We start from the raw sequence: 134,487 nt of genomic DNA, 5'->3' as shown, positions 1-134,487 counted from the left end.
ATATAACTCCTGGCCCTGGAGTTTGAACCCTAACTCCCTAGACTGCAAGAGCTTCTCATTTTTCATCCCCACTGAGAACACAGCTACAGCACATTTCCTAATTTCTATCATATGTTCATGCATTTCATAAAAGGCAATCCTCCCTTTTTAAAAAAAAAAAAAATAAAAATAATCAAATAAACTACATTGCAACAAATAGATGTTTTCCACTTTTTTTTACCTTACTTGATTATCTCATTTGAGAAGCTAGTGGTTATTTTCACTTGAGCTAGAATTTGTAAGACTTCAGTCAAAAATGTGACTTTTTTATATCTTATTAAATTTCATGTGGGTTATGCAGAAAATAAATTATGTGCAACTGTACTACATAAGTACCATTGCTAGATTTTTTTTTCACTAAGCAATTTCTAAAAGCAGTATAAATCACAGGCTAAATTCTGCTGCCCTTCCTCCAACCTCTCCGAGCCAAAATCCCATTAAAGTTAACTTTGAGATTTGGCCCCATGACTGGATGAGTATGGAAAAGCCTGTAATTTATAAGGCCATATCCAGTCTATTATACTTCTGGAAAATGTGCAGAAATATATTTTAAGAGACTTTTCTCTCCAAGTTCCTAAAAAAGCCTGAGTAATTTCAGGGAGGCAATCTGATAGACAGATTTGTATGAATATTTATGCAACTAATAACAGAGCCAATCCTTCTAAATATTTTCTAAGAATATTCAGTCAAGTAAAACAGTGAATGCATCTTGGCTGTTTGTCTTCTTTCTATTTACTTTCTTTGGATATTCCTGCAGATGAGCTCACAGGCAGGAGTGTTGAAGAATAATGACACTATTCACAAAGTGAGTTTCAACTTGTAGCTCGGAGCAGTTTCATCAGAAATCTCTCCTAATTTGTGAACAGCAATAATGATACATAGCAAGTCATGCTCAGAAAGATCTCACATTTTTAATTTTGAATAGTGGGCCTTTCCAATGTAAACAGTCTGCAGGTGATCTTCAGAGGACCTACTGAAAGAGTAATTTCCATTAATCCAAGAGAATTATAAAGTATCTTGAGAAAATATGCAAACAGAGAAAGGTTAAAGCTATTAAGTAGGTTATTTACTACAAAATACTCAGGCATGGAAACTAACCCCAAACAGATGTACAGTGCTCTGATGTACGCTTGTGGTCTATTTGAAGATAAATTAAAATGCTTCTCTTAATATCAAATAAATACTCTTCAAAGCATTTCTTCAGATCTTCAGTCATTACCACAAACATATGCAGTACAAAATCAAGCACTGCAAATATATGCAACTTAAAGGTCAGGACCTGAATAGAGATTTCTATATTTCCCCCATAGGAGTTAATAAATTCCCTCATATCCTATATGCCTGAGCTCCAGTTTTTCATTAAATAGCTTGAATTTTGATGACTGGGATGAAAACAGCTCAATACAAAATTGAGAACTGCCCTGGAAGCTATTTTGATTGCTGCCAGGTTCCCTGCTCCAAAGTCCTGCCAGGCTTTTTTCCAGCAGGACATCTTACATCTGGCTGAGTCCCCACTCGTGGGCAGACACAAAGCAGGTGAGGGTCCTCCCTTTACCTTCTCTCTCCTTTTTTAAGTAAATAACAAAAGAAAACCCAGGAAAAAATTGATTAATTGGGTCCATTTTCTGCCCATCAGCAAGAAGGAGGAGACCACAGATTTTCTGCCTGAATGGGCAGTGTGGACACAGCTAGAGGACACTCATCAAAACTGGCATGGGTTGTGAGAGTCTCTTGGACCCATCAACAGTAAAGCACAGAAAAGATTTTAGAAACCTCTTTTAGGCTGCTCCAGCAATGGACATTTACTACAAGGCTGACTTTTCATGGAAATTTTAAATTCTTTTATGTTTAAACTGCTTGCTATGTGTAGGTGTAAACTATGTGCTTGGATACGTGGTCTGCAATTGTTTCTATACCCATAACTTGTCAGAGGTAGCTGGTAATTATGCTTTACAAGCACTAATACCTTTGATTGATGTTAATATGTTCTGATTAAATTTACTGCTGATTAATTGATCATCACTTCGAACAAGAAGAAATTATATTGCACTGTTTTTGCTACACTGATTGGCATCCAGTTTATCAACCATGGCACCCATGGGAATTATCTGTTAATTGATTTCTAATGAGGATATAGCAATTACATAGATGTAAAGAAATTCAACTATTTTAAGTCTTTTTTATTTGAAGACAAGCAAACATGAAACTATGAAGAGGAAACATCCAGAGCCTACAGTAATCCTCAGATTCTACACAAGGGATTTGACCTTATACTTTAGATTGATCTGCCTGTATAATGGCTCTTTAGTTCTGAGGGATTTTCCTCTGATTTTGACTGAAGATTTGAAGAACTCTATCTTTTTTCTTTTAAGTTGAACACACTGCTTTTTTCATCAAAAAATAATTCCTAATGGGAGAAATAATTGTTTTGGTTTTATGTTGTACAACTTCATATCGTCTGGCATAAGAAAAAATTATTTTGAATAACAGCATTATTACTTTTACATACATGAGTAAAAAGGAATCAAGGCCATAAAATATAAAAGTAAACAAAAAAAAAAAAAAAAAAAAGCAATTAAAAACCTCTTCAGAGTCCTTATTTAAAATCTTTCATATCTGCCTTCCCCTGCCTGTGGGTGCCAAGATGAAACGTTCAACTAATTTTGCAGTTTAATACTGGCTTACTGGGGTTTGGTTCCTGAACCTATTATACCCCTACTCTCTGTTCCTCACATCCTGATGGCATCAGTGCCACTGGCCCTAATTCAACAAAGCACTTACATATGTCTGTAAATCCCACTGACATCCACAGGGGGCTGAACTGGGGGCTGCTGTCATCACAAAATTAAACATGGGGAAAAACTTACAGTCAATATTTTCAGATGTAACCTGAAAAGTGACAGTTTGTAGGTGCTTCTGCTTGCATTTGCCATGATACTGTCCCAGCAGCTCTCTGCTGCACACTTAGAGATGCCCTCAAGTGTGGGGATGCAGCATCCTTGCAGCAGTAAACTTTCCCACCTTTGCTTCCCAGGTTCATCCTCCCTCTCTCCCTCTGTTTGTCTGATGGATTTGGTGTTTTCCAAACCACAGCCTCAACCCCACTTTAATGCTCTCTGAAAGCTGTTTGTTGTAGGCTCAGGATCACATCCAACGTGTGCACCAATCTCTCCTTTAATGCTTTTGCTCACTTTTTTTGGCCTGCTAATGAAGGCTGAAGTGTTCCTACTGAATACACTCAGAGGGATCTTTTTGAATGCACTCAAGCTGGGAGATAAGTTGGATAAGTCCTTAGGAGCATGTGCTCCCAGAAGAAAGCACATACACTCCATCTTTAGGGAATTTCTGGCACTTGTAACACCTCTCCAACATGATTCATGCTAAAGCACTTTGGAATATCAGTCTGTCCATGTGTTGTGCACCAACTTCCCCAGGCTGTGCAGGAGCAGCAGGAGTGGCCTAGTGGCATGAATAATTTATGGCTGGGGGTAAAGCATTTTTACATCTTCATATGTTCACCCATTAAGTGCAATTCAAAAGCCACAGGAATGCACAGAATGTGAGGACTTCCAGGCTCTGAGAGCCTTAAAGGAAAAGAAACTTATCTTCATGTGCCAAGAAAAAAATAACTTTGGAAAACTGTTTCTAGTGCAGCCTTTCAGATGGAGGATTTGAAGACACTTAATATTTCTCAATTATTTTAATGTCACAGTGCTGACCATAAGATAGATGCCAAACTGACAACACAGTTATTACCTGAATGCTAAAGTTCAGCTTTACAGATGGATGTGCTTGCAGCATGCACTCATTAAAGCATACATCCAAACATATTTTCTTTCAGATTCTCCTCTTTGTAGTATTACAAGGCTCATTATGAATAAAATTAGTTTATTATCCATCAGTAAGATGCTTATAAAGCACAAGGTAATGTTTATCTTTATGAACCCTTACCTCACCTCATAAAGGTTTGTTTATCTTTGCAGTAAAATAGGAACCTGAGTGTCCTATTTTCAAACCTGTGCAGCTTATTAAAACACTTAATTCCCCTATTTAAATATGCTCCTGTGTTTTAATGGCTGAAATGCAAGGAACAGTATTTAGCTACCAGAAAATGCTATGTAAGTGATGGGGAAAGGCAAAAATACTCTGCCACTCTATTGATGAAGCCTGTGACACATTTCCTGATGGACTGGACTGTGCCGTTCCAGAGACTGGGCAAAGGTAGGTGCTCACATGGATGGCTTGGATATTGTAACCAAACCCCAAACTAACCATAAATTAAAGAAGAAGGTTCACAGTTGACAGTCCTCATCTCACTACAGTTAACAGAGCAACAAGAAAATGGATTAATTTTCATGAGCCTGAATAACAAGGAATTTCATTGACCCCAAACCAACCCCCTTGACCAGATTTCAAATTCTGATACAAGTAGGAGCATGATAGAGACTGTTTTAAAAAGTACTGCTTTAACTCTAGAAAATATAATTTGAGTCTGAAATCTGAGAAAAAGCAGAAATCTTTAACTCTGGAAAAGCTATCTGAAATACTGATTCCCAAGCTCTCCAGAAGAGGCAGTTTCTCCCTAGGGCAGAAACACAACTCAGAAACCATCAGCCCACCTCCTTTATCTTTGGCAAAGTCATAAGATTTCATCATAGGAGTGGCCAAACAAATCACTAAAGGTGATGGAGACAGGCCTGAAGAACTCATGGGTATGAAGCCAAGCACTAAGCTGACAGAAAACTCTGGAATTAATGTTAGACAATGACCTTTTATTTGTCCTACATGGTCTTTGCCCACATGATGTCATCCTTCTCTTCTTCCTTCCTCTTGTCTGACTTCTTTGTCCAGTGCCCAGAATGAGCAGGGCTCAATTAATGAACAAATCTTCTTCTCTCCAATGCAAGAAAGAAATTTTTCTTGTTTCCCCCTCGCCTTGTCCTTTGAAATGATGTACTTGTATTCACTGACATAAAAATGAAGGTTTTAAAACATTCTGTATATCCAGACATCAATGTCAAACTGGTAAGGTAAAGCCATCGCAAAGGCATCGAGAGGCAGGTATTAAATAGGAAAATCTGAGGAACTATAAACAACAATGAAAGGCTTTTAAAAATTATCTAAAAATCAGAAGCCTACTTATTAAGAAGTATACTCTCAGGTTTTGTGGTGGTAAAGAAAGCTTTTCATAATCACATGCAATGTGTTTATATCTCAAAGTAATATTTTGTCAACCCTTCCTGTTTATAAAAAGTGAAAAAGCATTTTTTTCATAAATCAGAGCATGTTGGACAATGTCAGCAATTTTTCAGAAACTATTTTGGTGTTAAATAGAAAGAAAATTGGTTGAGAATTTTACAGCAGCTTCCTGAAACTCGTTACCCTCCATTTCCATTATTAAAGGAACTGTAGAAGAAAATTCCTCTTTTCACAGAGGTATAGATCAGTAGCTAAATCTGGTTCTTTGTGAGGTTAATGACCAGACACAGTATGTCAACAGGATGGATGCTACCACATTACTTTCTGAATTTATTGAAAGAAATACATGTTTGAAGGCAGACAGCTCTTCCTCTGAAAGGGGAATATACATCTTGGAAGAGAAATTTCGCATCAAAACAGCTTTATGAACAAAAGCTGCTTCCCTGCAGAGGTATTTCTGACTCCAGATCTGGGGCTGTGAAGGGCTTTGTTTCTCCATGTGACACTGAAATGGTTAACAGCAAACTTTTGAAATCAGATTTGAAAAGCTTGTTGAAAGAACCTGATGTTTTGCCTGATTTTTCTTCTCTTTTCCTCCGTGGACAAAGGCCTTGAATGCTGAAGGCTGAAAAGCCTATTATCACCAGAAAGAAATGTAAGTAAACAAGGCATTACAATAATGAATTCTACAGTACATGACATGAAGGCATGAACCAGCTCTGTGCAGCAAGCAGTGAAAGATTTGGCTGCATCTTGGCAATTTTTCAAAAATTCTAACAGTAAGAGGTTTTGTCGTTCAGACATGTAAATCAAAAGGATATTTCAGCACTAAAAATGATACTGAGAGCTTCTAACCATTGACCTCAAACCAGCATTCAAAAATAGACATTAAAACTAAGAAGCTATAATCCTACAAGCCATGCACAATCAAACCTAAAGAGCTGAAAAGATTGAATTTTTAAAGTCCATTTGAAATTAGGTTGGCAATAACTATCCTTATCTACAGGAGAAGGATTTCTGATATTCAAAGTTTAGATGTGATAAAAAGGAATAATCCAAAAATTATACCAAGAGTATATTTCAAAAGCAGCATTTGAAATTGTCTGAAATTCCCCAATCTTGTTCCTAAGTAAACAGAAAATACAGAGGCCAGGCACACAGGTAGTCTGGATTATAAGGACACTGAGAATTCTGTTTGTAGGGAGTGAATGCAAATAAAAGGTGAAGATGGTGAAATTTGATATTTAGGCTTTTTATAGTGCATTAATAAACTGTGTAAATATGCCTGAAAGCAAATAAATCCATCAGCTTGGCCAAACTGGTGCAGTAGAGGTTGAACAGAGAAGAGGGGATCTGTTCAAAACCTCATCTACTGATACATGAGGTTGTTCAGCCTGGAGAAGAAAAGGCTCCAAGGAGATCTCAGAGCAGCCTCCCAGTACCTGAAGAGGCTACAGGAAAGCTGGGGAGGGATTTCTTACAAGGGCATGGATGGGACAAGGGGAAATGGCTTTAAACTAAAAGATGGGAGGTTTAGGTTAGACATTAGGAAGAAATCCTTCAGTGGGAGCATGGTGAGACACTGGCAGAGGTTGCCCAGGGAAGCTGTGGCTGCCCCATTCCTGGAAGTGTTCAAGTCCAGGTTGGATGGGGCTTGGAGCAACCTGGGCTGGTGGGAGGTGTCCCTGCCAATGCAGAGGGGTTGGGACAGGATGAGCTTTAAGGTCCTTTCCAATGCAAACAGTTCTATAAATCTGTGATAAAACTGAAAGCCAAAGGTTAAAACTTTCAAAGCAGAAGGAAGTGCAGATGTGTGGGAGCAATACCTTACGGCCTCTAAATGAACACAGAAATGAAGGCAGAGTACAGTAAGCTGTGAGTTGCATGTTTGGCTCTGTCTGCCTCCTCTGTGAGGGAGGACAGGAGCCCTTGCTGTGTCAGTGAGGTGTAGTTTGTAATGGCACAAATAGCAGAGTATTGCTGACTGATCTGGGGCATCCTATGGGAATGAGCAGTGTCACTTCAAGAGACATATCCAAAGAGCAGGCAGGATTGGACTGGGCACTTGTTCCTTTCATTCCCTATGACCTAGCTACAGAGTCACATGGAAAAAAAAAAAAAAAAAGCAAAGGAGCAAAAAAGGTCAAAACATATACTCAGATGAATCAGTGCAATTCCGCTGCAGATAAGGTGCAGGTTAAACTCATGGGTTGTCACCAACCTAACCAAGGTCTATACTATGGCCCCTTTTCTCCTGCATTAAACTGAACAAGTCTGACAGATTCTCAGCCACTGAACAACCTTCCCTTTGGGGACTTGCCCCTTCAGAAGTTTGTCAGAGCAAAACCACCACAAATCTCAGCTCCTGACTTTGCATTCTTCTGCATCAAACTTCCCCGCAAAGACAGGCCCAGAAGACTCTTCTCAACAAGCCTGATGCATGAAAGGGCAGTACAGAAAACATAGAACTGGCTCTGGGGTGTTTTCAGGGTAGAATATAGACTGGGAAGAGTAGCTAGGATGATTTGACTTGGGTGAAAATGACCTTCAGGGTAGAGTGCAACACCCAGTGTCAGGCCAGTAATGATTTTCTGGTGAGGGGGAAGCATAACCACTCCATGAGGAGGCAAGAAAAATATCTTTCTTGTACAGCTCAGCACCAAAAGGTCAGCCCCCATGCTGTGATGTGAAGTGGGCATTGCTGAAGAAATTATCTGGGGCCTGGGAAAAATTTTCCCTCTCACCAGGATCAGCTTGGGCTTTGATCCAGGCTTGGATTGATCCCAGCCTAAACCATTCCTGCACAGCCCAAAGCTGAGTCCAGTGCAAAAAATCCCCAAAGCAATGACAGTCCAAGCTTGCTCCAGCACCAGAAGTGGGGATGGCACATTACAAACACAGTAATAATCCCACCACAAGTTCAGAGGTTTCTGTATGGTGTTTCCTGACATAACATGGAATGTTCTTCTATGGCTCCAGGTAGTTTTGAGTAGAGCAGAACAGTCTGGACATGTTCTGGATTGGTGCTTACTGTTATTCCCTAAAGAGCCAAGACCTCTCAGTAACAGAAACACCTAGAGAGTTAAAAAAAGAAGAAAAGAAAAGCAAACCTCCCTTCACCTCTTCAAGGCTTAGAGTAATCACCTACATTTATAGGAATCAGGATGTTATTAAAATGTGAGACCTTTGTTAAGGCTTCTACAAATAGGCTGGAGTGGAAAGCTGGACTCTCCAGGGAAATCTTCCCTTTCCTGAAGGTCTGTCCTGGCTTCAGTGTGTGGAGCTGAACAACTGAGAAAGCAACTCACACTTTCAGCTAGCACCAAACCAAAAGATTTGGTTCCTCCAGCTCCACTGAAGGAAACAAAAGGTTGTTTCACTTAAAGCTCTGGATCAGTGTCTACCAATGAACTAAATAAAGTGTCAGAAACTCCCTTGTTTTTCAATGATGAACAATCCACTTCTGCTTTTTTTAATGACTCCATTTCATAGCTCATTTTAATTTGCATGTGAGGTAGCAGTTTCATGCCCGTGTGAGTTGCTTGATGCTGACTCTCCTAACCAAGACAGGTACAGAAATGAGGAAGAAATATGAAGTCAAATGGAATGGTATGGATATCTGCAGTGTGAAACAATTACTTATTTGATAAAATATGTTTAGGCATTAGTACTTTGTAACATGTAAACATTTATCTGAAAATCAAATATTATAGCTCACCTATTGTTCTAGAGACCTAATCATATAACAGCCCTTTCACAGGCAAAAATTGCTGCCATGGATGTGAATTCTCATGTTTAAATTATGTGCAGGGGGGGGAAAGTGTAATTTCTAGGTGGACTTGTCTCAGAAGTATTCATTACCCAGTACACTTACTGGAAGCAGTGGGATTACTGGTGATCACTGATTTATGGACTGGTTCCTGAAAAACTGTCTGTGGTTCTCAGCTCAGGTTCGAAAGTCTTCTGTTCCTTCTGGGAGCTTACTTCTAATGTCTTGACTCTTCCAGTTCATAATCCTCTACCTCAGGACTCTGATACAGCAGGGTGATAAGGTGAGGTCCTGAAACCTTCAACGTTGAAGGTCTTGCCATGAAAACCCTGGCTAACAGCATAGGTCCTTGAACAAATCATACAACCCACAAGCTGGGATAACTGAGCTTCACCCTAGAGCCTGGATGCTGCCAGCTTTCTGGATGTGACACAACTCAGGCATCAGGGGTCCTTCAGATCTATAACCCAATATCCAAGCTTTTTTTTCCCCTTCCTATTTCTTAAGCTTACTCAAAAATCCTCTGCAGACATTTTTACTTATATAATCAACTTATAGGTCAAACTCATCAAGGAATAAAGAATAGGTATTCACCATCACAGTAAGTTACATTTGTTAAAATTAGAAACTTGTTGAATAAGGCCTTGATGATAATTGCTAAAGTTGAGTATTTATGGTAAAGTGACACAGACTTAGTCATTAGAAAAGCAAAATTCAGCATTTTCAAAGCACTGGTTTTCACTGACTATTGAAATTCAATATGCTATCACTAGTATTATTTATTGATCTATTTAACAGCTTTACAGACCATTGCCATATACTTGCCAACATTTGAAAAGCAAACCCCAAACCAGCTATCTTTTATGTTCAGTCCATCTTGTACTATGACACATTTCCAGGGTGAACTATGAGCAATAAATTCCATGTTTGCTACGTGTTTTAGCAAACCTATAAAATCTATGGAGGCACCAGAAATAAAATTTAATAACACAGATGATGCTCAGACATCCCTTCCCCATTGAAACTCCTAAGGCCCGACTTGCAGAGGAATCTTGATGTGCATTTCCCACTCATTTCAGTAAAAGCTATGAATAAATCCTCCAAGTCTCTTAGTCACTGAAATACCTTACTCACAGATGATTTCCATCTAATGCCAGCTTCATTCCTGATTTAGGAGCTTGTGGGAGTCGAGTGCACTTCTGCAAGGAGAGAGGGCTGCTTTACCAGATCCAACTGCAGATAGGAAGCAGCTGAGCCACCTGGATTTGGAGACCTAACTCATCAGGTGTGGAACTCCAGCAGAATCCTGAGGAGCAAGACACATCCTCCAACCATGCTCCCATTTGCAGCAAGAACTTTGACCAACATTTTCTATCCCTTTGGTCAGTTTGGGATGAAATTCATCATCTGCCCCACCGATGCTGTTCCACTTCATACAGTAACAAAAAGAGGCAGAACAGAGGATGCTGGTTAATGAAGAGGGACAGAAAGGATTATTTTGTCCCGGCACCAAAGGATATCTTCTATTTATTCAGAATAGAGCGCCTCTAAAGAAAGAGATTTGAAAGGACAGACTAACCAAGTAACTTGGTTTTTAGGGATCTGGTGGATCTGGGTTTGAGCAAATTTCTTGGATCATACAGAAGAAGAAAATCAGTCTTGGTCCTTCCTCTCCCTAACAAATGCTCTAACTACGTAACTCCTCTGGACATATGCACACAGTCTCTCTCCTACTCACTCCCTATTTCTCTGTTTCCCAAAATGTTTCTATTTCATGCTTCGAGCCCACCCACCGGCTGTCCTGTTTCTTTGCACAGATTGAGATGTTGGCTTTGGCTCTGGGCAGCAGTCCTAGCAAACCTTCTGTAAGTTTCTATATGCTGAAGAACGGAAACATTTTATGTTTCATGTGCCTGGTTCATTCTGATTCTGAAATCAGAATGCCCTGAATATAGCTCTGCAATACAATTTGCACCCTAAAAGTGATTATATTTGAGTCCTAAAAACTGTAGAAACTTCATCAAATCTAATTCTGTTATTTCTTAAAGCTTTGGTAGTGTTTCCTCATAATATTTTTGGCAAACCTTAATAAAAACATTAAAAAACCCAACAGGCTGAAAGATGTAGACACCCTTGAAAATGTCTAGAGAAGGGAAATGAAGGTTTACAGCCCAGTACCTAAAATGAGCTGAGGTGTGCTTGGAACAGGCCAATTAAATTGCCACACATCATCTGATTCCATAAAAGTTGTTCTTCAGGAGAAAAGCTAGGATAACTGGAAAAGGAAGGTTTAATGTTTAGAACGGTGTATTTTGGAACAAAAGAGCACAATTACATTTGCTTAGTTTTTCATACTTACAGAACCAAGCATTTTATCAAAGGTGTGTAAAAATAACAGTTCATGTACAATATCTATACTTGCATAGGGAAAAAAAAAAAGAAAAGAGGTTTTTATGTAAAATATGTTCTATTTCTCATGTTAGCTAATGTGGCTAGCACACCAGAACTATTAGACTTGACTGGAATTGAAGAACAAGATCTTCAGACATGTATGAAAGAGACATCAAATGTTTCACCTTTAAATCAGGTACTCAAAATGAAGGAGAAAATCTTGCAGCAGAAAATGAGTGGAATCACTGTTGTTCATGCAGCTGGATTTTTAGCAGCATCTGCTTTTACTCAGTCCTGGTGAGGACCAGATAAGCAAGACCAGCAGCACTTCCATTCTCTCCTGGGGCTGTACATGGGGCTGTGTGGGGCACAACAATCAGCTGGGCTATGGCCAAAGGAGCTTACCCTGAAATCAGAAGCAGGAGCAGGCAGGTAAATGTTGAGCTGTCCTCTAAACCTGAAAACACATAACCATTTGTCACAGCCTCCAGGGAAGTATGGATTTAAGCAGCTATACAATCTTTTACTTGCAACACTGAATAATTTTTGGTAACCTTAAGAGTGTGCAGGCTCCTCACTTTTTTTTCTCAGTATGCCTGGCTACCAACTGACCAGAATTCAGTCCTCAGGATTTTAAGACATTGAAATTAACAGCAAATATTTTCAAATAACAAAAAAACCTCCAACAAAACAAACCAAAAATATTTTCCTCGATTGGTCAATAAACATTTTTGAGCACTGCAAAAGCCAAACAGGAGAGCTCTAAAGGCTTGGGAATACTGAGCCCTGATTGATTAGAGTTAATCATTTATAACGAAGGAAGCAATTGTTTCATTCATGCCTCAGAGCCTTGGAGGATTCTGGGAGGTATTTGAGGGATGCAAGTTTTAAATGAAAATAGGACACTTAAAAATGTGGAATCCAAAGCAGTAGTTGCAGCTAAGAAGTCTGAATTAGGCAAGCAGGCATTCTCACTTTCTGTCATTTTATTTGTACAGCTCTATTCCCTTTGGTGGGTCAGGATTTGTGTTAATGCATTTGAATATTGTGGCACATTACAAATATTGTAAGACTGGGCTTAACTGCTAGAAGGGAAGAGTGTTGATTTTATGCCATGCTTGCAATAGATGAGCCTTTGTGTAAAGCAGTAAAATTGGTAGAGAAGGGATACAAGTAGCAGTAAAAAGAAAAATGTTGAGACTTGTTCTTTTCAGATACATCCTGCAGTTTAGCTATAAAGCTCCTTATTTTTAGAAAACCAGTAGAATTGTTCAGGCTCTGCCCCTGCAGTTTCAATAGCAGTCTAGTGCTTGAAAACCCTGACCTTGAAAAGAAAGCGTTTACATTGTAAATGCACTGGCAGTATGTAGACTATTCTGTGCCTGAGTATCCAACTGAGGCAAAAAGTTCAGAAGCAGGTTTTCTTTATTCCAGTAGGCCTAATCCGTGGGGCTTTTTTAGTGGTAAAAGCACTCGGCACTAATTGTGACTTAGTTCTAGCAGTGAACCTGTATAGTTCTGGAATTCCACACAGCCAATTAATTCCCAGGAACCTCAGGAATCAGGGACTCTGGTAGGTGTTGACATGCAGCATTGTTTGCTGCCCAGATTTTCTACAAACACAGGGGACCTCTCAGAGGTGGTTTGTGTGGCTAAAATGCAGCGTGGTTTCATAGCCTAGGACTGAACATGAGTTTACAAGGACTGGGAGACTTCAAGGATAAACAGAAAAAAAAAAAATCAGTGCAGGTAACACAGGGCTGAAGTTTGACACTAGAGGGATGTGCAGCTGCTCCTACCCTTGGGGGCTGGCTGATGGAGGAAGAATAATGGAGAAGAGGCAAAGCACAGCTGCAGGGACAGCCCACATCAGGTCTGATTCAAAGCAAATCTTTTATCACAAGTCTCACCTTAGATAATCTCTTTTAAAAAAGTCTCACTTCCCACTCCTCCCACAAAGTGATAATGTTCTCCATTCCAGTACAGAGGTCCTAGTCATAACCCTACAGCCTCTGGAGAATTCTCTCTTGCTTTTAATGCAGAGAACCATCATCATCATCATCATCATCATCATTATTATTATTATTATTATTATTTATTTTTATGCATGAGAAATAAGCACACTGTCCCCCCCAAACTCAGAGTGCTCATTCTATAAAAACAGGATGGGCGCTTAGAGCACTAACAAATATATCTGTTAATTTGAACTAAAATTAAACTGGTGTTTTAAAGAAATTTAGCATCTGTTCTTTGTCCAGAATAATCTTAAAACAACAGACTCTCACAATTCTCTATGTAGTTAAAATTAATTGAAATCTTGTAAGCAAGCTGTACTTGACAAAAATAGGTTGTAATTAAGATAAATTACTAATTATTGTTTTATCTAATTGTTGTAATTATCCAGGATCCAAAGAAGGCCCAGTGAATAGTCTGGTTTACTCTGAAGTGGAGCTAAATCAAAGATGTAACCGGTCACCATCCTCCTCCACAACTGGTCTTCACCAGTCAAGTCTGCCAGATGTGACAAGGATTAAGTGCTTAGAGGAAGGCTGGTCACATCAAGAGTTCCTGCTGTGCTTTTTAGTATGTGTATCACTGGCTGAATCTGGCATAAATGACTCAAAAAGTCTCCTCAAGTCATCACTGCTTCAACTCAACCATGCATTGAAAAAGGCCCATGAGGGAAATTGAGACACCAGTAGAAAGAGATCCTTTCAGTCATGGTGGCACTAAGACTGCTAAAGAAGCCTAAGCAAGGCCATGGAGAAACTCTAGAAATGTCACAGGCTGATTATACCCTGCTACATTAAGTAGCTGATGAAAATATTAAGAATTGGAAGCCTCCAACTGGGGGCATGTTCCAGCAATTTCCACTGGAGTTGATACAAATGACCTTTAAGAGCATCCTTGTGACAATTTGAGCTTGGGATCCCCCCAGAAATGTTGCTGAGGCAGCAGTTACTGCTCTGGGGGCTCTCACTTCTTCCAAACATCCCCAGCACTGTGTTTTAGACTTCTTAAGTAAGTCATTGCTGCAGCCTCCACATCACAGCTGGAGAGGTTCCTACAGAGCTGGTGATACTCCAGTGTCTATGGCACCTTGATAGTTATGTCCAGGGGTTCCAGTTGACAAGGAAAATAATCAGGGTACTGCACACTGCTTGTTAAAAATTTGGTTGAATCCTACCTCCAAGAATTCATTAAATGGAGCCAACAAGACAAGGTCTTTCTAGCATTTGGTATCTTGAAGTAAAACGATGCCAGCTCAAAGGTCCTGGTTCTTCTTCAGCATATCCATCAATCAGTGAAGACCTCAAAGAAATGATCATAGAAGGTCACAGCCTTGCCAGATATAACCACCTTGTTAAGAGGGAAAGCACAAAATAGCTATACATTTTTTAGCTATATATTTATAGCTAAACCAGAGTAGTCAGTCTGGGAGTTAATTTTAATTTAAAAGAGTGACTTCAACAAAAGTTCCTTCAATTATCTGATCTTAATAAAATAGGTGACTCTTGAAGGTTTTAAAACTATAGAAGTCTTTCTGTTGTACAGTCTAAGGCAGTGTTGTGGGATTAACAACCATTTCCCCCCCTCCTAAAAAGCTGCAGAAAAAAAAGTCATTGAGAGGTTGGGAAACTTGTCTTTCAAAATGGTTGCTTTCTCCTGAATGGAAGTGAAGCCCCAACCTGATCCTGCATCTCTAAATGGACATATGAGCAGAATACAGCCCAGCCACTCAGCTCTGGTGAGGCCACACCTCGAGTACTGTGTCCAGTTCTGGGCCCCCCAGTTCAGGAAGGATATCAAGGTCCTGGAGCAGGTCCAAAGGAGGGCAACCAGGCTGGTGAAGGGACTCGAGCACAGATCCTGTGAGGAGAGGCTGAGGGAGCTGGGGTTATTCAGCCGAAAGAAGAGGAGGCTCAGGGGAGACCTCATCACTCTCTACAACTCCCTGAAAGGAGGTTGGAGCCAGGGGGGGGGTTGGGCTCTTTTGCCAGACGACTTTCAACAAGACAAGAGGGCAGGGTCTTAAGTTGTGCCAGGGGAAGTTTAGATTAGATATTAGAAAGAATTTCTTTACGGAGAGAGTGATCAGACATTGGAATGGGCTGCCCAGGGAAGTAGTGGATTCTCCGTGTCTGGAGATATTTCAAAAGAGACTGGATGTGGCACTCAGTGCCATGGTCTAGCAACCGCAGCGGTGGTTCAAGGGTTGGACTTGATGATCTCTGAGGTCCCTTCCAACCCAGCCAATTCTATGATTCTATGGTTCTCATATTTATGGAGAGAGAATGATTACAGCTGAGCTCCCAGTGTCCCCAGTATGCAAAACTCAGGCTGCCCACCAGTCACAGCTACCTTTCTATGAGGGTATGAGACATGGGATGAGTGCCCTTCTAGGAAAGATGGCAAGAAATCTGCACTGCACCAGCCTGGCAAAACCCATGCAGAAAGGGCAGCTCAGGCATCCTGCAGCTCAACCTCTGGGCATCAGCAGCACATCCCCAGCCTGCACCAAGGGACGGAGGTATCCAGAAATCCTGTCTGACCCCTCTCTTCCCTGTCTGCTTTGAGGCTTGTGGTGCTGGTGTGAAGAGAGTTTATGATGAAAAAGCAGAGCAGAAGAAGCCTGTATCCACAGGAGCATTTTGAGAAGAACAGCATGGGACCATTGTTCTTCCTGCAGCTGAGATCAGAGGCTTCTCTTAACGAAAGCAGATGCTGGCTCTGGTCTTAATGGGAACACTGTGATGACACTAAAAGGAAAAAAAAAATAAAAATTTCCTTTTTTAGGCAAATATTTGAATATAGAACTAATAACATAAAAATGCTCCTCATTAGAATATTTTTATTTGGTAATGCTGTTATACAGCAGAGATGAGGTTCCTTGGATGCCTTTTCTAAGCATTTCTATCTTCCATTTCTATCTTTCTAAGCATGCTATCTTCTATGGATTTTCTTAAAAGTTCACCTTCCTTTGGTATTTTAGATATTATTTGTGTTTGATTTTGGATAATTACATGATTCCTTCAAATTTCTCAGTTAGCTTCAGATTAAGTTGAACTTTATTTCAATGCAGTTGGTCTTTTCTTTATTTGGCACAGAATATTTTCTGCAGTTAAGCATCCACAGCTAGTCTGACACAAGTCCTAGAAAAGAGAGTTAATAGGTCATCTTGTCCATTCCCCTGCCTCAAGGGACAATCAACTCTACCTATGCCATCCCTGACAGGTATTTATCCAACTTGTTTTAAACAACTCCACTAATCCCATGCCCATACTCTACTTATCTATTCCAGTGCTTAAATGTTTTCTCAAAATTTAAGTCATGATGGAATTATTAAAAGTGAAACATTTTGCAGTGAATTTCTTTAAATGATTGTGAAATGGCATCTTAATTCAAAAATGAACAATTGCACCCAGCAATTTGTGCAGGATCTCCCACAAGAAGAGATAAAGGATCACTAACATTCCATCTCTACAAGCAATTGCAAATCCCTTCTCTTCATTTCAGTTTTCCTAATTGTGGGAGCAGACATTGCATAACTGAACTACCCATGTGTCTTTCCAAGGTCCTTCAGAAGGTCTTTACTGGAAGGTTGTTTATGAGGGAGACAATCTGGTGTTCTGATTATAATTATACACTAAGCACCTGGGTGGTGCATCATGAACAAAGATCTTCCCATTTTATGTACTTTTTGTTTCAACCATGCTGTCTAACCAAGCTAGAATTGAGATTTGAGACTTTGGCAGCAGCTTTTTGTGTTTGGGGTTGTCCTGGTTTGGGCCAGGATAAAGGTGATTTTCTGTCTTGTACTTTTGCTTTTAGCTAAGTCTCTTGTAAGTAGTTGCACTTGCTGAAATGAACAGCAAGTTTCTCAGACAGTGTGTGCTTCTAGGACTGATAACACTTGATGTTTATAGTTACTGCTAGAGACTGGTGTGCAGAGCCAAGGACACTGCTCAGCTCTGAGGAAAACATTTTACTGTCCAGGAGGATAAAGAGGTCCCACCTGAGCCCTCCTTTGGGGAGGAACGGACAAGAGAGATGCCAGAATTGACCAAACAGAGTATTCCATCCCATATACATCATACTCAGGATAAATTTGAGGGATCATGAGGGCCAAGCCAGCTTCCAGCTTCCGGCTTCCTGCCCTTCCTGCTTTTCCTGCTTCCCTTCTTTCACCTGTTCCCTGTTTCCTTCAGCATCCTGGAGGGATTCCATCCATTCCTCTGCCTGTGCTCCTGATCCCTGCCAACCCATATCTGTGTGTTCCTGCCTCCAGTTCCCAACTGCTGCCGACCCCAGGATTCCAGCCTGGACTCTCCCAGGGCTGCCCTGCAGCCTTGGTGGTGATGTGAGAGTTACTGGGGAAAAGGGGGAGGAACGTGGTATCCATTTTCCTGTATATTTGTATATATTTAGTAATTTTTCCTATTTATCATTACTGTTTCATTTAAGTTGTGTAGTTTAGTTTCCAACCCATAAGTCTCTCTCCCTTATTCTCTCTCTTTTCTTTATCAAGGAGGAGAGAGAGATTAATAGAGAGCTTCTGTCACTTAGTTTAATTGCTGGGCCAGTGTTAAACCCTGACAGGGATGCACTCCACTACTACATGGAGAATAACAGCTTATAGGAGAGGAGTAGCTTTACACCAACTGGCTCTGCTTTTGCCATCCTTTTGGCATCCCCCAGTTGCTCCTGCTTCCCTATGGCCATACTCTGGCTGCAACCTCCTAAAGAAATTGTCTCCTCAGCCCACTTTGGAACACCTTGCAGAGTCTTCAGCCTTTCAGAGCCAGTAATGAATTCCAACAAAGCCTATCGAAATTCCAAATGGTGACAGTATATTGACAAAAGCTGTTGCAGTAATCACAGTTCCAAACAGGGGTGGGAATTTCATGTAAACAGGCAATCCCTTGAATTAACCTGATCTTCAGAAAACACACTGTATTTCTTCAGAGATCCAACAACAGTGTTTCCATTTAAGAAATCACATCATATACAGGCTTCTGGGGAAAATTCAATGTAGATGTATCAAAGTTTCACCATTGTTGTTTGGGGTTTTTACACAATAGGGGCAATAGTTGATCCCTTCATTCATCCTCCTGCCAGCTGCTTTATTGGCCATTTTAACTGTTGTGGCACAGGACAAACAAGCCACCAGAGAATGGTTGAAAGGTAGGTTAAGCAGCTGAATGAAAGGAGGATGGAGGAACAGGGGAGCATAAAACAAATACTTAAAAAAAAAAGTTATTAAAAATCCTTCTCAGTTTTTTTTTAAAAGTTAAAAAATATTTTTAAAAAAATATAAATATATATATATCAGAATCCCTGAGGCACTTTTTCTTTTTCTTGAAGTGCAGAACTCTGATTTTCTGAAATTCTGGATCCTGATGAAATCCTCTGCAGTTGTGGCCAGAGCAAAGACTGCCCCTGTCCTGGGATTTTTCTCTATAGGTTCAGATCTTGTAAAGATTTGTTACTATTGTGCAGACATACTGAGAGGAGGAACAAATATGAAAAACCTCTCCCTGCTTCTATTCCAGCTGGCTACTGGGTAGCTTCTCCCATCCTCTGCAACCTAGAGGCAGGTTTGCAGGACTTCCCCAGCTCCAGGAGGTCCTGCCTGGAGCTCTGGGTGGAATTTCCCTCGGGCACCCCTGGAGTTGCTGCCACTCCACACTGCTGAAGGCTTTGGAAGAGCAGACTCAGCTTTCCAAAGGAGAAATCACAGAGCCACCAGAATCATCATGGTTGGAAAAGACCTCAAAGTTCTCAGGGTCCCAGTGCCAAACCAGAAAAAAAATCATCATACCCATAGAGTATGTCCTGAAGCACCACATCTACTAGGTTTTTTTAACACCTCCAGGGATAGTGACTCTACCACTGTAGGGAAACAAGATAAACCAGGTGCCTCGAGTTGCTGAAGAGTGGGTGTGAGTCCACCTGTGCCTGGTTAGGGCAGGCCCCCTATTACCAGGGGGCCAATAAAGGTGGGACACACACCCACAGAGAGAAAGCTCACTCTTGCAAGAGGTAATGGAGAGATCAGTAGCTTGTCGAGCCTCAGGAGCAAGAAAGGCTCTCCCTGCTATATTTGGTGGAGAATGCGGGCAACATACAGTCGTCTAAAGAAGCAGCAGTGTGAGAAGCTGGCAATGGGAACGTTCTCCCTGATTTGAAAAAGTGCCTGGGCTAACACTCTCCCTGAAAGGTATGACCAGCAAGCTCTTTGGATTGGAAACCCTTGAGCAGAGGGAAGCCAAGATAAGGATTCTCTCTTTGGAAACCCCTGAGCAGAGGGAAGCCAAGAGAAGAGCAGATACAGGAGGGAGAAGAACAACTCAAGTCAGAAAGGCAGAGACTTTGTGAAAAGTATATGTTTGTATGTTTGTAAGCTAGGGTTAAATCCTGTAAGCTATAAGTGTATGTTTGTGTCAGTCGAAAAAATGTTTATGTAATGTTCGTAAGCTAGGGTTAAATCCCATAAGCTATAATTGTAAGAAAAAAAAAAGGGGGGTGGGGGTGGAATGTAGAGAAACAAGATAAACCAGGTGCCTTGAGTTGCCAAAGAGTGGGTGTGAGTCCACCTGTGCCTGGTTAGGGCAGGCCCCCTATTACCAGGGGGCCAATAAAGGTGGGACACACACCCACAGAGAGAAGCTCACTCTGGTGCAAGGCAGGGAGAGGCCAGCAGCTCATCGAGCCTCAGGAGCAGAAGAAAGGCTCCTCCTGCAACATACCACCTCCCTGGGCAGTTTGTTGTAGTACCTGGCTACTCCTTCAGTAAAGAAATTCTTCCTGATATCCAGCCTAAACCTCCTCTGGTACAACTTCAAGCCATTTCCTCTTGAGTTTTTACTTAAAAGGCCAACACCCACCTCCCAACAACCTCCTTCTGTGTAGTTGTAAAGAGCAGGGATGTCTCCCCTCAGCCTCCTCTTTTCCAAACTAAACAATCCCATTTTTCTCAGCCTCCCAGGACTTGCTCTCAGGACCCTTCACCAGCTCTGTTGCTCTTCTCTGGACACATCCCAGCAGCACCATGTGCTCCTTGCAGCCAGGGGCCCAGAACTGAACACAGGACTCAAGGTACAAGTCCTGTGAGATGTCTCCTAAATCTGGGAGGCAGATTCTACCCCCTTGCAGCTCTCACACAGCTGAGCACAACTCCAACATATGTTCTTGGCTTTTTTGGCTGAGGTTCCAGTTGTCTTTCCTTTGCTTCTCCTTCTCTCCCCACCCCTCCCTCCCTCTGACTCTCCCAGGAGCAATAAATGCCAGCAGTAAATATTCTCAGCCTTACAAGGATTTCAGTAAATTAAGCTTCACATCCAAGCTTTTGGGCAACTTCCTGGATTCTATGTGGGATCCAAACGAAGGTTGGATTTTCCAAAGTCTATACGGTATAACAATAATAAAAACATATCTAAATCATTAAAATGAGTGACAGCGTTCCCTATAACAGTGCCGGGCTTCATAAATAATGTATAAAACCAATCTGCATTCTATTAGCAAAAGATAAAAATTAGAAAAAGGGTGAGACTGAAAATGTTTCATTTTCTGACAACACAAAGAAAACGCTCACTGCTCCTGAGCTGAGAGCTCCATCGTGTGGGCGATGGGGGATGCGCAGTCGTTTTCTGCTTCTTGCACTATTTTTTTAAATTTTCAATCATTTAAAAAAAAAATAATTTACAAGAATACCAAGTTTTTAATGAAAACTAACAGCAAACTCCAAGGGGTAAAGCAAACCAGCCCCTCCACAGCCCCAGCGCTATCTCACGTTTTCTCCCAAGCTCTCATTAGACATGAGCTGCTAATTTGTTCTCATCACTTCCGATGGTTACAGCCCAAATACCGAATGTGCGCTGGGATCCGCCACCCCCTGCGCATCCCCGCTGCTCAGCCCGGCACCTCCCGGACCCCACTGACACCGCCGGGGGAACAGGAACCGGAGCGCTGGGCTATGGGCCAGAACTTCATGGGGACAGCCGGGCCCAGCCCTCTGCCTCGGCTTACCCTGGGCTTATCCTTTTATTTTTTTTTCTTTTTTTCTTTTCTTTTCTTTTTTCCTTTTTAAAATTTTCTCTTTTTTTCTTTCTTCTTTGCTTTTTTTTTCTTTTTTGCTTTTTCTTTTTTCTCTCTTTTTCCCCTTTCTTCTTTTTTTTTCTTTGCTTCTTTTTTCTTTTGCCTTTTTTCTTTTTTTCCCATTTTTCTTTGGTTTTTTTCCTTTTTCTCTCTTTTCTGTTTTTTCTTTCTCTTTTTTCTCATTTTTTCTTTTTTCTTTTTTTTTCTTTTTGCTGTTTTTCCTTTGTTTCTTTTTTCCTTTTCTTCTTTTTTTTTTTTTTTTTTTTTTGTTTGTTTTCTTTGTTTTGTTTTTTTTTTTTTTTTTTCTTTTTTTTTTTTTTCTCCACTGGGAGGTGGAGTCTTGGGAAAGCTCTTCAGTTCTGCTCACCTTTACAGGGGTCAGGGCTTCCAGCAGGTCCCCTGGCGAGTGACACCCCCCGGGCACACTGTCCCAGTCTGTGCTGGCAAAGGGCCGTGAGCCAGTACTGGTTCTACTGGGACCAGGGTGCATCTCAGCCTCCTCTTCCCGGACCCCTCCCTACCTGAGCAGCACACACCTGGTAGGGGTTAGTAGGAACCCCACCACACCCCAAAACCAGTTTGCAGTCACTGTTGCATCCATGAACATTGGAAACACACTTGGAGGATGAAAGGCTACTTAGTTGCTTAGCATTATTATTGCCTAATTTCATCCTTTTTTATGCTTTCCTGTGCACTCTTTGATGCCAGAAGTTCTTGCAGGGCAGCACTATCTCTTCAAGACACCCTTCAAATATTTCTGAGCACATCCCTCATTCTTTTACCAGGAGGGGTGAGATAAAGCATTACAAATCTTAAGCTTTTCAAGAGTTTGGCTTTATCTATCTTTGTTTTTTTCTTAATGTGCTCTTCAGAATGTGAGATGCCTTGAATTTAACCAGCATTTTGTAGACACCATTAGCCAACAAAAACTCTTTTGTTACTGACAGTGGTGAATAATATGGTTGAGTTTACAAAGCAATATCCTCCTAAACACCATGGAGTGCAGCAGTCCATGGATGGATGTAGCCAAAGTTGGATGTAGTCTTCACTTTTGAAAGCTGCAGACTGGAGCACTGAGAGGGCCTAAGGGACAGGACAGCTCCAGGAACAGGAGGACAAAGTAATTTTATCCAAAATGGAAATTTAATTCCAAAATGGAATGGATCACAGGGCAGACCACAACAGAAAGCTCATGCAGAGTGAGCACATTCAAGAAGGACAGGGGTCTCCTGTCACCATAGCATCCCACTTCCCACCAGGCATGGGGGAGACTGGATCCTCATGGTCTGAGGCTCAAAATGCCTTGTTTGTGTGGGAGAGGGGTAAGCAGGGGGCTCTCTTTGATCACAGAATTGATTGGAAAAGACCTCTAAGATCTCTGAGTACAACAGTCAACTCAAAAACTAATTAAAAAGTAAACAAATAAGTAAATAAATCACCATCCCAACAGAGTATATCCTGAAGTGCTACATCTACAAGGTTTTTTTCCTACCTCCAAGGATAGTGACTCCACCAGCTCCCTGAGCAGCCTCTTCCAGTGCCTGGCTACACTTTCAGTAAAGAAATTCTTCCTAATATGCAGTCTAATTTTCCCCTGGTGGAAATTCAGGCCATTAAGATCCCCAGGTGTTTATAAACAGCACCTGAAGCTGAGCATCCCACCTCTTACTCATCCGCAAAAGAAAAAGGTATAAATGAAATCCCTCTTCTTCTCCTTCCAAAGCAATTTATGTGGTTTGGCCCTACTGGGGACTTAGGCTAAAAAAAAGATCTGCATCAGATCTCAAAACTCCAAATTTCACATGAAATTAATCACCTGCTAAGAAAAGAAGGAAAACAGGCTTGAGGACCATGCCAAATCTTTCTCAGCTGGGACAGGAGCTCACCTTGATAGTTCTGGAAGGCAGCAGTGTCTGATCCTGCCCTTGAGCACAGCAAAGCCCTGGCTTTTAAGCAAGGTGATGGGCTGGGGGTCTGAGCTGCATTTTGTGATGGAGAAGAAAGAGCAAGGCAGGAAAACCAGATCAAAGAGAGGTGAAAATGAAGGAGCTTACAAAATTAACCTTGTGTATATGAGACGGAATATAATGTTGGTGTTGTGTAACATTTATACCCCAAGCAGAAGGAAGTCCAAAACATTTTTTGGTGGATTGCTGCAGTTCAATGGCCATCAGCTGTTCATAAATCAAGTCCAGAGACAGACTGCAAACTGCCTTGCTGCCATGACAAAGACACAGTGATTAATGCTTCCCTTATGGATTAGGGAGGCACTGAGGTAATATTATATATAACTCCAAGATGCTACCTTTTTTTTTCACTTCTCAGCTGAAGGCCAGGCAAAGTTTAGTCAATATTACTCAGAATTAAACTGCTGAGAGAGTGTCATGCATTTTATTTTTATTACACACACACACACACACACACCTGTCCTTGCAACTGGCCTTTTGGATTTTTTTATCATTTCAGTAACTACTATGCAGTAACTTGGTTAGTATTTTCTGATTATTATTTCCCTATTTTGTGCAACATATATTTCTGCACAGGCTGTATTTTAGCACATATGTGAAATTCTCTTTACTGAGACTTTTTTTTTTCAGACTCTGCAGTGTGGCAGCAATCCAATATCTACAACTCCTCTAGTCTCCTCGGCCTGGAGAAGAAAGGAATCACTAGAAATTCCCCAAATTCCTCAAGGACAAGAAGAAAACAAGAGGCTGAAGACTGTCAGCAGGAAAAAATCCCAGTGCCCCAGTCTGTACAGAGCCAAATCCACTGCCAGGAGGATGAGGAGGAGTTTGGGACACGGTGGGTGTTGCTCACACAGTTTTCCTGCACTCTGCATCTCCTCCAAACCATGAGGCTGTCTCCTCTTGTATTGCTCTCACACAGAAGCTCTTGCTAGAAAACTCAAATTAACTCATCTTTGATGATATAGGGAAGATATAGGTGAGATATAGGAAGATATAGGTGTAGCTGGTTTGTTTTTCCACAATAGTTGTGTCCTGGACCAAGGGACTGTGAGGGCTGTGAACACCCCTCCTCTTCCATGTCTTTCTCTGCTCCTCCCTGTTTTCTGTGCCTGAGTGCAAAGACCCAGGGGATTCATTAATGGGATTTCTTAATCTCATTAATTGGCCAAATGTGGGGAAAAAAGAAAAAAAAATAAAATCACTGATAAAGCTAAAAAGTGGCTGTATTCTCACATATGAAATCAGCACTATGGTTTTTATTGAATACAGTTTGCCTGCAGAACTGCTTATTCTGTTGCTCTCCAAAGCATCCAACACCTATGCTTGTGTGAGGCCAGTGTTTTTAGCTGAATTTTAGTTTTCACTGTCTGATGGATGGCAGCCCTCTAACCTAAATTGAAATATATTTGTTGGAATCACTGCTGGGGAAAGAATGAAATTAAAAGATATGCTACTCTTTGATTTCATTTGCCATTTCAAAAAATCAGTGAAATGAAATGAGCCAACATACAGACACATCCCTACATTCACAGAAAAAGGAATTTGCTGCTATTTTAGCAAAATACTCATGAACAAAACTCTTCCAACATATTTCCTCAGTTTCTTGGTATTATAGGGCAATCATTCCACGTTTATCAAAAGACGTAGAGGAAAATAATGTTCTTGTCTGAGCAAAGTATAAAGTTAGGGGATGAAGTGGTCACTCAGTTTTATCTGACCTCACAAAAAAGGCAGCTCTTGTACTCTGATTAATCAAACACAGCCACCATGTTTCCAATAGATTGCTGTCTGCACTTCTTGCTATTTGCCTGCTTAATTCTGTAGATATTTTATGAAGGGTACAGACTGGAGCAAAGGACACATTGCCAAATACTTTGAAATTCATCCCTTTCTTTTCCTCATTATTCATTAAGAATGCAGGGACATTTGTCTTCCAAATATTTTACTTTTAATAGCTCAGGTTTTCTTAAGCACACAAGGTTCCACAAGAAAGGCTTCTCAAAGTCACATATATTCTGTATTTATTTGCATTGATCAGCCATCAATTAGCCTTTTAAATGTACAAAATTCTTCTTGATGTTCCTCTGTTATACATTTCTCCCTTATAAAACTGAATAGTCCTTTTGTTTAACCTTCTAAGGCAAAATCAAGATTGTTCATAATCTTACAGAGATTCATAATCTTACAGGTTCAAAATTTAAAATAACATTAATGATTCTGTTTTTTCCCACTGTAAAATATTAAAAGAGATATTTTATTCCCATTGATCTGCCTTTGCATACATTTTCTGGTTCAGAAGGTTTCAGCTATTTTCCTTTTTGATTCTAAATAAAGCTTTTCAGTACAAATATTTCTTCCAGACTATTCAAATCTTTTAGCATGATAAACAGGCATTGCAATTTGTCTGAATTGCTATATAGGTAAACAGTTCTTTATTCCACAAAAATTACAGAAAGTGTTATGACAAGTAACTCCATTCTCCATATACCATTCCAGCTCTTTCAGATACTCAGAAAAAGTGTTTATATGGAGCACCTTGCAGTTAGGTTATAGCAAAGGCTCTTTACCAGGCATGAATCTCATTTCAGACTGTCTCTCATTTGGGAATAACTCTGTCATCTTACATTAGCTAATCAGAGAGGTCTGATTTCAAGTCACTTCAGAGCCTGAGAAGACAAAAAATTCAGATTTTGCACTGACTGTGGATATGGGAAAATCTGCCCCTGACTTCTCATGACCTGCTCATGGTCTGCAGGGATGCACAGAGATGCTAGATTCAGAAATATGCCTTAAATTCTGCTTTTCTGGGTCTCAGCATTGTGCTTGGGACCCTCAAGGTCCCTTAATGGGACCCTTAATGCCTACCTTAGAAATCCTGGTAACCACTGGTTCCATCCTCTGCAGTGAGCAGCTCTTCCCCACTGGCTCATCACTACAGTGCTGGGAGGTCTGGCTGGATGGCAGGGCTCTAAATAGACACACAGCTTTCCAAGGGCATGGAATTCTCTGCTTACACAGTAACAGCCATTCAATTCATAAGAGCAAGCCTAGAAAACAATAAATTTAAAATAAATGATTTAAAATAAAAATTAAATTTATTTTTTAAAAATTAAATTTATTTATAAATAAATAAATTTAAAATAAATAAATAGGTGTAGGAAGGATGCTGAGTGTGGTTTTGTCCTTCTGTTCACCAAGAAGTTTACCAGTGGTTTATTGCAGAAGAATACAGTGAATACAAGTGGTTCCTTAAAGAGTGATGGATGTGTAGCATTTCTCAGCTGGCTTCTTCCAGTGGAAGGAGTACCAGGGAAAGTCTTTTCTGATCTAAAGACAGTGCTCTGCTGGCTGGGGTTTCGTTTGCCTTTGCCTTTTTAAGTTTTTCTTTGGCCAAGATGTGTCTTCTTTGATTCCATGGACATTAATGTGAGGGCTGTGAGGACTGTGCATCTTTTTCATTCTTCAAGAAGAGGAACTTCTGATGTGGTTTAAAACTGCAAGTGTGAAAATATACTATGTACAAAGTGTTGCTGTCTACAACTACCTGAAAGGAGGTTGTTGGGATATGGGTGCTGGTTTCTTCTCTCAAGGGAGCAAGGGCTGGATTAGAGGAAAATGGTCTGAAGTTGCATCAGGGGAGGTTTAGACAAGATATTAGGAAGAATTTCTTTACTGAGAGAGTGGTCAGGCTGTCCAGGGAGGTGGTGGAGTCACCATCTCTGGAAGTATTTAAAAAATGTGTAGATAAGGCCCTGTGGGACCTGCTCTAGTGGGTTGTACAGATATTGATCCATATATTTTACTTAGGAGGATGTTGACAGCTGGACATGGTGATCTTAGATGTCTTTTCCAACTGTGGCAATTCTGTGATTCTGTGAAATCTGATGAGCAAATTTCAGCAGTTGTACAATTTGATTATTGTGACTCAAAGTCTGATAATATCAAAGCATAAAGACATTTCCAAAGCCCCAGGTCTTTATGGTAATGATCAATGAATGATCAATAAATACAGAAAACACTTTCCCATGATGTAAAACAATTGCCCAGAGGAGACTGGGAGTTTGGTGACATTAAACTGCAGCTTTCCTCATTGGAGCTCTCAGTAAGGTGTGCCCTGTGATTAATGACCGATCATTTATACAGCATTATGAGCAGGGAAATAATTCTAATTACCAATAACATTAAATCATAATCACTATGCAAATAATTTACATAATGTAATGGAATATCTGGCCATTCCAGGGCAAACAATTCACAATGTTAAGCGAGGTTAGTCAGTTATCACAGAGTAAATAACAGAGAAATTAAACAAAGCCAAGCTAATATCAGGTTTTATCCAGTTAATAACCAGTGAGCACATCCTCAGCAAAACACAGCTGACCATGTAAAGGTGTCAAGTACTAGATTTGTTGTCTAATAAAATACAAAATGCATGCAAAATGTCCTATCGAAGCAGGATGTTACTGGCTACCTGGAGGTGTGTGAATAAGCAGAGATCTAGGATGAAGCTGATTTTTATTGCTTCATAGATGCTATTTTCCTGCCTTTGAAGGGTTAAGTGTGCAGACACTGGCCACAGGATCCTGCTTGCAATGAGGAGGATGAAGTGCTGTGGCAGTCAAAACCAGCCCAGATGAGACCAGTCTGTGTTCACATACTTGAAAGATAACTAGAGAAGTAGCATTATACAAAATCTGGCATTAATCTGGATCTATTAAGAAAGTTATTTACAGCCATGGAATCAGATAATGTTCTCATCCAGCACATGGGGCATGCAATGTGCCAGAAACGTGGGGAGAAGGCAGAGAGCATCATACAGAGGAGGCAATAATGTATCTTGGAAAAAACAAAAGGCAGCCCAGTGACTATGAAAATATGGATGCAAGGACTGAGTCATATACTTGACTGAGAAGGTGAAAACATTACATGCTGGAGAGAGGTAAATGGAACAGTTGTGTTTCAGCTTTTCACTTTCCTACTGAGAGGGAAGGATAAGAGCATACAGAGTGGTGAATAATGCCTGAAAGCTAAGAGGTATAGTCATGAGCTTTAATACAGACAAGTTTTTTACTGAAGAGAGATTACATTTTATTTGCTTGTTCTCATTTTCCTTTGTCTTTTGAAATCAGAGCAGAAAAAAGGTGCTTGAGTTACAAAGTGGGACGTTCAGGCACCTTCAGTATTCTTGGGGGCACAAAAGACTTTGACAAGGGATTAGTGTCCTCGTGACGCTGAAGGACATTTGGACATCAGCAGTGAATTCCAGTTGAAATCTCCATCCATGGTAAACAAATCACAGAGAGACTCTATCCTTATTGAGTCTTATTCAGTGACTCATTTTTGTTTTCCCTGTGTCATCATGTTAGACTGCAGACTGATGTCTCCTGGACTCCAAGTGCCTGTTCAACCATTCCACCCCAGCTGTTTGCACAGCCAACAGCTGGAAAATGTCCCCATGGCTCTGCTCCTGGAAGGGATCTTGGGTGGATTTGCTAAATTGCTTGAGGCAAACTTAGCCCTGGCAGGGCAAAGCACTTTCATCAGCTCTTTAAATTAAGCCAATTGTGGTTGTCTGAAGCAGATTAGCAAATGCTGACAAGATTCCTGTAGAGAAACAAGATAAACCAGGTGCCTCGAGTTGCCAAAGAGTGGGTGTGAGTCCACCTGTGCCTGGTTAAGGCAGGCCCCCTATTACTAGGGGGCCAATAAAGGTGGGACACACACCCACAGAGAAAAAGCTCACTCTGGTGTGAGGCATGGAGAGGCCAGCAGCTCATCGAGCCTCAGGAGCAAGAAAGGCTCTTCCTGCTACAGATTCCTCCTGAGGACACTAATCTCTAGGATAAGCAAGGAGCATACAGCTGGGAAAGAGAGAGTATTTCCAATGGGCATAGGTGTGTGGATGTCCATCCCTGATCTTAGGTGGCTGGGATGAACAGTAACCCAATGTACTGAAGGCAGGTCAGTCAAAGGGATGGGAAATGTGGGGTTCAGTCTTGGGTCTTGGGATGTTCAAGTACCTACAAAAAGATCTTAGTTTTCATACCTGCTGCCTGGTGGCTGCTCTTCTGGAAGTTAAGGTTAGTGGCAGATGCTCAGCATCTCTGGGACCACCAATCTTGTCAGGCACCTCAGTCTTTTTATTAAGTGCCAACTTGAATCTTAGCTTTGGAAGTCTTTCTCCTCTACCCAGACCTTCAGAGGTTTTAATAAACTATCTTCAGAGGAATACTAACCTCAATTCCTCTGTTACTGAGAACATTATTTAGAGTATGAAGGAGGCTGAGAGAGAGACTGGCCAGGCCTGAAGCAGGTAACAAAAGTGGGTTTGCTGTAGTTCTTTGGGAAAGCATCCAAATCACTTCATGTGTTGGGACTATCCAGTACAGGGGTATGTTTGCCAGTCAACTGTTTTGCTTGTGTGTGTGCACAATAAGAAATTCTTTAAGTGACACAAGCTGAGGCATTTGTAGATTCAGACATAGTAGGAAAATTGGTATTGAATTAATTATTTTGATACCAAGACTGTAGAACATTACAGTGTGATACAGTCTGAATTTGGAGAAGTAGTCTTAGCCTATTTGAAATGCTAAAGTTAGACACAATAGTATATAATACCAAGGTTTAAAATGTAGTTGTGCAGTGATGAATTCTGCCTGTGCTTAGTATATCGAGAGTTAGTGAAATGTTGGTATCTGAGGGGTGGGTTTTAAGAGTCACCATCAACCCTTCCAGCTTAGAAAGATGAAGAATAGCCTCCTGTCCAGGCAGAGGTATGAGACTGAGGCAAACAAAGCTGTAGTTACCCATCAGCTTGCTCTGTGAATTAGCAAAGCTCTGGATCAGGAGTGTGGCCCATCCTTGGCTTCCAGGAGACTGCAGGTTCCTGCAGGAGGCTGCTTCCTGCTGCAGGTCTGGTGAGTTCAAAGTCCTTACCTTGTGCTTTTTTACTTCTAATGCTTATTCTGCCATTTCCCTAACCACATGGCTCACTCCCTTCTAACTGTGCACCTACAACAGCTGCTACCTCTGCAGCAAGTTTGCTGCAGTAAAACAACTGAGGCAATGGTGTGGTAGTCCTTGATCACCTTCATTCATTAAAACAAACTCATTTCTTCAAGATTAATCAATCTCTGTCATTCAAGGCTCCTGAACTTCTCCAGATACTTTTCCTTGGTAGAGAATTATCATTTCATCACATGATTAAACCTTTAACATCCCCAGCATCACAGCCCCCTTGCACCAGGCCTCCATGCAAGGGCTTCTAATCCTGTGGTCCAGTTTAGCTTGGATTGGGAAGAGCTGTGTGTCCTTGGCTCAGGCTGCTGTGGCAGCAGCTACTGGTGGGAATGAGATGGAAGAAGCCTTTTCTGGGATCTGGGTACCCTCTGGCCATGGTCAAGCATATGTATTTAAACTCCAGGGCAGGGGGACTGTGCCTGTGCTGGTGATGCCCCTACAGTAACCTACTCCATGCTCCAGGACCAGACCAAGCACCTGATACTGGATGTATTTTCAGAACACTTAGGTTATATCTAATTTTATTTGAAAGACTCTCTAACTATTTCACTTGAAAGGGATTTTTAGCCTCACATGCCATTTATGTTCCTTCAGAGAAATAAAATGGGACTTCAGAGATGAAGTCTTTGTGGCTCAGCTAGGTGAGAAAATGAGAGCAAATCCTCCTCCTCTACCTGAGGGGAACAAATGAAACAGGGTTATTCAACTTTCATACTCCAGCTTGGCCACACTGTTATATTAGAATTCATTATTTTGATGACTGTGCATAGCAAAACCCTTCTCTGAGGCCAGATGGTCCTCCTTAATTTGAATTATTAAAAAGCCAGAGGCATGAAAATTCTGGATTTACCTGAATTTACTGGATAGTTTGACAAATACAGTAGCTAACTGTATTTAAACTCAACTTCAGACATTAGTGCTGCCTATATTAGTGACACAGGCAATTCATTCCTCTTTCCAGGATGTAACATGCTGCTGTATGCAAGCATGTGCTTCTTATTTCTCCCATGTTTCAGCATCACCTAAAATGACAAAATAAGTAAGACTCTTGGAGGCTTAGAGAATTTACCAAGTTGTTGACTGGTCCAATACCTTCTTGGTAACTTCCCCTCCTCAGTGGGTATAGTAGGTGCTTTGCTTCAGTGATGAGTTAGCCTCATTGCAGCAAGATACATTTCCCTTTAAATAACTTTAAATAACTTTTTTGTTTGGTTGGTTTGTTGGTTGGTTTTGGTTTTGGTTTTTTTGTCAGGTCTAGAAAACAGTGTCTTGAATGAGAGTGAGTGGTAAGGTGCTGTTATGTTTGTCAAGTGAGAAAGTTCTTTTCCCCACCCATCACCCACCCCTCCAATTAAACCTTTACTTCACTTTAGTTAGGTTTCCTTATAGGTTCCATGCTGGTGACCCACTGGCATTTTCCTTCCTTTCCACTCTTTAATCTTGCAAAGGGAAAAGTCATTTAATAGAGGTCCAAGTGGGTGATCCAAAACTTTGTAAGATGCTTGTCTTTTTTTTTTTTTATGCACATTGCAGGGTAGCTAACATGTCTTGGAAATGATTTCTGGAAATCCTGCTGGATTACCTATGTTGGGTTCAGCCAACATGATCTAAATTGGGGAAAAACATTAATTCTGGGTGGATGAAAAGAGGTTTGTATAGAATTACCATATCAGCATGCTTCCTATGTGAGCATACCTAGTTGGCCATTTTCTTATCAGAGGAAAGTTCTTCGACTTCATCCATATTCATGTACTCTTCTTCCTAACCCTAATGTTGAGGACATTACCTCTTTTGTTTTCATGAAAGTTGTGCAGAAGATGGAAATCTTACAAAAAGTATTTCTTTGGTGACCTCCCTGAATCTGGGCAGAGGAGATAGTGTGTGATGGATTGGATGGACTAAAAAAACCTAAAGTCATTTGACTCTTGCAAACTGATATGGTAAAGAGAACCCAAATGAGCGTAAATGCTGCATTAAGGCAGCAAAGAAAAGAGTGATAACTGACTTTAAAAGATGACTGCAGAGAGGGGAAGAAATCTATAGACTGGCAATACTTATAAAAAGGGGATGAAGGCTCTGAGCTCTGGAGGAGGCAGCTGGCTTAAAAAGTAATAGAAGACTGCAGGCAAATCTCAGTCTATGAAAGTAAGCTTTATGGAAAGGCAAACACAAGCAGAAATGAAAGCCAAGTTTTTTAATTGGCTGATGTATAAGAAGCAGAGAAACCTCCTCTGTTAAGAGAGCAAATGGTCTGTATTGCAAATATTGCAAACTTTCAGAAAACTTGAAAGATAATTTTAATTTTAGATTATCACTACTAAGATAATTTTGCAAAGTCAAGAGAGTAGAAACCAAGAGAAACAAGAGAATTTCTGTCTCTTTTCTTAAGTAGCAACAATAGGATGAGAGGAAATGGCAATAAGTAGTGCCAGGGTAGGTATAGATGGGATATTAGGTAATATTTCTTCACTGAAATGCTTGTCAGACAATGGAACAGATTGCCCAGGGAAGTGGTGGAGTCACCATCCCTGGGGATATTTAAAAAACATGTAGATTTGGGGCACGGGGACATGGCTTAAGGGTAGACTTAGCAATGTCAGGTTAATTGCTGGACTTCATGATCTTAAAGGTCTTTTCCAACATAAATGATTTTATTATTCTTTGAAACAATGGGACTGAAAAGACTTTATGATCCAATTAAATAATTCTGATTGAATTCTTGAATCTTTTACCAAAATATTAACTATCACTAACTAGCTATAAAGCAATATTATCAATATCTGTGGTCTGTAAGCTTAACAGTAGCTTTCAATACATTAAAGAACCCTGGATTTATTTGCAAGCTCATGGTAGACTAAGGGTGTACTACTTTGCCAACAATGCCTGCTTTGCTGACTCTGTTAGTCACAAAATACCTCAAAAATCAGGCCTACAAGGTTTGTAAAGCCAGCAGCTGAAATCAGCAAGTCAAGCACAGGGCAGCTTTCCTACCATGAGTCCAACTCTTACAGAAGCAGCAGAGGTAGAAACTTCCCAGTTCTTCCAGGCTGGAGCCCAAGCAGCAGCACAGCTTTGGTTTGCAAAGCTGCAGGGAACTCCAGGAGCAAATGCAGGGATGTTGGGATTCTCCAGATGGATGCAGCTTGCATGTTGCATCTGTTTTCAGTGCTGCTGAACTCTTTAGGTGTCTGTAAGGAACAGAATGAGGGAGGCATTCAGAGGTCCCTGGGGAATGGTAGAGGTTAAAGTAGAGGTTTTAGGGCCATGAAGGCTTATTAAATGGCACTCAGCACAGTTTTCTTACCACCTGGGTTTGCCTTCTAACCATAAAGTAGGTTTAGAAAAGGGTGTACATGTAGAAGGTGTACAGGCCATGTATCTCACCATTTATCTGGCTGCTGTTCAGAGAAAGCAGGTTATGCTGGCAGCATTTGTCAAAGCAAACCTTGAGAAAGCAGGAGCATCACAGCATATGCAGGCTCAAAAGATTCATTCCCTGTCTCTAACAAGTCTCTTCAATCTCCACCTTGTTTACTGCCTGAGCACCTGTAAATGGCAGTGTGTTTATTTTTACTTTGCTCCATGCAATGGAATATCCAAAAAGACCTGCTAAATGCTACACCTACACTCATCTGATACATTCCTGTGCTCCAGCCTGAAAACTTGAGAGTTTCTGTCTCCTTACGAGTCAATCTCCATTGCAGTCTCCAACCCTGCCACTCACTTCACCACTTGCCACTGCCTTCTTCAAGCTGTCTGAAAACACCTTCCAACATAAAAAGAAATGCCACTCTGCAAATGTACACGATGGGAACAGTACGTGAGCTCTCAGATCCATCATGAAAAATATCATTGCATCCATTGAAATTTAGTAAATGTATGCATCAGGAAAGATGGGTGCTACAGGCACCATCTGTGTGCATAAGTCACACACTTTATTCTCCACGCAGTGTAATGTAACAAAGTCACTGCATGTGCTAAAGAAATAGCTCCACCTAGTTTCTAAATGATGTTATTTCTTAACTCACAGTCATTGTGTAGGGTTTGAACAAAACTGAAGGTGAACAACAAATTAAAATAGAAAATACTGACAGCATTTCAATGACATGGGGTCAGTCTCAAAAGGATTTCTCACCCTTCCCTATGCAACCTTCTAAACTGGAGCTATGGCAAATTCTTTCAATCATCAGTTCCTCCTCTTCAGTACAGGTGTATTTCCCTGGAAAGGAATCTGAATCTGTCAGGCTTTGTGAGTGTGAACGAGAGTGAGATAAATCCAGGCAAACTTAGGTCCAGTGGTCTTTAAATAACCTTTGGATCTGCCCCTTTCCACACAGCATGGGTAAAACTGAAGCATCTGTTTTCTGTTCAAGTCTTCCATTTCTTTTCCATGTCCTTGGCTGACAGGAAGCAGATTCCTCTCTGTGCATGTTGCTTCATATCCTTAAAGGTGTCCCCAACCTGAACTGGAAAAATTCAAGTTACCTCGAAATCTCCAATACTTTCCAATTGGCACTTTCCAATTGCTCATGAGAATGTAAAATCTTAGCTGAGCTTTCAAAATTTGGTGTCTCATTAACAGCAGCAATCTCTGTAATGGATTGCAGGCAATCCCCTGACTTCTGGCCAGCAAGTTTTCAGCAGCTTTAGCAGGAGTCATCCTATTACCAGTCAGGTTGTCTTTGCTCTCCTCAATGGACATTTCAGAACCTCACTACTGGCTAAAACCTTCCCTAAAATCCAGGCTAAGATCATTCTTGGACAATTTATAACCTATAATCTATTGGATGATATTTGCACACTCAATTAATTATCCCACCCTTGGATCTTTTTGAATTATTGTTATTCTTTGCTTTGAAAGTTCATTTCTACAGTCTGGTGCATAGGAAGTGTTAGGTGTAAATGTCTCCTCTACCATTGACCCATTGCTGGGAAGCCACTGTGCCCTCATGTATAAAACTCCATCCTGAGTCACATCACTAAAACCAGAGGCTTTCCAGGCTGCTTTTGCTTTGTGCTAGTGATGCAGATGCACTTAGCCTTTCTTACAGCATGTTTAGCAGCTAGGAGCCACTTTCCCTACAGTCTCTCATTCACACCTCTTCAATAGGCTCCTCAAAGCCAAGCTGTGGGAACAGCAGGATATAATGTTTTATAGTCGACCCTGAATTTCATCCCAGGCTAAATGTCTGTTCTTTTATGTTACAGAGAAGAGGGAGAACTCACAGGCCAGCTGTTACTTCATGTTGATTCCCTGTAGTGATAGAAAAGCTAATGTGGAATATTCTCCAGGAAATTTAGAAGATAGATCTGGTGTAGCCACAGGCAAGAACTGATTAAATGGATGCTTCCAGAAGTCCACTCCTAAGAAGTGTTCATGGACAATGACTTCCCTGTGTAACCATCCTATGCACAATGGCCAAGCTTGGGACTCCTCACAGAGGAAATACTGCCTACTGTTTTCTCTGCTGTTTCCCTGCTATTGGTTCAGTATGCACTGACAATGTAAGAACAGAAAGTATATTTCAATAAAATGTCCTTAGCAAACTTGTGCAGGTCATATTTAAAGGGCTTGGTATTCCAGCTATGAGAGCAAATCTCGTTTAGAGTCACAAGATGGCAGCATAGAATAAAATATCACTGATCCATTGAATTTGTTGCTTATGTGTATTAATTGAATTTCAGTTTGATTCTATACTATAAATTGGGTTTAGAAGTGCCCAAAGCATTTATCTTTGTGCTAAATCAGTGAAGTATTTTCCAGAAGCATAGTTGCCTTTTTATTCCGTATTTTCCAACATAATTCCAGGCCTTCCTTAAAAATCTGTCTACCTTTGGATTTTCTTCTTGGTAAGTCTTTCAAAGGGAAATTGTAATTATAAGGTGAAAAGAGCAAACATCAGAATTATGGCACAGGGTGTGATAATTCAGCTGCTGGCAAGAACTCTTCACTGGCAACTATATAGATCTGATAGAAGCCCCCACTAAAACAAAAAAAATACAGTGAAGGAAAAATGGATTTTTAAATATCAAGGGGTTATTCACAAATACAAGCCTGGATGCAGGCTCTAAATGTCTCAAATACTTTGTCCTCAAATAATAAAATGTTCATTATCCCACTCAGAACTTGAAGGGGCCAAGCCACAGGCAGGATGATAGACAACCCAAAATACCATTTTTTTCCTACTCCAAATACTCACCCATCAACACTTTGACACATTTTGCAGTGACCTCTGCATGTGATGGGCAAACTCAGATGGTTTTGGGAGCCTTTTGGTGTTGCTTTGCAGCTGTTCTTTGCCCCCTAGAAGGGGCAAGTGTCCAGAATACAAAATCTAATGGCTAAACGTTTCCACAGTTAACAATGTTTATATTATTACTAAAGATGTTAATCATTTAACACAGATTGCTGGCTTGTCATTATTATAGGAATGCAGCTTCAATAGGCTCCAGCACTACTGTTTCCAAAATACCCATGCAGAGAATGGGGATACTCAAACTTCATGGAATTTTCTCATCAAAGAGCAGTTTCTGCACTTTTTTCCTCACTTCTGGGAAGTCAGATGCCCTGGTACTGCCTCCAATTTGATCTGGGTTATGACACAGCATGAGGTAGAGACCAGTGTCTGCCAGTGCTAATTTTGCCAAAGCTGCAAAAGGAGCAAAAGCAGAATATAGCTGAGGGCTGAGGTGTGCCAGAGCTCATCCACAGGAGTGCAAATAGGGAAAGGTAGCACACAGCCACTTTTTGTGTTTAAAAGGAGAATTCTGCTGTCCCCTCTGTTACTGACAACTTCTTGAAAGAAACAGCATATTGAGATTCATAAAATCTGTCCATGTTTTGGATAAACTGATAAGCACTGCAAGAGCTGATGAGACCTCTACTTACACTGGGTCAGTATCCTCTCTCCAGCATCCTATCTTCAACTCCAGTTGATTTCTTAGAGGGAAAGTGCAAGAAGTCATGAAGTATACCAGGCTGGAATAAAGTGTTCTTTTAGACAGATTTTTCTGATTCACATCACTTAAAACTTGGCTCATGTCCAAAAGAATAAAGATTAGTCCTTACCATTGAGATGGTAATCTTCAGGTTCTCTTTAAGAGCACAATTGTGACCATTCTATCTTCATTTTCTGTTTGAAGCTGTAGTGTAGCATAGTTATATGTTGTTAAAAGAGCTTTCTTTTACCCTCATAGTGACTGAATTTCAGTTGTGGAGACAGTCCCTACACTTTTCAGCAGATTTTTTATATTTATATAGCTATTTCTGACAGGTATGATTACATAATCTCTAGGGAACAAAGTGAAACTTTACTATGTTATTTCTAGGTGTTTATCCAACACTGATATGAATTATTGTAGACATCACCATTGTCTTTAATTAGAATAAGAATTAATGGTACTTGACAATTTATTGTGGCTATTTATATGATTCTAGGAAAAACACACAAGAGATATTTCCTGTGGGACCTCTATATTTTAAATCAAAGCTTGTGTTGATAAAAAGACTAAAAACTGCTATAATTTTCAAGAACAACTAAAATTCAGTGTCTTTTGGTCAATTTAAATAATTCTGCATTTAGCTGTTACATTGGCAACATTCACTCCCATCTTGCACTGAGATAGAAAAACTTGCTTGTAAGAATTGTCCTTTCCCTTTGTTACTTGGAAAATCTAATAAATTATGTATAGAACAGTAACTGGTTTGTTATCTCTCACAACTGTATTCTTTATTCCTTTGTAGCCCACTCAGTTTTCATTATCACTTGATTTGTTTTTATTATAATCTCTTGTTTAGACAGGAAAATCCTTGGAAGAAAATCTTTGCACTTTATTTGTTGGGGAGATATTATGAATTTCTATCACAGCACATAAACAATTGAAACAATCAAGCAAAGGAAATCCAGATGTAAATCAAAGTTATGGTACTTGCCTTCCTGCTGTATTTCCTGTTTGAGGACTTCAGAGATCAACAGATGTTGCTCGAAAAAGAACCACAGTCCTGTGAAAAGGTGGAGTATGTAATAGTGTCCTCATTTTATGTAAATAGCAAAAATGTGTTATAGAAAGAATTATTCTCCTGGAATAGCAAAAGAAGCATTTAGATTCCCCAAGCTTTAAACTGCTATATTCTCCTCATGTTTAAATGGTCAGTTTTAAATCTTCTACTGCAAAGACATCCCTTAGTTAGTCCCTCTGGCTGAGAGGCAGGCATGCTTTTAATTTCTTCCAAATGGATGAGATGGCTTTTTACTAAAACAGTCTACTTTTTGATCTGTGCATTTTATTCTAGTTGGATTCAAATGTCAACAAATTGATCCTTGGCAAACCAAGCTTTCCACTACGTAATACCATTTCCTCATTGAACTAATTACTTCTCTGTATCACTTGAAATACTGCTTTTAAAGTAATTGGGGACTTACATATCCATATTCTTCATGCAAATTAAAATGAATAGCTATACTTAGGAAATGGGAAAACTGCCTAAGTGTTAGAGCAGCTCTCAAACTGGAAATCCATTTCCCACAAGACAAATCCAGTTGTTAACCCACTCCTGAATTTAAGCTACAATTTTTAAGCATCTGTATCTAAAATGACACCTCTCAGCACAGATTCAAAACCCTAAATACAAGTGGCAAAACTGCTTGTCACCTCCAGCTGCCAACTTCTAACCCCACAGTGCTCTCACCTTCTCATTGCTGAATTATCTGCTCAGCTACTTCCTTGAAAGTCCACAGGAATCAGGAAAGAACTGCCTCTGGATCAGTCTATTCCTTAACTTCCTAAGCCAGGCAGCTTCGAGCATCACAGTGTTTAAGCACTCAGTGCTCTTCTCCCCCAGGACACAGAGTTATTTTCCAGAGTGAAGCACTCAATTCCTGGCTGTGCTTTCAGGACACGAGGATGCTTCCAGTGGGGCTGTCTCAGCCAGGCATTACACCTTCTCACCTAAGCTGGGCTAGAGGTCTGAAAGGCCAACAATAATATTAAGGAAAAGTTTTAAAAATCTGGCTACTGAGGACATGAGCCAAGCACGTTTCAGGAGGTGAGAACATGATCTGCCCTGGGAAACACTGCAGGAAAAGTGGTCCTGGTGCCAATTCACCCTATCCTAAATCACAACTTTGGAAGCCAGGAACATGCTGTGAGTAGGAAAGAGTAAATCAGAGAACACAGTAGTCCTGGGAACATTATTACCTTTTCTCCTGGTAGTTCCCAGGTACTGCTTTATTAGTTTTGCTTGTCACAGGCTCCAATTTAAATGTGTAGTTTTGCTTGTCACAGGCTCCAATTTAAATGTGTGCTTGTGCTTTGCAGACACATCAGGACACATATTGTAACCACCTTACTGGAACTGTGCAATACTTCTATTAAACAAGGTCTGCTTTGTGTATTACCATAAAGGATGCTGCTTGCAGTGAAGATGATGGCTCTGCATTCATCCAAGGGGCAGTGCTGAGACATTCAGCTGCTCTTATTCCAAGTGATAATTCTCCTGATTTCATTTCAAACAACCTCACCTAGGGAAAGGGGAGAATGATTGTTATGGGCTGTGAAACACAGGATTATTGGGAGGGAACTGGAGGTACCAGCTGGGAATATGCAAAGGAGGGAATAAGTCATCTGACTTCCAGTCATTTGGAAAGGGGTTGTCCTGACTGGGCAGGACTGCAATTATTAAAATTCATGTATCAACCATTTATCCCTGGGTTGAATAGGTAAATGATCTGCTAGAAATGCTGTACTAAAGGTTCTGTCAGCAATTACATTATAGGGATTTATAACAGAACTAAAATAGTGCATCCTGGTCATTAAAATAGCTCCAGAGTCAGATTTTGGATCGAGTTATCATAACCCAGCAGCTGAGTAATGCCCACAGAAATACCCATATACTTGGGAGTCATCTTTATGGAAGGGGATTGGGTAATTGCTTGTCTGGGGATCTTTTTTCTTATAATAATTTCCGCAGAATGTATGGGTACTGGGGTTTGTGCAGACACATTTCTGTGTGCAGGGGCTCTAAACAAACGCATGGACATCAATGCAACTTTTTAAAGAAAAAAAATAAAATTCATTAGTTTGTAAAGAAGCATATATTCTTAAGGCCAAGTTGAAAATTAATCTAGTACTCTACAGTAAATCCCAGTAACAGAACTGCTCACAGCACTTTAAATAAGTGCAGGTCCAAGGAAGTGATTCTGCCCCTGAACTCAGCCCTGGTGAGGCCACACCTCGAGTACTGTGTCCAGTTCTGGGCCCCTCAGTTTAGGAAGGATATTGAGGTCCTGGAGCAGGTCCAAAGGAGGGCAACCAGGCTGGTGAAGGGACTCGAGCACAGACCCTATGAGGAAAGGCTGAGGGAGCTGAGGGTGTTCAGCCTGGAGAAGAGGAGGCTCAGAGGAGCTCACTCTCTACAACTCCCTGAAAGGAGGTTGGAGCCAGGGGGGGGTTGGGCTCTTTTCCCAGGCAACTCTCAGCAAGACAAGAGGGCAGGGTCTCAAGTTGTGCCAGGGGAGGTTTAGGTTGGATATTAGAAAGAATTTCTTTATGGAGAGGGTGATCAGGCATTGGAATGGGCTGCCCAGGGAAGTAGTGGATTCTCCGTGTCTGGAGATATTTCAAAAGAGACTGGATGTGGCACTCAGTGCCATGGTCTAGCAACCGCAACGGTGGTTCAAGGGTTGGACTTGATGATCTCTGAGGTCCCTTCCAACCCAGCCAATTCTATGATTCTATGAAATGTGTTAAAAGACATAATTTACAGGACTTCTTCTTAGTCAGCTGCTTGTGTTTGAAAACATTCTTTTATAAGATTTTCCAAAAAGAAGTGTATTTCAGATTGTTTCAATTGATTGCTGGGTTATTTAACCAGTTGATGGTTTCCCCAGCACCTAAGTTCCAATGTTCCAAATGTGAACTCAGTGGCTGACAGATGGAATCTCAGCTTTTACCCTTCATGACCCTCTGCAAGTTCTGTCAACTCTTAATGCCTTGGTGCATATAACTGGTTGTAAATTACAGGATCTCACAACAATAATAATTTGAAAATGGAAAGGGAAAAGATGTTTAGTTAATGCTCTGCTGGTTGATGCAAATGTAGGTCAGGTAGGGTTACTTTGCAGGAATATCAGGTATTTTCAGTGTAAGTGCCTTTCTTTATGATCTGCCAGGGCTGAATCCCAAACACATTCCAGTGCATCTTGTTACTCATCAAGACAGAGCAATCCCCCTGGAGTTCCAAGTGGTAATGGGATTTGTGCAGAGCCTGCCAAATTAAAATTGACCACTGCAAAATATAAATCCTGAGCAAAAAAAAGGATGGGAAATCTTGAGTTCCAGCAGACAATGTGTTCCTATTGCATCATGCTGCTATAGAGAGTCTTTGGTGCCTGACATAAGAAATTACTCCCTTGATGCTGTAACTGTCCTATTGATAGAATTGTAGAATTAAATAAGAGTTGAATTTGATCCAAATTCCATTGTCATATTTGACAGTTGGATTGTAAGACTTAATAACAAAAACAGTAGCTAAAGCACAAAACAAAGTCAGGACAATTAATTTAAAATGTAGCCCTGAACCCTTCCTGAAAGAGACTGGCTGATTTTATAATATTTCTACTCTTAAAACAATGCTTAGCCCCTAAAGTTGATCTTGATTTCAGTATTCTGTTGTTATGCATATGTAAACAAACATTTGCCTGTGTTTATATATTTAAAAACAATTTCTATGTTCTGCTTAAGGTTTTTTGCCTTGTTATATTGTGCACAGTGAATTAGGTAATCTGTATCTATTACAGCATCATTTAGATAGAAAATAACAATTAATTTAAACAATAAAACGTCTCTCTCAGACTTCAAATTATTCATAATTCACATGAGTCCACAGGAGGTCATGACTTTAATGACTTTATTTTGACTTAAAATGACCAAAGGTTTGGTCTCAGAGTCACTAGTTACACATTTATATGCAATACATTTAATTTTCTGTGTATGTCATGGTTGCTATTTTTCACGTGAAACCATAATTACAGAATGAGCCATGATTTTCAGAAATAGGAATCATTTAGATTTTGTTTAGGAGTCCCAGCACCTCTTAACTGATTCAATTGATCCTACAGGAGGCTCAACATTTTTGAAGAAGACATTTTTAACTGCCTTTAAAATCAGGAAAGCACTTACCCTTCTGTTTAAATAAAACACATTTGAATTGTTTTCTGAATGGAGTTGCTTTCCAAAAGTGAGAGACTTCAGATCCTATCTAGAGATGTCACAATCTAATTTTAGGCACAAAGCTTGTATGTATCTGCAAACTTTATCATAATAGAAATGCTCTTGCTGAGCTGAGATTTACGACTTACTAAAATCAGTAGGACTGTTTACAGAAACTCTGAGTGCTAATGATTCTTGTAACAGAGATTTCCATCCTCACTTGGGCTTGGAATGATTGAAAATTCATCTTGTAAATTCAATCCCAGGCCACTGTAAATTTGGGGATTTCTCTTCTGCTCCCTGTATCTGAAAAAAATACAAAGAAATGGTAGACTGAAACTTACACATTAGGAAACTGCTCTTTAGAGGTAACATATTTTCTGACATGAACAAAACACCAACCACTTTCTGTGTGGTACTGGAAATTTCATTCTTAGGTACAGAAAACTCACATTCAGGCACTGAGACCCTTGTCCCCAGGTTCTCTTCCCAACTCATGACTTTTGGAGCCCTCACAACAGTGCTTCCATCTGCATTTTCCCCACCTATTTCTTCCCTTCACACCTCATGTCTGTCTGAGCTCTGCTGAGGAAGTAGCTGAGGATGGAGTCAAAGGCAGACACGCTCTTAAAACCATAAAACAAAGGGGAAAAAAAGGAAAGAAGAGATTACAGAACCTTTCTTCCAGCACTTCAGCCTTAAGATTGTGATAAAATAACTTGGAACTGAAGAGGTTTAGAAATCTGTTACTTTACTTTCAACAGCACCAACCTTCCTTTCTCATTGAACTATGGTCTGAGGATAAAACAACACATAGAAGTATCTCAAAAGAATTATTTCTTCCAAAACTTCCAAAGATGGCAGGTTTGAAGCATCATGCTGTCATTGGAAAACACCACTGATTTTAACTCTGCAACATCTGTGCTGTATAATGGTATCCAAAGCAAACATGGAATGGAAATGTACCAGTGAGAAGTCAAACCCGACTTTCAGGTACTGTAGTATTGCATAAGCTGATTTTTACCTGCATTATTCAAGAACAAGCTGATGTTGAGTAATGCCCTTAGCTTACCTAAGAGTCAGCCTAACCTCAGGGAGCCTACAGCTCAGGGAGAAAATCTGGTGAGCTTTAGCATTGTAAATTTTACATTGAGACAAGGGAAAGATTAGTAAGTGGAACAAGTAGGGTGCTTGTGTCTATATAATGTTTCTTATACTGATTATTTTTCATATGTGAATCCTACCCCATGCAAAAATCCATGTGCTGCCTAGATGTAGAACATGAAAGGAAGGAAAATAAACCTTTACATTATCCTTCCCCCTGTGGGCATAAACAGATATTTTTAACTTCAGTTACTAAACACAACTGACTGAGACAGAATTAGATTATACATCCAACCAATACTTTAGTACCTTGCAAATCTATGACAGCTGAGCTGCTGAAAGGTTCAGAACTAAGTTTGTTAATATCAGTTGTTGCTAAGAGATGCATTGCCTTTAGTAGAAGAATGAATATGCACCCACATAGTAAGTGGATTGATGAACTAAAAGTCACAAACCCAGTATAAAATTATTTGCTTATATCAAAAAAGGGCCTGAAATATTTTATTCTTATTATACTTTGAGTTCATGATAAATTTTGTTGACTTGGCTCATCACAGAAGGTGTTCTCAGTGATGACACTTTTAAAAATGATGACTGAAAATCATTCATATTGAGGAATATAATTCAATATAATTCTTGCAGGAGACTAATAAATTAGGGCATTAAACCATAGATATTTAGTATCTAGTCTTATCTTATGATATTGCAAAGTATAAAGAAGTTTGAGCCTCACTGACAGAAAGCTTCACATAGAAGATGGATACCAGATGTTTTCATACAGGAGTATTACAGTTACTCACAACTGTTTCATACAGCTATGAGTATTACACTATTATAATTATTTAAAACCTGCCTCTTCTTTATTGCCAGTTAATGTATTCTCCAGTTTCATATACCTCTCCTCAGTATGGCACATGGAGTTCCCATACTTCTTTCTTGACTTCTTTTACATCTCCTAACCCATGTGCATAATTTACTTCTTATACTTCTCATATGAGATATAATTTTTGTTGACAGATTTCTTTTTTACATGTTTGCATTGCCTTCTAAAAAGAAGATCTTGATCTCTTTTTAGCACACTTCATTGACAGACTGTCTAAGGGGAGGGGATATCTGAGTTGGTGGGGGTGAAGTCTGAAAAGACAACAAAGATCTGCTGGGAATATCTGCTACCAAAATGATTATACACTTTCTAAATCTTCTTAACATTTTGGGGGGTTTTGTGGGGGAAAAGATAATTAGATAAAAGATAATTAGACAGTGTGAAAAGATTCTTTAGAAAAATACCATCCACACAAAGTAGTTGAAGCAATGAGTACTCCAGGAGTAAAGCACAGCTGAGCTGGACATACTGTAAAAGTTTTAATACTTGAGAGTGCCAGAAGAAACTTTACTGGTATCAGATGAGGAAAAATCCCTCAGTAAGATGCAACAGAGGTAAATAATCATTACTGTAGTACATGTAGGGAAAAATTAAGGCAATAAATGAAGTAGCTTATGCAAAGCCCCAAGGTCAGCAATGCTGTCATTCCTAATATAATTCAAGTAACATTTATTTCCCAGTCTGTATTCACTCCATGACTGTCCTAATGGTTTTTCCTGTTGTATGAATGAAGCTGCTGCTTCTCCTTGGAGACAGGCATTATTTTGAAACAATCCCTTTCCACTCCATCTGTCAATTATCTCTGAGGGGGAAGACTTGAAATTTGAGCTGTGAGAACACAGACAGGGCTGTGTCCTGCTCTAAGAAAATCATTTCAGGAAAAAGATTGGTGAATGGTTGTAAAACTGCAAAAAATTCTGCTGCAGGGACTCCCTAGCATGTCTCATAATAACTATGTCTCATAATAAAATTATGGAAATCAGTGAAGTACAGCTTCTTGTGCTCAAGCAGCAGGTGGTCCCAGGTACCTCCCCAAATATTGTAATTGTAGTGAACCACTACAAATATTGTAATGAACCACTACTTCCTATATCAACACTGCTAATATTTTTCACTAACTCTTCCCCTCTGACTGGGCTTGCCCAAGAACTCAAATATATAAAAACTCAATCTTGCTGAAGTTGTGTTGACCTTCTGCCAGTGGCCACTTGTGCCAAAATATCACATGTAGTAGTTGAAAGACACATATCTTTGCATGTCAAAAACCAAAAAAAACAGCAAAAAAAACCCCCACGACAATACAATTATGGGCAATGATAAATTACAAACTAGATGTAAAGTACAGAAAAAACCATACAGACAGACTCTTGAGGGTAGCTGCTTAATGTGCTTTTGAAGCATCAAAAATGTGAGTGAATTCTTAGCTGGGTTGTATTGCAGTCAGACTGTTATAATGCCTTCAGCTGGACTACTTCAAGTGTAAAACTGGAAGATCTTGTAAACCAAGCAAGGGTATATTTGGCTAAGCCTTGAACAGAAAAGGTATATGCTGTCACAACTGGTTCCAGAAATTCATCAGCTTCTCAGTGAGCCTGAAGGAAGGACATACCTGGTTGTTAGATGATGCTTGATGCTGCAAAAGCCTTCATTTGTGTATGACTGATAAGAAGGCTGTGACAATTTTTGTTGTCCCAAAGTACCATGCCATGCATCTTTATGGATGGATATAGCTTTTGTAAACAGTTGGATGAAGAGGAGCAGAATATCTCGCAGGGTGTTCTGTAACTTTGGATGGACTTAACAGCACTCCTGCTGAGGTAATAGCTTTTTTTGAGCTCTTTATTCTCTATCCTGTTTTCCCAACTTCTTTTTACATCCACAGAGAAAGCATGGGAGAAGGAAAGCCCAGACTGATAATGTATGGTAACCATCACTGTTACCTCTCTGTATGATGCTCTTATTACACATTATAATATGTGCCTGTAAAGAGTGCTTCCTTGCCTGAAAATCCCAAGACTTGGATTAAGAAATCCTACTAGATTTTATGCATTTAGAACCACTAAAGGCAATGGAAATGGGCACTTCTATTTTATCCAAAGCCTGATGAGCTCTTTGAGACAACTGTACAACTAGCTTAGAGGTAATTATGGAGTACAACAGCCTTCCAAGGAAAGTATAAAGCACTCCTTGTTTTCCCAGGACAAGTGGCTAAATATTAAACTGCCTGAATTTGGCCTCTAAATGCATGATAAGAACATGAGAACTGAATGTGAAGGAGAGATGGTACGTGAAATTCAGGCCAGGTATTTTGTCTTTGTGCCCATGTGCATTCCCTTGGCAAACGAGTGCTTTGCAGTTCCCTTGAGCTGCCTGCTTCTTAAATTCCTGTTTACTCTTGTATAAATTAGAAGCACTTCAAGACAGAACAATTGTTTTCCACTAATATGGCTTCAGACCAGCCTTATCACTGCCAGTATCACAAACCAGCATTTTCAACTTTGGAAAAACAAGATTCCAGGTCCTGGGGCTGGCAGTGCCTGTTGACTTTTGCAGGCTCCTTGAGTGCCTGCCCTCCCAATGCCCTGGGGGATGATGCCAGCTCCCTGGCAGCTCCCTGGCACTCCAGCACAGCACGTGTCCTTCAGGCAGGTGTGCCCAGCACCTGTGGCTCCTTCCACAGATCACCTGTAAGAAGAGCTACACTCAGAATCACAGAATGTTTAGGCTGGAAGAGACCTCCAAGATCATCCAGTCCAATTTTTGATTAACAACACAGTCAACTACTAAAGCATGTCCTTAAGGACCAGATCCAAACACCTTTTAAATGCCTCCAGGGATGGTGATTCCACCACTGTCTTGGGCCATTCCAATGCCTGACAACCCTCTCAGTGAAAAAATATTTCCCAACATCCAGCCTAAACCTCCCCTGGCGCAGCTTCCATCCATTCCCTCTGCTCCTATCACAGTTCCCTAAGCAGAAGAGGCTTTTTGCCTCCTTGCTCCAACCTCCCTTCAAGCAGTAGAAGAGAGCCCTAAAGTCTCCTCTCACCTCCTCTTCTCAGACTGAACACTGACCCGGGCACCACAGGCCTGTGACCTCAGGTCTAGTCCAGCACGTGCTGTGCAGTTCACTGAAACCCTGTTGGCTTTTGAGTTAATCATTCACCTCTCACTTTCCTTTTTTTTTTTGAACAAGGTCTTTTATTTGTGTGACATGAGCTGATGAATGGCGTCCCGTTCAGAATGGTCAGGGGTGGGAAGGGGACCTCCTCCTAGATGAGGATCATGTAGGTCAACTCCCCCTTGCCAGAGCAGCATACCCTGGAGCTGGTTTGAGAGAAATACATCCAGGAGGGTCTTGAATATTCATCTCCAGGGGACTCTACAACCCCCCTGGGCAATCTATTCCAGTCTTGTGCTGAGTGAAGAAGTATTTTGTCATATTTAATTTAAACCTCGTGTGTGACAGTTTGTGTCCATTACCCCTTGTTCTGTCACCATGGGGAAGGAGGACCCATCCTCCTGACACCCAACCTTTAGATATTTATAAATATTAATAAGATTCCCCCTCAGCCTCCTTTTCTCTAAGCTCTCTTAGCCTTTCCTCATGGAGCAGATATTCCAGTTCCTTAATCATCTTAGTGCTGGACTCTCTCTACAGTAGTTCTTGAACTGGGGAGCCCCGTTCTGTACTACATATATATTATTTACAGAATCACAGAAACAGCCTGGTTGTAAAGAATCTCTGAGACCACGTAGTCCAACCCTTGATCCACTACCACTGTGGTTCCCAGCCCACGGCATTCAGTGCCACATTCAGTCTCTTCTTAAAAACCTCCAGGGATGGAGAATCTACCCCCCCCTGGGCAGCCCATTCCAGTGCCTGAGCACCCTCTCTGGAAAGAATTTCTTCCTAATATCCAACCCAACCTTCCCCTGGCAGAGCTTAAGCCCATGGCCTCTTGTCTGACTGATGGAGAAGATGGAGAAGAGCCCGACCTCCTTTCACGGAGTTGTAGAGAGTGATGAGGTCTCCCCTGAGCCTCCTCTTCTCCAGCCTGAACATCCCCAGGCTCCCTCAGCCCTTCCTCACAGGACTTGTGCTGGATCCCTTCACAGCCTCCTTGCTCTTTTATGGACCTGCTCCAGCACCTCAATCTCCTTCCTGAAGCGGGGGGCCCAGAACTGGACACAGTTAATTGATATTTTATTTATTTTTTAAATATTATTTTTATATTGATACATAGAGCGCCTATCACCATATTGATAAACATTCCTTGGAACCACCCTGACACCAGCCGCTGTGGCGGGTGAAACCCTGACCGCAACGGCACAGCTCCCTTCCTTAACAGAAACATCTTTATTTACACAAAACAAATCTATAAAACCATCGCAAGTTTCCAGAGCGGGAGGCAGAGGGAGGAGGCGCGCCATGAGGCGACAGTCCCGGCACCGAAGCGGTTAACGGCGGCAGCCCCGCCGCAAAGATGGCGCCGCGCCGGCTTCGCCCCCGCCCCTAGCGCCGGGCACCGTGGCGGGCGGCGGGGCCGTCGCGCAGTGATGAGTCAGCGGCAGGGGCGCGGCGCGGCGGGCGCGGAGCGGGCGGTGAACATGGCCGCGGTTCCCGACGCCGCTGCCTCCTCCCCCGCCGCGCCGGGCAGCGGAGGGGAGGGACGGCGCGGCGGAGCTGCGGAACAGCAGGAGAGCGTCCGGGGGGAACCGAAAACTCTCTGGGGTAGCAGCGACCCTCGGCCACCTCCCGCCGGAGCGGGGCAGCCGTCACCGCAGCAGCGAACGGAGACTTTAGGCTTCTACGAGAGCGACCGGGGAAGGAAGAAAAAACGGAGCCTCTCCGGTGAGGGCCGGCGGTGGCGGGGCGGGAGGCCTTTTCGCGCAGGCCGAGGCAGGTGGAAGGGCAGCGAGAGTCCCCGGGTTGGATTCCACTCCCCACGGGAGACCGGGGTGGCCGTGGCGGTGTTGCCCTGGGCGGGCGGTGTCTCCGGGGCGTTTCGCCAGCGCTGGGCTCCCGGCAGCACCTCACGGGCCGGTCCCACGGAGTATCCGAGGCCGGGATGGGTGCTTGAGGCGCGGCCGCCGTCACCCACCCGTGCAAACTTCGTCGGGCGACTTGGAAAAGTGCGCCGGGACCTGGAGGGCCTTGGGGTGCGGCCTCGTTCAGCCCCTCCGGTAACGGAGCCGGGCGGGCGGAGGAGCTTCCCCGCCGGTTGCTTTGCCTCCTGTCTCCTTATCGTGAAGTTCGGTCGGGCCAGGGAATAAACCCTGAGCCTGCCCGGTTCTGTGTCTGCTTTCTGCAGGAGGGTGTGCAGGGAGGAGAAGGGGGGCAGTGAAGTCCCCATCGCCTGTCAGGCAGGAACAGGGAGGCTTTTAAATGACAAGGACATCATCATCATCGTCCATGGGTGACAGGCACTGAAATTAGGGGTGTTCGGTTCGGTACTTGTCGAGGGGCGAGTGAATTCTGATGGGAACCGGGCTGCTGGGACCTGGTCCCGCTGTGCCGCTTGCTCCAACTTTCTGGATGAAGTGTGGGAAATGCTTCGTTGCCTTAACGCGTCTCGTTACCTGTTTTTACTCTTTTTTTTCTTTCCCTTGAGTATAATTGTCTTTGCTACTGAAAATAGCGGTGCTGTTGGAGCACTGAAGTCGTTTGGAGGTTATTAAAACTCTTTAAGCATAGTTGAGGGTTTTGTAGGGGAAAATATAAGGAGGAATGTCATGGCCTTTGCTCTCAGCCTGCAGCTGTATTTGCGTTTACATTCGAGGAGGTTATTTCAGGTATCTACAAAGTAATTTTTGAAAATAGCCTTGCGTTTTATATAAAAAACTTTCAGTGTGGCAGGGTTGATTCAGTGTTGGAAAGGTTATAAATAACCTTATTAGCACCATATTCTTCATGGAAGGGCTTGATGAAAATCTGGAAAGGGCTCAAAGTGGTGTTCAGATTTTCAGGCATTCTGCCTCGGTGTTGGCTCGAATGCAATACCACAGGTTTTACAAAATACAAAAAAGGTAAAAGGGGATTAGGATTTAAGTAATCTGCCAACAACTAAATGCTTTCCTTCTAAATTTGACAGGTGCTGTGTTTGTTTCTGCTGTGTTATGTCACAGGACACGCAGCATCATGGACTAGAGTTCTGTGAAAGTTTCTGTTGAAAACGATGTAAATTCCATAGTTGCAGGGAGTTGGCTTCATTGTAGTATTATATGAATTGCTTTGTGGTGAAAAAAAGAGTGGCTGAGATACTGATGTGCCTGAAAGACACCTGAACAATTAACTTCATAAAAAGTAAGGAAATTGTTATTCGTGTTTTAGTGTGTGAATTCCTAACTATGTTCAGGTTGTTGATTTTAAATTAAAAATACTTAAAATTCATTGGTGCTCTCTGACTCTTCAGGGCAAGAAGACAGGCAAATAACAGGCTTTGATAGAGAAACTAAAAGTTCTAACTCATCTAATGGCAGCAATACATAAATTAGTAGATAAAAGTAACTTCATGTTGGCAAAGCAGGACTATTCCTTTACAGAGAATATATTTAGAGGGGAAGGAAATACCCTTTTTTTTAAAAAAAAAAACAACTGTCATTTAGTGTTGAATTTGTTTGAGCGTTTGTGGAAGAAGTGTTTATGTAGGATTCAGGGAAGTGAAGTGAGTGCCTGGAATTTAGTATTAGAGTTAGGATTATGTAACAGTAGAAACTTAGTGAGGCACAGTGCATTTCCCATTTGCACAGATTTTCCTCTCCATTTCTGGTTAATGGTTATGCTTGGTAGCTATGCATTGAAGTATAGCTTAGGTAAATCATTGAGTTTTGTACCAGAATTAGTGGCCCTTTATGTTTTGAAGATGCTTGTGCCCTTCTGTCCTGAAATTGGAGATAAATGGGAATCCTTGAAGCATGGAGGGTGAGCTGTCTGAACAATCTAAACTTAAGCCACAGTCTAAAACTTTCAGACAGCAAAGGAGGGAAGCTTGACATAGCAAAGGAATTTAAAGTAGGAACTAAGAGTGTTTACTTAATTCTGCTATCAAAGCATAATTTTCTTTTAAAAAGAAGTTGTTTTTCAGATGATTTATTGCTCTTTCCTGCCTTGGTGTCTCATCCTGTTCTTTTGCTTGCTGTGTTTTTCCTTTAGGGTCAGCCACTGATCTTTTTCACAGCTGGCACAGAGCTTGGGCTGATGCTTGGTGGCACTAAGGGCTCAGAGAGGAGTTGGCTGAGCAGCTGGCTGCTTTAGTGCATCCCCTGGCACTGGGGAAGTTGTTTTGCAGTCACAGTCTGGAGTTTGTGTATTGATCAGCCTCAGTCCTGAGGAGTGATTATCTCTGTCTAGGGTATGAAAGTTTAGCCAGGTGAAGGAAGCTTAAAATCATTTGTTTGTCAACAGTAGGCCCATGAACCAGTTTGTGTGAGGAAAGGAGTGATAACAAGTAACTTATTAATTGGAATCATAGGATCTCTCAAGTTGGAGGAGAGCCATAAGGAAACCAGAAGTTATTCCATGATGGTTGCCCATATGTCTGTCTGTATTGCACAGGAAACTTCAGTTGTTACTCCCTTTAAGTTAGAGAAGGTCTGTTACCTGTGGTGGAAGAAAGTAGAGCTGGGCAGTTAACAAAGTTATTAATTTGTGTGTTTATGGATAAGCTTATTTTTTTTTAACTTTTAAACAATAACGAATTGGGGAAAACAAAAAAAGTTATAAGTGTTAGTGCTAAAAAGGGAGACTCCAGAAAACAGATTGGCAGGGGATCTGAACAATGACTTAGTGGTATAAACTTCTGCCTTATTTTGCTGGAACGAACTATGATTGAAACTTTATATGTCAATATTAGTTTTTTGCTACTCATTAAACTACATGTTGATTTTGCTTGTGATAAAATAAATGCCTTCCAGGCTTACAGTAGGTTTGATCTACTTACCAGAAGTGGATCAGTCATATATGAATCATTAAAATCACTACCCAAACAATCTTACACAGGGAAAAACAGTTGAGTTTATGTAATTTAAAGCAAATCATTACTTAAATGATTTATTGACAAAACATAATTAACCAGCACTAGTGAATTATATAGTTGTGATCAGTATCAGCAGCACAATAAATCACAATTCTAGACATACACAGAATATACCACCAGAAACTCTGAAATGCCTGATTTACTCATCACAAGTTCCAGTCTCTCTCAGCATGTGTCCCTCACGCAGGACAGTGTGGTGTATAAGCAGACCCTGCCTCTTCTGCTTTGTTTATGTTTCTGTTTGAGCTGATCCTTTTTTTGCTTTAATTTTGTAATTTGTTTGTGATTTCCTGGCTGCTCTTCCAGCTAATGCTCCTCCTCATCTTCAGTGTGGCGAATATTGAAAAGCCACCATCTCAGACAGTTGTGTGGACATTTCACACATAGCACCTATACTTGTTTTAGTCTCTTAAAAGCTGTTACCCAGCTAAAGGGTTTAATTCAAGGTTTGTTGTGCAGCTTTTTCTGCCCCCAGAAATGTGGGGTATTGTCCCAGGCAAGGTCCACACTTTGTGCTCTGCTGGCATTGGTCACCAAGACTGTAGCTAAAATGTGAATTTAGAGTTTGTGAGTATATTCTTGCCATGATAAATGTCCTGTAGCTTCTCACCTGTCTGTCTAAAATAAGTGCATTTCTGTCTTTGGATGCTGTGTGAACACTGAGAGTTTCTGGTTTTAAATGCCAATTTAATCAGGAATGAGGAACTTTATTATAGTGTTCTGGCACCTCCAAAGTGTTACCCAGAGATGGTAATTTCAGACCTTGTCAGTGAGCAGCAAAGCATGAGCTCATCCTCCTTGTGCTGACAGCCTGAATTTTCATAATTATAATATCATATTTTATTTCCTTTTGCAAGACCACCCTGCCAAAAATCATATTTTGGGAGCCATACGAGTTGATTAAACAGAAGTCAGCCAGCCTACCACTTATTTTTACCTACAGCTGTTAAAATGGAGAAGACCTCTACGTGCTTGATGGCTTTTTGGTCTTGAAAGACTTGAGTCTGATCATCAAATAATCAGCATGCTTGACTGTTTGTGCACTGAATCACTTGGGATCATGTATCCACGGACGTTTTTGATCTTGCAGAAAGTTGTTTCAAATAAAGACCAAGTTGCTAGTGTTGCTGAGAGACAAAATAGTTTATAAAAGTCTAAAATAGAGGTTAGTAAATTTAGAATGACTGTCAGTATGTTAAGGATTAATTCTACTCTGCATATTGCTTTCAGTGAGGCTGCCTGGAGTAATGTTTTGGAGAAGTGGAATAGCTGGGGAAAACGATGGGCTGGGAAAAGTAGCTTGTTTTGTTTGTTGGGAGGCAACAGAGGAATGGGAGAGCATGGGATTTGCTTCTGATACAGCTCCTCCCATACCAAATTATTTGCCATCCTGGTGATGATCAGCAGCAAGCTGTGTAATGTGATGAGAATGAAACTACAGGAAGTAACAAAAGCACAGCAGTCTTGTCACTCTTTGGAGGTCATGCCTGAAGTGTCTTCTGCTTGTGTGTGTTCTCAAATGCAGATCTTTCATTGCTGAGATTCATCAGTGCAGAGCTAACAAGAGGTTACTTCCTTGAACACAATGAAGCAAAATACACAGAGCGAAGGGAGAGAGTTTACACGTGCATGAGGATACCAAAAGAACTGGAAAAGGTGAAGTATAATTTGAGTTTTTAATTTAGAGATTAAACCCGTTGCATTAAATCATTTAAATATTAGTTTTCCGAGCACTTCTACTACTAAAAAAGATTTAAGAGATCTAGAATGATGAATTTTCAGTGTTTGTAACCTAAAGGTTTTGTGGGGTTTGTGCCCATAAACATAGGCTGGTTGCTGCTGGCAACTCATGTTATTAGCAGAGGCAGACATGACTAACTTTCAAATCCACATGATGACAAATTCAAATATAAAGATGTCTCTGATCCTTAAAGAAACAGTCAAGCAAGAGAAATTTTTAAAACAAAATGTAACTTGACATTTACAGAAACAAAACGTTTTGAAGATTTTTCCAGTCTAATATGTTTTGGGGGTGGAGAGACTTCAATCCTTTAAAAATACAGTTTCTCTCTAAGGTTTTTGATGTCATTTTCATAGCCTTCTCTTTTACTTCTTGCAACTGTTGACTTGCCTCTCTATCTCAGTGCAATAGCCCTTCCTGAGGTATTTCTGCCACCTTCTTTATGTCAGCTAAGAAATAATTTTGACCCTGCAGTGAGCCAGTCCCAATGCTGTAACATAGAGGACAGTTCTACTCTGGCTTGACCATTTTTGTTTGATTTAGGAGTCTGAAGAAATATGCTCAAGAACCACGAGAAAGGCAACATTAGTAATAAGGTGCATTACATTAGTACATTAGTAATAATTGCTGCAGCACAGCAATAATGTTAAAAGTAATACTGCTAAAATTCTCAAAGACTCTAGGGATGAAGTTACATGCTAGGCTAAATCAATTTAATTTATTTTGAAGGAAGTCTTGTTTCACTGTTCCTCTCACTTCCATCTCCTTTCTTATGCATGCTGCACATTTTGCATAAGCTGTGTGCTTGTTGGACCATTCTAAGAGTTAATCAGCTCATAGTTCAGTAGTGAATGTTTCACTTTTCTTACTCTGTTTGTTCTTTGCTAGGATAGTGAGCCAGATTGCAGAAGGGGAGCAATGAAGAGAGAGAGGGTAGGATTTTCTTGGTTGGCAGCACTCGGGTTCCCCCTTCAGTATAATTTAATTCTTCCTTGGACCATGATGAGATCTAGTTTAAAAAAAACCTAAACTCTGTCATTTACTGCAGAATGTGATTGTGGTAGACATCTGGAGATTATTTAGTCCAAGCCTTTGCTTAAAGCTGCATCATTTGCAACAGGTTGCCCAGAGCCAGATCCAGTTGGGCTTTGAGCATCTCCAGGGATAATGTTGTCACATCCTCTCTGTTTACTCATTCCAGTTTATGGCAGAAAATTGAAGTTGTGGTAGGGTCTCAGTTGAGCAGCATAGCAGTTCTACATCATCTCCATTGTGATGATACAGATTATTGCATGCCATCTCCAAGCCACAGAATTTATTCTGAAGGATCATCACCTTGTATTTCCAGTCAGACTGTAAGAACAAATGAAGGTCAACAGTCTTATAAATGAGGCTGATGCTGTAAGTAGTGAAGTTGGTAGATTTTGCATGGAAATCAAACTTCAGCTTGTACTGGAAACAGGCAAGAATGTAAAACTAGGTAATAAGCAGGTAACATTAAAAAGTGTTATCTTTTTATGGAGACATTATGAAATAAATCTGCTTGTGTGGCCTTAGTCCAGGTTAGCATGCACACTAGCTATATCAAAATGAATCACAGTCATTGAATAAAAATGAAAAATTATGATGGTGAACACCTGGAAAGCAAACTAAAGAGTGTGCAGATCATCACCTTGGGCAGGAACCCCTTGCCTGTGTGATTGAAGTCTGTGTGAGACACTAGAAAAGGAAGAATTTTCTTAGTGGCTTGGGTTGTTTACTACTAATTACTACTGTAATTACAGACTCATCAGAGTGAAAATTAAATGGAGTGAATTTATCAAAGCCTAATTTTAGGACGCACTCTTTAATGTGCACTTATTATATGTACATAATTTTTAGAGGGGGATGTGATGTTAAAAGTGTAGAATTCTTTTTGTTGTCCTGAATATCCCTTTTTTATTTGGAGATGCTGGATACTTTGTAAAACAAATGCTACTTCCATTTGAGCTTTTTGTGCAGTTCCAGTGGAAGCTTTTCATTGTAACAGGTTATTTATACTAAATGAAAAGGTCATTCCTCTTCCTGCTGCCTTAAGAGAGAACTTGATAATTGATCTCAAAATCAAACTTTTAGCAGAAAAACACAAGTATGGTTAAGCTCTGTAAGCTTTTCTGTTAGCTCCTCAGTATCTGGGCTGTAGCAACAAAAATAATGCTTACAGAAATAAGTGAAAATTTCAGTGCTGATTATATTTCAACAGGTGCATGTAAGTGTGCAGGTGCCATGTAGTAAAAAAATTATGAAAATGAGGACCTTAAACAATAATTGAAAATACTAACATGAGCTTATAGAATGTGAAAAACCATGGTTACATGCTCAGGCAGAGAAAAAAATCTGTCTAAATGAAAAAGAAAAAGCAGAGTTTTTTCTAGGCTGTAAAGATGCCTGCAAAGAATTCAAAGAGCTCAGAGGCAAGGTTATTTTATTTTGATTGGTTTAAGGAGTTAAGAAAGAAAAGAAAAATAAAAAAAGAGAGAAAAGAAAAAGAGAGGAAAAAAAAAAGATTCATATTCAGCCAGTCATCCTCAGTGCTGTGCTTTGATTCTAAGCCCCTGGTTTAAAACTAGCAAAGAAATAGGTAACTTGATGGCATATTACAATGCAATGCATAAATTCATCTGCTACTTGTAACCAGGTGCCCCTGATAATTTTGAATGGACATGGAACTGGCTGTTGCATGAGCTGATAAGGTGTTTTGAAAGGTAAAGAGATTTTGGGAGATAAAAGTAATTTATTTGTGCTTTGGTTTATTTCACACACACACACACACACACACACACACACACACACACACACAACCAACAGGGTGTCTTCCTTTCCTGACAGCAACACCTGCAACTTTCATATGTAAACAAGATTACAAACCAGAAAATTTGCTGTATTGTGGCCCAAACCAGGACAATGTGCATTTGTAATGGATATCTTGGCCTGCTTAGGTGTTGCTGATCTTAATTGTGTAGCCAGTTAAGCTTGCCTTTTTATCTGAGTTTCCTTACAGTATAAAACAATAGCTTCTGGTCTGTCAGAAGCATAAAAGCACAGGTAAAACTTAAATACATTTGTAAAGCAGGTAAAGAAGAAATGTCATGGGAGAATCTGGTCTATAAGAGCTTTCTGACTGCAGAGTTTATTTTTCATAGAGTTGCTTGGCTTGTTGCTACAATGGAATCTTCCACTGTTTCTGTAAATGAACAATAAAGCACTTTAACTGGGGGCAGCTGAACATAAACCTCTTCAAAGTTTCTATTTATTGTATGAAAAAGGTGGATATTCTCTGATGGGCATCTGTCATAGCAGTAACTAACTGAAATAAAAATTAACAGGGTAAAAAAAATATTTAAAAAAAAAACCAGCAGCAATAAAAAGGTTGGCAGAAAATGACTGTGCACATGAACACACTGCTCTGCATTTTTGTTTTTCTAAGGTTAGAAACATTAACTTTTGTAACATTTGAGGAAAGGCACCACTGGAAAATGTGCTAAGGTCATGTCCAGGTGAAAACCATCTATTCACTAAAGACTGACTTTGGTGAGCCATGGAAATCTGCAAAAGCAGTTGCTATTTGGATCTTGTGGTGCAGAATTTTTGCTGAATAGTTTTTCAAGTGCATAGTATGTTATTTTTCCTATAGTTAACTGATGGAACCCATGAGAGTATTGGCCTGATTTGGTTAAGTCATCTTATGGAAATGTATTTTTCATAAAATAATATAATTCTTATTAAACTTTTTGTAGCCCTTTATAAACTGCTAACATTTTTTCTTTTTTTTTTTTTTTTAATTTAGTTGATGTTTTTTGGAATCTTTTTGTGCCTGGATGCTTTTCTGTATGTATTCACCCTGCTTCCTTTGAGGGTTTTTCTGGCCATGTTCCGGTTCATCACGTTGCCTTGCTATGGCTTACGGTAAGTTGATTCAAGGGAAAGGTGTTGATACCCTTAAAAAATACTTCTCTCTTTATGTGTGTGCTTAATTTTATGGCCTCTCAGTGCTATTTGAACTACTAATGACTTTTTCCACTGTAAAGAAGTTTTGGGCTAAAGTAGCCAAAGGAAAGGTATGTGGGGGACCTTTAAGCTTTGCCACCAGTCACTGTTGTTGGTTTATTTTTTTTTTCAGGCACAACAATTTGATAATAGCATCACTTAGAGGCATATTTAGCTTAGAAAGGACAGAGTTGTAACTTTATAGTTTTGTTCTTTTAACTAAGATCTATTTGAACAGTTAAGATTTCTTAGGCGTAACCATTTGGCTTATGCCTTTTCTTATACTCTCTGATACTGACACACAAGTTCACAAGTTTGGGTTTTATTTTTACAACAAAAATTTTCCTTATTTTCAAGGGAAAATTTGCCCACAAAATTCTTTTATAAAATAGGTTCATCCCTTCAAAAACCCTTAGAGAGTAGTTGGGTGAGACTAACTAATTAGAATATAATTAAGAAAAAATATTTGTAACCCCTTGCTTTTTGTTTAGATCAATACTAAGAAGTTGCTAATACATAGGATTTTTGGTTTGCCTTTCTCATGTAAACACTGGATAGAATTAATATTGTTTCTAAAAGTTGCTACTTCACAGTGAAGCTGAGTATGGAAGCCTTAACTTTAACCTAAAAGAAAAGAAGTATTTGCATTGATACTGTAAATTTTCCTTGAATAAATAAGGACTTCAGGTTTTTCATGCTGTATTTCCTTAAATTTGAAGTTGATTTATGGCAGATGATTTTTGGTTTAATTGCTTGCATTTGCATTTTTAATATTCTCCATATGTGCAGTGGTTTTAGGTGCATGGTTTAGAGTGTTCTGATTAGAGCAAATGTTAGTCTAGTTGCATGAGTATTTAGAAGTAGATAGTTGGAGTATTTGTACTTTGGTGATGCTAAAAATTGGCACTAGGTGGCAGTCTAATATTTTATTGTGCTGTTAATTTTAAGCAGCATCTCAGATTTTCAGTATGTTAAGAGTTTTCTTAGCTGTGTAAAAAATATGACATATTTAGTTTTAACCTGATCTTTATATGGATAAGGATAAGAACACATATATATCTTTATAACCCTGAGCCTTATTTACCTCTTAAAATTCCTATTGCCCTCCTGTGAAACCATAGATTTATGCTTAGGAAATAAATAGAACGACTTTGGATCACGAAAGAAACTGCAGAAAGAAATTAGACAAGTCAAATTATGGTTCTGTTTGTAGACATATGTACAGATGCTGTTGTTAAAATGTTAAAATTCAGCTAAATATAATGGCTTCAACCTACAGAAAGAAATTTGACAAGTCAAATTATGGTTCTGTTTGTAAACATATGTACAGATGCTGCTGTTAAAATATTAAAATTCAGCTAAATATAATGGCTTCAATCTTCCATTTGGCTCTTAGTATTCTTGTTTAAAAAGTGTTCTTCCTTGCTTATAAACTCAGCTTTGCTTTTGACAACCATTCTATCTGCTCTTCTGAAATTAGCATTGAAAGATTGAAATGCCAGTTATTGGTTTTAGGTATTGTTCAGTGTACTGAAGAAAGTGATATTGAAAATACCTTACACACTAACAAGTGTGTATTTGTATATACATTCACACATCCAATTTTAAATCATAATCTGCTTGCTTGGCATTATTTTTAGTATGTGAGGCAGGATAGAATCCAATTAATCTACTCACCTTGTCTGTGTTGGTTTTAAAGTGTTATCAGGTAAGATGCAGTCAAACTCAGAACATCTTGGGTGAAGAAAGCTTTGTTTTTGTAACAACTCCGTGTAGCACTTTCCTTTGTCACAATCTCCTCAAATGTTGATGGAATTTGTTTCCCTAGAATCTCTTTGCTTGATCACTGCTTGAGGTTTTCTCTAATTCATTAATGTCTTAAATTTAATGGCATTTGATTGAAAGGGTCACAGTTTATGTTTATGGTCTGTAATGCAACTTTTTCAGATGTAAATGGTTTTCATTTCCGATTGTTCAGAGCCTGCACTTTGCTTTGTGGGGATTTTTATTGTTTTTCTAGTTATGCTGATTTGATTTGTTATGGCAAAATAAATTTGGGACTTTCTTCTAGCTCAGGAAATACATTTTTATATGTTTGTAAGAATACAAATGGGTAAAACATGTAATTAAAAAAGGTACTTACAAAGCAGGTGGCTGTTAATCTTTTAGCTTGCCCTTCTTCACAAATGTTAAGTAAGTGTTGAAAGACATGACTAGATGTTATTTGAACCTGCCACATCATATTCCATTCTGTGTAGTAAATAAAAGTGCTCCTCCCTTCATCTTGACTTCTTCCTCAACATCTTAATGAAGTGATTGAGCAGTGAGTGTTCTCGTCACCCTTCCAGTTTACTCCTCAGATTATTTACTTCCTCATAATTCTTTCTGCTCTTTTCAGAAAGATTATACTAGGCATTATTTTGTTAAAGCAATAAAGCCACATTCTTTGTAGATCAGATTGCTTGTTACTGAAATGCTGGGATCCCCAATTTAATTACATTTAAAGGAATTTTACAGTTTGTCCACAAAGCAAGTAAAGAATTCTTATTGAAAGTGAGATTTTGCTCCCCCCTCCAAACACTTGTTTTCACAAGAAATACAGAAGTGGTTTATGAATTTTCTCATATGTGAAGATAAATTGACAAGATCTTTACTTTTATTCCATGTGGAAATGGGTGAAGATCCTGTGTCCTGTATTTTCTTTTCCTCTGCTTGCTTTTCCCTGAAATAAATGAAGTCATAGGTCCTGTTAGCAATATCATTAACTTATATGTACCTCTTAAAATTCCCATTGCCCTCCTGTGAAACCCTAGATTTATGCTTTTCAGTAGGAAATAAATAGAACAACTTTGGATCACGAAAGAAAGCACCTCAGAGGAAAAACTACCAAACAAACAAAAATGCAAACAAGCCAAACAAATACACACATTCTTTTGGACATGATTTCTTTGTTCATATTTTTAGATTATGAAATTGGACCCTCTGTTGCACCCTTACTCCCAAGGCTATTTTTTTGCTAAGGGCTGTAGCTGATAAATACACAAACTTCCTGTTGTCTGCTTAAGTTCATTTGGAAAGTTGTACACCTGTCCACCAAAATGTGTGGATTTCTACCAACCAACAAAAAAAGACAGATGCATTCAGTAATTTCTGTAGTAAACTCTTAAGATCAACTACTCCTTTCTCCTTTCCATACCAGTACCTAGTGTAGCAACATTACAACCTTCTCTTTCTTTCTTTCTTGTAAATCAGACCGAAGGGAAGAGCACTTTCACTTCCTTTATAGGATGGAATGTGGTGTCGCAGGGATTCCTCCTTGGTGAGTAAATCCTGATTATTTTTTTTTATTATTTTTTTCCCTCTGTGCTGTCAACCAAATTCACACAACTACTGGTAATCAGTAAAAAGACTGATTACAAATAAATAGTATAGCTACATCAACCAGTCTACTTCAAAGGAAAACCCAACACTTAGTTTTAATAACCACCACATGAAACTGACTCAGTGCTATTTGTGGTAGATATATTTTTATATGTAACTTTGCATCACTGTAGAAGTAGGTTGTGATCTTAATAGATTTAAAACAATTTTTACCTAGAGTGTCTGTGGACTTCTTCAGCCCAATTTAAATTAGCATATCTTGGAAAAACTATAGCCCCTGCTGTACTTATTTTATAGTGGCTTAAGCTTTTTTTATGTTTATTCTAAGTGATATTTCAGTCAGATTCATAGCTATATTTTGTGTGTACATCAGCCAGGTTTTCTGTAATGCTTTATGTTAATTTGGGGGAATTCTCAAAGTTTATTGCCAGCAGTGAAGTTGATCCTCTGCATAGTAAAATACAAGTCTAGCATATGTTCCTTTGTTATTAAAAGAATCCTAATGAAAGCTAATTCTAGTTGTCACTTGTTTGAAACCTTATTATTTTTTTATTTATTTTGAGACAGCTTTCACCGGGGCCTAACAGCAAGGTTGGTTTTGTTTCATTCTTAGCATGGTCTTGTGCTGTGTTGTGTGCATGTAGAGGCTTTTTATTGTTTAAGATTTTAAATACCATCTAATTTTGGCAAACTTGGCTCTTCTTACCTTAGAATTCTATATTTGGGACATAGTTTTATCAGCATTTAGCCTTTGTATCTCACAATTTTACAACAGGGAAGTCTTACATACTGTAAACTATCTCTTTTTGAAGTCTTAAAGTGGATATTAGATTCAATCAAAATACCTTTTCTTCCTGAAGCCAAACTGTATTCCCTATTTGGGCATAATTATAGAAAAATATTTCCAGTAAATCATTTTGTGCATTTTGGAAATTCTTAGTGTGTAGCTAAATGAGCAAGTGTGCCCTTTGGACACAGTTTGGTTTTGTTTTCCCTGACATCTTCACTTTGTATGCTAAGAGGAAAAGATCCCCTTCTGTGTTAATCTGGTCATATTTCTTAATGCTTCATATAAGAATAGAAACTTAAAATCCCACACTCCATTAATGAAGGATTAATTGAAGGATTACATCTTTGATCAAGACTAAATATCTACATTTCAAACAAAATCTCACAGTTCAGTTTCCACACAAGTGTAAAAATGGAGAGAGAAGAGATATCAAACAACTTTAAATAGGCCACAATTTGAATAACTACACTATATTATTAGTTAATATAAACCCCTGATTTATTTCCAAGTCTTAATATTGAATAAGTCATAGTTAGAAGAAATCTGCTTTTAAATACTTGCTCATATTTGTAACCTCAGTGTTAAAACTCTTCTTCAGTGTATTGTTAGCTATGTAAATAAAAAGTGGGTTTTCTTAATACTGTGAAGTACTTTAACATAGAAATAGTACTGATATCTTAAAAATTTATAAATATGTATATATGTAGGTGAATAAGTTCATCTATTTTACTGGAAATATCTCCATCTGAAGCATTAGTGCAAGATAATATATCTGTATTTTTAAATGACTGTTCCTGTGACATCAGTACTGGAAAATTTGTCTGTTCTAACTAGGAGGGAGTAATTGTTTAGAGTAATTTGAATTATTTGGATGAGAATATACTAAATGAACCAACTAACAATACAGTAAACTGTAAAATTAATCAGGAAAACTGTATTGAATCCCTTGCTGGTCTAAAGAAAAAGATAAAGAGAAAAACCAAAGCAAAGTAAAACAAATTAAAACAAAAAATCAAAACCCAAACTGTGCAGTCAGACTACTGATGAGCTGAGGAGCACCAGAAGGCCCAAAAGGCAAAAGTGAAGAAGCTGTTTGATAGCATGAGGGGCTGTGCAGATGTGTCAGCATCCCTTTTTATACCCTAAAGTACTGAAGTGATAAAATAGACAAGTTTTTAGGCTTTTTTTATCCAAAAAGAACAAATCTCTGTTTGTCCTGGGGGGCGTTTCATGTGTTAAGGGGTTTAACCTCTTGAAATTCAGTATGCAAAGCTTATTAAGACACTTTAACACCTGCTCTAATTGCTTTGGTTTTTTTTTCTACGTCTGTCACTTAAGCAAACCTGTGCATTAGCTGCCTTTGATTTGTTAACATAATAAAGCCAAGTATCAGTAAATTGTGCTTTATTTTTAACAGTGCTCTACTTAATGCAGTAGGATAACTAGATCCTTAAACCTCCACTTGTTTAAGAAGATAACTTGTGGCAAACACTGCTTTCCATGCCATATTTTTCCCCCCTGGGTAGCTGTTTTATGTGTATCTTGAAATATGTTTGACACTTACATCACTTAGAGTGAATTTACTTAAAATATTAGAAATAATCATGAAAAAATTTCAGGTGTTTTAATTTTTTTTCCCAAAGTGTATAGAACAAATTTATGGGCAGTCAGAATATTTGGTAGTATAGTAATCTTACAGGATTTTGATTTGATTTTGTAGAATAGCAGAGTAATTATTCCAAACTCATTATAAGGGGATCTGCTTGGTTTTAGCTTTCTAAAGGGGCAGGACATACACAGATCCAGTTGTTTTATAAACAGAGGAAAGGTTTACATTGATACTTTCTAAATGAGTCTCAATGTGGACAAGCCATAAATTGGAAAGTTTGGAGCATGAGTATTAAACCCTGAACTTACCAATTCTGTTGAAAAAAGTTATTTTTCACTGTAACAGACTAATTTCTGAATTCCTAGTTCTTGGTTAGTGTCAGTCACTGCACTATGTGAATTTTGCTGTAGTTCCAGCTGCTTCAAATGCTGTGGTAAGCACTGAGGTTGGCATTCTCCTTTTGTTGATTGACTGGGCTGAAAAAGAAGCATGCTGTGGTGGAATAGGGAGGTATGGTTGCAAGGCTTACACTTCACTTTTATACATCTTAAAGTGAATAATAAACTTTTATATCCTCTTATTATTTGGTGACATCAGGGTTTCTCTCAAATGAGATTTTCTGTCAGTAGATGTCATGGTAAATGCACATAAAAACTGAGGAGTTTGGGAAGAACATCTTGTTAAGAACAAACTGGTATATGGAAGTCCCTGGGTGTGTTTTTTTTCTGTGTTGTCTTGATTTGCTAGTTGGTGTTATAAGTTTATCTGCAGAGGAATGCTTGGATTTTCACTCTGAATTCATGCTGGTTCAAGGATCTTCTCTTGATTAAGCAGCTTCGTGTATTCAGCAGTGGTAATAGTAAAGCAATACAAGATTTTACATAGCAGATAATAGAGAGAATGGATAAGCTTTAACCTTTACTATTAAGGTACTTTGATATTTGAAGTTTAATTAAAAAAATTAATTCCTTGGTAGTCCAGTCTGTACAGCTAAATGTGGGAACTTGAGGCTTAACATAATGAAAGCATTTGTGAAATTCTGTGAAGCTCATCTTGGAGAGCATGACTTGGGCCAGAAATGTTAGAAGTTGTAATGGAGTAATGACAGAAAACAACTAGCTGAAAAGACAGAATTTGTGCAACTTAATAAGGCACATTTGAAGGGCAGCCCAAGTGCCCTGAATCAGTGTGTTCACTGGTTCATGAGATGAGTTTGTTAAAGGAGAAGCCACTGCCTGAACATTCATAAACTGTTAAAGGAGTTGGACACACTCTCATGCTTACTCTCAGGGATGCTTAATGCTTCTTCAGGCTCAACCCTGGGTTTCCTGCAGCAGAATCTCAGGTGTTGGATCTTACAAACTAAATAATTTAGTCGAAAGTAACAGTAGCACAGTCAGCTTGAGCTATATGCCTTCAGAAAGGGACCACAAAGAAATCCCTGGGCAGTCGTACCCTTGTGAGCTGAGCGCCTGTTCTACACACAGGTTTCAAGCACTGTTCATCTGTCTTTTACTTCAGTGGTGATTTTTGGTTTGGGGGTCTTCAAACACCAAATTGGCTTCTTCCTCTGAGCCCAGGAAGGAGGTTGTTCACTGCTCTTAATGTTAATTTGCAGTCTCTGGTGGTGGTTGCATCCTCCTCACCATTTGGGTTAGGCTTCTTTTGCACCTGCTCTCATTAACAAAACACAGTGAACTGAAAAGTCTCTGACTTGAGAAAAATACTTTTCTTTTTTTTGACAATGACCAAGACATCAGTATGTTATCATTTCTTTTACTAAGTAAAAACCAAAACACAGCACTGTTCTGGCTACTAGGAAAATTACTTTTATTAACTGCTGCAGCCTAAGGCAGCATCTAGGCAAATCTAACTACTCATGCTGTAAGTGTAGAGCTAGGCAGACAGCATAAATCACTCAGTATTGTAACTCTTAAGCAACTTACTCTAATCAAAACTTATTGAAGCTAAACAACTAGTATCTCAACACGCTGTCATTAAATTATATCCAGCTGTGTAATCAGCCAAATGGTAAAATAATTTACATAATGTTATTTCTGGAATGCAGCAGGATATTAGGAGGAATTGCATCTTAGACAAAGGCTCTGATAATACTGTCTTTGCAGAGCAGCGTGCAATAAAGACAAGACAGTGTTAATGGTTAATTAAACTTCTGCAGCATCACTATGCCCAGGATAGCTTTGAAGGAAAAGACAACTAATTTCTATAGATTACTATAGAAGGATTCTACTGCATGCTGTTTTGTCACCAGTGTGATAAAATCTAAAACAAGATAGTTGTTAAGCTCTTCGTTGTTTTCTTTTGCCACTCGAGAAAAAACACCTGTAACTAATGATTAAATCTAAAACAAGATAGTTGTTAAGCTCTTCATTGTTCTCCTTTTGCCACTCAGGAGAAAAAACACCTGTAACTAATTTTCATGTGAAATCTTCCCTTCTGTATTCTGCCACACTTACACACAACTGTAAAAATACAAAGTCTTCTGAAATGAACAAAGCTGTTTCAGCTTCTTGTTTCTCTGTTCAGTGGTTTCTGCAGTTGCAGAGTAGCTCAGTATTTTCTCATTCTTACCTCTTGACTCCCTGCTATCAAATGTGATACTGGAAGTATTGTCCACCACTATGCACTATTATATTAGTGCATAGTAATATATAAAAGAAAATAAAGAAATATATAAAATTAGTAATATATAGTAATATATAAAAGTATAGTAATATATAAAAGCATAGTAATATATAAAAGAAATAAACTATTGTTTATTTCTTGACATTTGGGTAGTTGTCATAGGTTGGCTGGTACCAGCTTTTTTTTCTTTGTGTTTTGGGTTTTGTTTTGGGGTTGTGTTTTTCTTTTTTTGAGATTCTGTAGTGCTCATGGTGTGGAGGAATTCAGCATTATGCATTTGTATGGGATATTAATCTCTAGGTCTGGTTACTTTGTGCTCAAGACTGTTCTGCAAGCACTTTGCAGTGTACTGAGTAGTTATTGGAGACAATCAGTAGAAACATTGAGAAAAATGAATGCAGAACATGTCGTGGATGAGCAAAGACTTCTTTGACAGACATAAAATCACATCAGTCTGTGTTTATATATATGAACCAGTTTAATATGAAGGATAAAGATGATTTGTGACAAATGTCTCTGAACACTGACTACATCATTTATTAACTGCAGGCTTTGCAGATTTGTAGATGTGTATTTGCTAAAAGGTGACCAGTGGACTTAATCCATTTGCTTGATTTCCTTGGCTTTGTAGGAAATAATTATCCTTATCCTGTATTATATTCAGAGCCACAGCTCAAAATCCTTTTGTAAATGTTATTAGACAGAGTGGAAAAGGATTCTGCTGCGATGAAAGTGCCTTTCTGAATTTATGCAGTAGTCATGGTTAATCTCTCTCAACCAGAAACATATTAGTTGTAAACCATATAGTACTTGTCTAGTCAATATCAAGGGGCCTTTCTTCATGTACAACAAAAAAACACTGGAATGTATTTTTAGTGCCAGGATCATCTAAATTTTTTTACTTTCTATAATGTTTTTCATGCTCAGTCTTTGCAATAATCCCTTTTACTGACTTGAAGATGCTGACAGCTTTTCTGTAATCAAGCTGAGTAAATTGAAACTGTGAGGATATTTTTGTGACTTCTTCAACAGTTATGTTTTGAAGAAGCTATCAGCATTACTACTGGTTCTGCTTCTCATGTAGACGAGAAGCATAAGAAGTTATTGCACAACTTTGAATAGAACATTAATGAAATATTTTTAGTTAACACGTCAGGAAAAAAATTGTGCTTATTGCATGGCTTTTTAGTTATACACTGAGAAACCAAAGTCACTTTGAGAGGTAAAATTCTCTGAAAACATTATTTGAAGGTAAAATTTTCTGAAAACATTATTTGAATGTAGACTGTGCTACAAAAGCTTAATTCCTGTGAGGCATAGCAAGCACACTATTTTGCACAATAGTGCAAGCACACTTGATCTACCTCTTTTGGGCAGCCTTTGAATTGAATTATTAGTGATACTCAAACTTATTCTGCATGCAGCACATTCTTAAACTGGCTTTATCTTTCCAGTGTATAGGATACTCTGTTCAAGTTTAGATGCATCCTAATATGATACTGTGAGTTAGTTTTCAGAGACCACCTTTAGAAGAGCAGTTGTGCTCTTAAATTTTGTGTAGGCTGTTCTTAGAATTTGTATTCCCCCATGATTCTGGCTGTTTGCTTTTAACTCAGGCTTCCCCTGAGTTAGTTTTACTCAATTGATTGTGGTCAATACCAATGAAAATCAGCACAAGCAGAGAAGTGATAATGTTAACACTACAGAATAACTGAGACTGGTGTCAGTCCTGGTGGTTGAGTATCTTTGATGTTACTTTTAAGACAGAAAACTAACATTGTAGTTTTCAGTTTGTATTGATTTGTGGACATCAAAGTATTTTCCTGTGAGATCTGGACTGCTTCAGAAGTTTCCTAAACAAATCCTGCTTACTTGTGCATTTCAGCAAGGGTCCCTCCCATTGTAAAAACTGGTACCTAACCAAACTGTTAAAACATAGACTTTTGAAGTGGTTGCTCTTTTGCTAGTCAAGTTTTTGCTACCTCACTGTTTCTCTCATGATAAGGTAGGTGTTGGCTGAAAGAATGAAGATGCTAATTTTCTGAGTAATAATTCTGATCCTCCTTATAAATGCTTCAACCTGGCATTATTGTTGTGGAGTAATAATACTTTACTGCTTTATCCCAGGCTTTATTGCAGAGGAAGAGTGTTGGCTGGGGAGCTCGTAGTGAAATGACACTGAGTACAAGTACAAAACTGAAGTAGTTTTGAGAAAAAGTAACATAGTGTGTTAGTTACTCAGTGTGTGAGTGGTAATCGTAAGCATGGGCTTGCTTAACTTTTATTATATGGTAATATATTTCAGTAAGTAAAATGATTTAACTGAGATGTAGTTAAATAGGGCAATGAACTCTCAACATGGAATTTTGCAAGTTGGTGAGGGTGCATTTTTGTGTGTGTGTTATTCAAGTCTTTAAGCAGCAGGCAAATACTGGGTGTGCTGGCAAATGGACACTTTCAGTTTTCTTTTTAAGTTTTCTAATTGGGTTTTCAGGTAAAATTCAGCTCAAGGGGGAGGAAGGGAGAAAATTCATGGAGGTTTTTTGTCATGGACTTAGTCTGAAATAAGATGTGGCATGTTTTCTGCTACTGGATGACTTCTGAGAGCAAGAAAATGTCCTGGGGTGAAAAAGCCACTGAGTTCTGGTATGCTGGTCCAGGTTGAGTTCTGTTATTCAGAATAGGAATAGTTATAATACCGTTTATACAGTAAAAATATATTTAACAGAGCAGTTGCTCTCTGCTTGGAATTTAATACTCGTCATCTGAGAATTCTGGAAGCTTTCTCACTCATACTCCTAGAATAAGCATCATCTGTTTGCCCCTTGTAGGAATGACACCATGTGGGTCCATGAAAGAATGCTATCTTCAGGGCTTTTTTCCTTTGAATGGAAGACAACAAAGAAACCTGAAGTATAACACTTTAGCTCTGATATATTTAAGTAGAGTGACTCAACTAGCTGGGATATTTCACTTGTCTGCACAGTCTATAGAATGTCTTTACTCCTAGAAGTCATAAATAACTGCTCAGATATGGTTTGTTTTTTAAAAAAAAAACATGCAATTTTATCAGGTTACTTTAATTTTTTTCTAAATGTTTTATCAGTTTATGGGAACATTGTCAAATCTGTGAATAACCAAGTGATTCAAGAATACAGAAGATTAAAATTCTCAAGTTGCGTTCTGCTGATTGATTCTGACTCTTGTGAAATGTTAACTGCTGCAAAAGCCCTTCAGTGCATATTATTAAAAATAAATACATCTAATAAAAAATAACTTATTCTCAAATAACCCTTTTATTTCATTCGAAGGCTTTTAAAATGCTTTGAACTTTATTAATACTAAGCTAAGTAAATAGACTAGTAAATACTGCCTTGCTATTTCATTATGCTTTTGGCTGCTATTGTGGCAATTGAGGTAAAGCTATTTTCTTCCTGTAGCTTCAGTTTGAAAGAGAAAATTGTGTAGTGATTCATTTAGTCTTCTGGGCTGCTTGTGGGACTACAGATAGAAAAACTCTGCATTTGCTTCAAGATTAATTTCAAACTCTGGTGTCATGTTTGCATTTACTGCTGCAGAGCTTAAAGCTAAAAGAAGATACAGAATTTGATTTAGAACCTCAGTTCATTACACTGAGCCTGAAGATGACTGCTTTATTTCTTCTTCTGTGGCTTATAGCAAATACAATTACTGTAACTGAGAAAGTCAAAATGATAAGTAGATTTGGCTGGAAGAGAGAAAGTAAATTAAAAATCAAAAGGCGTGCATTTGGAAGGTTTGTAACAAGTGGGAGCTCTTACCCAACAAATGCAGTATTACAACTAAATGGTTGTCACAGGTAACAGAATGTGATCCTGTTCAGGAGTGATCTATAAATGTGTTGTGGTCGTTGTATTCTAATGTGTTGGAGTGAGGGGCAGGGACAGTAAGCAACTACATTAAAATATATCCTTGATTAAGTTTCTCTAAGTTCCTGCTGACTTGCTACCATTTGTATTTTGTGGGTATATCACATTTAGTGGAACTTTTTGCCCTTTGTATTTCAGTGACAGACGTTTGCTCCAACCTGCTCAGGTATGTGACATTCTCAAAGGAGTTATATTGGTCATCTGCTACTTCATGATGCACTATGTTGACTACTCTATGATGTATCATCTGATAAGGGGACAGTCTGTCATAAAGCTCTACATCATCTATAACATGCTTGAGGTAAGAAAGTTGGCATCAGAACACCAAGCATGCTTTTTTTTTTTTTAATCTAAAATATAGTTGCATTACAATGTTTGTACACAGCTCACCTCACGCTCTCACAAGTGTGCAGCCACACATAATAATATTAAGCCTAGATGTAGTGAAACAGATAAGTTAGTGAAAAATAAGGTTTGTAGATACTGTTTCATATTGCTTGGTTCCTGGAGTTTATAAATCCATTTAGCTGAATGCAAACTGAGAACATAAAATGGGAGGAGAACTGTCTTGAACTTAAATGCTAGAAGTGGAATGAATGAGGTTTTTAACTCGTTCAGAAAAGTAGAAAGTATGGATTTGAAATAGTCATAAGGTCCTGAGTGAGAGCAGACATAAATATAGTAGAAGATACAGAATTTTTTTTAATTCTTCATTATGGAATGATAGCTTTCATTGCATGCAAACACATGTTACTGCTTAACCTGTCTCAGTCCTGGTTGGCAAACAAAGGCCTGAGTGTATAAACAGTAAGCCAGATGTATATAGTGAAACAAGAAAAGGAAATACTTGTTTGGGAGGTCAGATAAAGAGAAATGGGGGGAAAAATTGTTTCTGCTTTATTATTAGGATTTTAATTGCACTTCTGTGATCAATGATTCACAAAATAAACAATGTTTTCATAGCTACAATCTTGTCTCCATCCTGTAAATATAGGACATACTAGAAATGCAGCCTTTTAAAAGGACTCAGTAAGAGCTTTGTACACAGGAGTTAGACTACTAGGATTCTGGGATCTCTGAATAACATTAATCCTTGTTTGAACATCTGTTGTGCCTTTGTTTGAAGACTGCTGAAATGGGGCTGCACTTTGGACAAAATACTCAGATTTTGCACAGAAACATTTGTTTTTTCCTCACAAAATACAAAAAGATTGCTTAAGGAACACGCTTCATTATAATAAGTGAAATAAATATCATGTAATCCACCTCAGTTGTTGATTCATAGGATTTGTTTCCTTTGCTTTTTGGCTTGCTGAAAAACATGTACAAATATTAAATTGGCACTGAGCTACTTGGTGGATTTTAGCTGTGTTAGGAAATATTCACTCATATATAGTTCCATAATCTGTGAGACATAATCACTTAATAAATCCGGGTGCTCAAAATAGTAATTCCTCTGTATTTCAAGAGTATTCCAAGTCATTTCTTTTACACTGAGAAACTACAGCATTATGTGCTTACCACATAATTTGGATACCATAGTGTTAGCTGTGAGTTGGAAGCCGTGTGCCATTCATTCCATTTTGAATGAAAAGTTGAGTTTCTTTGCTACATTTAGTAGAGCCAAAAGTGAGTCTCAGCTAAGAAGTGCTGCCTGAGGTTCTTTCTTTTTTTTAGGAAAGGGGAGGTGTCTTAACTCATAGTTATTAAAAAAAATGACATTAGACTTTGACATTGGAAATTGTATTTAATTTCCAGGGTGTCCTGTGTAAACCAAGCAGAGGGCAGGGGTTTTATTTGCTGTGGTAGGTGGTAGCCACAGCATTGTCAGAAAATGTCATGGGGATCCCACTGAGAGGCTTGGTTGATGGTCAACAGCTTGGTTGATAGTCAACAGTTTGGCTTGCTTGGACTGCTTTGGATGTGGTTCTAACTCTGCTACAAGTGCAAGCTGGTCTTTAGGGAACTGTTAAATACTAGGATTTTAAAGTAATAAACATTACATTTTCACAAGGTTTCAAAATAGGAAGTTTGTTGGGTTTTTTTGATATAGTTCAGTTAGATCACTGAGCAGCAGAGATGTTTACAATGTCCTAATGTTTTCGGCTGTTGGCAAGTCCAGGGAATATTGTCCTGGACAGGTAAGAGGAATGCAAAATCTTCCAATGATGTGCTGAATGCTCCAAATAGACAGCCTAAGGGGAGCATTCAGCACCTTTGGCTTAAATGGCACTTTTCTTTTTTAGATTCAGACCCACCGGCTCCTGCTCCTTGTGAAGCCCCAGTGTGCCTTACGCTGGTGACAGCGCTCACCATGGAATTCTGCTGGAGCCTGGAGCCGGCATGTAGGGTTTAGGTAAGTCATGTTTGGAAGAGCAAGCAACAATATTGTGTGCTGGGTTTTAATATTTTCTATCCTGTCAGTGAAGAAACAAGAACTGCTTAAATAAAAAGAAAAGCCACAGTTTTTATCTGTTAAAACCCTCACAATATTGTGAACAAAAACTTACCAAACCCTAAGCATTCTGTAGCTGGTGTTACTGCACGAGGTGTAATTGCTTAATGGGTCATCACAATGAGCAGGAACCACACAATGTGGACAACTTTCATTTACAAAATTGAAAAGCCGAAAACAATGCCGCTGTAAATATCTCTCCAACCTCTGATGGGTGTTTGAACTTCATATTTATCATAATTCATCACCTTATGATTTTGTTCATTCTGTTTCCTAGGTAATCCTTAAAGAGTAGCATATAGTGTAGTTCACTTCAGACATCCAGTATAAATTTAATTCCACCTTCATATTTTAGGAAACTTCAATAAATATTGGCTTGAATAAGTCAGAGTATGTGACTTGTCTCCCTTCACTATCTTCATCTTTAGAACTCTTGTTAACTAAGTCAGGAAATTAATCCAAAATCTAGATATACTTATGTTGTCCCAATAACTTATTTTCTGGATGCTCTATAGTTGTAGGTACCTGGTGAATCTAGTTCTTTGTTGCTACATGTTGCTTGAGGTTATCCAAAACTATTGTCTTTCAGAAAGACAGCAAGAGGAAATGTCTGTTGTCTTTATTAAATAGAGATAATTAGGTTTTCATATTTAACTAATTATATATTTATTTATACTAAGATTTAACTATTTCTGCTTGGTTGAGGGTTTTTTGGGTTGGCTTTTTTTTTTTCACTAGACAGTTGCCTTTTTATTTTTGAAGTGCTATTTTTGTTGTCCTGTGCAGTGTTTTAGAAACACTGAACTGTGGTACATAGGCTATGTAGTACAAGTATTTCCTTGTGACAGACTTCAGTTTTACTTGCTTGATGATGATGATGATGCAGTGTTGAGAACTGGTAAAACTCCATGTGGCCTTTTCAGCTGTGGTATTAAAAGCTCAGATTACTGAGCTTAATGTCCATGTTTTTCCTATCCTTAGAGTTATGTTAGATTACTTTTTTCCTACTTGTGCCTATATTCTTTGGTTACACTTAACATGCTTGTAGTTCTTCCAAACAAATTTTCCCTTTTTTGGTAGAATTTGTAGTCTCTCCATTACTTGCTTTGTGCTACAGTACCTCTAATTTTGAGTTCTGCTTTATGCAGAGATTTGTATTTATTATATATGTGTATATATTTATTATATATGTGTTTCCAAGATGTAAGGAAGCTATAAAGCCCAATCTAATTACAGTCCTTGTAATTACAGTCCTGTAAGCATATGTTGTTCCCTATCACATATTTGAAATTCACTTTTCTTTATTCTACCCCTCTCCTCATTAAACCCAGGAGGATGGTAAAATGACATTTAGAATAACTTAGTAAAGTAGTAGACACAGCAAACATAGTGCTTTATCAGAGGCTGAAGTTTGAACTGCACTTGGATGTCCAAGTATCCAAAGGGAACTTCAGTGCAAAATAGGAGCTGGAAATGCAGTGAGTAAGAGATAAAAATGATAAAAATGCAAAGTGATAAAAATGTGAGACCTTGTTCTGTGTTGAACTGTACTTAACAGTGGCATATTCAAGTATCACAGAGAAAGATACTAGTTTAAGGCAGTAAAAAATTCTTCTTGTTTAGGTGGCTGATCGTCTGTTTTCTTCATTTGGACAAGATATTTTGGATGCTCTTTATTGGACAGCTACAGAACCTAAGGAAAGAAAAAGAGCTCACATAGGTGTGATTCCTCACTTCTTCATGGCTGTGCTGTATGTCTGTATCCTTTTTCTTCAAGAAATTGCAAAGTTTTCTTAATTAAACACAGGGATTGCACTGTATGGTTTTCTTTTAATATATTTGAAAATATTCTTGAATCAGTGTTTCTTTATTTTCAAAGACTAGCAAGTACTAAAGGTTTTTTGAATAAACAGGGAAAAAACTGATCAAAAAAAGCCCTTCATAATGGCAGAATACCACTGCAACAGCAGACAGCTTTTTTAGTACTTAATGGGTAGTGAAGTGAAAACCAGAAATTGGATGGTTCATGGAAGCTTTGATTTCTGATTTGTATTTTTGAGTGTTTTGGGTCACAAGACCTTGAAAACAATGATGTTTTGTTATTTAGCAGAGTGTTACAAAAAACGAGCTTTAAAAGTTTTTTCTGGAATGAAGGGATAAATTCATGTAAATGCAGGATGCAAATGAGTTCTGTGTGAAATAGCCTTACAGTGAACTGATGAGAATGATCTGTCATGTGGCCCAATGGATGTAGTGATGCATTCTTGTACTTCCCTCTGTTTTTTCTGCAATCTGTAGGCTAATTATGAATCTTTGTCTCCGATTTTTTTCCTATATTGTTGTATTACTCTTTTCTTCTGACTAATGTTAGGCTCTTTTTAGTACCAGAAAAATGTACAAAATTGTTACATGCTACAAAGCACTGTGGAGACATTGTGCAGGTTTAAATACTCTTCTTGCTGTAAATCTTATTGACAGGGAGATAGCATTTTTGTTAAAATTTGGGAACAGTGTAGGAAATTTTAGCTTTAGTACTGTTCAGTACTGTTCTGCAGAAAAATTATTTCCAAGTATCCTTCCTTAACCCAGCTCTTTAGTCCTGCATGCTATTCTTATAATGGTTCAAGCAACAACCCTTAATGTGGCCTTCAACTCCCACAATAAATCTCTGCTTACTATCATGATGTCCAATAATGTAAGTATGTAGCTTCATTATCTAGCTACCCTCATTTTTATCATCCTTTCTTTGTGTCATGTCTGCTTGCATATTATTTGTCTGATTTGTTTATGTCAATTTTTTTAAAAATAAAAACTAAATAATTGTTTTAAAAATTGCAGTTCGTTGAAATAAAAGGAAGTGTTTTCAAGAAGTTTGAGAAGAACAACCTCTTTCAAATGTCAAATAGTGGTATGTATGGCTAATCAGGAGAAAAAGTGAAGAGCTGATTTTTTTATTAATTCATTTATTTATTATTATTATTATTAAAACATCTTAACCTTGATGAATTTGAGTATTCTAACTTGATACCTCATCTCCCATTTTACTTCCAGGAACACTGTTTTTCCTTAAGTGGCAATTTTTTTTTTAATTTGAGGTGCTAAAACAACCAGTTGGGTATGTGCTAAAGTTGTTATTAAATACAAATTTCAGACATAAGTTACACTATTCAAAATACTCATGTTTCTAAGTCTCTGAAGTCTGTGTTTTCAGAAGTTTTCTTGTGGTGTTCTGTGTTGACAGTGATCTCAGAATGAATCTTATTTGGCATTTGTGAGGCTGGACCTTAAAATACTTCTTTCCCTCCTTCCAGACAAATGTACCAACCAAGTAGCTGGCTTATGAAGCAAAATGAGAGACAATGGCTGTAACTTTTTTGACAAGATAATAGTAGAGGATACTTAGGAAACACATTATGCTTCTGGCACTTCTTAACTGTGTTGTTGTCTAGTGTGAAATTTGGGAACTCTTACTCACTGTGTCTCATGAGGAAAAGCTTTTAGAGGCATCCTTTGATGCAGAGAACCTCCATCTCATGCTGGTATCATCCATCTCTAATATTTGAGTTCCTTCAAAACTAACAGGAGAGATTGCATTTTAAGGCTGTACTGGAGCTTCTTATCTTGTAGGATTTTCTGATCATTGAGTACACTTGTTTCTGTCATTTCATGTGTATAACTTTTTTGATCAAAGCTATTTATATTGATAAGCAAACAGAATATGGTTTTTTTTTTTCCCAATCCAGTTCCTAGTTTTTTTTAAACCAGAGATCTCAAATGTTCAAGAGGTTAAAAAGAGCAATGTAGCTGCTTATTTAAAAATAGATTATTTGGATTATTTAAACTTTCAGGAAGATTGCTTCAGAATTTGAATTCTGGCTGTTCATGTTACTTTTGTCTAATTAATCTGCAAATGCTAAATAGCAGTTGTTTTGTGATGCTTTGAGTGAAAAGCTGTTTACATAAAATCTTAAGTCACGTAACAGAAAAAAAAATTGCTCTTAATTTTAATCTACCTCATTGAAGGTCTCAAAAGCAAAGAAAAAATTCTCCCCAGACGGGTTGATAAGATGATTCAGCTGGAAGGCAGGGGGGCTCTGCAGAGGGACCTGGACAGACTGGAGAGTTGGGATGATTCCAATGGGATGAGGTTTAACACGGCCAAGTGCCGGGTCCTGCACTTTGGTCACAACAACCCCATGCAGCGCTACAGGCTGGGGACAGAGTGGCTGAAAGGGACCTGGGAGTCTGGATTGACAGGAAGCTGAACATGAGCCAGCAGTGTGCCCAGGTGGCCAAGAAGGCCAATCGCATCCTGGCCTGTATCCAGAACAGCGTGACCAGCAGGTCCAAGGAAGTGATTCTGCCCCTGTACTCAGCGCTGGTGAGGCCACAGCTTGAGTCCTGTGTCCAGTTCTGGGCCCCTCAGTTCAAGAAGGATATCAAGGTCCTGGAGCAGGTCCAAAGGAGGGCAACCAGGCTGGTGAAGGGACTCGAGCACAGACCCTATGAGGAGAGGCTGAGGGAGCTGGGGGTGTTGAGGCTGGAGAAGAGGAGGCTCAGGGGAGACCTCATCACTCTCTACAACTCCCTGAAAGGAGGTTGGAGCCAGGGGGGGATCGGGCTCTTTTGCCAGACAACTTTCAACAAGACAAGAGGGCACAAAGGGTCTTAAGTTGTGCCAGGGGAGGTTTAGGTTAGATATTAGAAAGAATTTCTTTACGGAGAGAGTGATCAAGCATTGGAATGGGCTGCCCAGGGAAGTAGTGGATTCTCCGTCCCTGGAGATATTTCAAAAGAGACTGGATGTGGCACTCAGTGCCATGGTCTAGCAACCGCAACGGTGGTAAAAGGGTTGGACTCGATGATCTCTGAGGTCCCTTCCAACCCAGCCAATTCTATGATTCTATGATTCTATAATGCTTATTCTGTCCTAATAGGATGTAGTTTTGGTTCCAAGATTAAAATACTTCTTATTTTTTAAATTAAATGTATTAAAGTTTGCAGTGAGGACATATAAAAGTGATGTTTACTAAAATATTGGCAGAGAACACAGATGACTTTTCTTAAGTTTTCTCATTAGTCACAATACTCACAGAACAGACTTATAAATATGCTTCTAGGGTTACTGCTGAAAGACAAGGCCTCTCTTGATTTAAATGCTGAAGTAAATAAAGGGCACCTTTTGGAAATGGTCAGTAATTTCCTCAATAAAAATCACCTGCAGTGGTATGCTAGAAGAAATGTATATCAATATTTTATTGCTAGGTCTTTTTATTGAAGACCTATAATAGCAGTGTCAGGTCTCCCTTTATCACTTGGTGGAAAAAGTGGTGCCATTTATTGTACCATAAGGGGATGAGAGCAGGTGTGTGTATATATATAGAAGAGTGCCCAAAACAAGCTAATTTACTCACTTGAAACAGATAACCATACTGAGAAGAGTTCCAGGAAAAGTTATAAATAGCAGTGTTTTCTTCTCACAGATAAATAACATAGACAGGTCTTTAGAGACTTTTACCTCTTTTGAACTGCAACCCATATACTGCATCACAGCTTCAGTAAGGATGGATAAGTGTTGTTTCAGTTCAGGTACTCTGTTACCCTTCAAATGTTTTATTTCCTGCAGCTGAAATGATAGTACATCTTATTTTAGCATCATATGCCAGTGTTGTATCCCACCCCTGGAACTGAGGCTACTCTGCTCCTCTGAGCTGAGCTTACAGTAGCCTGAGAGTGCCTTGTGTGTCTTAAAGCACAGTATACTCAAATTGCATTTATGGACTGATCTAAAATGCTAAAATAAAGTACTAAATATAGGATCTCCTATATATTTCCCACTTTTCAGTTTCTTCCAGCTATTTTCTTCAGGTCTGTAGTCTCTGCTCTAGAGCAACAGTGGCAACAGCTGATGAAACTTAAATAGACTTAATGGATGCCCCTTGATGCACGTTTTCTGGGGCTCTGCTCAAAATATTACTGTTGTCTCAAACACATGGTTTAAATTCAGTGAAAAGTTACTGATTGGTACATAAAAGCTAAATATAGTAATTCTTTGGGGGGATAAATGTCTGTTGTGGAGACATGCAAGGAACTTGTCATGAGTAGGTGAACCTCCCCATTTAACATTTATGTTAATCAAAAGGAAAATAACATTTATGTTAATCAAAAGGAAAATACAAATTAGATGAAAGATTGTGATCAGGAGAACTTGCTGTAAATAGAATAAAAGCACGAATAAGGTTTCACTTGTACTTTCTCAGAGATGTCCAGTATCATGCACTAAAATACCTTGGGAGACTGCTGCGTGGCATTAAAGATGCTGTATGATAAGGTAGATATCAGGTGTCACCAAGACCCCCATTTGGGTCTGGAAATTGTGACAGCACTTCCACTTGGCATTGTGTTCAGCACTGGTTGTGTATAACCAGCTGATGTCTGTCTCCCACTGTTTCCAGTTCTGGACTTAATGTCAGTGGATTCAGAGATGCTCCTTACCTTTGTATGGCCATATAAAATTCTGCTGTTAACAGCTAATTCATTAAAACTTCAGACTAAAAGAACTGTGAATCATCTACATAAAAACTAATTCACAGACCATGAGATACATATTGGATGCACAGTTATCTAATAAAATCAAACTTCTCTTAGGTGCAGGGGGTCAGCAGAGATCTTGGGGGTTTTATAGCTGCTTGAGACTGCAGCTACAGAATCTGTGATTTCAACCATCCTGGCTCCTGCAGCTTTGATTTATCAGCTGCTATAACTCTCCTTTCACATTATCACCCTGACTTCTGCTAGGAAATTGCTGTACACCCAGGCAATATACACACTGTTACCACTGGAGGAGACTTCTATACAGAAGACATAAAACCTTATATTTCTTGTAGCAGGAAGACATATTTCCCTAAATTTAAATAATATATTCTCTTTTTGAAGTAGGTATCTGTAAGTTAATTTTGTGGGGTTCAGGATTAGTGGGTAAGGAGATAAAAACTATAAAGAAAAGCTCTTTGAAAAGCCCAGCTTGGTGCCTTCCCCTATGCTTTTAAATGTCTTACTCTAATTTTTCTCTATAATTCTCTATAATTTAAATTTTAAGCTGTACTCTGAACTAAATTTTTCACACACCCCAATTGTACCTCAAATCAAGAAGTGCACTAGAGTGCAGTCATTACATTATTTCCTTCAGTTGGCCGTTTGGACAGATTATTTAAAAATAATCTTAAATATGTTGGTGCAAGTTTTTTTATCAGGTTTATTCTGAAGTTTTGTTATTGATTTATCACTATCTGTGGCTGTGATCAAAATATTGAACAGTCTATATTTTTACCTATGGTCTCTGGAATTCAGACAGCTTTTTTGTATGACTTTAGGTTTTTTGAATACCATTGTTCTAATCCAGTTTTTCATTTGTAGGGTGTGGGATTTGTTGTTGGGGTTATATTTAAGGTTGGTCAATGCCTTCATCAGTGAGTAGAAGTGCCAATTCTGGATCTCTGCTCCTGGGATCTTGTTGCCCTTCTAAGTTATCACTGTAAAGTACCTGGTATCTTCAGAATTCAGGTTCTTTCCTGAGTGAGTTAAGGAATCAGTTATTGAGGTTGCTGGCTATTTAATTCCACCAGTCCATACTAGACACAGTGCTGTCCTAGGAACATCCTTTCTTTCCAGTCACATCCATTTTTGTAGTGTTTATTATTTAAAAGTGATGATACCTTCTGAAACACTGACAGTTCAGCTTCTGGTCTTTATTGCTGTCAGTCCTTTAAACTGAATTTCTCCATTTTCCAGAAGGATTTATAGAAGGACAGAATATGTTATTAATATGGGCATAGAATTCCATTTGAATTGGAATGGCCAGGTTGATGTAAGTGAGATGAAAGTCTTTGAAATCTGATCTGGCTATGTGCAGTCCTGGTTTCGGCTTTACTTCACAAAGCAATAGAACAAAAGTACATCTTGCTTTTTCCCCCCTATTTCATTTCTGGCAGTATGCACATCAGTGTCTTTGAAATAAATGCCACCTCTATTTCCACAACAGCCCCAGTTAGGTACACAGGACTTATCTTCATAGAAACAGGTATATTGTGCTTAAATACTGGCACATGATGTACTAAGTCTTGGAATCTCTGATTCTTCCTTTCCCTTTACAATTCACAGAAATATGTATTTTAAAGGAAACTGAGAAGATTTAATCATATGTAGTAATTTAAACCACGAGTGGATACATGCAAGCACAAATTCAGTGTCATCTTTTGAAATAGAGTGTGTATGGGGAATATTTGGTATGATGTGTGGCCAGGCTTCTGGGCCAGGTCTATTAAGAGTAGAGTTTAAACATGGTATTAGAATTCAGTCTGCATGGCATGTGCTGACAGGAGTCCTGTCAGGGGGATAATTAGTGGTAGATGTCAGTTCTTCAACACTTAGGAGCTAAACTTAATCAAGTGCTTGAGGATGCAGCTGAAGACTGTTAAAAAGTGTCCTCAGCCTGCTGCTTTGGCTGTCACTTAACCCTGTCTTACAGTGGAAAGGGGTCACTAAAGCTGTGCTGTATTCTGACTGAAAAACACTTCATGATATGCTTATCACCAAAATTTTTGGGATACATTTGAAACCAAGTTGAAATGGTTTATAACAGTTTTAAGGACTGTCATGATGGAGAATGAAGAGATCCTTTTTAATTCCCAGCATATTCTTTGTCATGCTGAGGCAACGTAGAGGCATTTCCTTTTGACAGTCTCTATAACTGAACACAAATGTTGGTGGCTTGTCACCATTTCCATGGATTCACAAATACCATGATTAACTTTCTCTGCTTTTCTTGAAGAATATGATATCCATAAGTGGGAATCTAGAGATGCAGTCTCACTTGGTTTTTAGCTCACTGCGTCATCTAAAATGTGGCAATGGTACAGGGATTTTCCCTCACCTGTTTAAAAAAGTACAGGTACACCTAGAGCATGAAATAAGTTAATAATTATGAAACATTATGGGTGCATATTTAATATTCTGAAATTGGAATTTAGCAGTGATTGCCATCAGTTGCTTTGAATATCCTGAAGCCTGCTGTGCCCTTGTCCACGAGGGTGAAAAATGAAACGAATTTCTGAATCATTTGGGTTTACTGTTGAAGTTGCTATAAAGCACCTTTTTTTTGCTTATGTCTGACAAGCAGTTGATGAGAGGGGCAAGGATGAAGAAGAGCAGCTGCACTTATTCCTGCCACTCCAAACAGCCTTGAGCAGCTGTGGCACCAGAGATAACAGATTAGAAGCAAGGCCAGTGAGAGCAGGAAAAATAATCAGAGGGGAAAAATAGGTGTCAGTCTGTCATCTGGCCTTAAAAGTCAGTGGGGGAAGGTGTCTATAATTATAGCAGAGGAGCACATTTAAGGCCAAAGATGTCTCTTCTTAATTTAATCCTGTCAGCTGGTAAGCTAACATACTGACCAGTAATAAATTTAAGGGATTGGCTTGAGATGTGCTTTAATGTTAAGGCTTGAATTTCCTTACTTTCCACTTGAGAATATCTATCTTTACAGACCTCCCTGGGATCTGAAGCCCTGAGGATGGGATCTGTGTTATCTTGTGCATTGCTGAGCCTTGATGTGTCCTGGCAGTGTGCAAGCATGGCATGTGGGAAACAGAAGATGAAACCTTTTTGAAATTTTGGGACAGAAGTCTGAAAATTCAGTGAATACTTTCAAATCAGTAATGGCTGTGATAGGAAATTCAGGTGAAGGAATGCTAGACTGCACATTAATCCATTGGCAATATTGCCAAGTGATAACTGGATAACAAGTGATAACTCATCTCATAACTGGATTTATCAGACCATACTGTGGTGGTGTAATTTGGGTATTTGGTGCATTTGGAAGCATAGGAAAACCTGCTCTACGTGGAGTATTATTTGCAATTCACTTGTGTCCTTTTCTTTTTTCCTGGTATTTAAATTTATTTTACTGAAGTATTTCCCTTTTTTTTTTTTTTCTTCCCCCATGCATATAACACTTGTTCTGTTTTGGAGATCTGTGCTTCCCCTGAACTCTCCCCAGCCCATGCTGAGAAATAGCTATATATACCTCAAAACATACCTTTTAAATGAATGCCTGCAATCTCATTCTTGAATTCTGTGTGCTTTTTGAGCTCTTCTCTTGGAGGAGTTATTCTTTTCTTCTTTCTCCCTTCCTTCCATCTTGCCAGGATTTTTTTTTTTAATTCAGGATATTGTTATACTAGAATACAGGAACTGCAACCATGAACATTGTCATTGTTCTGTAGTCTGTAGAGGTGATGGAAGCTGCTGACACAGTCAGTCAGTTATGGTTTTCTCAATCCTTGTGTGTGATCCTGAACATTTCTGTTACTCCTGTCATTATTTTCTCTAATTTTTACTAAGATCAGTAGCTGGAACCCATGGAATATTTGAGGTGCTTAAGGAAATGAACCCTTTGGGGCTGGAGATAAATTGCTCACAAAGAAATTACTGTGAAGGTTATTAATGGGTGTAACAAATGATAACAGTATCCTCAAAGATTTTCATAATAGTTCTGTCTTCTGAAAAGACTTCTTTGGATCTGCTGATTTGTTATGTTTTAGGTTTTACCTTGTTTTTCAGTAACAAAATTTCAGGGAGGTTTTTTAACATGTTTAAAAATGTGATGCATCCTGAAGCAAGTTGTATATGTCATTTCTCAAGATAGTAGGAAAAAAAGACCCTGCCTAGCCAAGGAGGGCAAGTCACAGGGCTCCTTTGTCCTGTTCTTATGGTTCTTACAGTTTTTACAACTGAGGTGATGTCCCTTCCATTTCTCTTTTAAAATGCCAATGTAAAAGACTAGTAGGAAGTTTACAGATAAAGTGAATTAGTTGTCTTAAAACTGATGGACCCAGTAAATAGCAATTTGGATATCTGTCATCTGTGGAAGATGAAATTTGCCTTGCTAATAACCTGAAATGACAGACAGGTGTATTGTCTCCATTTTAGCACTAGGAGGTGCTGGTTCTTTTTGAATCCAACAAGAAATACACAGACTTTATTAAGAAACATGGCTATTTTATTAATCTGTTAGGTGACAGCAAGTCACAATTCCCTTCTATGTTGGGAACCCTGAATTGATGGAGCATCCTGAAGAGCTCTGTGGTCAGCTTCCCAACATCCCCTCCTAAATTTGATCAAATATTTTGTGGAAAAGATTGTCTAATCCAGCACTTAATAAATTATAGACCCACAGAAAGAGTAAATATATTTGGATGTAAACAAGTGTTTCTTTGGAGTTGCAAATTGGTGGGTTTTGGTTTTGTTTTGTTTTTTAACTAGATATAAAAGAGAGGTTCACCAACTATGTGCTGCTGCTAATTGTATGTCTAAGAAATATGGAACAGTTCTCATGGAATCCAGGTGAGTAAACTAGGAGAAAAATTAAATACAAAATTACAAATTCCTGTGCTATCAACACCTGTATCTCTTGCTTTTCTTTTCAACCTGAAGGATGAGGGTAAGAAGGACATAGAATTGGGGAATCTTTATTTGTTAGATCAGATTCTCTTTTTTCTATTTTTGGCTTTCTTGTGATGATTCTGTCCTTTCTGCTAGAAGTGCTGTTATGCTATAAAGTACAGTTATGTTTCTAATAGTGTTTTGAATATCTTCCCAGCACTTTCCTTTTCTTGAAGTGCTGATGGAGGTGTGATGATCTTGAAGTGATGAAGGATCCCCTAGAGAATCTATGAAGCTATTGAGATAGAAATTTGATAGATTACATGAAAATTTACATTAATAATTTAATATTGGTTATACTCAGGATTTTAATACCATCTTAAATAGTAGAACATGGATTTTACTTTATTAAACTTTGTATTAATAATTTTGCACCCTGACCTGTGTTGTGTATCGTGCTGGAATGTTTATTACTTTATCTAAATTTTACCTTAAGCATCTAAAATCACAGATCTTCTGTCTGTTCTTTGCACATACTAAGTATCTGCTGTTAGTAAGTGCAAATGTTGTCTTCCTATTAGAGAAAAAGCTTTATGAAGTTAGAGGCTTTAGAACCTGTTCCTAATTGTTGTGTGATTATATAGTGCTGATAAGGTTCTACAACAGCAATTTAATGAGCAAGAACTTGCACTCTACAAGCTGAGTGGTGATTTAAAGTTACAGACTTCAGTTTCTTAAGGATTTTTCAGTGTTGAGCAAAAGTGTTATGATTTTTGGTTTTTATACTGGTGTCATACTAAACGGCCTAACTTCTTTCTTCCCAACCTTCAGATCATCTTTGGGTGTTATTCCCAGATGTTTGCATGGTGGTTGCTTCAGAAATTGCAGTGGATATTGTGAAGCATGCCTTTATAACAAAGTTCAATGACATCACAGCAGATGTAGGTATCCTTTTGGGAATGCTGAGTGCTATTTTAAGTTGTAGCTTATTTTGCTAATATTTTTTAAAATAATAAAATGTATTCCAGTGCAAAAAAAGGTAAAAATTGTTATTTTCATATAAGGGATATCATTTGGGGAAGATTGGTGATTTCTTTATCCAATAAACTTCTGAGGATCTTTATCATGGGGAACAAACACCTCTGCTTCTGAATTACTAGTTGTAGATCCATAATTTACTAGAAGTGTTGTGTAATAGTTCACATAATGACTGCAATTCACATAACTGGCAAATCATTTTGTGAAATTAATACTAATTAAATTGACAGAAAATAGCTGGTTCTACAGTGCAGACAAATCTGTACCTTTTTCATGCAGAATAGATTGTAGGTTAAAATTCAGGCTCTGGGAAAAAAACAGATATTGTGAGGCTGCTGAATCTCAGTTCTTGCCTGTGTGTTAAGGGGTGGAATCTGAACTCAAAGATAGATTTTCCCACTGTCCCTGGAGCTCTGATATGAAGTAGGTTATTTATTAGTTTCCCACTGCTGAAATTTCCTAGGCCATATTTTTTATTCAGGCCTTCTTTTAAAGCACAGCACAAGGTTACATTTTGTGTGGTGCAGCACGATGCATTCACCTTTTGTCCTGTGTGTTGTGTGAGTTCAGATGAAGCTGATAAATTGGTGAAGTTAGCATTTTCTCACTGTTAAAACCACTTTTCAGGAAATGAGATCAGAACTTGGAAGTGCTATCATTTTCAGCATCTCTAAAGAAACTACACTGTGCAGTGTAGAAACAAGTTTAATGGATGTACTTAATAAGCTCCCCTCTGCCAGAGGCATTTATTCATGCCCTACTTTTTTATAGAGTGTGGAAAAGAGCAATAATGAAGTCAGGATAGCCAAAAATGTAACATGCTTCAGGGTGCTGAAACAGCTGGAGGATGGAGGTGGTGGGTAACGATTTTGCAAGGTTTATTTAACAAACTTGACATTTTTTGCATGAAGTTCTAAAGATTTATTGTGCTAGATAAGACTTTTTCAGGAGTTTTGAACACCTGCAGTGCAGTTGCCCTGCCACTTACCCTGGAAATTGGTGCTTTTCTGTCTTGATGTGCAGAACTGTTTTAATCAGAAATAAAGGCTTTGTTCATCTTCTGATACAATTTGCACTGTTTTAGGATCACTTGCTCAGTATATAAGTAAGCTCTCATCTATTTAATTTGATTTCAGTGCTACCTTTCAGGTAGCTTAGAATATCAACTGTAGGAAAAAAAAATAAAGGTGATTTCTCTTTGCATTTTTCATGATCCTCAAATTCTCTAAGTGCTTTATAATGTCTCATTCAGTTCCCAAAGCACAGCATAGGGTTGTGTTTGTACATATACACAATTTACTTTATTGCAGAAATATGAGCCCATCTGTTGAATGCTGCAATTAGACCTCAGAATAATTTGCTTTGCCTCCCTTCAGCCTGTGCATAAATGTTTATAATGTTTTTCAAGAAGCATTTTTTTAGTATCTCTGTTGATTCTATAAAGTGTGATATAAGAAATCAGTCACACCTCTGATATGCTGGATTTTTTTTCAGGTCTACAGTGAATACAGAGCCAGTCTTGCATTTGACCTTGTTAGCAGTCGACAGAAAAATGTAAGCCTGAAAATTAAAGCATCTTTTGTTATGGGGGGGATATTGGAGCAAATAAAGAAATGCACACAAAACTATTTCACTCCTATAGCACTGAAATTCTAGTCAGCTTTTTTGAATACAAGATAACAATATTTTCTTGATTTATAGTCTTTTTATCCAGCTGATCATGTCAGTTCAGGTTTATTTAATATATAGAGGTTTAATATATCAGGTTTATTTATTTAATATATTGTCAAGAATTCTTTTCCAAATACACTTCTAGTCAGGGGATGGTTGTAATAACATTTTTGAGATCCATGGGAAGTAAGCAAGCTTCCCAAGGCTTTCTTCAGGCAGTTCTATATTATTTTTCTCTTTGCTTTATTTTAACAGTGGATCAAAGTAGAGTTTTCATGAGGAATTTAATTCTTCACAGGCAACATACACAGGTGTACAGGGATGTTTGCACCATGCATATTAGTGTTGTGGCATGGGTATTTACAGAATGCCCAGGCTGGCTGTGTGATTTATTAGTACTGTACCTTTCCTGGATGAATCTCTTACCTATTAGTGTGTGCTCTGGATGAGTGCTCTAACAATTGAATTAACTTTATGATAATATTCTATGTTGGTTTAGTAGGTGTGTTTAGTAGGTATTTCTAGGAATTCAGTAGTTGCACCTTATATTGAAGTTAGACACCTTCAACTGTAAATAAGTATTAAAAATTGATTAAAATAAAACTCAGTTCATTAGTTACCAAAACTCCCTTTTTTTTCCTAAGGATCCTCTGTGAAAAATGAGTGTCAATATGATGCTACCTAACTTTGGTATGATGTTCAATGGCAGCATGAAAGCTGGCAAGCAGAGTAGTTGTATTTAGAGAGTGGAAATACAAATGTATTTTCAAAATTAGTTTAGTCCTGAGGCTAATTACAGATGTTTTGTAATGTGACTTAAAAAAAAAACATGACAGTTGTACTTTTATCCCTGCTATGGGTTTTTTCTCTACAGCATTTGTGGATCAAAGGCAAATTAATAAAAAAAGGTCTCAGTAATAGTGTAAAGATGAAATATAACACATTTGGATTCAGTATCCTAATTGCTCTTGATTTTAGAGATATGTGTGATACTCCAGCTGCCCTTGATTTAGAAGCTGAAGTTAATCCTATTGGTCATGGTTCTGTTTTATCTTTTTCTGAGAGCACAGCTATCTGCATTTGAATTTCAGAACATGAATAGGTACACTTTATACCAGTTTAGTCAATCTTTATCTACAGGGTGTGCCAAGCTAAAATAAGCTCATTCCTTTGCATAAATAGTTTGTTGTTGTTCTTTTTTTTTTTTTTTCCTAGGCTTATACAGATTATAGTGATTCAGTTTCCAGAAGAATGGGTTTCATTCCTCTTCCTCTGGCTGTTTTAGTAAGTAGTAATTTTCCTCTCAGCTTTTTGTCAGTAAGATCTCAGGTATAGATTTTATGCCTGTGAGGGAGCAAACTCAGTCTGATACTTTGAGGATGAAGTGATCACCTTAAGTAACTGATGAGGTTGAGCAAAGTTGAGTTAGCATTTGGGTATAACCTATATCACCTACTAATTGTGAGATCACAAATATGTTACTGTTTATCACCCTTTTATAGAAAATAAAAACTATATATATTTTATAGACCATAAGTATTTGGATTGTCACAGTGGAATTAAACTACATCTGTGCTTATTAAACCTTTATTCCTTTTGGCAATTCTTCTGTTCAGTCATTCAGAATAGTGAAAGCAGCTGGTTGCCAGAAGGTTAGCAGTAGTCTACTAGGGTGGGTTTTTTAGGTTTTTCATAGGAGTCCTTGTGTTTGTCCCTGTAATGGTATCCCTAATGGCTTATGTTTTCTTTCATATGTGGCAGTGAGCTTCTGAGCTGTTGTAGAATACATGATTCCAAAATAGTTGACTCTGTTACCTGGACATTTTGCTGTAAAATGAATCACTTCATTATTGGAATTGGGTCCACATGCTGTCTGTTCTGAATTAACTATGGCAGAATGTTTTCTGTAAATACCTGCTCTGACTTGACCCATACACACAAGTAGATAAGCAGTAGCTATCTTAATACTGGGACTATGTCCTTGCTTTGCCAGCAAAGATGTTAATTCATAGTTTTCCTGGAAGAATATCAATTTAAATTAACTGTTAAAGGTCATGTTCTCCCATAGAGATAGGGGAAAATACTGTGGACAGGCTTTGCCTAGTTTTTGTTCAGGATTCTAAAAAGCAAAATAACTATGATCATAACAATAATTGAATTTATAACTAGGTACTATACATCCAGTGATAATTTATTGAAATGCTTTTTCAGCTTAATTGCATTCTGGTATGTTATCCTGGATACTAATAGGTTTAAAACAAATGAAGTGCTTTGCTAGCTTGGAACTCTAGCTGTGAAATACTGAAGTAAAACAGATTTTGGGATACTCTGTTACTGGAACTTGGGATTCACATGCCTAGTTCACAAAGCAATTTTGTATTCAAAATACAGAACTCACAGTGCAAAACACTGATTCTGTTTTACTGCATCAGCATCTCTAGACATTTTCTTCAAAAATTATTCACTCAGCTTGCAGCCCTTGACTTCTGGGGAGGTTTGATTTTTTTGCTTATTTTACAAGTCACTGGGGAAGGAAACATTATCAGACTGTGGTTTTGGCAGAGTTGCAGCTAGGTGCAACTATTATATTTATTCAAAGCAAAATCTTAAATACTTAGCAGTACCAAGGGGAACATTAGAATAAATTGCTATCAGTGTAAATGCTTCTACATTTGTCTTGAATTTACCAAGAAACAATTATCTGTTGAAATAGTCTGTGGGGATTTGTGTGCTGTGTGTTTCAGCTGTTCAACTTTTATCCTTAAAACAGCTCATCAGAGTCGTAACAAGCTCAATAAAAGTACAAGGAGTCTTAGCATATGTTTGTGTTGTGCTGTTCTACTGTGGGTAAGTAAATGCACATAATTGAAAAAGTTTTTACCATTATTTGATCAGATATCTGAAAAAGCTTGTGTTGATACTTCTAGGTGTAAGTGTAAAGACTGTTAATGTTCAGTTAGAACATAAATGTAAAACACTTCTGCTCATAAACAGAAATTGAGTGCAGATTGCTCCCTAACTACTTCAACTGCACTGAGGGATTATAGCTCTCAATAAGTAACTTCAGTAATGAAAATAACTAATGGAAAAATGATGGAGAGAATACAGACAAATACCATTACCATAGAATTCTAAAATATGAAACTTTCGCTAAAGATTCTGTATGCCAACAAAAAATAAGCAGTTTAAGTTCTCTGAGTAGATCATGAATTCTTAGCCCTGCAAGGTTTCATGTTAGGAAACTGCTGTATGGAAATGAAAAAGTAAATGCAAGGCTTACATTTCTGGGAAGAACAACAGGGTCAGTAAGTAATCTTTGTTAAGGCATCTTATATCCTATGGAAGTTTGTTTTCCAAAGCCAGTGATTTACAACTCTCTCTTCACTGCCAAGTCAGTTTATGCTTGTGTTACCCTTAACTTGTCACCAGTGGATACATAAATCTGAGATGAGTTTAATTGTCCTTTAAATGCAATCTAGTTTGCCTGTCTTGCGACACTTGCTGTAGGTTCTGTGGGGGTGACCAGTTTCTTGGAAAGCTGCAAACTCAACTGCATCAGTGTTTATTATTATCTCTCAGTGCTCACTGATATTGCAGTCTCCCTAAAATTGATCCTAAAGAATTGCTGCAAATAGCTGCAGCACAGAGAAGCTGCCTGCAACATTGTGGAAATATCTCTTCCAGTGCCCTAGGAAGTTGGGTTTGTAACTAAAGGCAGCAAGACTGGAGAAGCAAAAGACTTCTGGGGCAGTGGTTTAGCAGGTACTCTGGAAGAGAGATGGTTGCTCATTTGCAGTGCCTTATGAAAAGAACAGGATTACTGTACATTTTTCCTGAATGTGTAGACTCTTACCTCTACTCTGACCTTTATGTGAAAAAAGGTAGAACTTGGTCAGATGTATCAGTGTATAGACACATCTCTTGAGTGTCAGATAACTAGATTTAAAGTTGCTACATACATTTTTCTGCCCCATACTTTGATTTCTTCCAGTGTAACACATGCTGTGCTGATGTTCTCTCTAAAGCCAGCTCTGTTTAACTCAGAGCACTAGTTCCTGATCATGAAATTCAAGCTGTGGTATACCAAGCCCAGCACCTTCATTCTGCTTAATGTTTTGTGGTTGGTTGGTTTGTATTTTTTTCCAAATATATATATAATATTTCCCTCTATCTACCATTCCACTGCTGCAGTCCAGTTCTAGCTTTTGCCCTGTCCCTGCGGCTTGGAGGGTGGAGGGCAGGAAGAAGTAAAGTGAGGGATTAAATGCTGCTCTTTGAAGGCACAGGTCATAGGAATAAACACATGTTGGTTTATTTTGTCCTTCTTGAAAAGTGAGAACAGATTTTTACTTCTGCCAGGATCTCAGATTTGAAGCTAACATACCTCATCCATCTTTCAAGTAATTTGTGTTTTGCACATAAGTTTAGGGGTTTCATGAGATTAGTGTAGCATTGATATGTGAAAAACAATGTGTTAACACCTGAAACAGTTAACTGGGCAAAACATTGAGGCTGTTAAAGTAGATGACATTGTTTTGTACTGATATTTAACAAGTGTAATACTGTAAGTTACACTATTTAATAATCTTGCCCAGCATATGAAACCCGGGTTTTCTTTTTCTAGGATTTTGGACAACTGCAAACTTACATTGTTGTTAGAAATTTGAGCCTGGGGTGGACTGGCAGAAAAGAATAAAGGAGACTCACTAGAAACTCTTGCATAATTTTCTATGAGAAGCTGGAACTGATACACTAAAATGTTGATTTGTAGCCTTTTCAACTTCTGATCTCATTAAATCAGAGTCGAGTCATTCTGTAAACACCTGCTCTTTCAGAACAAAAGCATGTTACGTAAGAAGTGTAGGAAAAACACCTCTAAAACTTACTAAAAATGGAAGAGAACTTCTCAACTCTCAGAAACAAAATCTGTCCCAATAGCCTAATAAAACTGTAGAGAATTGCAGCTTTCAACTTGTATAAAATATCTTCTTTGTGGTTGCTTGGATACTAAAATGTCAGTTTCCTCCAAGTACTGAAAGTGGCCTGTTTTGCTCATTCTTCCATTTATCTACATTTCTTCTAGAAGTAGATGTATTGCATAACATTCCCCTAAAAGTGCAGTGTACCTTGTTTCTCTATTTGACAAGTTCTGATGCAGTGAGAGATAATGAAGCTGCTCCTGAACTGTGCTTGGGTCCCTTGGATCTCTGAATGTTCACTTTTAGTTTGTCAGTGATCTATATAAGAAACAGATTTTTGGAGAGTGGAGAATGAATTTAGAGTCTGCATGTGGTTCACTTTTGTTATGTAGGTTGATTTGCTCAGAGAATTATTATTAAATATTCCACAGAGAATAGATCACTACTTCCTTCTTCTGTAGTCAAGCCTTCACCTCTGCTTTCACCACTGGAGTGGACATTGGTCTGCATGTTGTGTAATGAACTTAGATTTTACAAAGCTCATTTGACTTGTAAATCTAAAAGGAATTGATAGTAGATGAGACCTTCCTGCTCTTCAAATGAGAAGACAGGTATAAAATGGACTTCAGTGATTTGCTGCAAATTAGTGATAATATAGAAGGAATCTGCCATCAGTTGAACTGTGCAATGGGGTTAATGCAGTGCTGCCAGTTTGGATTTGCTGAGTTTTAAAGACTGTCTTTTGAGATGTGAAAAAAGACTTGTTATGATTAGCCTGTAATTTGTGAAAGCCAAATATTTGCATTCTTGTGCTTCGGTGTTCACTAGTGATCCTTGGCTGGGCACACTGAAGGCTACAGTTCTAACATCAGTGCATTTCATTTGGACTTGCACTGTTGAGGGTCTTTCTTAGTTCTGTGCTTAAATATTTGATGTATTAAATGTCTGCTTAACTGTCCTTGTAGTCCTTTTGTTAAACTATGGTAGAACTTCATGCTTTTCTCTAGATGCCTTCTGAAAGAAATTAAAAATTAAGCATTGAATCTGAAACAAATTGTTAGGAATTGGAAATTACCTTTTGATTGTGCTACTGAAGGGATTTAATTTATTAGCTAATCCTTCCAGGACAGCAGTAACCATATGCCATTATTTTAATATGAATAATTGCACTATGAATAATGTGCATGTTCTTTCACATGCTAATGCAAATATCTAAACAAATGTTTTATTTTGGTTTGTTTTGTTTTTTTTTTCTTTCAGGTTAATATCTTTAAAAGTCCTTAACAGTATTGTATTGCTGGGGAAATCATGTCAATATGTAAAAGAAGCAAAAATGGAGGAGAAATTATTCAATCCTGTCCTGACTGCTACACCAGGGAAGTCAGCTGGCAAACAGCAAAGCATGTTTAAATCTACCCAAGGTAAGTCTCTCTGCTAAATTTATTATTAAATCAGATGTATAACACTGTTTGCACAGTAACACTATTGCTGGACCTTAATTGTACCATATCACAGCAGTGAACATAAGTTGATAGATGGTTTTTATTTATTTTAGTTCATGCATCACTTTCTGGTTAGCAACACTCATCTCCCTGGTAAGATTCCACCCTGATATGTGGAGGTGATAGAAATATCAGGACAATAGCATGCTTTTGATTGAAAATTGTAGTCATAAAATGGGTTGGGTTGGGAGGGACTTTTTAAGGATCATCTGGTCCAACTGGCTCTGCCATGTCACTGCACAAGTAAGTAAATATTTACACATCACCTCTGGTAGTGCTGAAACTTAATAAGGAAGGAATTTATTGATTTCTTACAGAAATGGATGTAACACAATAGGTATAATTACATGTAGTTGTCAGAAAAACATTAATGAAAAGCTTTATGAAATCCAAATAGCTATTTCAACTGCTCTCTACTTCCTATTTCAAGTCAGTGCAGTGTGGTTTTCTTCTGTAGTTCCTCAGCATTAGCAGTTAATACATAATTGGAACAGGGCATTATTAAATCCCTGTGCCACATTATATAAGGAAACAGAACCCTTCATTGTTCCAGTCAACTGAATTGGATTGTGTGTCTTCCTCTGTGAAGAGCTCAGTGAGAGCCCCAGAGAGCATAACAGTGAAGCTTTTATTGTGTGCACTCTGCTGCTTGCCAAAGATGTGAAATGGAAGGTGCTTATTAGTCACCAGAGTGTCTCCCCAGCAATAGGGAAGAATCTCAGTGTTCCACTCATAAATCTCTGTGTCTCACCTGTGTCAAATCACATCAGGCAGGAACTTGGTGCAGACATTTATTTTTAAACATCTTTGATTCATGGGGTTGCTTTAGTTTCGTGATACAAGGATGTGATACGAATTTGGTCTGAATGTCTTTTGCATTTATTAGGCTACTCTCATACTGATAATGTTATAATTAAACAGTCTAGTACTACACTTGTATATGAGATTTAATAAGTCTTACTTACTTAGATTGACCTTTAAGCTTACAGTAAATAAATCCTGAGGACTATTTTTAGCTGAAGCAGCAGCTCTTTTACCAGGGCAGTCAGCAGAGATGCTTAATTCATCAAATAGAAAGATTTTGCTTGCAAAGCAGCAATCAACAAGCTTTTGCTGATTTTATTTAAAATACTCTTAATTTCCATTGGTGATGAAAGAGCTCAATTTCTAACAGTTTTTCAGGGTTTTGTATACCTTTTACCAGCTCTTTATTTACTAGAACCTTTAATTATGTTGAAAGAATTATTCTACCTTCCCCAGCTTCTGTGTCTGCATTATGACTGCTGGGCTCTGCAATATTGGTTAATCCCTGTGCCCCACTTATCAAGGTTTTTTAAATACAGTCTCTCACCCCATCTCTCACTAGAAGGAGGGTGAGGGAATTAATCTGGTCGACTTTCTATCACTTTACAATGCAAGTCAATTTATTTTCCTATGAGTTTTTCCAGCTTGTCTACAGAAACAGTTTGAAATTTTGATGAGGGGGAAATTTTGAAAGGTAAAATTTTATTCTTGCTCATGATGACTGGAAGTTCTTACTACTAGTAATCATTTATAGGCTGACCAGATTTCTCTGGAAGCTGCTGGGTTAGAAATAATTTTGTACCAAAGTTCTACAATTAGCATTACACATCTCTTTTCTTGATTCAAGTTCAGTGCCTTAGACTTGCATAAAACTGCAGAAGGTAATCCATGTACCTTCAAGTAGCAGATATTATGTATACTGTGAAGGGATATTATGTAGTAATTTGGGTAGTGATTCCATTCTGACAGTGTTTCCTTGGGCTGGTCTCCACATTACAGAGATTTTTTTTCAGACTCCATTAGAAACAATAGCTCAGTCTTTATGAGACAATGGTAGATAAGAAAAAAATTATTTCCTTGTCATTTGCATGTGCTTTATAATTCTTTAAACGTTTTTAAAAACTGGGGAAACAATACATGGGCATTGCTTGCAAATAGCTTAGGTTAATGGAGCCAGTGTTCAATTCCACTGAAGTAAAAGGCAGGAATAAAAATGGAATTCTTTAATAGAACTGCTTTAGGAGCCAGTGCTATTAAAGGGTGTTGCAGTCCACAAGTCATTTATTAGCTATCTCTAGAGAAGCCAGGTTTAGTGTGTACATATAGAGGGGATTAAGACTCATCAAGTTCTCCCTACTGAGATTTCTTTTCCTCATTTCACCAGAAAATGTGTGTTCAAACAAGAGTCAAAAATCTTGTTGCCTAACCAACAAAAATTAGGATGTAAACCAGAAAAATGCAGTGTGTGTCCTAACATCTGTTACTAATGCTCTTGCTCTGCCTCTGAACTATCTGCATGTTTTTTCTATCCTTCTGCCAAGTTAGAAATGGAAATTTATTAAGGTAAAGCTAAAAGGAGGTAGAGGATTTGATGCCATGCAGCTTCTCAGGGCAGTTTGGAATTAATCTGGATGCTACATACATCTTAAATTCATTATTATCTTTGTAATTTTCTTCTGTTCCAACAGGAATTCCCACAGATGAAAATGGGTCTACATCAGTTACCAATCAGCCTGTGCATCAGAAGGAGAACACACCTTCTTTACTTGTTACAAGCAATTCTGATCAATTTCTGACAACTCCTGATGGAGAAGAAAAAGATATAAGCCAAGACAGTTCAGAATTAAAGCACAGGTCTTCAAAGAAAGACTTGTTGGAGATAGACAGGTTTACTATTTGTGGAAACAGAATTGACTAAGATTTATTTTTTTTAATCGATGTGCTAAGGATACTGAGCTGTTGGGACAGCAGATGCTACCAGAATGGACGGTTGCCAAAAAAGGCACATAAATATTTATTTAAAAACTTAAATTATTAATGGCAAAAAAATATTAATTTCTTTCTACAAGTAACTTGGCTTGGTATCTGGTCAGGTCAAGTAAGTGATCTTTACCTTGCCTCTTGGAAAATATGGTGGATCATGAGTTTCTAGCCTGGTGGCAGAGCTACAGTATCACTTTTCTGGAAAATAGACTGGAAAAAAAGCATAATCCTGTTCTGCGTTATGAAACCATGCTTCCAGAACATACTGCTTTTCATGAAGGTTCCTCCAGTGTAAGGATATTCCTGGAAATGTATGAGAGCTTGGTGGGAAGCTTGCCTTTCCAGTTACCTTGTTTTATTAAACATCTGCAAGCAGAATTCCAAACCTGTGCTTGTATCAACCTACACATAAAGCATTGGTACATAGAACAGTAAGTCAAGATAGTTATTCCTGTCAACAGAAATCTTTTCAAGATGTATCTTGAAAAATCTTGTAATCAGAATAAAATTTTGCCTTTAAATGAAAGACTTAATGCATACTATTTTATCTAAATACTAAACACCAGGGAGAGATCACAGTAATGAAGGTTCTGCTTTGCTGGGCAAATATGAAGCATATTCATTTCTTGTGTTGTGCGTCCTGCAAGGCAAATAATTTATACAATTATTTTTAAAAGCTGAAGATTTTTTTTGTTGTTGTTGCTGTAGGAAAAAATAATAAAGGGGCACCTCTATGCATTGAGGAAGGGCACTGGGAATTGCAGGAAGCAACTGTTGTGCTGGAACTGTGTGTGTGGCATTAAAACAGCAGAAAAGAAAGAATATTGCACTGCATTTGGGGTTTAACTGTGGTAAGAATGACATCTGTGTCTTCACTTGCCTATAAAGGCTCATGCTGAGAATGAAATCAGAGCTACCTTGGCCAATTCCTTGGCTTCAGTCAAGCTTAAATGGCTGGACTAGATCTATAAAGAGCACTTAAGCATTACAATGCATCTTCATTTTTAGTGTGAGGTGCAGCTGTGGGAGAATCAGTGAAAGATGGGTTGGAATCCTCAGATCAAGGATGGAATAAATTTGAGCTCAAAACTTGGGCTGGAGACTTTAATTAGAGAAGACCCTTTAGCTAATGGTATATTCTTCATACATCTTGTTCAAAGACAACTTCAAATGCCATTCAGGTATCTAAGTAAGCACCAGTTTCACTTTCCAAGGGATCACAAAAGGACTTCAGTGGTGGAAAAAAATGAAGGCAAATTTCCTCTTTGCTAATTTCATTGAATGTCAGAGTGGGGAAGCCAAAGTTTATTCGGGTTATGAACATATAAAATGTCAATGCATATGCTAATCCCTGACAATTGCAGGACTACAGTAAAATAGCAAATGGAGGGAGTTGGGCAGAGTTTTACCACATGTCTGAGTGGACTTGTTAGTGAGAGATTTGTCATACAGGGTGGTGTGGTCTGCTCTGCTGGGAGCTTTTTGCAGCAGCCTTTCAGCCTCTTCTATCAAAAGCAGCTGAATAATGGCCAAAGTCTGTGGTTGCAGTTTAGGGATGAGAGTATAAAGAGGAGAACTTGTGCTGGGGAAAAATCTGAAATTCTTTAATTTTTGTTGTATTTTATACGAATTGGAGATGTTCACACATTGAAGTTCAGATTATCTGTCAATTTGGTGTACCTTATTTTTGAATTATTTAGCAGTTGCTAAAGGAAGCTTGGAATTGCTTTAATTTTTTTCTGTTGAATGACATTCTGTATCAATTTTATAAGTGCATCTTGTGTGAAACTCAATAAAATTCAATTTTGTAATATTTGTTTAAAAAAGAAAGTACAGTGTCAACATTTCTTTCTTAGTATTTAGAGTTGGTTATCTTGAAATGTGTTTACTTTATTAAATTTTGATTTCCATAAAGGTAAGATACTTGCAAATGTAGGACACAAATGTGCTTGGGAATGGGGTTTTTAGTGGCTTTACTTCTCATTTATTTGTGTAGCAGTTGGTTGGTGCCACTTGTAGGAAGAAGATATTGATGCCAACTTACTGTTAATTTGTTTTTTAAAGAAAAAACTCATGTCAAGGGAAAAATATTATGGCATGAGAGGCATAATTGAGTCAATTACTGCAGCTGGGCTAATTACACCTACACAGCAAAGCCAAATGTAAGTACAGCATAAGCTTAGGCACATCCTTTGCTGGGCATGTGGCAGGAACTGGGAGAGGGTAATGGCTCTTCAGTCCAAGTCATTGCTTGCCCAGGTCATTTTGAAGCTGTGACCTTTTTTGCTTTGTTTTTATGCTTTAAATGTGATAACAGTACAGCTGAGCTCTGAGATGTGGCTGTTACATCTCCAGGGGTTGTAATTCAGAGATGTATTTAAGGCACCTGGTTATAGGGGGCATTGCTTCCCCTCAAAGTCTGGTAGGGGCCCAACTACACATTAAATTTCTTTGTGTTCTCTTGTTCCAGGTTCTCCAATTGATTCATGGTCTCACTCATGATTAATAGGGATCCCTTGGATATCCAGTACAGCATCTTTCAGGAAAGGTCACAACCTCTTCTCAGACCTTGGGTGGTCCTTTCAGAACTCTGGAGGTGGCTGAGGGGGGAACAAGACACAACACAAAACAAGAACTTCAGCAACACAAAATTTTCTTGTTTATAGTTCTTTATTTCTTTAAAAGTTTGTCTTTTAACAGTGAAAAAAATAGGAGCATCAGAGCATAAGCAGTGAATAAACAGAGTTCTCCAGTCCACACATCACTCCAAATATAAAATCTAGACAGTTCTGATGCAAGCAGTGGTATTTCAATTAAAGTCACAGTTGCCAAATTAATTGAGCACTGTATTCACTGTATAGTCATAATTAGCATTATTGATTATGGGAGCATGAAGAAAAAACTGTGTTTTCAGAAGGATTCATTTTGAAGCCATTCAGATGTTCATCAATCAAGTAGAATTTCCCTTCAAGCAAAGTTTTACAATCACAAGTATGCTTTTAATTTACTTGCCTCTGAATTTAGAGTTTAAAATTTTTCAACTATCTTCTTTTACTATTTTTCAGTGCCAAGTTTTCTGTAAATACTCATTTGTAAGTCAGCAGAGTTCTTCAGGTGACTTGTTAAGGTCAGTATTTGCCTCACTGTGGCTGCTTCACCAGCTCTTCTTCTGGGCTGTAATTCTGAATTTATTGGTGGTGGTAAGCAAGGAGGGATGCAACTTCATCACAGCACAGATGTAATGAAACTGCAAAACTCTTGACACATTACAACATTTTGTCTTACAAATTGGCTACTCTGTGGGTAAACCAGGAGCTGCACCAACTGTGTCATTCTTGGGTAATCATGGAATGCTCTTCACAGTTCCTAAGCCAAGCTTATTCGCAGAGTAATTCATCTTTTTTAAGAAATTTGGACTGTGTTAACGTTGACTGCAAGGAAGCAACGAGATTTGGGGCAGTGCAAAGGAGGTAGCAAAATGGGCTGTGACAAACACTGCAATGGGACATCTTTATCTCAAGGAAGTTTCTCTGTAGATAGTGATATGAATGCTGTCAAAAAACCCTGACATATTTCTGTGTCTTAGGAGAACAGTATCTTTCATTGGCCATGACAACTTAAGCCTGAGCCTAGCTGGATTTTTTAGAACTTCAGTATTTGTTACATTCTGAGTTAGAAAACATGCTGCCAGCAGAGGAGTTGTATAATACCAAAGAACACTTCAGTGAGCTCACAGCTCTCATAAAAGACAAATCCAAAATGCAATAATACACTTTGAAAATATTTCTGTTCTGCCCAAAGCACTGGTACCATGTTTACAATTAAATAATCTCAGATTTTAAAATTTGCCCTTATGGTAAATGTGCTGCTGAGCTGTACCTCACAGCTCCCAGTTTGGGCTGTGTGGGCTGTCATTTCTTCCATTTGTTTACTACTTTTGAAATAAATGCTGTCAAGCAGAGCCGAAGCTTCACTTTTAATTGGAGGCAGTTCTGTCTTACAACTGAATTATAGAAAGTGTTGAGCATCCAGGATGAGCACAAAGATGTGTGTTGTACCAGCACTACCTTGGGTTCAGATGTTTTTTGGGGTGAGTTTAGTGCAGTTCTGCTGCACACTTTGCTAAATAAATCCTGTGTTGAGTAGGCAAACACATTTCCTGTATTTTACACTGTATTGTAAGTCACATTTTCATATCAGAAAGTGCTTATTCTTAAGCATGTTTTCAATAGAGCAATTTTTGGTGTTCAAGGGAGGCTGGACTGTTGCTGGTTCTCATCCACACAGGTCAGAGGGGTCCCTCAAGGACTCTCTCCCATGAGAGGGGGAATGAGAGGGGGGAGGATGTGAGGAGTCCTCCCCTGAGGAGGAAGGAGCAGCAGAAACACCATGTGGGGAACTGACCCTGAACCCCCCCTGTGTCCCCTGTGCCCTGAGGGGAGGCAGCAGTGATTCTCATAGATTAATTTTGGGGCTTGTTTTCCTTCCCAAATTGAACCCCTGTTTTTTGCCTGTTTCTGTAACTGGGGAATGCAAACCTCCCTCTCCTTGTCAGGATTAAGGAGCCTTTGGGTGGATTTTCTCCTCCCTGCCCCACAGTGGGTGTGGGGTGAGGGAGCAGAGCCCTGGCTGGGGCTGCCTGGACTGGAACTGTGACACCCATGTAAAATGGAGTGGGTTTGTGTGTGAGGATGTAACAGCCTGGTACAGAGAGTAGGAGATGAGGGTAAGAACATCTGAGCTCCAGACTGCTCCTTGTATAGAAGCCAAAGTAAGTGTTTCTAAGAGTTATCCTAAAAGTACAGCAGCTCTAGCCTTTCCAATACTGGAGTTTTTTTAGGCTCTGTGCCATATCAAGCCAGGCCCTGGCCCAATAAATCAGCCATCAGTCCCAGCACTTCAGTGAACCTAGGCTAGGGCAGTGGCCTCTTCCTTGCAAGGCCAATGTCATCATTTGGGCCTTTCTGGTTTTATTCTGCTGTCTTTTCCTTCTTGTTCCTCTGGGTTGTAGTTCAGCTCAGTTCCCTGCCACAAGAGCTGTGGAGCTCTGCTTGATGCCAGGGCTGAAGTTCACCCACTGAGCTGTTCAGTTGTTTTCTGGTTTTTCCAGTGCTCACCACTGCACTTGTTAGTTTGACTTGGTTGCCTGTTTTACTTGTCTATTTGTTTTTCCCTTGTTAATCAATCCCATTTTGTGCTATCAGAAGCTGGGTAGACCTACTTACTCTAGCTCAGGTTCTGTCCAACACATCATCTGATTCATGTACCTCCTGACAGATATTTACTTAACATCTTCCTTTAAATGAAAGATATAAATGACAGAGATTCTACAGCCTTGTGGAACAGTAAATATGTACACTGTAAATGCTGTTGTTACCTGTAGAAAGCTTCCCACTCTCTGATTTATATCATGCTTACTGAAATTTAACCCTTCCTACTTTCTGTCCACCCTGGGCACTCTTTTTCTCTTATATCCTTGGCAGCTGAGACTTCATGTTGCCCTTCAGGCCCCTTTGCTCAACAACCCCAAGGAGCTGAGGTTCTTTCTGTGCAGACAGCTTGTCCCATGCTTGTCCTTGGGCACAGAATTCCAGCTGATGCCTTCTGACCCAGCTGAGCTGAATCCGAGGATTGCATCAGCCAGCTTTTAGTTGCCATATCCCACTCTGGGATTTACCTCTTGAAAACAGGATGCTGCTCCTGACCCACTGGAGTTTGAATTCACTGCAAGAGCTACATACTTGCTGTGGAATTGCCTGATAATTCCCAAACCTGCACTTGTGCTGAGGGTAGTGCTGCCAGAATGTAAAATCCTGTATTAGAGCTGCTTGGGTTGAATTTATTACCATCTGTTTCTGCAATTAGTCAAGTTTGGTTTGAACTCCTTGTTATGTCCTGGTTTCACAGCCCTTCCTTTACCTTTTTCTGCCTCAGTGCTGCTGATTAAAAACACTGAATGGCACTGGAACATCGGGAGGATGGTTTGTTCGAAACCAGGTCTGTTCAACCTTGAGAAGAGAAAGCTCAGGGGAGACCTTATAATGATGTTCCAGTACTGAAAGGGTGGATAAAAAGAAGATGGAGACTCCCTTGTTACAAGGAGTAACCTGGACAAGATGAGAGGCAATGGGCACAAGTTGCTTCTGGGGAGATTCAGACTGAACATGAGGAAAATTTTCACTCTGAGGAGTCAGAGATTGGAATGGTCTCCCAGGGGATGTGGTGAATTCCCCCACTTTGGAAAGCTTGAAGTCTCAGCTCAATGGAGTGCTGAGACATCACATATATATTAGAATAATATTAGAAGGGTTGGACCAGGTGATCCTTGAGGTCCTTTCCAACCTGACATTCTGTGTTTCTGTGCTGACCTACAGATGAACAATTCCCAAGCAGGATTTTCCAACAAGCTTTGTCAACTGCTCCAAGCAATTTTAATCCATCCTGTTTTCTTACTTGAGGAATATCATGTGAGATAGTATCAAAAGCCTCATGAAAATCAACATATGTGATATCTTCTGCTTCTCACCTTATGGTGTCTTACACTGTAGAACAGAAATGCACTGATTTGAAATGATCTGACAGATTTCTGTTGGCTTTCAGTCACCAGCATGCTACCATTCAAGCACTAAAAAGAACAAAACCCAAGTCTGATTCCTTGCCCAGAAAAAATCTGGAAGACTGCAGTTGGTTTGATCTGTCATTTCCTTTTTCCCTGCTAGAAAGATTGCTCTTTTAAATCACAAGAGAACACACTAATGACTCTGTTAGTCACTTCTTTGAGTTGGGTTTTTTTTGTTTGTTTTGGTGCCCAAGATATGACCTAAAATCTCTCATATGCCTCAGTATTGATGTGGCACTGAGAAGTCTCCATGAAACTGCCTGTGGTGTATTTGGTAGGGAGAATGGTGGCTTTGTACTCCTGTGCTTTGTCTTGTGTGCTATTCTTAGAAAGAAGGTTGAATGGAATCTAGGAAGAAGCATCATAAGAAGAAGAATCATAACATGCTGTGCAAAGCCTTACTAAGGTGCCTTCAAGTACCTCTGGGGATAAAAGGAGGGAAGTGATAACCTATGGTTATAAGAAGGAATAGGGAATAAAAGAGATAAACCTCAGTGTTTTGTTGATTGCCTAGGGTCCAGTGATGAGAAACATGAAAGCACAGTCCTTTCAAAGCCAGCCAATGTCCCCCAATGACCTACAAGCACAGGGTAAGGGCTGCAGCTCTGCCCCTATCCCTGTCCTTTGCCAGCTTGGGGCAAGGCAGCAGTGGGCAGCTCAGGCATTGTTCCAGCACCTCAAATTCAGCATTCCAAGGAGGGAGTCTCCTGTATTCCTTCCTGTCCTTGCCTTAGACTTAAAATAAGGACTTGATTCTTTGTGGTCCTTGGACATCAGTCCAGATCAAGCTGTTGGTTCTTACCAGGGCTTAGTGCTCACCTTGGATGCTGACAGAGATCACATCTCCTGGGCATCTCCCTTCTCTCACACCCAGCTAAAAGTCACCAGGCCCTTGCTGCTTTTCCATTGCAAGCAATGACTATAAAGTGGTTTTTCAGTGAGGCATTTGTCACGTTCTGCAACAAGGAGCACATCCTTGAAGGCACAATATTGGAGCAGCAATTTCAGCCATCTTTAATCTGGTTGGCTCCCTGTTAAGAGCAGAAGCAGGGGAAACCTACAGTATGTTCATTTCCTTTCTCCTTATCCTCACAGACACAGTGAGCAATGAATCACTTTCTTCATAACAATATTTTTTGTGAAAGACTCTTATCATACCACTTCTTGATCATCTTTTTTTTTTTTTTTCCCCTAGACTAAAGCAGTTTAATGCTCTTTCCTCTAGACTCTCCATAATTTGTCTGCATCTCTGATGTGTCATCCTCAAGAGTGGAGGCAGTCCTGATGTTGAGGCTTCACTATGAACAAAAATAATGATTTCCCTTCAGTGTTATGTTCCTATGAATGTATTTTAGAGCTGCTAAAGCAAGATTTAATGAAGTTGCCTCTGAAGTTGCCTCTGTCTGAAGTTAATGCTCTCTCAGCATTAACTTTGGGCATTTCTCACCTCGCCACATGGCCAAGTGCACCAAGTCTGGGCTAACCTTTAAAAGCATTAAACTGCTGAAGAATTTTGTTTAGGCATCTGATTACCTGTAGAAAACTGACCTCTTGCATGGTCTGTGGAGATTGTCACTTCTCTTTATTCAGGTGTCCTCTCCATAAACATGACTTAAGGGTTTGCACCCCCACAGCTTGACCACAGAGACTCTAAAATCACTTTTTTTCAAGACCTGCAGCAGGCAATTAAGAGTCAGTATCAACTCCACTTCCAGTGTCACAATCTTGACACAAAATCCTAGTGGCAAAATCCTTCCTATCCTGGGAAGGAGAGAGGAAAGCTGCAAGCTGTCCCTGATTGCCTTTGCACTGCAATAATCTTCACACTTCCAGTGAGGTGACAAGGATTTGGATGTTAGATTTTTGGAGGAGAATGGAAATCAAACACTTCAGGAAAGAAGTTAAGTCCCTCAGCCTGTGCTCTCAGTGAAATAGCAGCAGACCAAGACTCCCAGAGCCACCCCTCACCCTGGCACCCAGGTTTCCTGGGTGATGAGCATATTTTCTGCAGTGCTAATCTAGTGTAAAGACCCCACTCTTGTCTATACCATCTCATGAAAACCCTCTGAAGTCAAATACTTGTTTTAAAAAACAAAAGCAAAAAAACAAAGCAAAAAAACCCCAACCCCCCTAAATTAACCCAAAACCTCACAAAGCCACCCCACGCTGCCTTTTTAAGGCAAATGACAGCAATTTCCAGGGCATGGCAATTTATAAAAATCTTCCAAATGATTTGGGGTAGCTCCTCAGTTCTTGATGACTTTTCCTAATTAAAATGAATTTAATTAGCAATTCCTAGGTTGTAAGTTGAAAGCACCAGTATAGCTTGCCCTTCAATGCAGTAACATTTAAAGGTACCTTTAATCTGAAGTAATTAATTAGGAAATACACTACAGTTCCCCGTAGGCAACTCCCTTAGCAAACAACTGGCACTACTTAAAAGCTTCTGCCTGCTTGAAAGTGATACACATATTAAAACATAGACCCCAAATTCTCTAATAGCTTTCACTTAAGCCAGAAGCCTTTCTGCTTTTTGAAATGTGCAATAAATCCCTGTGCAAATATAAGATCAGGCTTTCACATTTCAGCCAATAGCCTCCAAAAACAATAAATCTCAATTAAGCTTTGCAGCAGCACTTTCTCCCGCAGAGGAACATAAAAGACTCTTTCTGCTGAAGAAATTTTTGACATAAAGTAGAGGGAATCTAGCTCACCGACCCAAAATCTGCCTCATAGTCAGGAACAAGGCCAGAAGGACCTATGGAGCTGGTTCATCCTGAAGAACATCATTTCCCTGAAGGAAAGGAAACTGTTTTCCTGTCATTGTGCTGTGTTTGATCCAAGGAGTGTGCAAAACTATCCCAAGCTTAGGCTTCAGGATTATTATTTGAAGGCTGGAGAGGGACTGTTTGCAAGGGCCTGGAGTGACAGGATAAGGGGTTTTTAAATTAGAGAAGAGTGGATTTAGATCAGATGTTAGGAAAAAATTCTTTCCCATGAGGGCAGTGGAAAAATGTCCCAGGTTGCCCAGGGAGGTGGTTGAGGCCTCATCCCTGGAGATGTTCAAGGTGAGGCTTGAGGAGGCTCTGAGCAACTTGATCTGGGTGAGGGTGTCCCTGATACTGCAGGGGTTGGACTGAGTGACCTTGAGAGGTCCCTTCCAACTCAAATTATTCTATGATTCTATTATCTGTCCTCCACAAGTAAAATTCTGAGCAGGTTCATGTAGTAAAATGAGGCAACCAGGTGCCACTAATTGCCAGGGAGTGAGCATGAGCTTGTGTCAAGCCCACCTGTGCCTAATTAAGGTGGGCCCCCACTGCCCATGAGCCTTTTATTGGCCCCCTGGTTCTGCTCATGCGCAGTGGGGGCCCACCCTAATTAGGCACAGGTGGGCTTGACACAAGCTCATGCTCCCTCCCTGGCAATTAGTGGCACCTGGTTGCCTCATTTCACTACAGGTTCACCCCTCTTTGCAGCACCATGATTGATGCACCCCATGAGATTCAAAAACTAAACTGGTTTAGATACCACTTTCTTCTTTTGGACCTCCAGGACATCTTTTTTATTGTAATTTTTTTTTTTTTTTTTAAGATTTTCTCTGTAACCCAAAGAGCCAGAGGCTTTTTCTCTAAAAGAATTACAGAAATTGCAGATTGTTGTATCAATCAGAAGACCCCAGGAATTTCAGCCTTAGGAAAAACACAGCAAAATGTGAGAATTGTAAGACTGGCAGTTCTGCAGTGCAAAAATAAAGTTTCTCCAGGGGTGAAGTGCTCCTTTACCACAGAGAAACCACAGAAGAAGTTTCTCATTGAATTACCATATAATTATAGGGGCTTATTAAGAGCAATCATTGTAAGAACTGAATAACTCCTAATTCCCATCCCCATCAGGAGCACAGTGAGCGTTGCCTCGGCTGCACGTGCAGCTTCATTCCAAGGCAGCAATTAGAAGAGATCCCTTTATGAGCAGGTTTAGCTCTTCTCAGGCTCACAGAACAATTTACTTTGACTGAAAATTGTAGAGTGTTTGGTCACACTGCTCTCCAGAGCTAATAATAATGCAGTGAGCACTTTATTTCTTTCCTTCTTTAACTTTCACCTGGCTTCAATCTCAGTCTTTTTAACTGAAGGATGTCTTCCTCTTTCCTGACCTCATGATTTTTCAGAGTCCTTGAACAGTAAAATTAGAAGTGAGTAGGCAGGTCTGCTCTGGATCTGATGCTCCACTGGACCAAATGTCTGGCAGTCTCAAAACAGTAGTACCTCTGATGAGGGAAAAGGGATGGGAATCACATCTACCAGTTCACTGCTGGTTGTTGACAGTGGTGCTCAACTGGAGCTCCTCACTTCTGACACAGGAGCTATTGGCTGAAAGATTAAGTACTGAAAAAACCCCTTTTTTCATATTTTTATCCCATCCAAGCAACATCTTCCAAAACATCAATCTGTCTGCCTGTTGCCCAGTCCAGGCCTGGCCTAGAAATTGTAATGAAATTCAGCACTGGTCACGTGTGTGGAGGATTTGCTTGGAAAGCATCTCCCTCCCTAGCAGGAGTGTTTATTATTTGATAACTCACAATAGCACCTGGTGATCTGGAAACCTGACTTGAGTGAGCACCATTTGCTTCCAGAAGAATTCACCTGCAGAAGCTGAATGGGAGCATGAAGTTCAAATGACACAGCAATGGCACAGGCACTTTTCATCTGTTCATTACTCGGGTGAAAAATAAGTTTATGCTGGCTAACTTGGCTTTAGGATGGAGTTTGGATAGGCCAGTTCTCCTCAGCAAACTTTTTGAATAAGGCTGAGTTCAAATTAAATGTATATGTTTTCAAGAAGAATAAAAAAATGTGACTCAAACACTTCTGCTTCAGCACCCAAACATGATGTGTATAATATTTATATATATATTATATGTATATATGTAATATACTGTAATATAATAATGTAATATATGTAATATATTATGTTCAGATTGCATATATATATATGCAATCCAAACATAACATGAATAATATTTATTCAAGGTGAGGCTCAGGGCAACCTGATCTGATTGAGGGTGTCCCTGCTTACTGCAGGGAGGTTTGGATGAGCTTTAGAGGTCCCTTCCAACCCAAATTATTCCATGATTCTGTGGTTCTATGCCCATTTGGTTCTAGTGTATAGAACTGCTCCAAGATTTACTAACATTTGAAACAAATTTTCTCAAAAAAAAAAAAAAAAATTCTCAATTTTTTCTCTATGGGAACGGAGTAAATTCCACTAATTCCACACATTCTACTCATTTCAGAGGGATTTGTTGGGAGGATTTCTTGAGAGAGGCTGAAAGCAGAGCAGTGCTGATCTTCAGTGCCTGTCTGGTTCATGGTGATGCAATGACAAACCCTAAAGCAGCAAAAGGTCCCTGTGCAGATTCCAGCTGGGAATTTCACAGGTTTCACTCTGGATTGCTGGGCAACTGAACCCAGACAGTGAAAGCTCAAGAAAAATCTTTTCAAATTGTTTTAACTGCAGGAGGAAAGGGAGCATGGATGCATCTTTAAGGCAATGCTGCTTGTTGACAAAAGCTCTGGTGGTGTTGAACAGAGCCTGAGAAAGATCAGAGAGGATGCTGATCCCTTTCCAACATCCCACCAGCTTTACCCGCTGGCCCAAAGCCCTCTCTTTGCAGACTTTCTTTTATCCTTGCCAACTTTTCTTCTCCAGCTGTACCCATGGAAGTCTCCACTGGCTTCCTTTGAGTTCTTTTTCTTTCTCTTGTGCTCATCCTTTTGCCTTCTTAATCAATACCCTAGAGAGCTTTGTGGCTTAGCCTTGCCCTTAATAAGTTGCATGGAATCATAGAATCACAGAATAATTTGGCTTGGAAGGTCATCTAGCATAGGGGTTTCCTCTTTAAACACTGAACACATGCCCACTTTCCTATAGCTGTCCTCTTGCACTGTTGGGTGTGGGTTAAATAGGGTAAATCCTGGTAATTGATGGGAAAAAATGAGTTTAATTTAGACTGCCAAGGCTTACTGTGGGACTTCTCAGCACACAATTTTCTTCCAAAACCATGACCCTCCTTCTGACATCCAGCCCCTCATCTCAATGTGTTTGTTCCCTGTTACAAGGCACTTCTAACCCCTGAAAAATCTCATTTAACCTAATGGTGTCTTCTTTAACCCAGTGGTCCCGCTGTGGGTTTACAGAAGACCCAACCATGGTCGAGTGCAATGATCACCAGAGAAAAGGACAGAGCCTGAGCATCCTAAACAGCAGCTGCTTTTCCAAAGAGGACCCCATTTCACTGGCAACACTGAAGAGATGGAGAAATATGCAACTGTGATTTAGTGCTCAACAGGGTCATCAACAATTCCTCATTCCCAGTTGCTTAGGACCACTTTTTCCAGAACATCTGGTGTTGATGCTAATACTCTCTCCCTCTTTGATTTTCCCTTTTTTTTGTTTTTTTTAAACTTGTTTATTTCTCTCTCACACAATCAGTGTAAGTTGTTTGTGCCCTTTTCCTGGCCACCATATGCTGGAAACCTGAACTCTGCAGGGAGACCCAAGTCAGCACTGCACAAGCTGTCACAGTGTTTGCATGGAGCTGCTTGGAGTTCTGCCAGGAGAGGCTGCTTTGGACCCACCCTCCTGATTTGTCCCTGGTTCCCAGACCCTGTCATGGTCCTGGTAGCTCTAATGATTGGGGAAGACATTTGCACACACAGAAACCAAGAGGTGTTCATCCAATCCTCACAGATTTTCAACAACTGGGAGGCTGAGCTGGAATCTGATCTCTGTGAAAGGCTCCAGGGAAAAACTTTCCTGGTTTATGTGTTGCTCTGTCCAGTTCTTGTCTGATGGCCAACTCAGAAATATAAACCACTATTGTTACCAGAAATTCTTTTGATTAATATCCGAAGAGTTGTTTCTAGCAGGATCATTACTTCCTCCGAGGTTGCTGCTAAAAACAAACAAACAAACAAAAAAACCCAAAAACCCCAACAACAAGCAAGCAATCCAAAAGGCACTTTATTCAGAAAACAAGCACGTTATTTGGACAAGAAGCCCAGTCCTTTCCCAGTGTCTTTTGTACATCTTCTGACCTGAAAAATTCAAACTGCTTGCACCTGGGCTGTTCTGCCAGGCAGCATCTCTGTTTCAAGCCACAGCTGATCCCACTGTCACTCTGAATGAGTCTTGAATTCCTTCAAGTAAAAAGGATTGTAGGCTCTTGGCTGCTGAAGAGAGGTAAAGATGGATCACTGGGCTAAAGATTTTGGGATGTCAGACATCCCTTCACATGGGTCTTCTGGATGCCAAGTGCTGGGAAGCCCCGTGTGGTGGTGACATTGCATGAGCTTTTCTTAGAAGTGTCCTTACTTTTGTTTTAGCTGTTAGTATGAATGTTCTGGTCCCATTGTATGAAAAAAAAGGTTGTGTAGAACACATGCCCTTGATTTTAAGAGCATAGAAGAGCTGTCCCTGACCAATGAATGCTATAAGGGAGGCAGTAGGCATCCTATAAAAGCAATCCAGGGATGCTGAGTGATGAGGGCATGGCAGGGTGTGGACTCAGATTGAGTGGAGGTATCACATGAGTTCAAATAAAACTCAGATTTCTCCAGCCAAAAACATTGCAAGTAGAGAGAAAGAAACACCCACAGAAGATGAGATCCAAATAGTTAAAATATTTAGGTTTTGTTTTCATGACATAGTCTAACTGGGGGCACCCAGGAAATACTGAGAGAATGATCTAGGTTGTACAAGAACATCTCTATTTCTGTGAAACTAAAAATTAAAATAACTTTTTTTTTTTTTCTTTTTCATGCCTTCAGAGTGTATATTTCTCCAAACATAGGAGGGAGGATGTCATCGTCCCACTTTAACCTACAAACTGGCCTGGAAACACTGAAAACAAGACTTTGTTGTAGCATGATCCAGTTGCCTGCTTGAGGATGGACATTTTTTTTTCATTACCAAACAGGTAATGGGAGAGATTTAATAAATGGCATTTTCTGAGGGAAAAAGAAATTCTTCCTGCTCAGGAGGAATACTTGGGAAATTGCATGACACTCCTTTTATTTTTTTTTTCCTTTTAAATATTGTTAGTGATAGGATGAGAGGACATGGGGTAAAGGGTAGGTTCAGGTTAGATATTAGGATTATTTCTTCACAGAAAGAGTGGTGAGGCATTGGAACAGGATGGCCAGGGGGGAGGTGGGGGCACCATCCCCAGAGGTGTTCAAAAGATGGGTGGATGAAGAGCTGCAGTGGATGGTTTAGTGGTGAGGGGTTGTAGGGTGGCTGGTTGGACTCAATGATCTTAGAGGTCTTTTCCAACCTTGATGATTCTCTGATTCTATGATTTCTGTGCCTTTAAGCTTTCCACTGTAAATCACATCTATTCTGAAACCTAGAAACTATGAACACCAGTTATGGAACCTGAATCCTTATCAGCAAGACTGAAATCCCATTAGTATTGCTTTTTGCATAAAATATTCACAATTAATTATATAAATTTGTAGGGAAAGGGAGAGGTAAATTAGGGAGTAAAAAAAAAAAAAAAAAAGGATTTTATTTAGGAAAGCATGGCCTGGAGGCTTGGGAAGTTACACATAATGAATAGGCAAGTGTGGTGTTGAATTTGGGTATTTTCTGTAGGTGGATGATGGAAATGCAGAGAAGTGGCACATAAATAATGCAGACTCAGTAACTCTGACCCATTGCACCCAAAATAGAGGAGCCTGCACCGGGAAGAGCCTGACAATAGTGCTCAAAATAAGTCTCTAAACCACACATAGCTCCCAGCAGGCAGTACAAAGGCAGGCTGAGAATTTGGGAATTGGGCTTTGATGATTCCTGCCCCCACTCACCATGAGGGTTTTTTTATGATGGGGGCTGCCAATGCATGGCTTGTTCAAATACTGGACTTTTCTAGTTGTTGGGGGGAAATTCACAGAAAATGTGTGTCCTCTTTGTTGTGCTACTGAAAACAAGGATGTGCAGGGGCTGATTTGTTTATAAAATCTCAGAGAAGGACATGTGCTGTGTAGATGAATCTAAAAGAACAGCTGGCTCCAGCTAGATGCTGTGGATTGGAAATACTAATTAATGTTTTTCTAAAGGCTGTATGTCATACTGCAATTCACCCCAGGACTCAGGAAAAAAAAATTAAAAAAAATATTCACAGCAAGAGACCAAACATTGCAAGCATTTGTATGCTACTGAAACCTTCACTCCAGAGAAGCACAAATTCACCCTGAATATTTCCTCTTTCTTCTTTCACAGCCCTAACTGGCTCTTTGCAGCAGATCACAGTGTTTGTATTTGGGGCAAAAAACCTGTAAATGCAGAAGGCAATAGGCATTGAGTTTTTCTTTATTCTGGTATCTTATCTACTGCCTTTCTGCTCTGGTAATTGCAGTGGTCTTGGCAGTGGAGGAAGCCCAACAAAAGCCTGAAGAATTTTTCCTTCTCAAAGAGGAGCCACAGGCTTCAGAGTCCTTCTTTTCAGACCCTCCCATAATGTTTCAGTAAGTAAAAGTAACTGGGTCTTGTGAAATCCAGATAAAATAACTCCTCTGCATATTTTTCCAATTACAGAGGACAAGAAACCCCCATTTGCCTTGGCTTTGATCTCCACAGAGTAACTGGGGGGTGGGGGTCTTCCTCCAGTTGAAAGCAGTGTTCTGGGCTTTATGTCAGCCTCCAAGGCACCAGGACTCTTGCCATCCTGGAAAACCTGTCCTAAATAAAATAATGCTGTGGTTTTGGTAGAGTCCCATTAGGATTTTTATTTTATTGCCTCACTGGCAGTGTCCCTTCCTTGCATTCTGTTGAGAGCTTCTGCAGCCTTTACCTTAGTGTGTGTGTTAGTAATACCAATGGGAGATCTTACCCAGAGCTCTGTCTGAAATGCTGTTTAAGAGAATTGAGAAAGGAATGAAGTCTCTCAGCAAGCATGGGTGTGATATTCCTGCTTGGAGATGATGCATGTGCTGCACTGGATATGGGAAACTGACTCCCACCCAGTGCATTCAGAATGGAGAAACAATCTGTCATGGATAGGTTTAATAGTGAAAATAACTCCTCATGGCTGACAGAATCAGGATAAATGAATTTAATATGAAATCTTGTTATATACAAATCTAGATGCATAGGATGCATTTCTCACCCATGATAGCATCATTTCTAAAGCATTTTAAAGTTCTTTATAGCTCTGGTTCTGCTCACAAGACAATTCACCAGATGATGTGGAAACGTTCTTTCTTTTAAGTAGCTTAATACATGGGCAGCCCAGGCATTGCTGAGGACAGAAGCCTGACAGTGACAGCAAAAACCTTACAGAAGTTTTTTTCTTTGCCTACAGGAAGGGGAACTGCAGCTGGTGGGGAGGGTTTCAGCTGAGCTCTGCCCCTGTGTTAGAGATATTCAGAGGTAAGAAGCAGAAGTTCAGCCCCATCTGCTCCATCAAGAAGCCTTGTCCCACCCTGACCCCTGAGCTTGCAGCTCCATGGATGCAAACCTGCATTTCTGACCACATCCCAGATCCCAGCTGAGTTTCTCAGGTATTGCAGGGAAAGCAAATAAACCCATGAAACAGCAGCTCCTATGGATGTGGAGTTTTATGCCCTGATGGGAGTGGCCACGAGGGCTTCAGGTTTTCTCTCCGTCAAAATACAAGAGAAATAAAAAGCTTTCACTGATGGCAATGCTGTCATTCCACTTTTCATGGGGATTCTGCTACCTGAAACAAAAGCTCAGCACTGCCAGAGGGCTCTTGCATGCTTATGAGTGATACAAACCAGTATTCTAAAGCTATTCTGCCTTTGCAAGCTGAGCCCATGCTGTGTTTACCTAAGCCAATCTCTTCTGGGGGCAGCTTGGTGACACACTTCAGGCATAAGAATCACTAAACTAGATTTAGTCATGCATACTTGAGTCACAGTCTGGTGTTTCTTAATTTAGTACAGGCCATTAAATGTTTTTACCTCAGTATTAAGGTCAGGCCAGGAGAACTAATCAAGTGAGATTGACAGGGGCTTTAGATGTCATATAAAGTACTCGAGCTAATCTTTCACACTCAAACTTATTCCCTATCACATGTGACTGAGACAGAAACACACAGGGATCACATCTTTCATGTGCAGACACAAAAATTTACTTGTGAGCTGGCTGAGAGCAGTGTGGTTGTGTGCAAGGGTGATATTAAACAGGAAAACCTTTCCAGGTTAGGATCAAGATGTTCAAGGTGACAGCCAGAGCAGAGGAGCAGAATCTGCAGCCTGAGCTGATCTGAAGATGTTTTGTTGGTACAGACACCCCATGGGTTCATTGCAGTGGCACAAAACGCTGCTACCTTGGTGCAGGATGTATTTGCTGGGCTTTCAAAGCTCAGGATTTATTAATATATTAAGAGACAGCCACACTGGTGGAAACAAACATCCTTGCTAGGCTGAGGCCTGAAGTAAAAAGACACATGTGGCCCAATCATTTCAGAAATCTTAATCTATTTAGCCTCTTTAGTATTCATCTTGTTAAACATGTACAGCACTAAATAAATTGGTGCTGCTTAAATATTTATCAGAAGTCTCCCTGCATGTTTAAACAGCAAGCAGGCAGCTCTGCATAAACACCAACTTTTTTTTTTTTTTTTTTTTTTTTTTTTTTTTTTTAACCATCCCTCCAGGATTATCTACATTTCTTCTTTTCTCCTCAAAGGCTCAACATCACAGCCACTCTGGTGGGAAGAGTGGGAAGAGACCAGGCAGGGTCTGGCAGGCTGGAATGGACCCCGGGACTCCCTTTGGAGCCAAATTGCAAGCACCTGGTCCAGCAGAAGTTCCCTGCAGGATGGGCCCTGGGCTCAGCCACCTCAGGGGGTTCCCTGGTGATGCTCAGAGCACTGTGCAGGTATCTCAAAGCATTTTTGTTTGCAATAAGTTTGTTTACCTCTGCAATCCCAAATCTTACTGTAGCTTCAAGCTGTTTTGTTGTTATAATCTTCTGCTGTAAATAAGCTTCAAAAGCCTGGCATGAATCCTTGCCAGGGTGCTGAAAACCTGCAGAAAGGAAAGAAGTCAACTATGTTGATACGAATTAAACCCATGTAGCCACAGCCATTGACATGGATCCATCCCACACCCTATTTCCACTGGTTTAACAGTGAAAAAAGTGCTGCCAGGTGACCACAGAAAATTAGAATTTGTTTCCAGCCCCATTTCAAACAGAGCTGGTGCCAGCCAAGCACAAACCCATGTCCTGCTGCCCAGCACTAGAAAAGGAAATTGAAGCAATGGGTCCAAATAAGCCCACAAGATGGTACAGACCTGGGTTCTGAGTCCAAGAGTGAAAGTCCCACAGATTTCATCTGGCATGAGTGATGAGAAGGCCAAATACACAACCATTTATAAGTTCCATTTATAAGTGCATACCCTGCACTCCAATAGAACCTTCATTTCTCTTCCACAGACAAGGAAATCAATGAAAAGAGAGGTTATAATAGCTTTCCATCATCTGTATTAAAAGCTGGGGACAAAATTAACAACAACAACACAAAAATCAAAACTCTCTGACTCCTAGTTTTGTGCTATTACCACAAAAACATGCTTAACCCTAAATGGAGAAAACTGATGACATGTCAATCTTTTCACTACAGGGCAGTTAGATATCAGTAGTTCAGTGACAAGCTCTGAAGACCCTTCAAACAGGGGTTTTTGGGGAGCTTTCCAATAGTCTGTTTGCCTACTCAGGTGAGGGAGTGCAGGGTGTTCTTCTAAAATGTGCAGCCAAAACCTATTTGAGGGACACAGCAAGCATTTTGGAGACAGAATTATTCACAACAAACTTTATAAACTGGAAAAGTCCTAAATAAAATACGTGAAAGTGAAGAAAGCAAAGTCAAAAAGAAGAAAAAAAAATTAAGCATATAGAAAAACCCCAGGAAATGGGGCAGCATTTGGGCAGCAGTTCTGCATAGGAGATGCTGGATATTGGGAGGACCCACAAAGACACTGACAATGCACCAAGGATGGGATGCTCTTACCAAAAAGACAGATTCAGGAGTGCATGAAGAAGAGAATTCTATGTATGGTATGAGATATCAGGTTGTTTTCCTCAAGAAGGGGCCCCTCAGCTGCAGTTATGTGTTTTTATAGGGGAACTACATGTTCTAAAGGACAAATTGGAGAGAAGTCACAAGAGAGAAATGAAAACATGACACTTAGGATAGTTTTAAAGGAACTGGGGTTTTATCCAGGAAACAGAAGACCAGGGCAAGGACATGGCAACATGTTCCAGTGCATGTTCCAGTATTTTGAACAGTGTTATAAAAACCCCATGACAATCAATTACTCTTCATATCCACAGAGGGTAGAATGAACAGAAATTAACTTAATTTGCAGTGAAGAATATTTAGGTTAGGTATTAGGAAAACTTTCTCATTATGAGCATAATTAAGCAGTGGAGCAGACTGCCTGAGGGACTTGGTGAATCTGCCTTCATGGGAGGTGCTGGAGTGCAGGTTGGCCAAGTGCCTTGGGATGCTCTGGGCAGATTTTGCAGCTGGGAGATGGAACTGAAGACCCTCCCTACTCTATTTCAATGCCTGTATGGTACTCCTGAAGTTCTGAGATCCAGTGTCCAAATGAAATGTCATATTCCTGCCACCTATCTGTCTGAACATTCATCTGGTCTTTGCAGCAGCTTCTAGAGTGAAAAACAGAATTTAAAAGTTTGCTCCTACTGGTGAAGCAACTCAGTTGATAAGAGTCCAATGCTAGGACTTGATCTTAAAGGTCTTTTCCAAGCAAAATTATTTTATGGTTCTATGATTGAATAGAAGTGCTCCAGATAAATTTTTTTTTTTTTTGGCCACAAATAAGTTCAAAATTACTGCATACCAGGATCAAAGCTCTGCTAAATCTGTGCTAAACCTCTTCCTGCCCATCGAGAAGAACTGACATTCTGCAGATCTGAAATACAGCAACTGAGGCAGCCTGGATACAAAGGTTAACCTAGACAGATTAATATGAGCTCGTATAAAGCTCTTAATGCTATTCCAAATGCTAATAGTGACTGACATTATAGGGTTTCCTGGAACTGATTTAGAAAGATGAGAACCGTTTGCAATGAAAATCCTGTTTATCGTAATAAGAAGACTAAAAATTCCTTAATTACCCAGCAATTTAACCAATTATGATCTCATTTAACAGACAAATAATTTCTAGACATGACACACATCTGTCTGATTCCCCAAGACACTGTACAGTGCTCTTCAAACCGGGCTCCAGAGGCCCTTCCAAAATGTATGTTGACAGAAATCCATGAAAAAGGCAGGATTTAGTGTAACCATTTTGCCAAGCAGTAAAGTGCAGCAAGGACAGTGTTTTTCCCACAGATCCATAGGGATAGGTTTTAGCTTCCCAATGTCCATCCTCCAGTCTTTTGCTCCAAACCTGGGGCAACCCAGCTCCTGGTTAAGTGGTAAATGATTCTCTACCCTTCTCAGCACACAGATGCTTTTTATTTCAGCATTACACATGTTTTTCTTTTTTTTTTTTTCTTCTTAGTGATCTAACAAATGGGAGAATTGTGAATCTGGCAAAGGCATAACTGGAATTTGGAGAACCTCAGGGAGCTGAGCCATTGCACCGAGAGTAATCTCAGCTCACAAATAGAACAGCAGTCCCTGGTAGCACTGCAAATCCTGTTTCAGCAGCAAAAACATCTCAGGTTATTTTTGCCTCCTCTCTAAAATCAGTGATAAATGTATACTTCAAATCTTTAAGCATCCAGTTATAAGAATACAATCCCCCCTCCTCCATCATAGAAGAATATTAAAGAAGAAATTGGTCTTCTCCATCAGAATCTAAAGACATGACATTTAACATATTGCCTTTCAGATGCTGCAAAGTGACTGCAGAAAATAAATATTGGATTAGTTATAATATACACAAACTTGGGGTGGAAATTCCACTAGAAGGGTTTTTCAAGTGGCTGTGGTATGCTAGGTCACTTAGTACAAACTAATAACATTTGAAGTATACCAGAATTCAGATTTGGCTGACAGAGATACACATATATCTCCTCTTGTTGAGTTCAATGTAAACTGAACTCCCATCCCAGGGCAGACTTTGCTTTCTAGGCTTTCTGGGAATTTTCACAAAAATTTCACAAAATTTTCATACAGGAAGCAAAGGTTTTTCATGTGATCTCTACTCGTGCTTTAGCAACTCTTGGGTGGAATTATTATGCACACTTTTAGAAAATGTTTTGCTGGGTTTTGCTTTGTGTTTAGAGATATCCTGCAAGCTACTTAAATACAATTAAAAACCCACTGCAATGTGCATGTTTGGTAATATGAAACAGCTGCTAATGAAAGCCTAAAATACATCTAATAGGCAGTTTTTAATTGCACACCTGTACTGTATCAACTCTCAGAAAGCTCATACAGAATACATCAGCTAGGATGCTTTACTGCAGTGTGGATTACTGTGTTTTACTGCTGTGGATTAATTTTTATATGATGGTTCCTTCTAAACCTGAAGCATGAGTTGGGTATTTATTTCTTTTCTGTACTACAAATAGCAGAGGGTAAATACTACTGTGAAAGCAAATATTTAAGCAGTACAAGGCTTAAATAAGGCAAATGCTAGTATGCACAAGGTGAAACAGAAACAGGTCTGGTAGCCTTGAGAGAGCTTTACCAAAATACAGTGAAAATGACTAATATTTGGGCTCGAATGCAACAACAAAAAAACCAAACATGAAGTCCTACATTTGTGGGAAAAATCTGTCTGGCCCTTGATAGTCCTGTAAGGTCATTTGGAGAATGCCTCTCAGATAAGGTGGATGAAATGTAGAGGAATTAAATGAAGTGTCCATTTAGTGAGAGGAGAGGGAACAGGAGTCTGAGGTCTATTAGACCTCCAGCTCTTCAAATATCTGTAATTCAATGCACAGAGAATGAAAGAGCAGAAAGACTGCCACAATATGAGGTTCTGATTTATAGATTAAGCACTGGAATAACAAACAATGGCTTCCAGATTTGCCAAAAGGCCTTTCCTGTCTTAGCAGCTGTGGGGGATTTGCAGGCTTTATTTGCTGAGAGAATATTGCTGCCTTCTACTTGGACTGGCACCAAACCCCCCAACTTTTAGTGCCCATGTGCACCTCATTTTCTACACAGTATGGCTGGAATCATACTTGATAGCAGGGAAAGCCAACACCATTTAATCACAGGCACTATTTTAATGAAGTGTCCAGGGAACACCAGTCCTGGCGGGTGTTAAAAAAATTTTTGGTTGTTTTCTAATGTTTAGTTTAGAAAAAAGGAGAGAAAACATAGAAGTTATACTTTGTGATATTCTCATAGTGAATGATGCTACACTATCATAAAGCTTTGACTTGTGGCACCAAGCAGAGCTAAACTAAGCTGTGGTTGCTCAAACCAGACAAGGTATAGTTGAAGATTAGTACCATCATTGAGTGCTACCACACCTAATTTTTTGTTACTGCTTGGTAATGTGGAACCTCTGCATTGTTCAGCACTATTATGGGGCTGCTAGAAAGAGTAGAAGACAAACTGGAATCTGAAACTGGGCAACTCAAGTGAAGGCTAAAATTTTAATCTTTAATAATGATAGAAGACAGCCATTCAAAGCTCAAAATCCAACAAAAATCTGTTGTCACCTGAAACCTAAATAACTCAAGAAGCCTGCTGTGTCTGATGAGCTTGATACTTAAACTGGTTTGTGAGTCCTTGTGGCTGCTTGTATGTTGTGCATATGAATTACATGCACAGCAATCACAACAGTCCTCTCTGACATGGAAAAACCCAACCCAGTGAATCAAGGAGTTTATGAAACAACACTTTATGATTCATTTCTTCACTGGACACAGAGCAGAACACAGAGAGCATGACTTGCTGCAGTCCCTTTTATGAGAGCAGGTGATGAGTAAGCACAACGATGGAAGCTGGGCTTTGTTTTGCCCAAATTACTTGTGCAATGCATCTGCTCTCTGTGCCTGGGTCAGCCTCCATCCCCAGGCCAAAGAGTGCAAAACTATGGGATGTACTCAAGTGAACAACTCCCATCCCAGGATTCACCATCACTTGAACTCTGCCAGTCTGGTGACTACATCTGCATCCAGAGAGAGCCAGAAAACCTGAGCAAAGAGCAAACCAGCATCACAAGGTGGATGCACCCCTGTGGTACCCAAGCAGAGATGGAGGGAAGCTGCAGGTTGCAGCTGGGCAGACCCCAGAGGCACACAGAGCATGAGGCTGATTCTTTGCTGCCTGCACAAACAGAGCTCTGTGCTACCTCTTACTCAGCCTAGATTTTAAGACTATGGTTTAAATTTAAAGCAACAAACCTCAGGTGTCCTCAGCCAGTACAAAAGTATCCTTGTTCTCAAATGCTTGCTGTTGCTATGAAATACTTCCAATCCAGAAAACCATTTGACATTCTGATGTACAAAAAGCTGAAGGAGCAGAGTTAAAGGTCAGCTTCTTTTTTTATGTCCTGTATGCTCCAACATTAGAAATACTTTTCCCTTTCTTTGTCTCTCACTTTAATCAGCAGGGAAGCAGAACACAGAAAATAAGTTAATGAGAACATTAGGGAAAAAAAAAAATCCAGTCTCTTCCATAAAATTCTGAAAACACCTTCCTTGACCAAAATAGAAAAAAGAGAAATCCAGTATATTACAAAGGTTAAAGTGCCATTTTGCTGAGAGCCTGTTTTCATCAGAGCTGCAGTCTTCTCTTCATCCCTAATGAACATTTTTGTGCCAAAGCTGTGGGGTGGCAGAAGGGGAGAAGCTGCATTTCTGGTTTGCCTGACAACAGTTGCTGTCCCAACCATCCAGTGGAACTGTGGGGGTTTGGGATGGGGAGGCACAGAAGTGTTTTTTGGGTTTTTTTTTTCAAGTGTGCAATTTAACCTTAGGAGAGGGAAAAATTCCTGGCTTAGACCAGAAGCCTGGAGAAGGTAACAATAAAAATTCTTCTCTACCACCTCTATCAGATACCCTGCACATGTCTGTGAAGGGTGTATAAAACCCAGGCCTCTGACTACCCCTGTAATAATTTTTCAGCTGAGTGTAAGTCAGTGTAAGATAAATCATTCTTCCTCAAGGAGTTCACTTGAGGAGACTTGCACTGGGTGTGAAGTTAATAACAGAAACTGGAGCGAAGGGGCCCTGTCAGGTTAATCCTGCAATCTGTGTTGTTTATGTGGTTCCTGCAAGATGTTGTAGGTGGTGGTGTCATTCTCCCTGAAAACATAAAGAGAGGATGCCTTCCTTTCCTCTAGTTTGTTGTGCTACAAATTATTTTATACTGATAATAAAAATAACCTTCTTCCCAATCTTCTTTACTCACGTCAGACAGAATTTACTCCAGAGCAAGCAGACAAAAGAAGGTCACTGCAGCAGCTAAGCTCCTAAGGTAGGATTACATTTTGTGGGAAGCATGGGAGAGTTATCCTGTGCTGAGGGGGACTTCTGCTTATCACAGGGTCACAAACAAAGAAGAAAAATGATCCCTTTTTTCCTGGCAAATGACTTATCGAGATCAATGAATTTTTGCCTCTGTGTACTTGGTTTGGCTGATCAATATTTCTGTAGTGTTTTGTTCATACTGCCATACAGATACTCTCACTAGATGAATAGCTTGTGTAAACTGTGGGTTATAGCCTCCCTTGCCTCTGTTCAGAAAGTCCTGGTTTTCAAAACAGATTAATAAATGCATTGCTTAATCATAGAATTATAGAATGGTTTGGGTTGGAAGGACTTTAAAGATCATCCAGACCCAACCCCCCTGCATGGGCAGGGACACCTCCCACCAGCCCAGGTTGCTCCAAGCCCCATCCAACCTGGATTTGGACACTTCCAGGGATGGGGCAGCCCCAGTCTCCCTGGGCAACCTGGGCCAGTGTCTCACCACCTTCCTATTAAAGAAAATAATCAAATCAAATCAGCCACAAGAGAGAATGAAGAATCTATCAGTCCTAATTTCCAGGCATCCCTGGCTGTAGCCAAGGTGAGCCAGCCTGGCTGAAGCCCCTATGTGCCTCCACTAGATGCCAGAAAATATTCATAGTGGTAATGAGCAATTAATTGGTCACAAGCAAGAAATTACCAGTCATTGAGAACAAATATGCCCCTCAGCTGTACCACCATCTCTGAGGGGAAAAACACCAAACTGTGTGTGCAAGTTGGTAAACAGGAGCATCCTTATTGAAAATAATTTCTTCTGTTAGATGAAATTACACTCGTAGAGGAGGTTTTCAGGACCTACCTTGAAAGCATTGATTTAAGGCCAAAATTTGCTTTTTAACAAATTAAAATCTCCTTGGTGATGTGGTCATGTCCTCTATCAGATGGCTCTTTACTTAAATTTCTCACAGAGAGAGAATATTGGAATTGCTGTCCAGTCCCTCTGTGTCACCAGAGAAGTACCAAAATCTGGAACCAAAATCTGGGGTGGTAGCTGCCCATTGCTCCCCAGTCTGTTACCAAACAGCACCAAGCCCAAGTACTGTTCCTTTTGTTCCAGTGTCAAAGAGAGACATGGATTTCCCATTTTTATTTCAAGCACTCCTGGTGTGATAACTTATCAGGATGTCAAAAATAAAAACTTGCAAGCAGAAATAAAACACAAAGATGATGGAAAAACAAGGTGGGGGAGCTCATAAAAGAAGCTACAAGCTCAGGGTACATGCATCCTGGAATCCCTGTCATTTTGTCTCTTTGTATAGCTGTGAAATCTGTTATAGCAACAAGTAATGGTTGCCTCAGATGAATTTATTTTTTAAGTTCCTTCACGAGTTGTCACACAGTCACAAGAAGGGGGCACAGCAGAGTGAAATGGCAAGATGTGTGTAGTTGACAAATCATCATCCCTCTGAAGGCATCCCAAAGTGATATACAGCAGGATAAACCTTCCATTCAAATGAAGGCAATCCTTACTGAAATCATACCCTAAACTGCCATGAATCAAAGGTCTGCAACCAAGTGTCATGCTGTTTTCTAAGTCTGAGAATGAATGTGAGTAAGAGTGTCCATTTCCTTTTCCTATTTTCCCTCAGGAGCAAGAAATTAAGCAAATACATGTCGGGCTCTAGAGCTGTTTCCCACCGTTTTTATGGACCCTAATAATTCTTTAACACTTTATGTGTTTTGTGTCTAATAAAGTTCTTCCTGCCTGCTACAACCCCAGTTCCCTGCTCTCCCAGAGCCTCCAGAGCCTGGCTCCAGCCTGGAAGAGTTCACAGCTTGGGAGTTCAGGCTGTGAACTCACAGAGCCCATAATCCCTTAAGCTTCATGTCCTCTAGGAGAACTAAGGATGAGGAGGGATGCAGCTGTGGATGTCGGCGAGGGGAGAACCAGTGAGGAGGGGGAGCTGAGCAGAAGGAGGGCATGGGGTGTGCAGGGAGCTGGTGGGGCAGCATTAATTAACTAATTGGGAGGGTTGGCAGGATCTGAAGGGCTAATAGAGACCCAAAGGGGAGGGGGGCATTGGGAGGGCAGAGCTAGGCAGGGTGCACAGTGTGGGCAGGGAATGTCCCAGAGATAATAACCTACAGAAAGCTGGGCAAAATAGGCATCAGGCTAAAAGGGAGAGCTGAGAAGAGGGACAGATAAAACTGGTTGGATTTTGAGGTGTTGGCAGAATTCCTTCTTTGGTGTGTTCTGTGTTGATGTAAATCACTTTTTTCCATAGCCCTGGTGCAGGGAAAGCAGACTGCTCCAATCCCCCATTTCTGTGCACCCTTCTCTCCCTGAATACACTCAGGGAACAGCCAGAGGAACACTAAACACATGTAAGAGGTTGATGGTTTTTTTACCTTGACCTTTTTCTTTTTGGAAGGTAGAAAGGTTGGAGTAATGATTTTAGATCTCTTCAGGCAATACTTTGCCTAGCTTAACTCCAGCTAATGAAAAAGGCTATTTATCTAATAGACCTTTAATCGATTACAAGACACAACCATTACAGTTATGCTCTAAATCTCATGTATCTTCCTGTTAGCTGAGGATTTACCTCTGAGATAACAGAGATGATTGAGATGCAGCCAGATTTTCAAATGCTCACCACAGTGTACAGGCCAGGTTGTTGTTTTTTTTTTTCATCCAGCTGTTTCTGTTTTGGCTACAGTTTTTCAAAGGCCTTAGCACTTACTTTTTGAGTAAGTTTGAGGTTTGAAAGACCTCTTGCTCTCTGATGTGAGCAATTAGGGGGTCAGCTGTCTCAAGAACGTGACCTCAGCTCCTGGTGCTGAGATCCCTTAAAAGTTTTGGCCACAAAGACCATAGCTTGAAGGACTCTACATTAATTTTAGCCCCATCGCCCTAAGGCACAAAGGACCAAAGATGGTGCAGCCCCTGGAGGGTAAACTTTTTTTTTTTTTGCTGCTCTCTGAGCCTGCTGAGACTCCACAGAGCTTTTGCAAGTTCTGCTTCTCCAGTGTGACTGTTTTACACCAGGCAGGCAAACCACACACCAGCACAGTGCCCACAGCCAAATGTCTTGAGGTTAAGTGTGCAGCCAAGCAAGCCCAGACACAGCTGGGGTTTGGATGGCAGGGAGAAAAGGAGGAAAGGAATGGGCTGCAAACTGGTGCAGTATTTCCCACTTTTGTCTGCCTCTACCTGACACGCAGTTAGTGAAGAAGAAACATCAAGGAAAGGTCAGCAGCTGCTCAGAGCACTTTTAGGTCAAACATACACTTGGGGTTGCCAGCAATAGAAAGGGAAGCAGCTAAAGAGGTCGTGCTTCCACCTCCCATCTCAGTGACAAGGTCTGATATTTTAAGTAGGTACTACTCAGAGAACATGCTTTTAGTCTCTAATATGATACAAATTATCTTAATTCAGTCACTTCCAGAGGCCTTAGGCAAACTCCTTGTCTCAGGTTGGATACCAATACTACAGAGAAACTCAAACGTGACTGGAAAGCTTCAGGTCTCTTATACTGATGGCACCATCAATAAAAAAAACAGAAAAACTGTTAAATATGGATACTACTAATCAGAAAAAAGGTGTTTGCCCAATCTACTGAAGAAATGCCTCCATAATAGCATTGGTCTTGATTTATTTTCAATTTCTCTGTGAAAGATAGTATCTTTTTTCTGGAACTCCGATTGCATGTCCTTGTTTATGCAAACTACAGACATTTCTCCCCTAGAAGTCCATGGGAGCTTACCACAAACTGACTTTAAACCTACAATTTATAATAATTGATAATCCAAAAGAAAATCTTTGTAGTGTCTTTGGATCCAGCAAGGCTACGTTTCTTTAACTTCAGTTCCATTCTCTTCCCCCTTTCCATATTCTCTTCAAGTTCCTACAGACTATTTCACCCCTGTGGTTATTTATCACCCTAACCACATGGCTTCACCTTGCAGTTTAAAATCAGCCAGACAGCAATGAGATTTTTGACCTTTCTGTTATAACACTGTACAGGAGCAGAGGAAACAAACCCAACAGATCATCAGATTAATAGTGTTGGACCCTCACAGCCCATTATTTGAAAGGAATAATATTAGTATTTATTTTTTTTAATCTAAAGCTTAAGAGAGGAGCTGTACATTTTGGGTGTGTGGACTATCTGGCTCAGATAACACATTTGTCCTTTTGTCAAGACATTCTGTGTTTTCCCCAACACTACAGCATTGACCTGTGTGTGTGTGTGTATATATATATATATATATCAACCATATAGATATATAAACTTACATATATACTTATATTTTTAATAAATATATATAACATATATTACATATACATATATACATATATGAGATATAGCAAAAAAGTAGGTCAAGAGCCTTTCTGCCTGCCTGCCAATGCAGAAAGCCAGGAGAGACACTTCTTCATCAGTGTCTCAGGGATCTCCAGCATGACCTTGGATCTCCAGCTCAAATTCTTGCTTTGCCTTGATCTGTGATGCTGAATCATGAAAGATCTAGTAAGAAAGCCAAGACTCCTGTTTGCATTTCAATCCTGGAATTGGGGAACATTAAAATATCAAAGCTGCAAATAAAAATAACAAAAGGCAGAAAGAAGAAAGCGCAGGAGCTTCTGAAAGTGTATGTTAATGTCCTGCAACTTGTAGGGAAAAACCAAAAACCACTTAAAAACACAGATACCAATCCTAAAAGAAATTATATCCTCATGAAGAAGTACGGGCACCTCGGGAATGGTGAGCCAGAATCTTCTTCTAAAAGCTAATGGGGTAAATCACCTTGAAAAGCAAACCCGCCTGAACTCTGAGCAAACCCTATGAGAGAAATCTCTTAAGGAGCGATAGCGAGGTCGGGAAGGCTGCGTGTGCCTCGGCTGTTCATGCCGGCGTCCCGGGGCACCTTCCCAGCCTCGGAGCCTGCCCGACCCGGGCCGCAACAGGTCATCCATCGCTCTGTACTCCCCCCCGCCATCACGCACGGCTGTAGGTCCAGCCTGAGCCTCTCGACCAAGTTTAAGTAGTCACGACACGAAGCTCCTTCCCATCTCCCTCTCGCCTGCCGGGTCCCTCCGGGGTTAAACCCCTCACGCTCCTCCTCTTCCTCCCCCCCTCCAGCCGCAGCCTGCCGGGGTGGTCCCGCATCGGCCCGGGGCAGAGCCCGCCCTCCATAATCCATGCGCGGGCGGCACCGAGAGCACCACCGCAGCGTTCTCAGGCGGTACCGTACCCCGCTGCCTCCGGCTCCGTTCTCCAACCTCGCCGGTGAGTACTACGGGGGTGAGGAGGGGTCCTGGGGCAGCGCTTCTTCACCACCCTCTCCAACTCCCCCTGCCCGGGAGGCAGCAGGTGGGGGTGGGGTTCCCCATCCTTCCCCGACTGCTCCCGCTGCGGGCGGGCAGAAGGTCCTGGCCGGGAGAAGTGTGGCAGTGGGGGAGGAGGAGGATTGGATCCCCGCTGGAGGAGAGGTGTTGCTGGGCGAGGGGGGCCCCTGTGGGAAACCGGGTGAGCGGCCGTCGGGGGAGGTGGGTGCCCGAAGGAGCGGAGCTGTCGGTGGGGATCCCGGTGTGGGCAGGGAAAGGTGTGTGGGGGGGGTGTTCAGTCGCGGCTGGGAGAGAGACCTGTGGGAGCAGCGGGATGGATGCTGTTGAGGGAGGGAGCCCCGGCCCTGACAGTGTGGGGTGAGGTGGAAGCAGAGGGACCGGCGCCGGGCTGGTCTGTGCTGAGGGGAACCGAAAAAGTGGGTTTGAGGGCAGGGGCTGTGCGGGAGGGACGGATTTTGGCCGGGGGGAAAGGGTCTGCGGCACGGCGGGGCGATGTGTGCCGGTCCTCGGGGAACGAGGGCGGATCCGCCCGCTGAGGAGAGAGGGGCAGCGGGCTCGGCCCGCGGATTTTCTCCGCGGAGGGTTGGTTGTGCGTGGAGGGGACGGCTGAGGAGAAAAAGGGGTCGGGAGAACGGCTGCGAGTCTCCGGCGGCTGAAGAGAGGGGAGCGGTGGGAGCTGGGCGGGGAGAGCCCCGGAGAGAAGAGGAACTGCGGGGAGGAGGGCACCCGCTAAGGGCACCTGCCCGGGGTGGGGTAGGGGGACGGAGGGGGTCGGGGACACCGCGCTGGCCTCGGAATAGCTCTGAGAGGCAAAGCCCTGCCTTGGCACTGCGGTGAAAGCCTGGGTGTGAGCGGGGAGGGCGGCCCGGCCCGTCCGCTCCCGCCGGGAGTTCCCGCTCGGCGCGGCAGCGCTGCGGCGAAAGCCGCCTCGGAGGAGTTGGTTGAGGCGGTGGTGCCGGTGGTTCCGTGTGTACCTGGGCAGATCGCCCCAGCCCACCGCCCCGGGTGGTCAGGCTTTTTTTTTTTTTTTTTTTTCGGCGAGGGTGAGCTCTCCTGTCAGCTGTGGGTCTCGCCTGAAAGGAGGGGAGAAGGGGGCAGTTTGCGGTGGTAAACACGGGCTGTGCCTCCTTGTCTGCACGCACATGCAGGGGAGAAGCTGAAGAAACTCCCAAAATGGGTCGGTATTCCAGCAGAGGCAGAGCTGCGGTACTCCTGCTCCTATGCAGTCTGCAGCTCAAGGACTAAGCACCCTGATCTCCACAGTTTTGGGAACTGGGAGGACGAGGAGGGAAAGCTGGCAGCACGCAGGGTCTGTCATCCCAGCGCCTCGGTATTGGGACGTGTCCTCTGTTCACATTTGCCTTCATCAGTTCACATTCGCCTCTTCCTGAGTTGGCTTTAAAATTTTCCGTGTGATGCTGAAAAGCATCACAGCCACAAGGGAATGCTCTCTGAATACCTGGGTAAATGCACCACTTAAAATCAAATTATATTTCTTCTGAGCATGTAAGCTGTCAGCTAAAAACCAACCTTCCTGATCATTTGAGGAAGAGAAATCCCACTTGGAGTTAATTTTTACAGGTCTGTTATTTGCAAACTGCTGTGGCTTGTAAAACAGCCACAGTTCTTTGGTGTTGCTTATTTATTTATTTATTTTTCAAATTCTTAAGTAGCTGCTTAAAGCCAACCTGGGTTCTGAATATGCACTTTTCATGGCTTGAGCACTTAGTCATTTTGAGCATATAGCAAGCATATTAGATCTATCCTGAGGCTACCTGGTGTGGAAGATTCCATTTGTTGAGGTTTTGTCAGTGCTGCCAGATTCCCTTTTGCAGTCCCTAGTCCTTACGAGTTGTTTTTGCTTCTACTCCTCCTGTGGCAACAGGTTATAATTGTTGGTAGCCTTAGGACAGATTTTTGCTGTGGCAATCTGTACGTTTTTTTAACTTGCCACCATCTATCTTGGCTTTCTGTCTCTTGAATGGGAAGGTCTTGTTTATGGGTTGGGGTTTTTTTATAAATATTTGGAGTTGTAGTCTACCTGTAACTATCTGGTTTATGGCTATTTGGATGCATTTCAGTTGTCTGGTCTTCCTCTCGTTGGAGCAACCTCACCAAAGAGGACTGTGGACTTGGATTTTCAAATTATTATCATTTTTAACAAGCACAGCCAGATCCTTTGTGTGGCTTTCCCATGGACAACTGCATCTTCCACCATACCATTGTGGTTCACTGCCAGCAGACAACCACATTGAGCTTCAGTAGTCTGGCCTCTGGTTGACTGAATTTCAGTTCACAGGGTTAATCATCATTGCATCACTGCACTGCAGCTTTGTATTTGCATACATTGCAGAGTTAAACAGGAGGAGATCAGTTCTGTAGAAACAAAGAGCTGGACATCCTGCTGTTTCTGAGCTCTGCTCTTTAGAGTTGATGCATCATGGGACCAGTTGCTCAAACTTCTGCATCTCTCACCCAGTCTCTTTCTCCTCCTCCTAAACTTGAAGTTGCTGAAGCTTAATAAGTTTTGGAAAATTATTTAAAATATAATAGGGTATATTGGTGAAGTGATAATACTGCAGTGTATTTAAAGGGTGATGGTGTTCTCCACAGAGAGTGGTTGAAAACCCCAGGAATTACGTTCAGTGACTTGTACTTATTAGAATCATAGAATTAGAATCACAGAATTTTCAGGGTTGGAAGGGACCTTTAAGATCATCTAATTCCAACCCCCTGCCATGGGCAGGGACACCTCTTGATCAGGTTGCTCAGAGCCCTGTCCAGCCTGGCCTTAAAAACTTCCAGGGGTGGGGCTTCCTCCTCCTCTCAGTGTCTTAGCATAGCCATGGTGAAGAACTTCTTCCTAACTTCCAATCTAAATGTCCCCTCCTCTAGTTTGAATCCTGGAGAATAAATAGGAAAAGGACTGGTCTTTTGAAGGTGGACACTTGTAAACCATAAAGAAAACAATCTCTTTGATTGTTTTATATATATATATATATATATATATCTTAGTAAGTATTTAGCATGGTTTGTGATTTTTAATTTTTTTTTTAGTTGAAACACAGTAATGAAATGGATAATTTCTATGCTAGTGCATTTAAGCACTTCAGAGGTTCACAGCTTCTTTTCATTGACTGTTTACTTGAACCTGGGGAGAGTTGTGCTGGCAGCTGCTGTAGCTCAGTGAGGCCGTGCTGTTGTGAGGAGATGAGATGGCCACATGCTGCAATGAAGAGTACCAGGAATTGTAATTCTTTTTCTATGTGTCACTTGTATCCATGTCATTTGTGCAGTTCTCACAACCACAGATGTAATGGGTAGAATCTTTTTAATGCTGTTTGTCTGGCATATTTACTACTAATATGCTCCCAGCTAAGTTTCTTATCCGTATCAAGTTAAGAATAACTGCTGGGAGCTTTTTACATCCAAGTTACTTTTATGTGGGTTGATGTCCTGGTTTGGGCCAAAATAAAGTTAATTTTCTATCTTGTAATTTTGCTTGCAGCGAGGTCTCTTGTAAGTAGCTGAAAGCAAAATTACAAGATAGAAAATTAACTTTATCCTGGCCCAAACCTGTATCCTGTATAACTTTAGACATCTTGAGTGCTCAGAAGTATCCCGAGTTACAGATTTAACAGTGTTTCTGCAAGTTTCTGAGAGGCTGAGAGAGCTGGGGCTGTTCAGCCTGAAGAAGAGGAGGCTCAGGGGAGACCTCATTGCTGTCTACAACTACCTGAAAGGAGGCTGTAGCGAGGTGGGAACTGGACTCTTTTCACAGACGACCTTCAACAAGACAAGAGGACACAGTCTTAAGTTGTGCCAGGGGAGGTTTAGGTTAGATATTAGAAAGAATTTCTTCACGGAGAGGGTGATTAGGCTATGGAATGGGCTGCCCGGGGAGGTGGTAGATTCTCCATCCCTGGAGACATTTAAAAAAAGACTGGATGTGGCACTCAGTGCCATGGTCTAGCAACTGCTGCGCTGGGTCAAGGGTTGGACTAGATGATCTCTGAGGTCCCTTCCAACCCGGCTAATTCTATGATTCTGTGATTCAACCTTGAAAAATATATTAGTCTTTTTAAAAGTATAGGGAAGATTTGGAGTTAGTCTGGAGGGAACTGGCTAGTAAGATTATACATACAATGTTTAATGTGATATATTTGCCAACAAAGGGAGGGGTGGCCAGAATTCTGCAGATTCTTTGATTTGCAAGAAAACTACCAGCTTTGCTAAAAAATTCTGAGATTTATAGGAGCTAAAATGAAAATTATGTAGAGTTAGATACTTCAGTAGGACTTGAAGTGAAATCTGGTGGTGTATCTCCATTTGTATCTGCAGCACAGGTAGTGTCCTTTCAGCTTCAGTAGTGTCCTTATCTTAAAACTGCAATTTCTGCCTTTGTTAATATATAAATTCACATTTCTAGCAAGTGATTATTTTACTGTATGAAGAGGGTATTTTCATAGTGGTTTATCTGCTTATTTGTACAGTGAGATATTTTGGTATTTTATTGTAATTTTGTATCCCTTAACTCTTGGAATCAAGGCTCAGCCACCACATGTGAACTTTTTTCCTGACACAGTGAGTTGTTTAAAATGTGCTTGAAAAATCTCCACACAAATGAAGCTTTATTTAGAAAAAGTGTTCAAACTTTTTTTAAGAAAATCAAGGGGAACTGTACTGCATCAAACTTGCACAGTCTTTGCTGGTGTCATTGAGACAAAATATTTTTTTTTCTACTTAGTTTTGGTCTTGTTATGTGTTGTCCTGTAGAGTTTTTGTAGATCTGGTAATTAACTACATCCTAAGCAATGTTCAGTTTTTGACCAAAACTACATTCATCCCAAGAAAAATAGGTGCATAAAAGAAAATTCCACCAAAAATACCCCCTAGGCTGAAGAAACTTGTCTAAAATAAAAATTAAAGGAGGAAAAAAATAATATTTTGGACCTGGCCTTCCCCACCCCTTCATTAGTGAACAAAACATTATTTTTCAGGTAGGAAAATACTCATGGTTTGATGTGTTCTAAGCTGCTATGCTTCTGTGTGGAGCATCATATTTCAGAGTGGTTTCTAACAGTGACTTTTTGAATAAGGCTTGGATAATTCTGCTATTCATAGCATTATTACCTGGTCATTCTTCTTGGGTTTTGCTAGCCATGAGAAAGGGAAAGATGGATCTGTGTTTTTTCTTCTTAATCAGGCTTCAGAGAAACAAAACTGTCTCTAGTTCTTTGATCTGGTCTTGGATTCCTTTATTCCATCATTTTCCATCCAATTCCACCCAATTTTCTTGATTTTGAGCTATCCTGTGAATGCAGCAGGGGCTACTAAACAAGGCTGCAATGGTTTCTTCCAAGTCAACACTGCTTTTCAGAAAGGTGCCCTGTGTTTTATTGGAGACTATAGATCATGGGAGTCTTAAGTCTCAAATGTACAGATTTTTAAGTCTTTTGTCTTCAGCAGGTCTTTTACTTGGAAGCACATTGGAAGTCCAAGTATTGGTGTGGAATTGGGCTGCCTGAGCCTGGGAGGCACTTAGAATCATAGAATTGGCTGGGTTGGAAGGGACCTCAGAGATCATCAAGTCCAACCCTTGATCCACTCCCGCTGCAGTTCCCAGCCCATGGCACTGAGTGCCACACCCAGTCTCTTTTGAAATATCTCCAGACACGGAGAATCCACTACTTCCCTGGGCAGCCCATTCCAATGTCTGATCACCCTCTCCGTAAAGAAATCCTTTCTAATCTCCAACCTAAACCTCCCCTGGCACAGCTTGAGACCCTGCCCTCTTGTCTTGCTGAGAGTTGCCTGGGAAAAGAGCCCAACCCCCCCTGGCTCCAACCTCCTTTCAGGGAGTTGCAGAGAGTGATGAGGTCTCCCCTGAGCCTCCTCTTCTCCAGGCTGAACACCCCCAGCTCCCTCAGCCTCTCCTCATAGGGTCTGTGCTTAAGTCCCTTCACCAGCCTGGTTGCCCTCCTTTGGACCTGCTCCAGGACCTTGATATCCTTCCTAAACTGAGGGGCCCAGAACTGGACACAGGACTCAAGCTGTGGCCTCACCAGGGCTGAGTACAGGGGCAGAATCCCTTCCCTGGACCTGCTGGCCACGCTGTTCCTGATCCAGGCCAGGATGCCATTGGCCTTCTTGGCCACCTGGGCACACTGCTGGCTCATGTTCAGCTTCCTGTAAATCCATACTCCAAGGTCCCTCTTGGGTCCCTCTTGCATTATTTTGCTGCCATTCTTGAAGGTGAATAGTCTGGGCTTCAAAGTGGAGATTGAAAACATTTCCATGTAGATAGGGCTGATGAAAAAAAAAAAAAAGGCAACAGAGGTACAGAAGCTGATGTGCCGAGCAAAGGCAGCTTGTGCTGAGTGCTCCTCAGGCATGAGCAGTGGGTTCCCAGATGTCCCTACCAGTTGTGCTCTGGTGGATCAGCAAAGATCCAAAGTTAAAAAGGGACAGTTTTGTTTGGTTTTTTGGGTTTTTTTTTTGGTTTTTTTTGCCTTTTTCCTTTACAGGCCACTGTGGCTCATGCTGAAGTGAGGGAGTCTTACCTAACCCCAGGTAGATGAAGGTGTAGTTGTTTAGTTGGAAACCCAGGAGGGTTTCTGTTTCTTATGTGGTGGCTGCTAAAACTGCTGTGTTTTTGTAGATTCAGAACATTCTTAAACAGATGTGTAAGCATCCAAAGTCATCTCAACTTTCCCAAGCTTTGAATAAAAATTGTTGACTTCTCCCCTTTCCCAAGAACTACTTTGAGATGGTTTGAATTAATAGAAATTACTGACACCCATTGCTGCCTGTCAGAAGGGTGAATTTTTTTCTGTTTGTTTTTATTAACTTTTCAGTGATTAATTATTTCTTTCCTCAGTACTGGAGGATGATTAGGAGGAGCTGGCATCTTCAGTCCTTCTTTGAGGTGGAATCTGTGGCCTTAACTCTGAAACACATCAGAAAGGTGACATCTGTTAGGCCACAGACAGGGAAGGAAAGTGAAGTCCTATAAACAGGAAGATTGTAGATTAAAGCTGGAAGGTTTTACTGAAAGGTTGAGATTAAAGAAACTACAGGATGTGACTTGTAGTAATTGCTATCAACTATGGTAACACCAGGTGGCTGATTAAACTGTGTAACTTTTGTGACATGACGTATTGTACTTTGTCAGAAGTGCAATCCATACATTATTGCTTTGGTTTTGTTTCCCTTGGAGCTGTCCCAGTGTTCTGCTTTGCTTGTTTTTGAAAACTCACTGACCTGGAACTGTGTGCAATTGTTTTTTCCCCCTCTTTCAGCAACAATGTCTGTAGTACACTTTATTATACACAAACCTCAATTTTATTTTATTTTTTTTTCTTTTCTATCCTATCTGGCTTGCTTGTACAATTACTGATCAGTTTCCACAGAAAATTACAGTTTACCTTTTACTTTCTT

The 134,487-nt window shown here is 39.9% G+C and overlaps 1 protein-coding gene across 2 annotated transcripts; it reads left to right on the top strand.

Annotated features, from left to right (window-relative positions):
• The first annotated feature begins 49,270 nt into the window (after positions 1-49,270).
• Positions 49,271-98,016, top strand: TAPT1 (transmembrane anterior posterior transformation 1). 2 transcript variants are annotated; one of them, XM_030449963.1, is made up of 15 exons: positions 49,271-49,538; positions 54,248-54,378; positions 58,290-58,408; positions 62,438-62,461; positions 70,962-71,124; positions 74,902-75,037; positions 75,876-75,973; positions 76,117-76,186; positions 84,601-84,681; positions 85,552-85,661; positions 87,253-87,312; positions 88,645-88,713; positions 90,200-90,276; positions 93,609-93,769; positions 96,343-98,016. In XM_030449963.1, exons 1-15 carry the CDS (start codon positions 49,295-49,297, stop codon positions 96,570-96,572), a joined length of 1,773 nt encoding a protein of 590 aa, XP_030305823.1. In that variant the 5' UTR covers positions 49,271-49,294; the 3' UTR covers positions 96,573-98,016. The 2 variants fall into 2 exon arrangements, with proteins under 2 accessions (XP_030305823.1, XP_030305824.1); XM_030449964.1 differs by having other exon boundaries at positions 49,319-49,586.
• Positions 98,017-134,487: the final 36,471 nt, after the last annotated feature.

This window comes from Calypte anna, chromosome 4A (genome assembly GCF_003957555.1).
Source record: "Calypte anna isolate BGI_N300 chromosome 4A, bCalAnn1_v1.p, whole genome shotgun sequence".
Classification (NCBI taxonomy): domain Eukaryota; kingdom Metazoa; phylum Chordata; class Aves; order Apodiformes; family Trochilidae; genus Calypte; species Calypte anna.
This window is presented reverse-complemented; position numbering and strand designations above follow the sequence as displayed.

Coding starts and splice junctions, on each gene's coding strand:
- TAPT1 (XM_030449963.1), top strand. CDS start 49,295: ATGGCCGCGGTTCCCGACGCCGCTGCCTCCTCCCCCGCCGCGCCGGGC. Junction 90,277..93,608: donor GTTGTGCTGTTCTACTGTGG/GTAAGTAAATGC, acceptor TTTTTCTTTCAG/GTTAATATCTTTAAAAGTCC. Junction 93,770..96,342: donor CATGTTTAAATCTACCCAAG/GTAAGTCTCTCT, acceptor CTGTTCCAACAG/GAATTCCCACAGATGAAAAT.